Source organism: Carassius gibelio, chromosome B1 (assembly GCF_023724105.1).
Source record: "Carassius gibelio isolate Cgi1373 ecotype wild population from Czech Republic chromosome B1, carGib1.2-hapl.c, whole genome shotgun sequence".
Taxonomy (NCBI): Eukaryota; Metazoa; Chordata; class Actinopteri; order Cypriniformes; family Cyprinidae; genus Carassius; species Carassius gibelio.
The window spans coordinates 7,083,874-7,228,052 of record NC_068396.1 but is presented as its reverse complement, the minus strand read 5'-3'; the positions used below and the strand labels follow the sequence as shown (position 1 = coordinate 7,228,052).

General features: G+C 35.8%; 5 protein-coding genes, 3 long non-coding RNA genes and 1 pseudogene across 11 annotated transcripts; 5 read left to right on the top strand and 4 right to left on the bottom strand.

The window, feature by feature from the left end:
• Positions 1-4,538: 4,538 nt before the first annotated feature.
• Positions 4,539-9,345, bottom strand: LOC127948955 (transmembrane protein 94-like; annotated as a pseudogene).
• A 134-nt stretch (positions 9,346-9,479) lies between these two features.
• Positions 9,480-14,003, bottom strand: LOC127949325 (uncharacterized). 2 transcript variants are annotated; one of them, XR_008152283.1, is made up of 8 exons: positions 13,904-14,003; positions 13,099-13,303; positions 12,211-12,371; positions 11,753-11,846; positions 10,617-10,752; positions 10,374-10,531; positions 9,657-9,768; positions 9,480-9,563 (listed from the first exon to the last, which is right to left on the bottom strand). It is a non-coding gene; the product is annotated as an uncharacterized LOC127949325 (long non-coding RNA). The 2 variants fall into 2 exon arrangements; XR_008152282.1 differs by having other exon boundaries at positions 13,099-13,997.
• Positions 14,004-23,202: 9,199 nt separating this feature from the next.
• LOC127948585 (GRB2-related adapter protein-like) lies at positions 23,203-38,296 on the top strand. Its single transcript, XM_052545079.1, has 5 exons — positions 23,203-23,597; positions 24,483-24,580; positions 27,473-27,592; positions 35,349-35,517; positions 37,096-38,296. Exons 1-5 carry the CDS (start codon positions 23,520-23,522, stop codon positions 37,273-37,275), a joined length of 645 nt encoding a protein of 214 aa, XP_052401039.1. The 5' UTR covers positions 23,203-23,519; the 3' UTR covers positions 37,276-38,296.
• Positions 38,297-39,399: 1,103 nt separating this feature from the next.
• Positions 39,400-66,668, bottom strand: slc5a10 (solute carrier family 5 member 10). 2 transcript variants are annotated; one of them, XM_052545419.1, is made up of 15 exons: positions 66,574-66,668; positions 62,192-62,263; positions 61,223-61,327; positions 60,193-60,252; positions 59,855-59,959; positions 58,172-58,277; positions 57,175-57,255; positions 55,936-56,141; positions 53,477-53,612; positions 46,359-46,466; positions 46,077-46,227; positions 45,405-45,573; positions 43,444-43,659; positions 41,033-41,123; positions 39,400-40,212 (listed from the first exon to the last, which is right to left on the bottom strand). In XM_052545419.1, the coding sequence occupies exons 2-15, from the start codon at positions 62,204-62,206 to the stop codon at positions 40,016-40,018; spliced, it is 1,746 nt and encodes a 581-aa protein (XP_052401379.1). In that variant the 5' UTR covers positions 62,207-62,263; positions 66,574-66,668; the 3' UTR covers positions 39,400-40,015. The 2 variants fall into 2 exon arrangements, with proteins under 2 accessions (XP_052401379.1, XP_052401378.1); XM_052545418.1 differs by lacking the exon at positions 66,574-66,668 and adding an exon at positions 62,799-63,025.
• On the top strand, positions 47,385-56,300 carry LOC127948747 (protein FAM83G). The gene is made up of 5 exons (XM_052545417.1): positions 47,385-48,439; positions 49,588-49,755; positions 49,861-49,985; positions 50,997-52,224; positions 53,789-56,300. Exons 1-5 carry the CDS (start codon positions 47,978-47,980, stop codon positions 54,257-54,259), a joined length of 2,454 nt encoding a protein of 817 aa, XP_052401377.1. The 5' UTR covers positions 47,385-47,977; the 3' UTR covers positions 54,260-56,300.
• Positions 66,092-105,241, top strand: si:dkeyp-9d4.3 (caskin-1). 2 transcript variants are annotated; one of them, XM_052545416.1, is made up of 21 exons: positions 66,092-66,671; positions 83,453-83,504; positions 85,309-85,406; positions 85,534-85,679; positions 85,764-85,859; positions 88,092-88,213; positions 89,575-89,683; positions 90,200-90,308; positions 90,416-90,510; positions 91,034-91,148; positions 96,190-96,291; positions 97,190-97,386; positions 97,499-97,580; positions 97,933-98,042; positions 99,354-99,464; positions 100,600-100,701; positions 100,979-101,113; positions 101,660-102,619; positions 102,876-103,509; positions 103,838-104,651; positions 104,764-105,241. In XM_052545416.1, exons 1-21 carry the CDS (start codon positions 66,578-66,580, stop codon positions 104,858-104,860), a joined length of 4,380 nt encoding a protein of 1,459 aa, XP_052401376.1. In that variant the 5' UTR covers positions 66,092-66,577; the 3' UTR covers positions 104,861-105,241. The 2 variants fall into 2 exon arrangements, with proteins under 2 accessions (XP_052401376.1, XP_052401375.1); XM_052545415.1 differs by having other exon boundaries at positions 97,187-97,386.
• A 9,843-nt stretch (positions 105,242-115,084) lies between these two features.
• Positions 115,085-118,315, top strand: LOC127948450 (uncharacterized). The gene is made up of 3 exons (XR_008152076.1): positions 115,085-115,253; positions 116,726-116,879; positions 117,098-118,315. It is a non-coding gene; the product is annotated as an uncharacterized LOC127948450 (long non-coding RNA).
• A 19,467-nt stretch (positions 118,316-137,782) lies between these two features.
• LOC127948349 (interferon-induced protein 44-like) lies at positions 137,783-140,191 on the top strand. Its single transcript, XM_052544771.1, has 7 exons — positions 137,783-137,926; positions 138,059-138,092; positions 138,705-138,909; positions 139,055-139,201; positions 139,297-139,468; positions 139,788-139,888; positions 140,021-140,191. The coding sequence occupies exons 1-7, from the start codon at positions 137,893-137,895 to the stop codon at positions 140,189-140,191; spliced, it is 864 nt and encodes a 287-aa protein (XP_052400731.1). The 5' UTR covers positions 137,783-137,892.
• Positions 140,192-140,237: 46 nt separating this feature from the next.
• Positions 140,238-142,332, bottom strand: LOC127948350 (uncharacterized). Its single transcript, XR_008152065.1, has 2 exons — positions 141,636-142,332; positions 140,238-140,445 (listed from the first exon to the last, which is right to left on the bottom strand). It is a non-coding gene; the product is annotated as an uncharacterized LOC127948350 (long non-coding RNA).
• Positions 142,333-144,179: the final 1,847 nt, after the last annotated feature.

Sequence of the window (144,179 nt, the reverse complement as noted above, 5' to 3'; positions counted from 1 at the left end):
GTGATTATATGTTTTTAATATTGTAGAGAGAGGGGAAATCCTATTATTCATTTATTCACTATTTGAAGTAAGCCAAATCTGGCATTCTCCCTTTGGGGGCATTTGAACATGTCTTCATTTGAAAAAAAAAAAAAAAAAAAATTATACACTAAAAAAAAAAATAATAAAAAAAAATGTTGTCTGTGTGTGTGTTTTCAAAACATGCTAAATGTTTTAGTAGGTTAAGGGGTAATTATAATACACTGACACAAAAGCATCATATACAGCTGAGTAAACATGTTTGTGTGCTATCTGATTCTTTGCCAGATATATGATATATGCATTAGTTTTGTGACCCAGGTTAGGTTGCCATAACAACCACTGCGATGACATCACCACAAAATGCATTCTGTCTTTTTTTTTTCATGTTCCCTTTTAGAAGTAGTGTCCATTTGAATCATGTGGAGTGGAGCTAAAGTTAATGCAAAACTTTGTTCTAAACACACCTAAATCATCTAATCAGTGTCTTCGGGATTACAGTCGAGTGTGATAGAGCAGGACTGGAAATAAACTCCTCAGGACAGTGACCCTCAAGAAATGAGATCTAAATTAGAGGCTGATAAGACTGAAAAAACAGAAGCATTACGGTGAAAAAAGGGCTAATCGCAAATGACTTCCTGAGATGTAAGTGGATCCTCCTCAAATGATTGTGGAGATGAAGCGCTCAGGCTAATGGTGCATGTAAGCATCTATTAAACCAAGTGCATGCTTTGTGCTCTGTTTGTGGGAGTTTGAGCTGTAGGAGCGATTATAGATTTAAACAGGTTACTGGCCTATAGCTTTCCACTGTGACTGCAGTTCCCTAAAACTGCAGCATGGGCAATACAGCCTCACACACACACACACACACACACTTTCAATCTCTCTCATACCTGTATGCGCATTTAAATGTCACTGATTTACTTTAAATTTAAATTGACATTGACTATATTTCTACGTAATATAGACTAATCATAACTCAAAAGATAATATTTAAATGATAATTAATCTATTTATAATTAGTAAAGACTAATCCTAACCCAAAAGCTATCTTTTTTGCATTTAATAAATAAATAAACTAATGCCTAAGCACATATTCGTGTCATAAAAAGAACGAAAAATACGTATCACAACTTTCTTTACTACAGTTAAGCAAAGTTCACATGTGATTTGGTAATTTTGCAGAAAAGGATTTATAGTCTGGTTTTAGCATTAGGCCTGTGTGATGGATTGAGGACAGAGCCAAAATCAATGTGATCACTCAGTGGAGTAAATGAAGGGAAACAACACTATAGGTGACGTGATGTGTTTGATCCACTGCAGTGCTTCTTCCTCAAGTAAGTCACGAGCACATAGAGGGAAAAGGTCAACCAAGGTAAAGCACTGACTGCTTAAAAAATGAGTAACATGGATAATATATAACAAGGTGGCCCTTTTAACAAATAGGGTGTGAAAATGACTTGGAAGTTTTCAAGCTAAAGTTTAATTTTGCCCATTTTCAACAAAGCGAAATCATGTGAAAAAAGTAAGATCATAAATGTAATATGTGTAGTTTTATTTTATATTAATTATATATTTTATCTACTGTACCTGCCAAGTTGTACAAAAAGGTGTCACAATTCTATAGAATTTAACCTTTTTGTTTAAACATTTAAATGGGACTAAATATTTATAATGAAATCCTTTAAGTTAAATATTCATCAATTACGTGAGTGTGTGTGTGCATACATTTATTTAATGTTAGATAACAGTTTTTAATTTTGTCCTTAAAATGAACGAGAAACCAATTTATTCCCTACTGGTGAAAAGTGCCAGGTAATGATGAAATAGTTGGCAGTTACATTCTTTACATGAATTTACATAATTGAGTTTCCTTTTATATGCGAATAATTCAGCTTTACTAAAATACACTAAAACTAGCGTCCTACTGTTTAATGGCTCTCTTTGTAGTAAAATCTGACTGCTCATTAAACCAGCAGCTGAGGCACAAGAAAGTCATTTGCTCTCTGTGCAGCCGGAACATGCAGTGATTATTGTTTGCTTGGATTTGGTAACTGAATACTGTTTAATCAACACTGGAACACCTTCATTATTCTGAACCGATGTATATAACATGCTGAAATGATCTATGGGACATAAACAGTGATATGTGATCAACCTGACCTTTATTCACTAGCAGGGAAGAATAATGTAACAATGGAGACTGGAGTAATGGCTGCTGAAAAATCAGCTGTGCATCATGGGAATAAATTACATTTGAATATATATTCAAATATAAAAGAGTTATTTTATACTGTAATATTATTTCACTATTTTCTGTATTTTTGAGCAAATAAATACAGCATAGGTAAGCATCCGAAACTTCTTTCAATAACATATTTATTGCCATTATATGTGTCTTCAAATGCATAAAAAACACATTAAAGAGACTGTAAATGGGCATTTTTAAATCTAGCTACTACAGCAAGGCACAGCAATGATAATCACACACAAAGTGTGTGTTCCCTTTAGTTTATGAATTTAAATATATATATACATCTGTATTCAAAACCTCATCTGCCAAAAGGACAGTAACTGAGGGTGAGGTTGCTTAGCAACCTTTGGCCTTGATGAGAGAAACTGTAGTCACCATTAAGTGATCACAGGTACACACACACACACACACACACACACACACAATCACACAAGCGAATTCAAACGGCAGGTGATATTCCTTAGATGAATTAAGAGTTTGTTAACCTTCATTTTATCAGTAAAAGATTAATGAGGACAGAGGAAGCTTGTTCTGTAGGTAGAGGAAGCTGATAAGGGAGTTTTATTGCAAACACAGAGCGCCGAATCAGCGACTTCCATTGTTTTAACGGAGGCGGTAAAGGGGAGATGTGTGTGAGAGATTTATCATACACTTATACACATGCAAAGACCTTCCCTTGTGTGCAGAAGCATTTTTACATCATAAAGCTGCTTGTGTCCCTATATAGTGTAAATTCAGACATCAGTAAAGTGTGTTCAGGTAGCTGACGATGTTCACACACACACACACACACACACACACACACACACACACACACACTGAGAATGACAAGTCAATTACTCTCATATCTGCTGACATAGCATCTCATAAATGACATTTTATTAAAAGCACTTAACACATCCATCTGTTCATGGGGCGATAATATATACTGGGTTATGGGGTTTTTTATGGTAACATCAAATGTCAGTATATTAAATGAGTTTTATTAGAATGCATGGACAATAGTAAAGACATATGCTGTGCTGTGTTTATGTGTTTAAGGATTTAATATTGAAAAGTATAATACTAATCAAAGGTTGTGCTTGATTGAGCCATTAAAAACGAAATACTAAAATAATACATATAGCTAAAGGCTGATTATAAAGCAATCAAGAAAATCAGAAAGATTAACCTCTCTACACTGCGAGGGAAAAATCAACATGAGAAATTGAGGTGTCACCATCAGTAAAATAACTTGAAAGTAAGTAAAGTGATATAACTTCATGTTGATCAGATGAAATTAGCATCTGCGGACTAGCGAGTGTGTTTTTTATGTTTTTCTCATTGCAGTACTGCCACCTAAAGGTCAACACTGTTAATACTGAATATGTAATTTTTTTAAATTCTTATGTGTGGTGACAACATGTATGTATTTTTGTGACTTGTTTTTGAATGAAGTATCAAAATGGGGAGTTCATGCCGAGGTTTGTGTCAAACTGAAGCTTCTGTCGTTTATGGTGTCTCACCCTCATCCTGTAGCAAACAATCACAAACCCACAGATATTTAACATGTATTACACAATAAAATTTTAACAATGGTATTAATTTATATTCATTTGAAATAATAAGTTTTATATGACAAATATTTAATAACATTAATGTTGTACACATATATTGTATATTTGTTATTTCAATGAAAATTATACATGAGAACAATGGTAAGGTTTTAATTAGTGCTTTTTATTAATTTTACTTTTATTCAGTAAAGACATTAAATTGATCAAAACTCACAGACTGATGTTTAAATATTATAATAATGTAATGTAATATTTTATTTAAAATAAATGCTGTATTTTGATAAAATAAAATAAAATAACAATTATGGTTTCTACAAAAATATTAAGTAGCACAACTGTTTTCAGCATCGATAATAATGATAAATGATTCTTGAGTAGCAAATCAGCATATTAGAATGATTTCTGAAGGATCATGGGACATTGAAGACTGGAGGAATGATGCTGAAAATTCAGCTTATTCATTACTTTTATTCAAATAGAAAACAGTTATTTTAAATTGTAATAACATTTCACAATATTACTGTTTTACTGTATGTTTGGATCAAATAAATCCTTGGTGAGCATAATAGACTTCTTTAAAGACAAACAAACAAAAACTTTGAATGGTAGTATAGATTACTATTTGGATATACGGTATATTAACTACTGATCTAGATAGCATTATATGCTACATTTGCTAATGACTTAGAGAGTGTAACCATCGTATTATATTATTGTGGTTGCATTACCTGATCTCATGCAGTTTGGTGCCCTCATTGATAAAGAGCAAAGGGATCAGCCTCGGGATGCCATGGGAATATCAGAGATACAGAACGTTCCATGCCACAAGAAGCGGGAAACCATTGCCAAAGAAGCATTAAGAACTGGCTTGTGAGGGAAACAGAGATAGCCGACCATTCCATAACGTCCATAAAAACATTCATGCTTCTGACGTTATTAATTAGACTTTAAAAAGATAGTTTGGAAAAAACTATCCATGAAATAAAATAATAATATGGAAGTCAATGGCTACTGTAGGATGTTTGCCTAGACACATTCTTCAAAATATCTTATTTTTTGTTCAACAGAAGAAAGAAATGCATACAGGTTTGGTACAACTTGAGGGTGAGTAAATGATGACACATTGTATAAAGATGTCATGTTAAAAAGCTACCTACAAAGTGCAGGTGACAGCACACTAGCAATGGTTGCTCAGTGGGCTCTGTTTCCACATGGGAGCTGAGCGATGCACATGACTGATAGAAGTACACACTAAACACACACACACACACAGACACAGGGAACTCCAGGTTCATACTCGGACACATCTTCACTTTCAGTATGCTGAATGATTTAGCTTTATGCAAGCTTGATGTTGTTGAAGGAACTGTTCAACCAAGAACAAAAAATACTGGAAGAAAGTGAAAATAGCACCACAAACTGACTGGCATTGAGCAGCACAAGAAAGGCGATGACTTTCTGCGCCAGACTCAGACCATCTGAGTGTCTGCCGTACCAGTCAGGAGACCACACTGTTGAATTCCTGCAGACAAACATGCCACACAGATTCAATTTTACCTTTATACTGTAGATTATTTCAATATCTCAGCAACACAGCAAGAGTGAATTTGCACTAAATATATCTATGGCTCATTTATATTCTATACATTTTTTTTTAAACAGTATGTGAAACAGTATGAATTGTATAGTAAGACATTGTTGATGCTTGACTTCATGATCAATATATATAAAAAATGGATCTTTTGCAGTAAATGGATGCCGTCAGAGTCCAAACAGCTGATAAAAACATCTAAAAAACCACTCTAGTCCATTGATAAACGTCTTGTGAAGTGAAAAGCTGTGTTTTTGACTTTTTAACTTTAAAGTGACCAGTCTATGATCCATAATAAGGCTTCTTCTCCTAGTGAAAAATTCCTTCCCCTGTTATCCACTCACATTGAAATCCGCCGACATTTGAAAACAACACTTTATCAGTGCATATTTCTGCCCTGATTCAGATAATACAAGGTTTTCAATGGAGAAAGCAATATTATGAAAGAGGACTCAATGTTTTTAAGTTTTAAATGTCTTAATGATGGATTCATTTATTACAAACAAACAGCTTTTCACTTCACAATACATTAACTGATGGACTAGAGTCATGTAGATTAGTTGTAGATTAGTGTGATGATTTTATCAGCTCTCATTCTCACGGCACCCATTCACTGCAGAGAATCGATTGGTGAGCAAGTCATGTAATGATACATTTCTCCAAATCTGTTCTGATGGAGAAACAAAATCCTCTACAGCATTAGATGACCTGAGGGTGAGTAAATTATTCCCCGTGAGTGAATTATTCCTCCAACTTTGAAAGTGAATTTTTTTTAAATTAAGAATAAAAATCACTATTCATTTGTCACACAGAAAATATAATATCTGCATTAAAAAGAGTGGAACTAAGTTAGAATGCTTTCACATACATGAGCAGTGATGTTGGGTGACACAGATCTTCATCTTGATGGTTAATATCAAGACAGAAGCTGTGCAGCATGAGGCCAAAGCATGTGAGAAAGGTACACAAGGTGAGACCAAACTTCACCAGGAAACACAGCACAAACAAAGCCTCAATGTCTGCACAGAAATACACAAAACTATACTGCACATCTCTTTAGCTGATCAGTTATACAATGAATGTTATGTGTATCTGTAACTGAATATTCTCCAGGCCCATGAATGATGAACTCAAATATTCAGAAAATCCATTACAGACCCCTTTTTAAAAAGCTTTTCCTGTTTCTTTACCTTTTTTGGTAGGAATCTGAGATTTTTCCCATGTAGGAACTTTCATGATGGAATTGTCAGATGGCTTTCCCAGAAGGGACACACTGGAAAGAAAAAGGAATTTAGTTCAAATAGAGTTAATAATAATAAAACAATGCCCTCAAAAACAGACACAAAATAGCTATAATACACGTTTATATTCAAGGATTTTTATCAAACGTTCAAGATCAGAGCCATTTCAATCTTAAGAAAACACAGATTGACTGACCACTGGTCTGAATATTTAGAAGCCCTCTCAGTTTTTATTATACATTTTGTGCATGTATTTAGATGCATGTTATTGTTTATTATATTCGTTCATACCTCAGTAAAGGAAAATAGAAACAGGACAGAACGAGGACATCACTCGTGCCCAGAGGAGGAGGAAGTTGACACACACATGCCAGAATCTGTGGAAATAAACGAACACACACCAGCTTACTCAGCTGCACCTGTCAAACTCTGAGCTTTAGATGTAAATCATGAGTGTGTTACTCATTACTTCTGACAGAAATAGCAAAGTCCACATGGGACATATTAAAGAGACCAGTGATATAAAGTCCTAAACGTGCCCTAAAAATGAACAATTAAATAATAATGATGAAAAAAATACTACTTTTAAAGGATTTACTCAAAAATGAATACAAATATAAATTTATTTGCAAATTGAGAAAGACAAAATTATTAGATAAATTATATAATAAAATATATTAATAATTTTAAATACAGACACAACTGTGTTTATGTAGTTAGACTGAATTGATATCTATCTATCTATCTATCTATCTATCTATCTATCTATCTATCTATCTATCTATCTATCTATCTATCTATCTATCTATCTCAGATTAATAATAAAAGTAAATTAATTAATGTATTTTTAGTTGTATTCATTATTATATATTTTTTATTATTATGCATATGCTTTATTTAGGTGACACTCCTAGTCCTCTCTTATAACTGAATGAGGACAAGGGACAGCTGACACTGGAGCAAAAACAGAAAGCACTTTCTGATGCCTGCCGTGGTGTGACGTGCCTGAAGAAAACAACATTATTGTATTTCAAAAAATTACTCATATATTATCCATCCGTTAGTGTAGATGTGTGTTGATGCGTGTCCTCATTCACCTGTTTGATGAGCCTGATGACGTTTTTGTTGTCTTGTTGGTTAAACTGTACTGTGCAAGCCAACCCACAGATGGCGCTAGAGAGCTGAATTACACTTAAAGAGTCTGATGTGTTCAAAGCTGCATCAGAGTTAGACCAGCAACATGTGGGCACCAGAGGAACTAAAGCAATGCTGACAATTAATAGGTCAGAAACAATGAATAATGTAAAGTAGGCTATATAATATAATATACAAATGCATCAAATAAATGCATAAAGGCAATATTAGGAAAACAGGGTTAGTTTCAAGTGTGACAACTTAACTCATATTATACAACAGCATGCTAATAGGCTGCTAACAGGTCACAAAAGGTCAACATGTGTTTAGTGAATTGTATTATGCTTTTGCGGACAATATAGGTGGCAATTTTTATGCCATGATGTTTCATGCTGGCATTACAATCAGCTGGGATTAGGGTGTGGTGTTAAAATATTAAAATATGTCATGTCATGTCATGAGTAAATCCGTTCTTGGCAGGTTATTGAAATAAAGGGGATGAGAAGAGCTGAGTTAAAGGCTAGACGAATCACCTGATATCACTTTGTAAGAAAATTTCATTGTTGTTGATATTTTGACTGCTCCCGAGGCAGCACACGACCTCTCCATACTCCTGCATGATACACACCATCTCACATTCAGCTACACACACACACACACACACACACACACACACACACACACACACACACACAAGCACAGCTTAGAATGCTGGCTTTGTTGATGGTGATATAAATAAGTCTGAGCAGTGTTGCCAGAACTAGAAAAAAAGCAACCAGCTCTGACAAAGCAGGCCTAAATCTAGAGACTGCAGTTTTTTGTGCTTTCTCAGGGAGGAATTAAATCAAATTAATTCATTTAACTCATCTGATGAAGAGCTATCTATAAGCAATACATGTTTTAATGATATACAACATTATGAAAAGATGCATCAGAACAAGTGGGATGGGAACAATTAAAAGTAAAAAAAAAAAAAGTACACAGTTTGGGGTCAGTAAGATTTTTGTTGTTAATTTTGTATATGTCCACCAGGAGTCAGAACTGCATTTATTTGATAAAAAAAAAACCGTTTTCTATTTCAGTATATTTTAAAATATATATATTTACCTCTGATTGCAAGCTAAATTCATAGCTAAACATTTCTTATTGTGCTTAATACTTTAATAATATGTAACTTTATGAATGTCTTTTAATTATATTATGTTTAGTCATTTTCACTTTTTTACTGTCAATTCTGATCAATCACCTTTTCATAAATAACTGCTCAATGCATTTTTACATAATGATTAATGCAATTATTCATGCATATTCAACATTTGTCAACAAAATTTTAGTCATAAGAGCCTATAACTTTATTTTTTAATTTATTTAGACAAATACCAACAAATAAAATAAATAAATAAATGTTGTAACACTGTGTTTGTGTGTATTTGTAAGTGTCTTACTCTGTGATGTGCAGTCTGTAAATAAAGGGACCAGTAACGGAACATTATCAGTGTTCTCCAGATGTGGCTTCACATTCTCTATTCCTCTTGGAAGTTTGGCCTGGAAAAACAAGAATCAGGTTATCTCTATTTTGGGATCCTACCTCCTGGTCCCAACAAGAAAGGAGCTTCTTAGAAGGTCTAAATAATGCCTTTATAGAAATCTGAAGTGTTAATATAGTGTAAACCAGTGGCACCCTGTTTAGGTCCTCGATGAGACATCATGCTCCATTGCTCTTGAATCTGCCCTCTCTCTGACACTGTCTCTCAGCAGAATTTCTTCCTCTGAAATCAATACATTCAAATATAAAAAGATAAAAAGAACAGAACTGGTCATAACTGGCATTAATCTCTGCAATGCATAACTCTGTCTCTCACCTTCCTCTGTCACCGGCTCCTGCACGTTTTCTGGGTCGAGAGGGAAGCTCTCTGATTGGAGGGAGATGTGACAGCTCCATCCCGTCTCCAGTACCATTTTCTCAGCAAACACCTACACATAGAGTGATTCAACTTGTAAATAACATGAATAAAACATTTGTACAGTCGATCATCCAACATTTTTTGAATAATGAAAATGATAAACAGCAGCTGCGCTGTAAATGTCATGATTTAGGACATGTTCCCACAGCAACATCCTGTGTTGGTCCTGCAAAAATATTCCTATCCAACAATCATAACATGATCTAAAGTCAGCAAAGACCCCATCTACTTTTTTATACATGCTCGCTCCTACAGTGCATGTTTTATCAGTGCACAACAGCACGTTTAAGTAATTATAGTTAAATAATAATAATTCACAATATTATTCATGATCAAATAAATGCAGTCTTGTTGAATCATACCTACACACACACAAACACACACACACAAAAATGATTATTCTGACATCAAAAGTCTGAACAGTAGTATATGACATATTACATTAATTAAATAAAATGTATTATATTGTATCCAATTATAAAAACTTGTTTCAGCTCTGAAATGACTGTCTGAAAAGGCTTTTCAGGCTATTTGTTAACATTAGACAGGCTACAAAATTCCCCTATTACTGCTATTACTGTATGTTTGTGTGTAGGAGTGTTTATGTCTGCTGACCTCACTCCGAACTTCCTCTTCACTGGAAAAATAGACTAAACGAATGCAAGCACTGTCCAGCCCTGAGATAAGCCTGACCATATCAGGACGGGCTTGATACTGTGAGGACACCAGACCCAGAAAGATCTGCTGCCTGAAGGGTGTGATAGAGAAATCATCTGCACAGACATTATACTTCCTGTTAACATTTCAGTCATATACATGATCATGTATTTTACATAATCAGACTTTTTCCTCATGTACCTGTAGTGTCAGCACTGGGGTTCAAAGGCAGTTCCACACAGGTGTCATCTATTTCTGGGTCATGTGGTTGTAACAGGAAACAGCAACACACTGACCAGCCATACAGGAACGCTGATAAAAATCCACAGCTTTCTTCCTGCACATGCACACACCCACACCCACACACTATTTTATAAGAAACTCTATTTTAATAGAATTTCTTTGCGAAAACTATTTAAAAAAATGCTGTTTTTAGAATAGTAATCAATGTCACCAAAAAAAAATATTAAACAGCACAACTGCTTTTTTTTTTTTTACACAATAAGTAATGTTTCTTGAACAGGAAATCAGCAAATTAGAATCATATCTGAAGGACCGTGTGATTATAGTCTGTACTAATGGCTGCTGGAAATTCAGCTTTCCATCACAGGAAATTTTTCTCACATTTTATTTTTAATATAAGAAGAACAGAAAAAAGTTAATTATAATAATACTTTATAACATTCCTGCTTTTTGGATCATATTAATAAAAACATTTTTGAAAACTTATTTTAAATCTTGCTGAATACCAACCATAAAGTGACATATAATACACAATAATAATATTGATATTTATTAAGAGAATACGTACTTATAATATACAAATTAGATAAATTTGATAAAGTTTCTATATTTTTATATTATTATATATTTGTACATATTTTTTTATTAGATTTTTCATTGATTTATTTTCTATTTTAGTCATACAAAGCCCTTGCAGTTTCATCTGTGCGTAACACAACAAATTCAGCTTCATGCAAATAGGCCGTGATGCAGATTCAAATAGCACCCACTTGGCAACCTCCAGGGTTTAATCGCTGTCAGTGTGAATGTACCTTTAGAGATTCAAGATCGGAAAGCTGATGATTCAAACTGCCCGAAGAAGTGTTTTATTAAAAGAGAAAATAGTGAGATTCCCTTACACCTCTGTGTCCTTGAGCATAGCACTTAACCCTAGATGCTCCAGGGGGACGGGCCAGCAGTAAATGTGCTTTAGATAGGAACTGCTCACTGACTTTCAGAGCAGAATTAAGAGATTTGTTCACAGCAGGTGCTCTAACACACACACACACACACACATACAGAGTTCACAGCATGAATCTACATAGAATTCAGACCTGTCGGAGTCTGTGAGGGGTTGAATATCCCAGAATTCAGTGCATGCACCCAAAATTATGTCAGCCGAGCCATATGAGAACAACTGAAGATCGCCTTGGGACAAAAACATCAAACTGTACTCTATATGAAACATGCAAAACAGAAATAGAATATTATATGTTTTGGGGCATTATTAAACTGTGGATCTCAAACATGTTTATTGTAAGAGCTGTACAATCATACCAGCTTTTTGCATACTATCATGGAATGCTATGTCCCATAATGCAATGCTCTCAGCTTGACAGTGTTGTGACAGTTGACTGTATTTACATACTGTTTCTGGACACAATGCACAGTATACAAAAATTAACATCCTATCAATCTGCTTCTAACATATTAACAGTTTACAATTGGCTGATGTTGTAATGTCCCAAACATCGAGGAATGTTGATGCATGTATACATGTGCGTGTGCTCACCGGTGTAAGTGTGGTGCACCAGCAGGGTTATGAGAGGTGTCTCATTCACACAGAGGGTGGAGCAATGATCCCCGGGTCTCCAGGGCAGGAGATGGAGGGCAGGGTGTAGGCTGCCGCACTCATTCTCTGCTCAAAAGGCTCTTTCGCGGAGGTGGAGAAGCCTATAGATTTGCATATACACACTGTCAACACTACAATGCAGTTTTGCTGGATATTTATTATTAGAAAATATGAACGACTTCAGGTTACAAGACACTTATTAAACAGCAACCATGTTACTACCATTATATACTTTAAAAAAAATAACCCTTCAATGCTATATAAATACCAGATTAAATATTAAAAAATAGTTTGTATGTATTGTTACGTAATGGGAAACATACCATCTTGGTATTTACACTACTGTTCAGAATTTTGATTATTATTCTTTTTTAGTTTATTTGAATATTTTTGCCTCTTAAGAGCATCATTACTACAGTCTTCAGAGTCACATGATCCTTCACCACCTACCCCCCCTCCACACACACACACAAAATATGCCATGTTATTTTCAAAAATACCATGATACCTGTTCATAAAATAGGGACATGACCAAAAAAAAAGTGTTTTCTGTAAATGATGGAATTTACTGTATGTTACTCCATGGTACTTTATATACATTACTACTGATGCCAGAAACATAGTTTCACCACAGTACATACGTAGAAACACTACTGATACTTTTTCCCTCGTGATACACAACCCCTTTCTCTTTATTCTGCCTTCACTTTTACACTACCTCTGAGATTTTGTTAATGCTTCTGCTTTCTCACCGTTGTGAAACTACCTTGACAAAAGGTGCATTTCCCTGGAGCATTAAATACCACTATTATTCTCATCTGGCTTTACCCAGAATCCTCGGTAGATGGCAGAGGCCCCAGGGTGGGCGGACCGGCTGACATGGGGGTCGAGTGCGCACCAGCGCGGCATGGGTCAGGTGGTCGGAGAGGTGGAGTATGCGGGTGACGACACCAGGGTCACAGTGGACCAACTGCAAAGCCAATCCCAGAGGCCGAAGAGAGGGGGCGTGACGCTGCCAGCATGTGTCATCAAACTGCACCCGTGTGTTTTTTTTGGCATTGAAATATATAAAATAAATTAATATATTTTTACTTTCTTTGTACTTTCTGATACTTGTTTCTTCCATGGTTTTTTTCACAAATATCTTGGTTCTTAATCGTGGCCCATTTAGATATCTTGCGATATATCAAGATATTTTGTTATATTTATGAAGACATTTTCAGAAATGTAATCATGAGAAGTGCAGAGAAAACAAAGTTCACATTAGTTCATATTCTTGCATACTGATACTGTAACAAACTGCATTCTGGAACACACTCAAAAGCTCTTGTGACAGTATTGAATTACCCTGAGAGAGATAAAATAACATTTACTGCCCCAGCATCACTCAGTGTGTGTGTATCACAGGAAACATAATGCAATGTATTGTACAGTAGGTAAGCTATAATTCAAACAGAATACACACAGATAAAAATTTATGAATTCCATTGCATTTGATCAAATATAAAAACAAATGGCAATTATTTTAAACACGATTTGTTTTCAGATGCCAGCTGATTACTGAATGCAATGACATGCATATATTTAATTGTGCCTTCAGCACCGTTTTGTGCCTGATGTCTTTTGCACTTACAGTCACAGATCCCAGACTGTGTGGCAATCTAGCATTGTGGCAGAGTGTCGATGTTTGACACCAGAACACTGAGTAACGTTTCTTTCAGGTCAACTTCCACATTTCCTGTTCAATGAAATGGGAAAATCATTTTGGCATTCCAAATCATTACCAACAATAAATCTATTCACATGGTTACAGTTGTAAGCAACAAATATACAGGCAGCTATTGTGTGGTTTCCTCTTTATTGAACATACCCACCAGTCCGCTGGCTGTGAGCCCATCATTAGAAGAACACGGGCCTCTCCGTACATGCACACAAGAACCCAAAGCAGGGGGAAAGTCAGGGGCAACAACGGCAGAACACCATTCACCTGAAAGACAACATTTCATATATTTACTACAGATGTAAATACAGATGTATGTTTTGGTCAATATTTTTAAATAAACACTGTTGAGATGTTATTTCTCAATATAAACTACATCTTGCATAAAGTTAAATTTCATTTCTGTGAAATAAGGCATCAAAAAATATAATTCACAGCTAAACAAAGAGATAAATAGTAAGTGCTCAAACAGCTGATAAAAACATAATAATCCACAAGTAAGCACAAGTAGCTCTTTGGACTCTCATTCTGACGGCACCCATTCACTGCAGAGGATCCACTGGCAAGCAAGTGATGTAATGCTGTATTTCTCCAAATCTGTTCCAATGAAAAACAAACTCACCTATATTTTAGATGACCTGAGAGTAAATAAATTTCCTTTTTTTTTGGGGGGGTGAATTTGTGATTTTGATATGTTTCCAATATACAGTATCACTAATATATTTATAGTATTTTCAAGTGTTTTTCAGTGTTCATGAGTGTATGTGAATTTGTGTAGTTGGGTAGCTGCAGGAGTGTGACAGGCCACGGTCCCACACCAGGAGCGCCAAACAAAATGCGCAATAGATTCAGCCTCAGAAGCAGCACCTGGAAAATGAAAGACAGAAAGACGTGATGAAGGATGACTAACCAAACAGAAAACAAAGGCATTTGATAGGGACAAAAGGAACCACAGCAAACAGTTCTTAAATTTATTTTTTTTAATTTTTATTTTCATAGACAGTGAAAAAGCTATTGCAATCCATTACATCTATAGCCACTATCAAAAAAGGAATACAAAAAGGTACAATGGTACAACAGCACCTTGTTTTTAAGGAAGAATAGCATATGGAAATTCACACATACTACAACTTTGAATGCAATGTTAGTCACTTCTTATATTTAAAAAAAATCTGTCAAGTGCATCTGTCAAAATGTGAAAAGATAATAAAAAACAAGTCTTACCAGCACAAAAGGCGCTGGGCCTCTTTCTAGTAAACTTTGTACAGTAAATCGTTCATTATCCAGAACAGACACAGGCCTGTCTTGAGAAAGCTCCAAACACTTCCTACATAAAAAAGATCCATATAAGAGAGATGACATGTCAAATTCCGGGCTTTTTTCCATAAATCCTGCTCTTGTGAACATCCGGGGGCTGTAGTTTAGGAGTTTGAGTGCATAGGATATGCTTTATCATTGTCTATGATCATTTCTGTCATGTTGTTACAAGCTGATCCAGTGACAGTGGTGTAATGATGAGATATCATGTTGAATGCAGTCCTTAAGCTCTTAAGTCTCTCTCTAGGATCTCTTTTAGTGTCTGATAGATGAGCTAACATTAAAAGACTTTTGTTCAAAAGTGAGTACAAAGAACACCAATGGAACACAATGGCACTTGTCAGTTGGAACCCTTTCCCTTTCACTTGTACTTTAGGACGAACATCTGATACTGATACAAAAAATAAATATAGTTGAGAACTACATCAATTATTAAATATTATTCAAAAGGGGTAAATAAATAAATGAACATACTGAACCACCTCAGCCGCTGGAGTCTTTGTTACCCTGAAGAGCTGTGGTTGGAGCAAACGATGTGGGCGGGGCCTTCCACTATCCAATGGCGAAGGGGGAGAGGAGAGATGACTAAACACATCACTGCGGGATAAAACTACATGCTCTTCTTCCTGTCCTCAAAAACCAGAGACAAACCAAAAACTAAAATCACATCTGAGTCAGACGTCTGGTCTTATGCTTCTCTACAATGTAAAAGTCATTTAGCTTGAATCAGACAATTTTGAAAAAAAAAAAAAAATAATAAAAAAAAAATAATATATATATATATATATATATATATATATATATATATATATATATATATATATATATATATATATATATATATATATATATATATATATATATATTTGTTGAAAATGGTAAGTGCTGACTTGGGTGTATTGTAGGCAAACTGTATTTATAATATTTTTTTTCACACAAAATCTTTTATTCTGTTATTTGCCCAATCTCATTGTGTGCTACAGAAGAAAATTATGTATTTTTGTTGTTGTTGTTCACTTTTAGGTGAACTATTCTTTTAAGTGTCTCATGTATTCTAACCTGAATTCCTCTAAGTTCAGTTGGTGCTTCATTGCCAGGGCGTAAAGAGATGATGTCACCCTCCACCAGGAGACTGACAGGTAGATTGACCAGTTTCCCGTCACGATAGGTCCATTGTCGGGAAACGGCTGGGGAGGGTGGGGTGAGCAAGACTTCAGTGCCTCTTAGCCAATCAGTGGTTTCAAGACTTATGTGATGCATTTCAGTTTCATCTTTTTTGGCAAGGTATTTAAAAAAACTAGCTAGCATAAGCTAACAACTACTCTACAGGATAAAAAATTAAATAAAATAAAAATAAATGATTGATGACAAAAATAGCTTTATGCTGCATTTAAGATACTTTTTATAAATAAACAGTGAATAAATAAAAAGCTGTACTTGGACCTAATATGCGTTAAAATATCTCCAAAAAAATTCAAATGTATTTATTAAATACATAATCAAGTACATGAAATAGCTATGTTATTTACATTTAATTTATTATTGGAATATAAAATAATAATACAAAAACATGCATATGCAATTGCAAGGTACTTCCTGTTCTCTCCATGTCAAGTATTCCCCTTATTTTTCCCATAAGAGCAGACATGAACATTTGTAAATTTTATGTGTCTGGATTCCGGTGTCATCTGCTTCCAGCTATTTTATAGCTGTACAAAATAATGTATTGGCTTAATTATGAACACACTGGTTGTTAAATAAATAATTTTACCATTTATTGCACTTACTCTTCTCGTTATTTCCCTACTTTGGCTAATGAAGCAGAAGTCTTGCACATTCAGAAAACAGCTTAATAATATGTATGTTGGACTTCAGAATGTGGAACCACATACCAACATAGGCTACTACTCTTACAATTACTAACACAAATAAATAAATAAATAAAATTAATTATTAAGAATAGTATGATAGAATGAGGCCATGAATCTTGATTTTTCCATTTGAATAATTGAAAGAAACCGGCACAAAAGAATGGTTACTTCACAAATCAAGCATCAGTAGTTAGCTATGATTCTGAACAAGTGACAGAAAATACGGATACTCAGATGAAATACTGTCACATACGAGACATCATCATAGTATTTGATAGTATATTAAAAAATAAATAAAAAATAGCCACAGTTACCTCTGCTGATACATTTTACTAACAGCTTCACTATTTTACTAACCACTGTTTGATGCTGAAATCTTTATATAATTTGTATAAATCATGAAGTAAAAGTACAATCAAGAACTTAAAAGTCTAGATTCCTGAATTTTAGATCAGCCATGTTCAAACACACTGCTAATTTTCCAGATCTCTTTAAATGAAAGGGTACCTATTATGTAAAATTCATTTATATAATTTGTTTGAACATAAATGTGTGTTGGCAGTGTGTGTACACGACCACCCTATAATGATAAAAATCCATCTTGTCCTTTTTTTCGAATCCCCATAAATCATAAACAGTGTCTCAGAAAAAGCCATTTGCAGAATCCGTAAAATGTGACATCACTTTGCACAAGTCCCGCCCATGACTGTTGACCAGAGTCCCCACCTTGAGTGAGTCGAACACAATCAATTTAAAAAATAATTTAAAAGCAGCATTCAAGTAAGAAATGTCTTTTAATTAAAGCTATATATGCTATTCAGTACAGAGCAAGAGATTTTCTGCTTTTACTTTATTGTTTGGGTCATTTTAACAGTGTAGACAGCCGTTTAGGTACTGTATATTATGCTGCTGTCACTTAATACTTGATATACCAGATATAACCAACTGTTTTTTGTAACTTATGTGTGTTTTAACATGAACTTGTATGTATTTGACAGTTAAAGCACATAAAGACATGAAAGAGAACTTAGTTTAGTACTCACATGCAATGTGACAGCCGTTTTCTGTGCACGTGCTTTGGATGTGTGCATACAGAAATCAATATGTCAGAAGTTTGAACTGATATGGCTTTAAAATGCATGATTTCAGCGCAATATACATGCTAATAAAAACCAAAAAGATGTTTTTTGGCAGAATATCTAAAGTAAGAGCTGTAAAGGCACAGCCATGTTATAGAAAAAGGAGCAGCAGCTCATTTGCATTTAAAGAGACATGCACAAAAATAGCATGCTTCTACTTCCACTCAGAAACAAATAGGTACTGTGGGGTATTCTGAGCAGAAACTCCACAGACACATTCTGGGGACACCTGAGAATTATATTACATCTTGTTAAAAGGGGCATAATAGGTGTCCTGTAAATTATTTCTCCTAGTTTTAAATGAGAATAAACGAGAGCAAATGGACTGGTCTTAGTCCTGCTTCTGAGGGCCAGGCAATAAAATGTATTTTCTGTCAGGAAAGTAGATGAGCATGCTTAGTCTTGCACAAGGTCAAACTAGAATAGTGGATGATTCAAATGGATGATGCAGTGGGGATGTTTGCTCAGTAGGGTGACTAACCCTGTAAAGTGTTCAGAAAAGTCTCCATTCTGCGGGGCATCTCCTCTCTCTTCAGCCACCGGAGGACTGTCATGGCAATCAGCCCAGTCAGAAGAAGAAGGAACACTGAGCATCCGCCAATTAAAGCTGTGCTGTCACTATGACGACCATACAAGAAGATAACTTATGTAACATTTCAGATTTTATGCTAATGACACATAATTCAGTGTTTAAGGCGCAGAAAGCTTTTTGTTTGTGTGGTGGGGGTTAGGCAGGTATATTAATCATGCACCAACCTTTTCAACAAAAAAAAGAAAAAAAAGAAAAATTCATGCACATATTTATAATATATTCATTGATGTTACCTGTTTGGTTCAATCACATGGCAGGTGATCAGACTTGTTGCACACAGGGTTGTCAGTAAAACCCCTGACCAGTGAAGACTGGACCAACACACAGAGTGACGCAGAAAACATCTGCTCCATGCTGCCTGAACAACATCATACCAAAAGGTCACCTTCTAACAAAAGACCTTCTGTGATTGTATCACGTTGTAAAACGTCTTTTGGAGCCTTTATTTTTAAACACAGACATGCATTACAAATTGCACAGAAGCACACTTGCCTTCCAGTGGCCGTCTTTTATACAGCTCTCTCTGTGTTGTTGTAGGACAGACAACAGCTGAGTGTGTAGCAGAGATAGAGCCTCCACCGAGGACAAGCAGAATTGTCTCTATTAAGAGAGATATGTTACAAGAATTGATGTGCATGCAAATTATTTTCAGTGAGCTGAAATACAGTACATATACCCATGCTGTGAAACTCTATGTCAGCAAGACCCTTTAAGGGACATGTTGTCTGTACTTATGATAGGTTTTAAAACAGTACCAGAGTTTTTGTTTGAGCTTTCGTAATCTGAAACTTCCTGCAGATTACATAATTACAAAAATAGGTGCCAACAAGAGACTGTCTCTTTTATGAAAGAATCATTCAATCAACCGATTCCGAAACTGATTTATTCAGGAACAAAACAAGCATCTTTATAAATCAGTCATTGACAGTGTTGAAGGTAACAAATTACAAGTAAAACAGATTACTTTTACATTACAATTAGATTACTTTTTTCAAGTAACTAGTAAAGTAACACAATACTTTTTATTTTAATTTACTCTTTCAAATAAGTAACGCCAGTTACTTTGTTCTCCCATTTATTGACTGACAGCTCTCCTGTCCACATGTTGAGAGAAATCAGGATTAATTAAGTGCAGAGACATTATGTGTGTTGTGTAAACCCAATGGTTACTGTAGTTTTAGGCTAAATGTGAACATGAATTTACTTATTTCACTTGCACAAAAATAGATTCAGGATTCCTCAAAATTAATAAAAACTGTGAAAAACAAACTCAGAACATTACGCAAACCTGCAATAATTCTATATCATAACACATACGGGGGAAGTTGTGGCCTAATGGTTAGAGAGTTGGACTTGTAATTGAAAGGTTACGGGTTTGAGTATGAGAACATACAGTCCTCTCTCACACCTTCAATACCAAGACTGAGGTGCCCTTGAGCAAGGCACTGAACCCCCAGGTGCTGCAGCAAAAAAATGTCTGCCCCCTTCTCCGGGTATGTGTTCATTAATGTGTGTGTCGACTTTGGATGGGAAAAATACAGAGCACTAATTCCGAGTATGGGTCACCATATTTGGCCACATATCATGTCATGTCACTTTCACATTCAAACTTATTTGCATATTTAATCCCATTTTATTTATCAGTGTCTTTACTGTAAATATTCAATGATCCAGTTCAACCATACTAATAGGCAGATATTAGTATAAAATATATATTTTTGTGATCGAGAAGAAAGCTTTGAACTTTCTTTCATCACACAATCCAAAATGGCAGCACAGATGAAAGATTTGTTTAAGCTTTTTGAATTTATATTTCCTTCAGCTTGAGGCTTGGAATTTACATTTGCCAAAAATAGAACATTTTTAATATTCAAAACAAAAAAACAAGCAAGTTCAGGCCAGATGAGACAATGTAACACAAAAGTAATGCATAATATAACACATTTCTTTTCATAAAAAAAGAACCAAGTAATGCAATTACTGTAGTTACCTTTTTTAGGAGGTAATGCGATATTGTAATGCATTAGTTTTAAAAGTAACTTTCCCCTACACTGGTCATTGAATGATTCACTCAACCGATTAAAAAAAAATGCAGGAAAATATTTACAATCTCACAAGCTCTACATAATATATATTTAGTAAATTATGAATATGAGTTTGTAGTGATTCAACATCTGAATAGCTGCAGTCTGGATATGAGATCCCAGCACTGATCTTTAATATAGAGTTACAGTATATATATACATCAGTGGATCCCAGTCTTGTTCTGAATTGCAAGCTATCGTTACTTTCAGTGACGTCTGTCTCAAAATGAAGCTAGGTTAAATAATCATCATTTGCATTGAAAATATGATAAATAAAAAATTCTAACAGGTCTACTATTACTTTAGAAATTGCCCAAACTATGATAACCTATTTGCAATGAAAACTGCTCAGTTCATATTTACTTTTATCTTCTTGCCTAAATGAATTGGTGCCACCATACCAAATGCATTTAGTGTTATAATATAAAATTTCCATAAAGGATAAATATTCTTTGCACATCTGGAAAACAAAATAATATCAGTATTCTATGCACTGGCTGAGTAACTTTCTTGCTTTCATTTTTTTTTTTTTTTTTTTTTTTTTTTTTTACCTGAAAATGTTGTTTCTGTACTCACCGGATCATAGCTATCATCTATAAAATTTCTCATTGTGAGCATTGAAAGGCACTATGACAGTTGCTTACATGTTTGTGTGTGTGCTGGGGGCTGGGGGGATGCTGCCACCAGCACATGTTCTTAGAGATGCCAACTAACTGTCAGCTGTCAGATGAAGAACATTGAAATCATCTCCATGCAAACATGCACAAATCAGAAATTAAATATTCAGTTCAGTCTCATGTTTAAGCCATATAGCTCTGAAATGCCATAAAATTAGTTAATCAAGCTGCACTAAGTGGTAGCTAGGGAGAAATGAGATGTTGTGTGACCATGTGCGCTTATTAAATGTTGTGTGATCTGAATCAGAGAGGACGTGACCAGAATGCATAACAATCAAACACATGCACAGCTGCAGCACGCGCTCTTAATAAGGGTCATGTTGTTGGTTCAAACAGAAAACTGCCAGAGGACATCAAACATGTGCCCCCTCCAACAAGATTCATGATTTAATTTTTCACATAAAATACCTCATGAAATAAAATAATATATTGTAAATACAAAGCTTAGAATATCTTAGCAACACAAATGGAAGTAACCATAAAAACATAAATCAAAACTCTTATTTGAACTTCTTTGTAACCCATACATTTTCAACATGTATTGTATATTAGAGGTTTATGATGGATTTGACCAATAACAGTAACTAGGTTGGACCACGCTAGCCAAAATACAGTTAATCAAAATGTTTTAAAATAATTCAACAAATAAATAAATATATATATATATATATATATATATATATATATATATATATATATATATATATATATATATATATATATATATATAAAACAGTCTTTGTACATTTTATTATAAATTTATTAGTGCTGTCAAACGATTAATCATGGTTAATCGCATCCAAAATAAATATTTTTGTTTACATAATATATGTGTGTGTACTGTTTATATTTATTATGTATATTTAAATACACACACATACAGTTTTTATTTTGAAAATATTACCACGTATTTCCATGTATATGTTTATATTTATATAAATGATATTATATATACATTTTTAAATGTATAAAATTAACATATTTTTCTTCAATATATACATGCATGTGTATGTATTATTTATATACACATACAAACTATACACAGTACACACATATATTGTTAATTTTTTTTATTTTGGATGCAATTAATCACAATTAATTTGACAGAACTAAAATTTATATATTATTTATATATTATTTAAGATATATGATGTATATATTTTTAAATAAATGTATTCACAGTATTCATAAAGTAACACATGCGAATATATATAATATATATATAAAAGATGATTTTTGCTTTTCTACAAATCCATTATCAAAGCAAAGACAAGAAAAAAAAAAATCAAGAATCAATGTGTGGTCCCATTTTTTTTTTTTTATGTTTTTTTTTTTTTTTTAAATGTAGTTTACATTATATATATTTGAGATATTGAATGGAAAGCGTGTGATATTCTGATCTGGTTACTAATTTCCTGCCCATTTCAAATCTCTGTTTCTAACCCCCCACCCAATCACTCTCTCTCTCTCTCTCTTTTCTCTCTCTCTATCCTCCTCCATTCCCACCGTGCACAGCTGTACTAAGGCAGACACACATTTTCTCTCAGATTCTCTATCATCATTGTGCTTCCTCAGTTTTCCACTCAGTTTTTTTGTTGCTCCAGTTTTTCCAAGCTTAAGGCTACTCATCATTCTTTTGTACAAATTATTTGTCTCATTCACCTTCACCATTATACATCTCCATTCTCCATCCTTTTTAATCTCCTTCTTTACCATTTCATATATATTGCCATTTGCACTTGTCCTTTCCCATCCCTTTCTCTCTGAACTCTTTGTTGTTTTCATCCCGGTCTCATCTCCACTTCACTTCACTGCCTCTCAGTTCTTTTGTTTTTATGTTCTTTCTTCAATGGAGGCTGAGGCACTTTACAGTTTCAGAGCGACTGAATGTGATGAGATCAGTTTCCAGAAGGGTGACATCTTGAAGGTGAGTCTGTGTGTGTGTGTGTGTGTGTGTGTGTGTGGTTTACTGTGGATATGTGGCACACTTGGATGAAACTATATGGATGCTAGTCTGCATGCTGCACGTTTACAGAAAATACTAGATCAGTGAGTCAGTTTGGTGGGAGTGTGTGCACTCAGTATTAGCATGTATTTCAGAATGGATATCTGTGTGAATAGGTGGTGATATATGTAGGATGGTACAGTACAAGATAATTCTTGTGTGAAGTTATTTTTACAGGCTCCTTTATAAATTAGATATCTATTATGAAAAGTGTAGAAAAAAAAAACAAAACATATTCAGTAAAGGCAGTAAAAGACTCACAGACTTATTTATTTGTATATGTGTAATTCACACTGGTTTGCAAACTGCTTTTTTGTTTTGATTACCAAATTATGTTGTCTGGGGAATTGCATACATAATATGTATATGGATAATTGAAAAGTGTTTAAATTCACGCTACATAAGCAAATGGTAAAGTTAGAAATTATCATTTATTTTTTTTGGTAAATTATATTGAAAATATACTCCCAAAGCAATTTCTGAAAAGCATATGCAGAAAACTCAATTACCCAACTTTAAAATAGGCTATATATAAATAAGTATATGTTTAAGTATTTCATGGTGTTTCAATAGTAAAAAAGTGAACAAGTGTTTAATTTAAAAAGTAAATAATTTCAAGATATTTTAAAATAAAATAGTTTCAAAACAAATATTAATTTTCATATTTTCCTTATTTCACAAAACACAATTTCAGATTCATGAGCCAAATTTTTGGAAACCCTGGCCTAGTCTATTCTTAAATGCAGAGGAGAAATATCTAACCTAAGCTGATTGTGGACGTCTATACTGGTCTTATGTTTATTTTAGGTGACAAACATGGATGATGATCCGAACTGGTATACGGCTGAGCTGTTTGGTAGGCGGGGCTATGTACCGAAGAACTATATCAATGTAAGACCTCACACGTAAGTATCACATGACAGAAACGAATCTAATGTAGCATGCAGTTTTATCTGTGAATGACAGGGCAAAATTCATTAAGGCAAGACACGTCAGGCAGAAACATTATTTTTTGTAACGCACTAGTAAATTTTGTCTTTTAGTCAAGTTTGGCTTGTCAACACGTGTTGAAAAGACAAGTTAGTCTTGTTGGTGGAAAGAAAACTCACAAAATGTACTTCTAAGTTTTATTACACTTTACTGTAAGTCTTTATAGGCCATTTTCTCAAACATTTTATTCCTAAAAACATGTTTTCTAGCTGTTTTACATTATTTATGGAGTGATAAAAAGAAATATCCAAGAGGTTTGCTTCTGTAAACAGAAAAACTTTGACTTTGATATGTCAAAAAAATTGAACAAGAATTTTGAACATGGCTTCGCCCATTGTTTAGACTTCTGTTCTGGAAATGTATGCAGATTAGTGTATATTCACCTGGGGCGTCTCAGTGTTTTGGGATTTTTTTAAAAAAGGAAACGGCATTGTTCTAGCCATATGATAATAAAACAGTGGAATGGAGACAGTCTAGTCATATTTTACAAGTCTGTAATTGTGATGTTTTATGCAGAGACACTGACTCATATGGAAACTAGGGCATTTCCTAAATCTATTAATTTTATACTTTCACTTTATTTGCAATGCTGATATCTCTAGTGCTCCACAAAGTATGTGATAAGTGTTGCTTTCTCCATGGCTCTAATTGTTTTGGGCAAGATGGCAATTGCACAAGTTGGAAAAGTGCTGTTGGATGCTCAGCTAGAGCAAGTTTATGGTTGGGGATTGGGATTTCCCAGCATTTCACATCACTGTGATATCATAAGACACTCACATCACATTGCTGTGGATATGGACTTCCCGATGGTTTGACTGAAACATTTGCTAGGTTAGGACTTCCTTACCTTTCAGTTTTACCATAACATGGAAGTTTGAGAAACTTGTGAGACATTGAAGAGAAATAAAAGTCAAAGCCCTGACCAAACCCCAACAAACATGCTGTAGCTTGACCTGAACATAGAAGTTTATGGTTGAGAACCTACCAGTCATTCTGAAATAAAAGAATGAGTCAGTAAAAAATCACGATCATGATAAAAAGAGTGGACTGAATGAGATCAGTCACGGCTTATGATAAATGCAGTTGAAGTTACTTATTAAGTATAAGATGAAAGAATGTTTTCACACAATTAAACATGTCATTTCACTCCATATCATGCAGGCACTTGTATTTCTAAAATATCCAGTGATACAAAAGTGGGAAAGACAATGCACATATTGCACACACCTATATTTTAATTCAATAGGGAATTTTGTGAACACATTTTTAATATTTAAGGGGAATCAATCCATCTTAACTCAATTACCCGAAATAAAAAGATTATTTTAGATTTTAAATAGAAGGTTAAAACTCTTTTTTAAAGCAATTTTGCTAAATATATATTTGTCAGTTAATTATTATAATAATTTCTAATATAATAATATTTTGGCCTTTCTGTATAGCTAAAAAATAAGATCATAGCACAAGCAATACCAGACTCAAAAGTCCAATTCCCAGGGAATGCATGAACTGGTAAATATACATCTTAAATGCAATGTAAAAGCTTAAATGCCACAAACACAAATGTAAATTGAATAGTGGCTTTTTTCAGATGAAGTCTAACTCCAAATCAAGAGCAGATTATTCCCTTTATTTATGTGGTTTTAAATTATTCAGTATTATGTGCTTTTTCTAAGTGTACATGGATAGTGCTTGAGACAAAAAAACACTCACAAAATCCCTTAAAAAGTAATGTATTGTAAACATCAACGCATGAAACAGACACGAAAAACATCCAACTATTCTTTTTAACAGAGGAATAAACTTATCCTGACATTACAAGGTAATAAATGTGACAACAAAATCAGCAACAACAAAATAAATATAACTAGCAAATGGTCAAACAATGCTACCATGTTAATTATTCATGCCCTGGTGCATGCTGGGAATAGACATAATGGGACTAAACCACAAATCAATTTTTCAGTGTAGGTCTATTTGAACAACGACAAAGCGTTAAGATTTTGTACTTGCTGGTTTGACATAAAACCAATACTGCATCAGGATGCTGCTCAAGAAAGCTGAACTATAATCATACTTTAAAACATTATTTTTCAAAGTAGTCAATTACGGAGCCCTGCACATGGCATGCAGTAAAAAAAAGTAAGCTGAATCATGTGCACGATTTACGAATTAATTTCCTCGATTTGCTAAATCGTGCACATGATTTATAAATCGAGAGAATGAATTAGTAAATTGTGTGCACAATTTAGCAAATTGAGGGATCAAATGAGTAAACCAGGCGCACAATTATTATTTTTTTTTTCTTGTATGTCATGTGGCAGGGCTCCATAGTCAATAAATATTATTATTAATAGTATTAAAGTCTGAAATACTATTTTATCATCAAAAAAAGTATATATATACATATATATATGTATATATATATATATGTATATATATATATATATATATGTATATACATATATATGTATATACATATATATATATATATACATATATATATATATATATATATATATATATATACATATATATATATATATATATATATATATATACATATATATATATATATATATATATATATATATATATATATATATGAGTGTGTGTGTGTGTGTTTTATGATAAAATAATATTTCAGACTTTAGAATTTCACTTTTGATTCAATGATTGAAAATGTTTACATTTAGATAGATTATTTACTTGATTAAAGAATCATTTTTAAGGTGTACAGTAGTCCCCTTTCTGTCCATAAATATACAATATGATGTAGAACTGACAGCTACGCTTGTACTTTGCAGGTGGTTTGTGGGTGGAATTTCACGACAGGCCGCAGAAAACCGTCTGAGACCACTGGAGTGTGGAGCGTTTCTCATTAGGGAGAGCGAGAGCACACCGGGAGAGTTCTCTGTGTCTGTCAGGTCAGATGCACCCTTACAAATGAAACCTGCCTTCACCGGACTGTACAGAGCAACACAAACATGTATGCTTCATATATTGTGTTCCATATTAAGGCTTGTTAGTATTATTTCCTGCTTATTTGCTGTATGCAAACGTTGACAAAAGACGTAAGCGTTCTTGCATATGCATGTGTGTTAATGTGTGTCCTTGTTACTCTATCTGGTTCTTCATTAACACACTCTAATTAGAGTGGAGTGCATGGTAGCGTGTTGCTGTGATGTAATCTTTTGCTCCCAGCACACCAGAACCTATTTAAACAGTTCAGAGTTCTCTAGGTGGAAACTGAAACCTTTTAGATATTCCAACCGAAAATATTCCATCCTCTGTGTGGAAAAGCTAGGCTATTGCTTGGATGTTCGTTCTTAGGTGGTTACAGTCCAAGTCAAAATACCCTATAAAGGGATTGTTCACCCAAAATGAAAATTCTGTCATCATTTAATTGTCATTTTTAAACCTGAATTTGTTCTGTTGTGCACAAAATAATGTATTCTGAAGATTGTTGGTAACCAAACAGTTAATGGTAGCCATTGACATCCATATAGTATGGGGGAAAAATATATATATATATATATATGGAAGTCAATGGCTACCAGCAAAAGTTACAAACATATGTTATTATGTGCTAAACACAAGAAAGAAACTCAATAAAAGATTTGGTAAATGGTGACAGAATTTTTTTTTTTTACTTTAATCTTTTAAGCCTAATATTTTCACCTGTTTTATTGTCCACTAGTTGCTAAGTAAATTGCTTAAAAATTAAAATCCAAATTTACTTAAGGTATCATTCATTTATGTGGCACAATCCCCTTTACCTTAAGTATAAAGAATAATAATAGTAATGCGTGCCTAAGCATCAACACCTTTTCTTTTCCTCTTTTATTTACAACTCAATGTAGAATTCTATTGAAAAAGTTGGCATGCCTTGGGAGGGTGGACATGCATAGATTATTTTTAGATTGCTGTGCTGTACACCTCTGAAGACCTGACCTAAAATGTCAAATCCTACCGAGACAGAAAGAAAGAAATAGAAAGAGAAATCGAGGGACATTTGCAACACAATCGCAGCACAATGAATCCAGTTCTGTCATGTATTATTAGCACAAGTGCTTCCAAACAAGCTTGTGTACCTGAGGCCAGCACAGATGTTTCTGTGTGATAGAGAGAGAGGGAGAGAGAGAGAGTCAAGTCAAGTCAAGTCACCTTTATTTATATAGCGCTTTAAACAAAATACACTGCATCAAAGCAACTGAACAACATTCATTAGGAAAACAGTTGTCAATCATGCAAAATGACAGTTAAAGGCAGTTCATCACTGAATTCAGTGATGTCATCTCAGTTCAGTTCAAAAAGTGTCTGTGCAATCATCTGCAATCAAGTCAATGATATCACTGTAAATAAAGTGACCATAACTAAACAAGCCAGAGGCGACAGCAGCAAGGAACTGAAACTCCATCGGTGACAGAATGGAGAAAAAAACCTTAGGAGAAACCAGGCTCAGTTGGGGGTGCAGTTCTCCTCTGACCAGACGAAACCAGTAGTTCAATTTCAGGCTGCAGCAAAGTCAGATTGTGCAGAAGAATCATCTGTTTCCTGTGGTCTTGTTCCGATGGTCATCTGAGACAAGGTCTTTACAGGGGATCTGTATCTGGGGATCTAGTTGTCCTGGTCTCCGCTGTCTTTCAGGGCAGTAGAGGTCCTTTCTAGGTGCTGATCCACCATCTGGTCTGGATACGTACTGGATCCGGGTGACTGCAGTGACCCTCTGATCTGGATACAGACTGGATCTGGTGGCTACCGTGACCTCGGAATAAGACAGAAACAGACAAATATTAGCGTAGATGCCATTCTTCTAATGATGTAGCAAGTACATAGGGTGTTATGGGAAGTGCTTCCGGTTCCGGTTTAACTAATTACCTAATTATCCGGTTTAATTATTAATGCAGCATAAAAATCCTTTAACGGATTTGGATATTAAAAGCATATTAGTATGTTATGTGTATGCCAGGTTAAAGTGATGGGTCTTAAATCTATATTTAAACTGCAAGAGTGTGTCTGCCTCCCGAACAATGTTAGGTAGATTATTCCAGAGTTTAGGCGCCAAAAAGGAAAAGAATCTGCCGCCCGCAGTTGATTTTGATATTCTAGATATAATCAAATTGCCTGAGTTTTGAGAACGCAGTGGACGTGCGTTAATGTAACAAGAGCTCATTCAAATACTGAGGTGCTAAACCATTCAGGGCTTTATAAGTAAGAAGCAATATTTTAAAATCTATACAATGTTTAATAGGTAGCCAGTGCAGTGTTGACAGGACCGGGCTAATATGGTCATACTTGCTGGTTCTAGTAAGAACTCTTGCTGCTGCATTTTGGACTAGCTGTAGTTTGTTTACTAAGTGTGCAGAACAACCACCCAATAAAGCATTACAATAGTCTAACCTTGAGCTCATAAATGCATGGATTAACATTTCTGCATTTGACATTGAGAGCATAGGCCGTAATTTTGATATATTTTTAAAATGGAAAAAATCTCAGATGGAAAGAAAGAAACAAAAGAGAGGAATGATAATCAGCTATATGTACCTGCAATTCAACCGTTACAGAACCAGGGAACCCTGTATAAAAACTGCATGAATTGTTTTAGGAAGATTTGCTAATATTAATGCTTAAAAGATCATTAGCAAATGTTCATTCAAATAGAAATGTAAGGGACTGTTTATATAAAATGCTTTGTAAATTAGCACAGCTGGAATGTTATATTGACTAGTCATAATACAGGAATACATGGGTCATACAGTACATGGGTCAAACACAGTAGTTTACATACAAACAAAACAAAAACAAAAAACACGTGTCAGGTAAATTTAGAACAAGAATCATTAGATGACATTAAAATATTTTTTATTCAATGATTCACATAGATTTTACCCATGTGTCATCCAGGTGTTTTTAATGCAATTAAGTGTGGTCACTTATTCTTTTATAAATTCTAATAAGTAAATGTCAGAACAAGTATGTTGTTACATTTTTACATGACTATATCTGTTACACAGAATGACGATATAACATTATTTCACCCATATTTTTTACATTTTATTTTCATCAAAGTTATTTGAAACGTTAAAGAAGACGCTTGCATTTATAGTTTCTGTGAATATTAAATCACCTTTGTAAGTTTATACATTTATAATATACATACTGTACACATGCTGTACACACACACACACACACACACACATGTATGAATATATATATATATATATATATATATATATATATATATATATATATATATATATATATATATATATATAGATAGATAGATAGATAGATAGATAGATAGATAGATAGATAGATATACACACATACACAATGGGGTCCAAAATTATATAGAAATGTATATACACACACAATGGGGTCCAAAATTCTTTCTTTGAAGAGTTTATTTGCATTTTATATTTTATTTATTCATTATTTTGTATATAAATATTTAGTTTTTAAACAAATTCAATACAAAAATGAACTTGAGCATGGTATTGAAAACATTCCTATATTTCCAGGTTGAAATTTGATTTTGAATTAAATCTATTGGACTAATAGACTAATACAGTACAGATATGTTATAGAATGTCATTTCTGTATGTGTCATACACTACCATTCAAAAGTTTGAGGTCAGTAGTTCTTTTTTTTTTTTTGAGAGAATTAATAATTTTATTCAGCCAAAAATAATTCAATGGATAAGGGTCATTATATCAGATTAAAAGCTTAATGTAAATACAGAAACCACAATGCTACACAAAAATCAGACAATTCATGTGAGACAGTTTGAGTTGGAGTCTGAGAATTGTTATTATGGCTCTGGTATAAGTCATATCTATAATGACTGTGAGTATGCTAACTAAGGCTTTGCTCTTCCTAAACATGCCCTGTTTTTTTGAAGATCTTCAGTATAACACAACACACACACACACACACACACACACACACACAAATCCACATCCCTGAGGCAGTTTGTCATTCTGTCAGTGTTTCTGTCCGAACAAGCTGAGTGATCCATGCAGTATTGCGTAGACTGATGAGCATCTGTGTGTGTGTGTGTGTTTGTGTGTGAGCAATACCCACACAGGTTAAGAGCAGGTGTGGCAGGGTGGAGCCGTCGGGTGATTAAAGACACCTGCCGCAGGCGCAGGCTGTGCGTCAGTGCCTGAACATTTCGCAGAAACCCAGAAACAATTAATAGCATGTTTTCAAATGTATTTTTCTGTGGAATGATTTATATCGTACGGTGGCACATTGCTGCCACACACATGATTTTTTCCACTCAGTTATGTTGTAATTTTCTCGTAAAAATGTGATATTATGTTGTAGAAACTATATTTTCTTGTTAATACAACATCTTTTCTTATAATAATGACATATTTTCTCGTTAAAACAAAAAAAATCATAATAAAGAGATGTTTTCTCGTAATAACAACATATTTTCTCGTAATAACGACATATTTTCTCGTAATAACGAGATATTATGTCGTTTAAACGTCATTTTATTCTTTTTAAAACAACATAATTTTCTTGTTAGCCTACGACGTGCAGGCGTCACAGGCATTTTGTTTCTTCAGCCATAGCCTACCTACAGAATACTGCAACGGTAAAAGATTTCAGCTTTTTGGGATACAAATGGTCATGGCACATTTAAATGAAATGATTTCATTTTACTTTCTCCTCGCTTTAAGTCACAAAGACATTTTATTAACATTGAGCCAGTCGACAGGATTATTATTAGTAGGCATATGCGAACATTACGCCAGCATCTTAAATATCAGTAACGTGTTATTCGGCATTTATTAGGCATCCTGGATCCTGACGGAGTACAAATGAGAAGGAGAAATCACATTACATCGGATGTATGGAAATCCTGGCCCCAATTTTATGTGGCACATGGACTCCTATGAAAAAATGAAACATTTTGGTATCTGCATCAATGACGCGATCGAAGGATTTTCTAGGATGGTAATTTGGCTCCATGCTTATTCTACTAATTATGACCCAAAGGTAATCGCCAGCTATTTTATTAATGAAGTTGGACAAAGGATGGGGACACCAGCCAGTATGAGGTCAGACCTGGGAACAGAGAACTGTTGTGTGGAACAAATGCAGAAGTTCCTACACTATGATGACCACTACGAATATGCAGGAAACTGCTTCATCTGTGGTTCAAGCAACCACAATCAGTACACTGAGAGCTGGTGGGCATTCATGAGAAAACAGCATGCTCAGTACTGGATTAATCGTTTCCAGGATTTGAAGGAGAAATATTTCTTCACAGGTGGTTTCCTGGTAACAGGATATGTTGACATGCTTTAATGAAAAAAAAAAAACCCACATTATTTAAAATACAATACATTATTGTAAGTCCTCTATGCCCCGCCTCTCTCAAATGCATAGTATTCTACAAAGTCCCTCCTTCTGACAAGCACAGTCTTCTCTGATTGGCCAACTGACCCAGTGCATCGCAAAACTTGGGCAAAACTTGTGAGAAATGTAACGTTCCTTTCCATAATCGCTAGTTTCGTCTTTCAAAATAAATATAAAGACAGTTAATAATGTCCTTAGTTTTACCATCAGTTCAATCTTGAAAGAGGAACAGAGTCTCGTGACAGACAAAGTTTGCAGTACACAAGTCACAGACGGTTAAGACAGCTGACTTTTTTTATTTGAACATTCAATAGCAAATACTTAAACTAATAACAAAGCATACTTACAGTAGCTTATTCATAGCAGTCAGAATAACCTCTTCTCCTAGGTTCACGTAACGGTTGTCCATTAAATGCGTTGCTGTTCTGTTGTAAGTTATATTAAAGATTCCTAAATGCATCTACTTTCGAAAGGCCAAATAGAGTGCTTTTGCTTTAGCCTAGATACACACAGCATCTCCCTGACATGGCTGCTTTTTGGCTGAGTTGCATTTAATATTTAGTTTGTATTTGATGCTTTTTCTTTGAAATGACTGTTTCTTATTTTTTCTTATCTGTTATGTTTAGTAGGGTTGTATGCTACATATAATTCTGTTAAATGAATGTTTATTGCATATTTCAGTTTAACGAGTCTCACCATGATGGTGTTTAGTGTTTGTGGTTCATCAAGTGACTTTCTCAACACCACCTGCATTTGGTGGTTATCGGTGTATTACAAAGGTACAAAACAGATTTCAGTATTTCAATAGGTGGGTAATGGTATAATATAATTATAATAGTTAATGAAATTGCGGTATTTACCTGGTATTTATTTAAGGTAAAACCTAAAACAATGTTACCATATTTTTTTTACGGAAGAATTCTGGCAACCACAGCTGCCAGTTTTTTTTACCGTAAATGTATTATTTTTTTATACTGTGACTGTCATACCAATAACAGTCATACCTTGTTATTTCGAGAAATGTTCGTTTTAACGAGAAAATATGTGGTTATTACGATAAAAGATGTTGCTATTACGAGAAAAGATGTAATTTTAGGAAGATAATTATGTCCTTTTAACCACATAACATCTCGTTTTTATTAAAAAAAGATGTTTTAATGAGAAAATATATCTCATGATTACGACATAACTGAGTTGAAAAAATAATATGTGCGTGGCAGCAATGCGTCACCATAGTATAATGCAGCAATATATATTTCAAATAAACAACTGAAAATGATTAGAAAAATAAATAACATTTTATAATACAGACTATTATGGTTTTTATTTAAAAATTACCTTAATAGTTTTTTATATTTCCAGGTTTAAATTAGATTTGGAATTCCAGATTTTAGTTATGTATGATAAATAAGACTTTTTTTCCACCAATGATACATTAAATTGATCAAAAGTGACAGTAAATATGTTCAGAATTTTACAAAATATTTCTATTTTAAATAATTTATACATTTATACATTTCTAATAGTTCAAAGAAAGTTCTTTTAAACTTTCTATTAATCAAAGATTCCTGTGAAAAAAAGGTATCATGGTTTTCACAAACATATTAGGCAACTATATATACAAATATATATGTGCGTTTGTGTGTGTGTGTGTGTGTGTAAAACATTTATTATAAAAGATTTCTTAAAAAACATGCAAATGATTAGAACTATTATACAAAAAAAATAAATTTTATAATATAGATGTACAATGGCTAGCACTCACTAAATGCACTGAAGAGTAATAAAAGAGCAAATATTACTGCAAGTATTACTGCTAATTATGTTTTTGGGAAAACAGTTCTTGATTTTAACACATTCTTTACATACAGGACATAGACAATGCATTTAATGTATTACTGGATCTTGACTGAATATACATAGACATTATATTGTTGCATATTGACTGATTTTTTTATTTTATTTTAAACATCTTTAATATTAATATGCAGTTTAATGTCCCGCAATGAGCATTTGATCTTCTGAGAGGAATATTCTTTAATATATCTACAGGAGAATGAGCAGTGACTTGTTCAAAGTGTAATTTGATTAAAGTTATTAACTCTCTGCTTCTTCGTCATTGTGATGCCAGAATTTGCTGACAGCTGAAATTTCAAACTGTGATTTATTAGGCAAAACCTTTAATCAAACACTGCTATGTTTGATTTAGATAAATAGTAAGTTAAGCCAAGATCTACGTCTTAACTCTCTCTCTCTCTCTCTCTCTCTCTCTCTCTCTCTCTCTCTCTCTCTCTCTCTGTCTCTAGTTACGGGGACCACGTGCAGCACTTTAAGGTTTTGAAAGATGGACTAGGGCAGTTCTTCATATGGGATGAAGTCTTCAGCTCCCTCAACCAGCTGGTGGACTTCTACAAAATCAACAGCATTGCCAAAGAGAGAACTGTCTTCCTGAAAGAGCCTGAGGGATCATTAGCTGTAAGAGCTGTCACACATGAGCACATGATGTTTTTTACAGAGGTGCCAAAGTTTAACTCTGGTGAACTCTGATCTGCAAATTTGCGAAGCAAAAGGATGTCTGCCTAGTAAAGGTTATAAAGTGAAACTTTGATCTCTTGGCTCAATGCATGATTTTATTTCTCATAGTTGACTTTGTTTATTACATTTGCAACTTTATATAAGTGACGTGACATACATACAGCCAAGTATTGGGTCCCATACTCAGAATTCATGCTCTGCATTTAACCCATCCAAAGTTCACACACACAGCAGTGAACACACACACAACATGAACAAACACACACACACACACACACACACTGTGGCTCCCGGGGACCATGTTGGGAGTTTGGTGCCTTCCTCAAGGGAAACTCAGTCATGGCATTGCCAGCCCGAGACTCAAACCCACAACTTTAGACTTAGGAGTCAAACTCTCTGACCACTAGGCCACAACTTCCCAATAAACACAAATGAGAGCAATAGAAGCAATCAGACCAACGAGAGAACAACCACAGTATACAAGTGCCATGACAAGTCTCAGTTAGTCTAGCAAAGAATGTAGCTATGTTTCTTTTTTCTCAATAATAGGATAGACAAGAAAAAGTAAGTGCTAGTATTAGTTGGTCAAGTGCTGGCGAAAAAGATGAGTCTTTAGATGTTTTTTTTTTTTAAATGAGTAAAGACTTAGAGTTGAGTGTCATCAGCATAGCAGATAGGAAAAGCCATGCTTCTAAATGACAGATCCTAATGACGTTTTGTAGATGGAGTTGAAAAATGGTCCAAGCACTGAGCCTTGAGGAACCCCAGTAGCAAGAGGTTGTGACTTAGAAACTTCACCTCTCCAAGACACCCTGAATGATCTATCTGAGAGGTAGGACTTGAACCACAGGAGTGCGGTTTCAGAGATGCCCATCTTTCTGAGGGTGGACTGTACAAACCTGATTCCAAAAAAGTTGGGACACTGTACAATTGTGAATAAGGAGCCGTTCACATATTGCGTCTTTTGCACGCTCAAGTTTGTTATTTCCAAAGTAGGCGCGCAGAATGCATGCTCATAATGAAAGCCTCGTTTTTTGCAGGCGCATCCACACCGCATCGAGTTAAAAACATGCCTCGGGAGCCGACTGCCCAAGCGCTTTGGAAAGAAGGAGAAAGCAGTGCGCCTAGCGTTTTCCACGCGTTTTTAGGCGCGATATATAAATGGCCCCTAAAAATAGAATGCAGTGATGTGGAAGTTTCAAATTTCAATATTTTATTCAGAATACAACATAGATGACATATCAAATGTTTAAACTCATGCACTCATGCACTTATGCAACCCCATACCATCAGAGATGCAGGCTTCTGAATTGAGAGCCGATAACAACTTGGGTTTTCCTTGTCCTCTTTATATTTGTATTTCTCTTAGTCATGTCTTTAAATCTAACAATGTGACTTTCTAACACGTTGTATTGAGGTGGAAACATGCTTTTGTAGGTAGGACGATGTTTTTTTTGACTGCTGATCCAGTGCACAGTCTTGTCATGTCCGTCATTTGTGTGTGTGTTTCTGTTTCAGAGGCCACGTCATGCCCATGCCCTCTTTGACTTCACATCTAATCATGCGACTCATCTACGTTTCTTGCGCGGTGATGTCATCGACCTGCTCGACTGTTCGGATGCTCAGTGCTGGAGGGGGCGGTGCCGTGGAAGAGTGGGCGTATTTCCACCAGAGTATGTGCAGCCAATTTATCACTGAATTTCAGCTATGTGTGTCACCACCCTGTACAGTTAAACAAACTGGATGAGAGCCCAAGACATATTCATCAGTCACACATATTCTTCATAAATCTGAAGGTAAACTAAACCTTATTCATCGATGTTTGGTGCATTAAAGTTTTTAAGGTTTGAATTTAACCTTTGCCCATCATCTTTTTTGTTGACCACTTTGAGAAGGCGAATTAGAAATCAGTTATAAATTGTGAGCAAACCAGTTTTTGTAACACCTTTAGTGAACATAAACAGTTGCTTCCTGTTTATTCTTCTTTCAAATATTTTAAAGTCATTTCAAATAAAGGTATGATAATATAATTGGTGTATCAACCTTGAACATAATGTTTTATATTGAGGCATTATCATGTTTTTTTTTCTTTTCTTTTTTTAAGCAGAAGTGAGCCAGACCTACTATATATGTATTTTATTCAGTATAAAGTTCTACAGTCATGAGCATGGGAAATGTTATTTTTATTTTATTATTTATTTTCTTTATTGTGCTTATGCTATAAACATAACTTTGAGTATTACTTATAATAATTTTTGTGATTTCAAAAATGTATTTATTTCTGTGAAAATACTTTCTCCAGTCCCAAATTAATATGCAGAGACAACTTTAAATCATTTGCATGTTGATTTCTCTTTAAACACTGTGGCTTCGTGGTGCTATCAAAACATTTGCTCAACCAGTGATGTAAGTTTGGGATGGGGCTATCATTTCATCCAAAGGCAGATTGGGTGAGTGTCTAGGATGCCTGTCACAATTATTTTTGTAATTCTGTTTAATGTCACAGAAATTACACACTTCACCTTTTTTTAATTATTATTATTACTAGTTAGATTTAATTTTTTTACTGTAATGTTGAAATCATGACCATAGCTAATTTAATTTAGACCTCTAGTAATTATTATGAATTGCTAATTTAGTTTCCTAAACAATCATTGCAAAAAATAATTGAAAAAAATAATAATTTATGTTGTAAAATACAGAGGTAATTATAAAAAGTATTGTTTGGGATACATAAAAATGGAATATATATATATATATATATATATATATATATATATATATATATATATATATATATATACACACACCGTAGTATAGTATAGTTTATGTGTATGTATGTATTTTTTGGTAATTTCTGTAACTATTATTAGAGTGAGAGCAAGTTATTTCATTGTTATCATTCATATATCTGTTCAGGAAGAGCGCTGACTAATGTTCTAGTGGAAAACAGTTGTTGGATCCACCTATGCCATGTGAAAACATTTGGAACATCTAGTGCTGTTTACGTAATGACCAAAAAATATGCAATAATAAGGTGATATTATTTTTTGAGTGACATAATTAAAATAATCACTCTGTACTGATCATTTAATTTATAACAAGCAATGTAATTTAATTAACATTGTCATGTACGATGAGTAAAATTAAAGGTTAAATTGTGATTTTTCTCCTGAAAATGCTCCTGTTGTATAATGATATGCAAAATATACAGTATATCAGCAAGCAAGGCCTAGCTGCAACGCTGCCGTTCTGACATGTAATGCAATAAAATATGAGATATATAGTCAAATTGCTGACTCAACTTCACACCTATTAACATATAAATTGCCTGTACACGTTTAGATAGCAAGCATTGCTATTTATGTTGTGTTATGATAGACACTTTAAATCTATAACTTTTGAAGAAATATAGCAATGTCAGGTGTAATATTGTGTGATGGTGTAAGGATGTATTTTACAAGCACATTATTGTCTCTATGAACTGTCAACTCAAGGGAAAAAATAAATTTTCATTTAAATTTATATAATTGTATTGCTTGTACTTGTATTCCAAATGCAAAGGAGGTTAAGTATATCTAGCGCAAAATGTTTCAAATCTGCTAAAAACAACAACAACAACAAACACTTGGTTTACACATTTACTTTATGATTTTAATGTTTCAACTTTCATTTGCACATTAACAATAAAAGTATACAAATTAAGAAAAAATATTTCACAGTTAGCGTTTCTTATAACCCACCCTAATTTTTTGTTCTTAAAATCATTCATAAGCTGTTCTTACAATCATATAAACTATGGCTACTCTCACAGTATTGTTGAAATAATTATTTAGACACAAATCACACAGTCATTGATGTGCTGTACAGAAAATTACAGTTTAATCACAGACCATTTATTTTCAAGAAGCAAAATGGAAGTTCCATTTACACCCACATCTTTGGGAGTATCTAATGAATTTTTCCCAGTCAGTGTGAACATATTTATCAAACATACAATATAAACTCTTACTAGAAGCATATCTTTTAAGCATGCACTGTGCAGAAAATGTGAGAAAATGTCATTTATTTTTTGCTTTATTGTCAAATACATTTCTTTAGTGCATATATCCATTATATGCATATCTAACTGAACAACTATTACAACACAATCTTTAAAATTATCTTATTTAGCCCAATATTTTAAAGGGATTTTATGGAAGCTTGTTTCCTCCATGGGATAAAAAAATTTGAAGGTAGTTGCGACTTCTTATCTCACAATTATAAAAAAAATAAAAAAAATTGTGAGATATAAAGTTAGAATTGACAGATATAAACTTGTGATTCCGAGAATAAAAAGGTTGTGATCGTAAGATACAAACTTGCAATTGCAAGAAAGTCTATCAGAAGTCTAGGTGATGCATTTGTACCAAAAAATCTATGTGTGTGGCAGTATGTGTTATGCATAGTAAGCATAGAGGAAGATGTTGACGCACATGAGAATGATGGCATTGACACAACAGAAACGAGACCAGAAGGGATCTTCTCTGATGCTGTGAATTATAGGAGGTGGCGTCACGGTTGCAAATTGTCCTGGTCGAGGGCAACAGAACCCAGCAGTACGGAAACACTTACCCCTGCACACTGACTCACAGCCTAAACAAAAGTGGTGAATGTGAAATTAACTGGCAGGGGAGCTTTATAGTGACAGTATCAAATGGTAATACCATAATGCTTTGTTATATACTAGAGTACTGAATGATTGCATGTTCATAAACAATAGGATTTACATGCTTTCTAAGATTCTTGAAGGAATACCAAAGTGTTGAAATACAATTCTGGAAACCTGACTTACTGTACTTAAAAGGCTTTATAGCTGATTTAGATGACATATTGCACGATTGCATACTCAGACATTAATTTAAAATGTCATTACAGTTTTCTAACGTTGTGTTTGTTAAAATAATCCACTGTATGCAGTAAGCTTTCATTCAAAACCAAGAAAATGACAATTGGTATTTTTCTCAGTTCCTTGTGTGTGTTCTCACGCATATAAGGCACGTTTGTTTTGTCAACTGATACACACATGTAGAACAGCACCACACCCTGATGAATAAGCCACAACAATCCTCATGAGATATATCATGCTGTAAACTCCTCACACACCTCCGTTCTGCATTAGGAAGCTGGATTAGTGTGTGGATAGGTTTGACAACTTTTGAAGTCCAAAATGTCCTCACTATTCAATAATGCCCTTACTAATATAATGAAACCTGTTGACTGACTAGTCCTTACTAGTTTATGAGGCTTGCTGTATAAATTAACCAAATCATGTGTCTATTTAAATCTAGTTATATTTAGGGCTAGAGTTCTGTTAACAGTAGATGATAGAAAATATCACTAAACCCAATATAAAAACAACAGAAGTCTATGAGCTGTCTTCACTAATATCATGAAAAACATGTGTGTTCCATACCTTCTGTCCTGTGGCTGGGTGTAGTTACTTTTTGTAGAGTTATTTCTCTCTCGGAGCTGTTATGCAGAGTCCACCAGGTAAGATTATGTGTCTGAAACAAAATCAAGCACAAGCCACTTGAGACATGATATACTGTATATATATATATATATATATATATATATATATATATATATATATTTATATATATATATATATATATATATATATATATATATATATATACACTAAAGGGTTTTATTAAATTTAGTAAATCAATTTAATTTCAAACAAATCTCAGAGGAAGGGATTAATTAAGAATTCCAAGAGTATATAGTGTAGTGGGTGCTATAAATACTGTCGAGGCTATTGGCTATTTTCAAAATGGCATACTACTATACTTCTTTTATTGTTTCTGCAGTATATAATGCAAAGTTTTTTCTGTATATTTAATTCTGTAGCCTGTAATGCAATGCACTTGACTGAACCTTCCATTTCCAGTCAAATAAATTAATTAGGGCTGTCAAAAATAGCGCGTTAACGACGTTAATTAGTTGTTTGTCGTTAATTACGTCAATTTTTTTAACGCATTTCACGCATGCGCAGTGTGATAAATTATTCAGGTCAGGAAAGTCTCGTCGATCTCTGAATTCTCAAGATAGTAAAAAACAGCGGCGAGCGCCTCAACGAAAACACAGAAGAAGCTTAAGGTTTTACCCCAGTTACTCTCAAATACATTCATGCCAAGCTCGATAAACAGAGACGACTTTGGTAGTTGATACGCTGGAGCTTCTTCCTGTTATAGCTTCCTGTGTTTCACACTGCGCATGCGCAGAACGCCTACATGCAATGCAGCGAAAATTACAGCTGTTTGGAAAAGCATATGCATTTTTACTTAGTTTTAATGGCACTTGAAGCCTTCAGAACGTGAAAATATTGATCCATAAATATTGTGACAGAGCAAATGAACACCTCCCAAAAACAAGAGTGCCCAGAGTGCAGAGGGCGCATGTCTGTGTTTCTGAGTTCATTCTTTCGAGTTTCTCTATGCATAATTTCATAGATATGTGGCTATATTTAACCACTGGTTCACCTAAAACTCTTACACTATCTGTAGTTAAATGGCATGGTTTGATATAGTGCTCAGATAAATTTGATCTAAGTAAAAGTTAAACTTTTGAAATGCAGAAAAAAAGAACCACATATTGATGAATCAATACATGAAAATTATGTATCTGTGTCCTGTTATTTATCTTTTGGTATGCATTTCAGAAAAAAAATGGTTAGGATTCAGGTGTAATTTCAAATAGTGATTAATCCTGATTAATCCACTGAAAATTTTGATTAATTTGATTAAAAATTTTAATCATTTGACAGCCCTAAAATTAATTTAAAGATAAATATCAGCAAAAGTAATATCAGCAATGATTTAAGCTCTTTTCTTTTTCAGACTGTCAATATTTGAGACAATTTTAAACAAACCTGTTGCAAAATAAACCAGTACACTGCAGAATTAAACATGCTTGCAATGAGGTAATGTGGCAACAATGTAGCATATTGAACTACTGTTTGCATAATGCAAAACTGTTTCACATACTGCCTCAAGTACAGTACTATTTAAAAGTCAAATGGCAGTAAGGTTTTACTGAAAGAAATAAACACTATATTTAGCAAGGATGCATTAAAGGGTTAGATCACCCAAAAATGAAAATTAGCCTGTTTTACTCACCCTTGAGGCATCCTAGGTGAATATGACTTTCTTCTTTTATATGAATATAATCAGAGTTACATTAAAAAGCATGGATTCACCTTTATTCATGCCCAGGAGCCATGTGAGGCACGTTTTATTGTGGATGTGTGCACTTTATTTGATGACTTTTGGATTCGTCTAAAAGAAGAAAATCATACTGTATACACCTACATGTAGGATGCCTTGAGTATGAGTAAAACAGACTTATTAAAACTCATTTTTTGAGTGAACTAACCCTTTCAATTATTCAAAAGAGACAGTAAAAACATTTATGATGTTACAAAAGATTTCTATTTCAAATAAATGCTGCTCTTTTAAACATTCTATTCACAAAAGAATCAAGTTTCCACAAAAATATTAGGCAACTGTTTTCACCTTTATTATAAGAAATGCTTCTTGAGCATTTTAGTACGATTTCTGAAGGATCATGTGACACTGAAGACTGGAGCAATGATGCTAAAAATTCATTTTAAAGTTATTTTTAAATGTAACAATATTTCATAACATTACAGTCTTCAGTGTACTTTAGGAAAAAAAAATGCAGCACTGGTTAAGGGACTTCTTAAAAAAACAAGCCCTTACAAAATGTACAGAGTCTTTGCAAAGTCAGACAAGGTGCTACAAGAATTCTAATTTTTTTATATATATATTTGAAAACATTACCTGGTATAAAGGCTATTACCTGTTCGTCGGTGGGTGGAGGGGTCAGTAGACTGATCACCACCACAACAAAAGCAGTCAGGGCACAGAGTATTATAGCAAAGTGCAGGTAGTGTACACTCCTCAAGACAGAGGGAGCAGGGTCAAAAACACCACAGCGAGGGGGAGGAAATGCAAACTCTAGAACCATCCGCGTCAATCCCACCGCTAGACCCACCATCAGGCCCCAGAATGCTCCCTGAGCACACAATACCAAACAAACACACATGAGGATCACTCTTCAGGAAAGCTCTTAGCATTTACATTAATGCATTTGGCAGGCTCATTTATCCAAAACATGCATTGCATTTAAGATACACATTTGATCAGTTTCTTGGGAATTGAACCCATGCCCTAGGCATTGCAAGAATCTACTGTTAGAGCTACAGGAAGACTTTGCATTCTGTGGTGCTCTACATACCAACAGTGGTGTTCCTTTTATTCTGTGTGTTATATGAGCATGGGGGACTGTTAAACTAATTATTTTTGTAATATTTCAGGTATCTTTAGAGGAGGCACTGAATGAACTCTCAGCTAAGATTCCTGATGTGACAGGCTCTTATTTGCTTACTTAAGGGTGGAGTAAGGTGTGAAAGTCCCTTGACAAACAGCAATCGTTACTTGTGACAGCAAATTCCAGTGAAGCATGTCATATTTCAGAGATATTTTTTCAAGTGTTTTGCCAAAAATGTGTTGCGTGTAAAGACAGCAGATATGAACTATTATGTAAGTTAAACTGATTTTATCCTCGTACATTTTGTGTCACTGACTCACACGGATGCACTTACACAAATACGTTCACTGTAACGATTTATTTCTTACTCTATGAATGTCACCATGGTCAGTTTAAGTTTCTTTAGGCAGGCTTCTTTTTCTCGGGGGAACATTATCTTTCGCCATAACATGGCCTAACTTTAAATCAATGTTAAAATTCTTTACTTACTGGCTTTTTTTCCAGAGCAATTATACTACTTATCTGAGATCTCACAAACTAAAATGGGTATTTCCTTTTTGCTATGGGGGACAGAGGATAACTTTGCATGAAATGACCCTTCAGGGTAAAAACGAACAGGAATTTTGAAATTCCACCCTCCCAGTTTTAAAGCTCTTAAATGTTTAGCTCGACAGGTTTTCATTCTTTTGTTAAACTGCCTGGCTAACAGCGAATCATACGATATGAGCAGAAACGGTCCCTCTAATGCAGGCAATGAAAAAAAAAATGCAGTTTTGTTCTTTGCTTAAAGTAAAACATCCAAGATAATCAGCCTGGTACACCACGATCCTTCTGAAACATTCATTCTAAGCATATTTTTCCAAACACATTGGGTTTGGGGGATTTCATAGAATTTAATGAATCACATGTCCTTTTTTTTCTTATCTGCACACACAATGTTTCTCCTGTTCTAAGAATATATCTGTTTATTCCCGGAAAAGATCTCAAAGAGATCTATCTATCTAGATATGCATCTAGTTTACATATTATTTTCACTATAACATTATTACTAATACATAGGATAGAAGAACACTGTCACACTCATTTGGAAAGATTTTACTGAATGAAAAAATAAATGCAGCTTATAAACGGGTGTGACTTATCAATGTGTTTTTCCATTTTAAAAACACAATATATAATGACTCAATAAAATGGCTTATATTAAGGTGTGACCTATTTTCTTTGAAAAACTATCTATCTTCTCAATTACTTCCAAGTGAAAGTTACGCTCTCTTTTGCTGTCATTCAGACATCCTCACTCTTTGTGTGTTTTAACAGACAAATACACACACCCTCACTAATGTGCTACATTAAAATAGACGGACATTCCTTCTTCACGAGAGAGAAGAGGTTTCTTTGAATGCATGCGAGTATTTAATTTTGGTATGTCAATATGTATATAGTCTAAGTGAGACCTCAGACACTGTTTAATGTTTATGTGTGTTCCTTACCGCCTCATTGGTTCTTTTCCAGAAAACAGCCATTACAAAAATGGCAGTAACAGGAGGGGCTAGATAGCTGGTTACTGACTGGATGTAAACATACAGCTGACCGCTATTAGCATTCTGAAGAATCGGGATCCAAACCACGCTAATCACCACCAAAATAACAGTCACTATCCTGGGAAAAGAAAATGGATATACATTGTACGATCATCTTCAGTTTCAACCACAGTTCTTAATTTGGAAAATGAAAGTCATTATGTTAATGACCTTAAAGTTAAGTTCTACTACAAAATCAAACTCCTATTGGACCCTATTAGTAATATTTGCTGATTCATTTACAGTATATGAATCACTATTATTCGGCTATTAGTCTTCTTCCATTTTCTAGTTCTATAAATACATATTTTGTGGTTTTATTTCCACTTAAATAGATCTCAACCCAATGACAGGGCATAAACATAAGCTAATATAAAGTAAATGAGTAATCTACCCCTCGATGTCTCATACTGCATTTTTGAGGCTATGAAGCATTTCTACATTCTTTGATGTAATTGCTTTTGAATAAAAACCACCAGGATGTTGGATCTAAGTAACCTTTATCATTACACAATGATTAATGATTTTAAATAGGCGACACAATTGCATGCATGAAATGCAAACAAACACAGTCATAAACACCTGCCAACTAGCAGCAATTCCTTCTCGCTAGCACCTCTTCGATACTTCTTCCAGATATCCATGGTGAAGAGGGTGCTACTGCTGTTAAAGATGGAGGTCAGTGATGACATTAAAGCAGCCATCATTACAGCTATCATTAACCCCCTGAGGCCTGGAACACATATTTACAATTGCATGATTTATGCTAAAAAGACCATGACATGGACTGTGCATTTGGTAAAGTACATGCTAACAATTAAAAGATATACAACATTTGAAAAAACAAAAAGTGATTCTGATTACCGCTGGGCATGAGCTCGATGACCAGTTTTGGAAAAGCAATGTTGGAACAGCCCACCTCTGCACCACACACCTTTACACACTCTTCAGGGTCCACACAAGCCACAGTGTCTGGGAAAAAAAAAGATGCAAGAGATGTGTTGATGGCATGAAATTTAAAATCAACTTATTTTCCATTAAAATTATACATTTTCTCAGTTTAAACATTTGATATGTCATCTATGTTGTATTCTGAATAAAATATTGAAATGTGAAAATTCTACATCATTGCATTCGGTTTTTATTCACAATTTGTACAGTGTCCCAACTTTTTTGGAATCAGTTTTTATATATATATATATATATATATATATATATATATATATATATATATATATATATATATATATATATATATATGTATATATACATATATATATATATATGTATATATACATATATATATATATATATATATACTGTATACCCACACACACACACACAGTGGAGGCCAAAAATTATTTATTTATCTGCATGCTATTATCATTAACCATCAGAAAACCATGGACATGCAAATTTACTTTACAAATATTGAAATATTATCTTCAAATCTCAGGTAAATATTTCAAGTTAAAGGCATTCAGCTGCCAAAATCATTTGAGAATACCTCGCCTTATTAATAAGATAACTTATAATAATTATAAGATAATTACAAAATGATAATAAATAATCAGTGACAATCATTAATGAAAATGGAAATAGTAACATACAAATTATAAATCAAATTATAATATAAAGCTGTAGTTAACTGTCTGAATAGCAGGATATAAAACCATTGCTAGATGAAAAACATGCACGTTAATGCAAATGGATTAACAATAAAGTTTAGTGGCAGCTTCCATTTGAGACAACTAGCACCAGGAGTAGATTTAAGTGTCTGCCACTTTTACAAAATCAGGGGGAGGAAATAGGAAGTGTTTCTTTCACTTTCTTTGGTTTGCTGCAACTTTTTTTCTTCCCGGATACCCCGCCCAAACCCACGTAACTGTTGACTCAGCCGTGTAACACTCGACTGCCCGCCGCGTCACCGGCGCTCCGCTCATGCAACCAGACATCCAGCCTCTTCCTCTTTCCAGCTCCACAGAAGTAGGGCAAAGTAACACAAAACCCCACAGGACTTTACTGGACAACAAACTCAGGACATTATTTCTATCGGGAGACGTGAAAGAAAGCTTTGTTTAACTTGCAACACTCTGGTGAACAATCCGGAAGCTTGTTTTTCTTGTCGGCGTCGGAGGTTTCCAGGGTTCATGCGTTTGTGTTATAGACCATAAACTCGGATCCAGTCGACTGCAGGCTATTGCGCGTGTATGTGTGTGTGTTTGCCCCTCCCGGTCAGGTGACTGAGGTGTGTCTAATTACTAGAGCCTGTGGAGATGCTTTGTTCTATTCTACCTGTTGGTTAACTGAAAGATGATCTCCAGCTCAGCGGTCAACTTCTGTCCTTTTCCGAAGTAGGACTTTGCTCGGGGAACATGATCAAATAACACATGGGGCATCTTTTATAACTTTAAGATACAATACCGCCTTCATTTGTATAAAAAAAAATAACAGTTTTAATTCGGTTTGTGTGTGGAAACGCTATGGCTCTCTCACAGGTTCAGTGTCTTGATAACAATCATGTGAACTGGCGTCTGAATGAAACCAAACCAGAGTTTTTTTACAGCGAGGATCAGCGGGTCGCGCTTGAAGCGCTTATAACGAAAGGACGCGACGCGTTTGACGCCTATGTGAAAGAGCACGAGCTTCGTCCTTTCCTGTCGGAACCCGAGCTCGAGCGGTTCCGTAGGAACATAGAAGATTATAAACCCGGTTCTGAGCATCAAAAACCAGATGGTACGACAGACGGAGATGACGGTGCTATTTCACTGCAGTATTGGCCGGACCGCTCTGATACCTCCATACCGATTCTGGACCTCGGATGGCCAGACTGCAGTTCTTACCGCGGAGTGACGCGTGTCAATGTGTACACGCAACCGCCAGTGGACGGACAGACGACGCATATAAAAGAGGTTGTGAGAAAGGCCATCGCGCAAGCACAGAAGGTGGGTAAACTAGAGAAACTTGAAAAGCACGATTGAATGGTCAATCAGCCACTGTTGAGATTTGGTTTCAGAATTGTGTAATGTAAAACTATACGAAATTGTTAATTGATGATAGCGTTTACTTATTTCGACAGTGTGTCGTCCAAAACTTTCACTGAAAATGCTGAAGCAGCCGTCGGTTTCTATGGTTACATCAGATGAAAGCGATTTCTGTTCGCAGATCCTGACAGACTTGTGTCTTGTGGTTACAAAACCCATACATATCTATGTCTGAAACGTTCTTGGAAAACATTTCTGAAACAAAATGAAAAATTAATTAATTTCTTGATGTTTCATCATAATAGCTTTTTCAGAACAGCTTATAAGTACAATGAACAATAACAGTTTAATTGTGGACCTCAAAAGTTCTCCTTTCATTGTGAAACTTCTTTTTTTTTTGGTCAATTTTAAGTTGCTAAATAAAAATCATGGTTTGGGACTTAAATAATTTATTAGTCTTTAATATGCTAAATACTGATCTTACGTAATCTTAGATAAAGTTATAATTTTAATTTATGGATAGTAATAATCAATGGCAACATCAGTGGGGTGTATGCACATAAGTTGAACAAAAGAGCTGCTATGCTTATGCATGTCAACACTCACTTTTCAATAAAACTCTTCTCCTGATTAATTTTTAAAATGATAACCTGGAATTGTTAGGAATGAATTGAGTTCAACAGAAAATAAATTAAACATGTTAAATGTCCAAATATCCATCACGTTTCACAATCTTACTGGTTTCCAGCCAACTTATTTGTCTTGTTAAAACTTGCTTGAAGCCAGCAATTCGGCCCGTGACACATACCGGCAGAAATTCCCTTCCGCCCCCTCTTTCTTTAAGGCACACACACTCAAATGCTCAATCAAAGAGATTCCTTTATCTAAAGACATTTTACACAATGAGAGCTTATAACGAAATATGGTTATTAATAGGTGTAATACAACAGATTAAGGGAGTGTAAGAGATGTTTTGTGTCATCATGTTGTCTTCTTAATAAAGAGAACATACTCCATGCTTACAATAGAACTGGAATTGGAGCATGACCTTTTTGTGTATAATCATTTGTACACTGAGAAATAATACAAAACCATTTGTGCTTTTGCAGATGATTGCTGTGGTAATGGATGTTTTCACAGATGTCGACATTTTCAAGGATCTAATAGAGGCTGGATTTAAAAAGAAAGTAGCTATATACATTATTATAGATAATGCATCTATACAGCACTTCCTGTTTATGTGTGAGAGAGCCAACATGCACAGTGGACACCTCAATGTGAGTAGAAGGCACATGTATTAATATCTGTTTTGTAGACTTTTCTTAAAATAAGAAAATATGTTGGTTGTGTGTTAGTGTATGAATAACAATTTGTGTTTGTAGCATCTTCGGGTGCGATGCATTGGAGGTGCTGAATTCTATTCACGCTCAGCTCAGAAGGTGCGTGGCTCATTGAGTCAGAAATTCATGTTTGTGGATGGAGACCGTGCTGTGTCTGGATCATACAGGTTTGTCTTGTGCACTTAAATGCGTGTATGAACACATACATGAAACTGTGTTTTTTTTTAAATGCAAGCCAGTCACACTAGACCGTAAGAAAGCATGTTATTAAAACTGTCTGCAAATTGCAAATTCATTTCGGTATGGGTAAGAGAATCACAAGAACCATACACCAAATGTGAAACAGGAACAGTCTTAACTAAACTAGAAACGTCACTGATCTCTCCAAAACATCTGATAGAGAACATGGGAAAACATTCAAAATACAATGGCAAATTAAAAGATAATTTACAGGGGTGTAACATGGTAACAAAAATAATCCATTTGCATTTTACATTTAATCATTTAGCAGACGCTTTTATCCAAAGCAATGTACAAATGAGAACAATAGAAGCAATCAGACCAACGAGTGAACAACAACAGTATACAAGCGCCATGACAAGTCTCTTAATCTAGCATAGTACATGTAGCTAGTTTTTTTTACGAAATGTTGAATAAAAAAATGCTAAAAGAATACTAGAAGCTGAATAAAAAAAGACTAGTCAAGCAATAATAAAATCACAAGACAGACCTAATAAACCAATCGTATGGCATGAAATGCCAGAATACCAAAAGAAAAGGGAAGTGTGAACACAAAAAACAAGAACAAAAAATCTGGATGAGTGAGCTATTGTCACACAACTGAAAAACATGCCTTTACCTCAACAGTGGTGGTAACACACTACTAGGGGTTAGGCAACGTAGGTCCTGGAGTGCTAATGTCCTGCAGAGTTTAGCTCCAACCCTAATCAAACACACCTGAACAAGCTAATTAATGTCTTCAGGATTACTGTGGCTAAAAGTAGGTGAGGTTTTTTCAGAGTTGGAGCTAAACTCTGCACTCCAGGACCGACGTTGCCTACCCCTGCTCTAAAATATTTTGATTTGCTAGTTTATTTAAATGTAAATTTATTTATGATTGTGCCATTCGTGTTATTTGTTTATTCTCTTTTCTGACATGTAGCATCTTTATGTTTCAGTTTTACATGGACCGCTTCTCGTTTGGACCGCAACATCATTACAGTCTTGACGGGACAGGCTGTTGAAACTTTTGACAGGCAGTTCCGTGAACTATACCTGAACTCTCGTGGAGTCAATCTAGCCAAGATCCCATTGGCGGACCTTCCAGAGCCTGACCCTGTCCCGATAGCTGTTCCTCCCCCTGTTCCTGTATCTGTTGCAAGAAAGCGAATTAACCCCAAATATGCGTTACTTAATTTAGATTCAGCAAGCAAAGCCTCTTCAGACAAGGCTAGTGCCAATAACAGTACCTCCAAAAATCCTATGGTCCAGATTACCAAGCCTCAACGGGAGATGATAGAAGAACCGCAAATGCACCCAGGACTTGTAGGTCTGCCAAAGGCAGATCTCATTCTCTACTTGCCCACTTGGCCTGAGCCAGACCCAGCCAGTGATGTTATTGGGTTTATCAATATCCGTGATACAAGCAAGCCAACACAGGTGCATTTAATGCGCTCGCAAAGGTTCGAAACATCTCAAGCAATACGTTTTAAAGACCCTTTCACTGCCCCACCTGAGGAACCGTTACCAGATAAGGCAAGTCCTCGTCCTAAAACAACACAAATTTCGAAAACATTTACTGTAGATGCAAATGTTCAACCAAACACCCAAACTCAGCCAGAGATTAACTCTAGCAATGTTAATCAAGATACACTAGCCAATACATCCCATTCGCCAAGCTCTCCGATCCAGAAAGAAGAACCCAAACCCAACCCTCCTCCTCAAGAGCAGCAGTCCAACCCTGAATCAACAGAAGTCAAACAGACTTTACAAATGCCTGTTCCCAAGCCACGCACCCTTCAGTTGGTGGTTAATAGGCCGGAGGGCTCTGGAGATGCAGAGATCACTTTAGTCAGAAGGGGCGAAAACCAGACAAAGGATGCAAACTTGGACATTCGCGACAATGATGCCGATAGCACTGCTGTCACCTGTCACCATTCATTAAAGGATAAAGATGAGAATTCTACAACATCAGATGAATTCTATGAATGTAGTGACTCTGACAGTAGTGACAAACTCCCTAATGGAAGGTTAACGGGTTCCGGTCGTTTTGGAGACCACAGCCTTGATGCGCTTAACGTGATGGCCCGTTTCTCTCAATCCATGCTGGACTTGCGATCAGATGATGTCGAACAAACCACTGCTGAGAAAAATCTACTGAACATGCAGAACAGACATAAAACAAAGGTAGGTTGGACTTTGATTTACAGTAGTGTTACTGAATGTGAAAGTGTTATTTTCAAATTTGGCTCTTCACTCTACCAGTCTATAAACCTGGGAGTGTTTCAAGTAGATGAAAAGAAGCCAGGCGTGTGTGTTACAGAAAGCACAAGGGCGTGCCGGTGTGCGTTCCCGCACCCTGTTGACATTTCCAGCACGCCTGAACCTGTATAAGTGCTAAAACACATGCATGGGGTAATGGATGGGAGAAGGGGAAATGTAAATGAAGCTGCGATAAGATTGAACTCACCTACATTTTTATCATCTAAAATATAGTTTTTAATTATTTTACTTTTCATTTATTTAAACAGAAAATCGTTTAATATCAGTTAATTATTGCTTATCAGTGAAACAGAGTTGGACAGAATTTTAATACTGGATATTTAACATCCCTACTTTTATTGCATAGTTCTTATAGTCCCACTTTATATTAGGTGGTCTAAACTACTAAACACTTGCATCAAAAAATAAGTACATGTACTTTTTGTATTCATATTGTATTGCAAACCTTTTAGGCTTAGTTAAAGATTTGGTGGTATGGGTGGGGTTAAAGATGGGTGTAAGTGATGGGTCAACAGTGTAATTAAAGTAATAATTGCAGATGTAATTACATGCAGGTATTTAAAAAATATAAGTACAATGTAATAGCATGTATGAACGCGATAAATGTATTATATTTAATGATTAATTTAAATGGAAGTATTAGGAATGTTCATTTTAACCGTTAACCGACCGTTAAGAATTTTGATTGACTAATACAATTAATACAACAAGTCATTTATTTATATATTTTCAGGAATTTATCAAAATATTTCAAATGGATTGCTGCGTGGTTAAAATAGGCCAAAAAACGAAAAACGTTTTTAGAGAGAGAAAAAAACAAGTCACATTTTATAATTTCATTCAGAAATGGGTCTAATTTCATATTTATTTGGGTATCAAACTACCCTGCTTAAGGTTGTATCTGTTTTTTGTGTATTTGCTGATGAAGAATAGTGTAGTCCAACAGTCAAGCTTGATTAGGTCTGGTAATCCACTTTGGAACAGCAACAAACCAGTTACCATTTACCAAAAACCAGCTTGACCACTTTAAGCTGGTTTGACCCCATTTTCTATTGGTATAGGCTTTTAAAAGGTGACAAAGCTTGCACAAAAGATGACATAGCAAAGCATTTTTGCAGCATTAGCAGATACAGCAGCTGGAGTGTGAGTGTAGTACCTGGGTAGAGTGCCCTGCTGATCATGCCAGGTAGGATGATGAAGATCATGGGAAGCATCTTGAGATAGCTGGCAAAGATTGACGCCCCTTTGGCGTGACTCAGACTCTTGGCTGATAGAGACCTCTGCACAATTACCTGCCGAGATACAGATCAACCAACATTACTTTTTCTTTTCTGAGTTCATATAAAAAAAAAAAAAATCAGAACAGTTTATAATTTGTTGAAACATTTGAATCATGCTTGAAGCTTAAAAAAAATGTTTTATCCTGTTTCTTTCTCACATACATATTCCTCCCTTTCACCTTTACCAGATGGATTCCAGTTCACCCGTTCGAGAGACTTGTGGCCGGGCCAAAGTGGTGATTGCTAAACCTGGAGTTTTCCATAGACCTCCTAAAAGCAGCGGCCATGTGATCGGGGGCCACAGGTACTGGCAGGGGAAGGCATATGCTGACCTCCCCTCAAATGGATCAGGCCAGAAAAATCTAAACCGCTCCGGCCGGTCCCCTAGAAGACAAAGCCTCACCTACACGATAGAAGGACTGCGAAACGGCAAAACACACGCTCAGCGGCTCACGCACTCTCAGTCACTCTCTCCTGCTCACCGGGCTTCTCAAACAAAGTCTCCGTCTCCTCGTAGACGGGTTGAGACTCGTATGCCGTTAGGAATATCTTTATCTAAACTCGCCAGCTACAAACACCTCAGGGTGAAGGTTCCAGTGAACACATCTGGTTTTGCTTTGGGGGATAAATTGTTGACACGGAGACACAATGAAATTTAACTGATTTATGGTGGCTTTCCTTCAGAAAATAAACAACTTTGTATTGAGTACAAAGGCATGAATGTGCAATTATGTAGCCACCAGTCTCCACTTCAGCTGGAGTTCAACTGTATCTTTAAACTGGACCGTGGCAAGCAAAACTTGTTACAAGCAGTTTTACTCTTTATTGACGTGCCTTTATTGTGTAATCTGGACTAGTGCAAAAAATTTGGTGGTGGATTTGTGACCATGGTGATGGCGATTTCACATTCCCCCATGTTGTTGATTAATTATTGTCTCAGCTTGTGGGAAAAGGATGTTGAAAAGGTTAAGGTACAGTACAAACTGATAGAGAGTTAATTTCAAAGTCTGCATTTGTCCGTGGTTTTACCTGAGGACATCAGACTGTCTCAAGGCCTGTTCACACCAAGATGAATGTTTGTTGTGGTTGAACATTTTCAATCTTTAAATCGCTTCAGACTGATGCAAACATTTGCATGATGTCAGTGCAACAGATTCTTTGTTTATGGAGAGGCGTTCTAATCTCTTTTCCTGTGCATAGCGTAAAAAAAGACTGCTCAACCAATAATATTAATGCTTTTATCACATGCTGATAAAAATCACAAGATTTTTATCACAAAGCTGCTGCTGTTATATATAATTAGTACTTTGTGATACTCTCAAACGGAATATTTTGAATGGGAAAAAGCTGGGTTTTTCCATAACCACGACCTACTGACAGAAACTAATTATTTGAGAAAGTCAGACCTGATTTTGTGCTGATCATTGTTTGGTGTGAACCGGTCTTTAGAGCTAGCCTTTGAGTTGGAGTCGAGACCAAACATTCAAAGATCCAGACCAAGACACCTAAGACCTGGACTTTAACTCAGACCAAGACCTGGCTATTTTAACAAACTGAAACTTACTCAGAATAAAACTGAATTTATTGCAGCACTGAGCCACTTTGTGCAGTGTTGAATTAACTGTGGTCATTACTGAGACCCTTAGCCACGACCTAGACCAAGTTTTGAGCCCCCAACTGGAAGAAAAGTAATATGACCCAGACCAATCCCACATTTATTGGGTCTTGAGAAGACCCCAACTCGGACAGTATTTACAGGAATTGAATTATGTATTTTTTGGTTATGTTTTGTTTAAAACCTGCTAAGGAGGTTTGGAAATATGTGCTTTTTTATGTGAGGTGCACTGTACATTATAGAAGGAAAGTGTTAGAATTTCAGTTATTGCAAAAAATAATCTAATCTTCTATCATTTCTCCACTCTTATAATTTTTATGCAAGTCCGCACACAATGATTTTCACAGTTTCTGTGAGAATATACTTGAATCATTTGAAGATGTTTTAGTGACACAGGACTCAATATAGACTTTAGTTGATGCAAATCCCTCACAGCCTCATTATCATTCACATCGAATTGCAAGGGTCTGCTCTGAATTAGGTCTAATTGTGGATAAATATTTAGACTTGGTAGATCCTTTTCCTAAAAGGTCTTTACCTCTGTCTCTTAAAAGTCTTTGCGGTGTCAAGTGATTTGTTAAATATCTTCTAGCAGAATGCAACTCAAAATGCAAAATACTTTTGCAACACTGTCCTTTACGCAAAGCTTTTTTTTACATTGTGTTGTGAAAACCAGGGTAGCCTTGTTATCCATTTATGAGAGTGTGTGTTGAAGCATACCTGATCGGTGCACCAGTACCATGTTGCAAGAATGGTCAATCCCAGTGTCATGCCTGGCCAGGGTAGATCTCCATGCACAGGGTCTCTGAACAGGTGCATGGCATCAGACCTGGGCAGGTGGCATGTCGTGTTTGGGATGATCTTAGACGGCACGGCTTTCAAATACACGCTCTCCAGGTTACTGTAGCCTCCAATCTTATTGAATGCTGTAACGTGTACATAAATACATATCAGCTAAATCTACTACTTTCTGGGTAATGTGTAGAGGTTTAGCTTTAATTGTTCTTTGTAGTAGCATCAAAATGACATGGCATCAAAACCAAATGTACATTTTGAATTGATTCCAATTAAAATATTTGAATTTCTTTTGACTTGTTTGGACTTTCTTTAATGTGTTTGTCATATTGAGTTTATATTTTGTTTGCTTGTATCTTTGTACATTTTTTTAAATTTAATATTCGGTTCTTAAAAACCATTAGAGATGACTTTCTCCAAGTTGCTGAAGGCGTTAATGGGATTTCCCTTCTTCCACACCTCCATACAAACCAGCTATGCAGGTTTTAATGTGTCTTTACCAGACATGGTGCTATAAAACCTCTCTTTTTGACTTTATTTTTTCTGGTCATGACCAGCTGTGTTACAGGATATTTTAGTTGTTGCCTGGTTTCTATTTCTGGGACAGCCACAGTGAAATCTGTTCCACGTTACACCAAATATGCTGTTATTTTTTTGCCTGTTTTCACTTTTACTGAGGAAAGACAAATTCCAGATGACGAAGTCCTTGAGACGACAAAAATACCCTAATGTGAATAGCACCATGGGAATTAATTTGTTTTGATTAAATCTAGTTTACACTGAATATTCACATTTTGTGAATTTTCTAAATTTGATGCATTTATGCAATAATTTTTGTAATTTATTTTTGTTTACTTTGTGTTTTAGGTTATCTGGATTTATATCTGGTTATCTGGATATTTATCTATTTAGATAATAGATAGACAATTGAACCAGATTTCCTTATTTCATTGTTTATTATTAACATCAATAGGCAGTTTTACGATATATATATGTTATACATAAACCATCCAACCCAGAAAATGTGCCTGCCAAGCACATTCTCTCACAGTTGCCATCTGTTTCCATTAGTGTCACTTCTGAGATGTGCTTACTTCCTCAGTGACAGCTGACATGAGATCACTGCCAGAGGAGAATAAAAGAAGAGGCCTGCGATTGACTGACCTGTGATGGTGAGGATGACTGCTCCAATGATCATGATGAAGGTCTGAAGAGTGTCTGTGTAGATAACAGCCGCCAAGCCACCTGGTGAAACAGAGGACTAAGCGGGTATTGCTCAATTCTCTCATGATGGTTTAATGTGATATGAGTCAACGGCGTCAAGTCTGAATCAGCACTTGCAGACAGAGGAGTGAATACAGTGACAGCAGTGCTGCGGATTAAAGTAATCATGCAATTATGTTGGAATCAGTCATGTAGACCATAATTACTACTGCAGAAGTTAACTGATACTGAACTACTGGGCTTCGTGAGAAAGTTTTAAAAAGTAATCATTTAGTAGCAGCTTTTATCCAAACAACTGGTCAACAAAAAAACTGGTTAAGTAGTTAGCTCGAGGACTCTTCTAGTTTATAATGTTCCAACGAGGAACATTCCTGTTTCAAGCCCTGAGCTTTAACCATTACACCACCCTATCCAGTTTTACAGCATTACAGTGCATAAGGAAGACCACAATTGATTATTGCATCTGCTTTCTAGGACCATAAATCTGTGTGCGCAACACAATGAGACATCAAAAGCTATGCTTTGTCACGCTATACTCCTGCTTGTAGGAATAAGAGCTTGTTTACTGCAAATACTACTTATAAAACCGCTCACTACTGAAAAATGTAGCGGTATCACTTTACAAGAAGTATCATGAGCACGTTTATAAAGTTACAAATATACTATTGTTCATTGTTGATTCATTTATTATGACCATTTTTATGAACAAATGTTAATTTATACAGTTTGATTAGTTTATATAATGCAGTAGTATATGTGGAAATCAACATTAGCCTAAATTAACAAATGCTCCAAAGGGATATTGTTCTTTTATTTTACGTAGACACTGCCATTTAAAAGTTTGGGGTTAGAAAGACTTTTTTTTTTTTTTTTGGATCGACCCCAAACCTTTGAACAATATATATACAAAATACATACAGTATATGCACATACAAACCTGCAATAGTGTAGAGGGCAGTGATGACCAGCATGAGCACGGTGGACAGGTAGAGATTCCAGCCCAAACAAACCTGGACAAACAAAGCTCCAGAGTACAGATCTGTCTGGAAACCACACAGAGGTTCGAGGTCAGTTTGCTGTGTTCTCCGTTATTCTGCATTTGATTATCAAAGCGCGTATGTTTTCGCCAATTAGCATTTCTACTCAAATGTCTTGGAGAACACAATTGCATGGAGTATATATTTGAAATAAATGTTGGCAATGTTTAGATTAGTCAGTCTTGTTTGATCAAATTGAATAAGAAATATCTGAGGTCTGACTTTTAATTCTAGAATTTTTTATCTTGTCAGATCTATAGAGAAGTTGTGAGATAACTTGTTGAGTCTCGTTTAAGAGAATCTGAGAAGTAGGAGACTTAAGCAAAAGTCTAAACTTGCTCGCTATTTTATCTCCTTGCTGTCTGTGATAAACAGTTGGAATATCTACAAGATCTCATTTGTTATCACCTTTTTTCCACTGTTGAGTGCAAATGAAAAATGCTAAATCTAACTGTCTATAGAAAGAAGAAGATATTAGATTTCACAAGATATGGGAGTTTTCTTCCTTGTACAAAACCTGTCAAATAGTCATTTTTTCCCCAGTTATTTTAATTTGTGCAAAAATATATATACTACTATTATATATATATATATATATATATATATACACATTGCTTTGCAAAAGAATTCAAACCCCTTCATTCACAGACTGCTTTTTAAATGACTTTTTTCCCACATCGATCTACACTCCCTACACCACAATGACAAAGCAAATAACATTTTTTTACATCTTATCAAATTTATTAAAGATAAGAGATAAAAAAATAACAAAAAACGTATATGATTCCATTGCATAAGTATTCAAACCGTTATCTGGGACAGTTGAAATTTAGGTCAGGAGCATTAATTTTGCTTGTAAATGTTATAAATTATAATAAGTCTCTTATGTTCATTGAGGCTGAAAAATACAGGCCGAAAACAACAGTAATTTTACAATTTAAATATGAAATATTATTATACATTTAATGTCAGATTTGTTTTATTATATTTAAAAAATATAATTGATTCCCATGGTGGCAATACTTTCTGATTTGCTGCTCAATAAATATTTGTTCTTTTTGTTATTGTTGAAAGCAGTAATCATCTTTTTTTTTTATAGTATTCTTTGATCAATAGAAAGTTTAAACAGCATTTATTTAAAACAAAACTTTATAAATGTCTTCTGATCACATAACGTTTTCTTGCTGAATTAAAGTATTAATTTCTTAATATCTTACTGATCCCAAACTTTTATATGGTAGTTTTCCCACTTATACCATCTAACACTTTTATGACAAATAATGGTTTTTAAGTGCCAAAGTTGAATTCCTAGCATGCCAACAAGGCAGCATGAACATTCACGTGTAAGTGTTTTTGTGCGTCTGCAGTGAAGAACAGATGTTGAAACACAGTTAAACTACATTCTCTTTCACAACTTCAAATTCCTTGGGTACAGAAACATGCCAGCACAGTAATACGGGTCTCAATAAATGAAGTCTTTATAGATTAATGTTTGACTTTTAGTTTTGTGGGAATACAGTATATGTGAATGAAATGGCAAAAATGTTATAAAACATTATGAATGTATGTGTTTCACTGCTCACTGAGATCTTGGTGAACACAGACAGCATCAGACTGAGAACTGACAAGTACATGCGAATTCGCTCTCCTCCAAACCGCCGACCCAGATACTCTGGCATTGTGACAATCTGTGAGAGAGAGAGAGAGAGAGAGATAGAGAGAGACAGGAAGTGCAGAGGGAACAGCATGAACAAAGTAAATTAATAGGCGAATCTGGGAAAGTAGCACATGTGGTGAGAAGTAAAGAGACTTTGAGTCTATGGTGCCATTAAACATAAGTTCTCAATTATTAATTCACAGAATAAATAGCTCACTTGGCACTTCAGTATAAGCGGTGGTTTGGTGTATTTCTAAAACCCACCCCAGAAGACACATAAACTGGGACAAAGATCCAGGCAAGAGCCAGCAGTACATAGGTTGCCTAATGGAGAGAGAAAGGATATTATTACCACACTGCAAAAATTTGTTTTTCAGTGAAGCACATTTAAATAAAAACAATTCACCTAAGAAGCAAATCTGTTTGCTTTGACAAAAGCCGCAAAAAGAAAATGAAAGCACATCTTACTATAATATATCATAAGATATATGATGTTTTTCTTGTAAAATATTTGTTGTATCTTGTACTAGTCATTACAATTAATCATGATTAGGTTTTTTTTTTTTCATTTATGTCTCTCCAGCTAATTTTGAACATACAATAATGGAGAAGATTAAAATTAGATGGGAATAATTACACAAATGTTTTTATTTAGTGTTTTTGGCAAATTGAACTGAAACCAACATGGGTCTTTTTTTTAGCACAAGGAAGGTTGAAGTAAATGAAGTAGTTCTACTGTATCATGAATATAAATATACTGTTAATAATTTCCACATACTTTAACTTAAAAAGTTCAGTTGCTGCCTTAAATTTTAAATTGGAAGTCATTCAACTTGAATTATCTTAAACTTGAATTATTGTATTATTTAATTGTTAAAGTTATAATTTCACTTACATATAAATCTATTATATTTAAACAAGTATAAGTAAAAAAAAAAAAAGCCAGCACATACTTTGAAAAACAATTTGAGGTCTTATTTATATAGCGCTTTTGTTCCTCAGGTTCATTTATCTTGTTGTAAGGATTTGAGAAATGACAGACTAGACAAAGGACTGACAGAAAGGACCAACAGTCTAGACAAAAACTAAGAATAGGATATTCAGCATCCTAATTCCTGTTTTAAGACAGAAGCTGGTCCTCTTTCTCCCCCTAGTGCTGATCGAATGCAGTTGCATTTACATTAAGTTTCATTTGTGTTTGAAACAATGCCCAAGAACTAATTGTGGCTCATAAATATTTTGCACTTAATCAAACTTAAGGCAGGAAGGCAATTGTAAAAGAGATGTCACTCACATTCCACTCAAATCCAGCTACAGCGATCCCTCCGGCTGCTCCTGTCCCAGCCAGACCGATGAATAACCCTGAACCCTCACTGCTGGCAAACAGAGATGCACCTATCTGCATCCATCCATACATGACAGGTTAGTGCAGTTCTCAGACTGGACTCTACATAAAACAACTAGATTTACAGCAGTCAGCATCAGACTTCATTTCTGCAGGCTGGTTGACCTGACACATCAGGCAGCGTATGCAGTGTGTCATGCATGTTAAACTAATCAACATTGTTTTATTTCTTGTATAATTTTTATGCTTGTCTTATATGTATAATTATTATAATATAATATAATATAATATAATATAATATAATATAATATAATATAATATAATATAATATAATATATTATTTACAGGCCTAAATTTGTATGACCTCATTTTATTTAAGACACTAGGTTTAATCCTATACAATTTTTTGACTAATTAAAGGAATTGCAAAAGAAGAAAAATGATTGGTGTTGGTGAAAACGGTTAAGAAATGGTGATATTTCCATATAATAATTAACACTAATTTGAATGTCTTATTATTACTCAGTCTGTCGCACTAATCAGTAGCTCTCTATCTGCATGAACTGAAAAAAAAAAAAAGTTAAACACATCTTTTGCTTTAGTGTAAGCTGGAAATTTCTTTTGCAGATTTCACTTGATAAATGTCACAAATTTGCTTAGTGATCTGATTTTATAAGTTTAAGATAAGATAAGACGGGTCTTTTACTTTCTGTGATTTTACTTTTGGACATCAGCATATATATTTTGATAATTGAAAATAAGTAGTTCATGTATGTTTTTTTTTCTTTTTCTATTACCTATTTTACCTATAAAAGTAATTTTATCTGCTCATTATCAGGCTTTATTTATAGTAGAGTGAAAAACAGTACAAAAATAGTAAATAATAATAATATTAATTTTTCAGTAATTATCACTTACTGGCCACCAAGCCATGTCTCTGCCAGCCAGAAAATATCCGCTTAGTGTGTTTCGGCTCACTCTGCAAGATGACTGAAACACACACATACATACACAGAATAATTTATGAAAAACTGAAAAGGAGCTGTATTTCTCTTTCTAACATCATAGATAATGTTAGAATAGTGTTAAATTTTAAATCGTTTCAATTTACACAGTTTACCCTTACGAAAGAAAAATATATTTACCAATATATTTCTTAAAATTATGATATATTGTAATATATTATTTTCCCTTTTTATTTTCTAATATTTTATATATTTGAATACATTTAGTAATATATTGATGATACATATATTATATAATATATTGCAAAATATACAAATGATTGCCGCTTTCAATATATTGCAATATATTGGAAAAAATAAATATATATATAAGAATATATGCCTAATATATTACATGATATTTTCCAATATACTGCAATATATTTTTGTTTCATAAGGGTATACATCCACGTTTTTACAGAAAACTGATATTTATGTTTCAAATACTGTATATAAACTATTATTTAAATAATAATTGTTATCTGCAATTCATATTATCCAAATAAACCAATGCACCTCACCCATATTCCAACAGCGACGTTCAATAAAAAATATGCTCCGATTACAATGATATCAGATACACTGAAAGACTGGGAAAGGGCAAAAATATTTGTGGTAGAGTTAGACGCCATGTCCTGCCTTCACACACACACACACACACCACACACAGACTAAGAGGACAGAAAGACACAAGGCGTTCCGGTCAGTCAGCTCTGTGTGAGAATTGATCATTAAACACATCAGTTTAATGAAGCAACTTGCACCTTACATGAAAACAACAAGGCAGATGAAACACATTCCTGAAGAGACACAAACCATGCTGCTTGCTGTGTGTTGAGAGATGTACACATGCACCTGCACATAAACCCAAACACTCATGACTACACACACACGCATACATACATACATGCTTAATCGAATAATCAGTGCATTTAGACATGTGATCTCACTAACCTAAAGTGACTCACAGTCTAAAAAACATCCCTAGACACACTTAACAAAGTGAATCATTTACTTAAACACCCAGTGGTGCTAGCCATTAACACGTGCACATGCACTAACCATTAGCATCACATTACACATGAACAGAAGTATCACTAGCATTAACTGGGGTCACTGTTCACATCGGGTGCACTTTATTTTACAGTGTGGCAGGGGTGTTTGCAACCTAATTTCTTTTTTTTTTTTTTTTTTGAAGTGTATGAAGTTAATTAATTATTAGAGTAAATTAATTTTGATGCATATTGGTATGTTCTGCTGCTTATTCAGTAAACTTTTTTAGTTCATATTAAGAAAGAAATTTTGATGGATAAATTATGTCTTTGGCTGATTCTAGTATTGGTTTCCTGTATACAGTATTGTGCTATTTTGGACTTGGCAGTCTTTAATTATGATGGCGTATATAATATTTTGTCTCCCATTTGAGTTATTTATTACTTTGATACTTATTTATTTTGTACTCTGGCACTAAAAAGATTTCTGACTTTTTGTTATTTTTTTTGAAAGAAGTCTTATGCTAAAAAAATTTCAAAAGTCATTACGACATGATTTGGAGCTCAAGATGCATCTCTTATTAATGTATATATATATATATATATATATATATATATATATATATATATATATATATATATATAATTTAAATTATAGAATATATTACATAATTTCACATTTAATTACATAAAGAAAAAAACCTGGGATTTTTACAGAAGAGAGACTGAAATTGCATGTAATGATGTCTTATAACATTAAAAAAAACTGTTTTTTTACAGTTGTGTACTGCATTATTGCATAATATTTGTACTATAGTAATGAGAATCTAATGAGAATCTGCATTAAGAATATTAAAATGCCAAAAATAATATCTAATAATAATACAATTATATTATTAAAAAATATATCACATTTTGATATATTGCACTGAAAATAGAAGAGATCCATTACTGTATCTCAGTCCTTTTCCTGGATATTTACCTTTGAAAGAGTTTAGTTCCAGCCCAGTCAACACACCTGCTGAATTTGTTGGTTCAGTTGTGTTTAATTAGAGTTGGAGCTAATCTCTGCAGGAAAGTAGATCTGTTGGTGAACTGGTGATTAATGTTCTGGGTGATAAACACAAATGTGGCTGATCCAGGTCGGAGAGAGCAGGGAACTGGCAGGAGAGGATAACAACTTATTTGGGTAAAAAGTTACCTCGCAAATAAGTATACATTTAGCCACTGCATTCTTTAAAACTGACAGTGCAATATATGTAAAGAACGGCCAATTACCCACTGACTGATGTGGGTTAGAATGGAGCCCAAATTAGACATCTGCTCTGGTTTTGCTGACACCCTTAAGGAGTAATGTATCGTATCACAGACTTTTAATTGTAAGATTGTCACCAAAATTATGGCTGAAATGACAGATAGAGAGAATGGGAGCGGTTGAATTATATGATAATAATCAGTATGGCTATCAGTGTCTGAGGGCCACCAGTGAGATTTAAAGGAACAGCTCACACATTATTTCCCCAAAATAAAATAGCAATTATGTGGAATACGCAAGAAGATCTTTTACATAATTTTTTAGCTCTTTTCCATAAAATGAAGGTATATTTTGACCAGGGACTATCATGCATCAAAAAAAGATGCCTTGTGTGCTGCATTTGTTTTTTGACCAGGTGGTGGACATTATAAATAAAGACTGTGTGAACATTGCAGAATATTAAATATAAGAAAGAAGTTCTTTGGTTAAGTGTACATTTTCAGTATCTACCCTTCTAAAATCTGTCCTGTGACCTTTCTCCTCAAAAACATGCTCACTCAGACACACACAAATACAGCACACACTGCTTTCCTCCTTTTTAATCTGTCAGGCTCATGGAAAGGGTCTATTTAGTCACGCCCCCTGACTGATGCAGCACCATCTATTTAACCAAGCAGTCTCTCTCACACACATGCTATGGCAAGCTGCTTTATCAGTTATTTCATAGTGTTCTTTTTTAAATTAGTCACTAAAAGAAGCAATTCTGGAATTCTGGAAAGAAGAAAACTATTATCACTTAACTTAAATAAATGACTGCAATTTTAAAATTGTGATGTATTGTAATTAAAAATGTTTGTTATGTTGAAGTTTTCGGGGTACCATTGTGCTAAGAGTAGTGCTCATAGTAAGGTTGTGGGTGGCTATATGAAAGTATACAACAAATTGACTCTATGAACAATGATTGTAATGTTTTACTTGTTTATTAAATTTGTATGTTAAGTAAGTAAGCATTGATTTGAACTGAAATAGATTAATTGGTTTCAGGGCCACAATTACATTAGTTGGAACATTAATAACGAGGGTTCAACACTATACATGCATGTGGTGCTGCTGACATAGGAATCAGCGTTCTGACTTAGAACATCCATCACACTTAGCTCATATTTTGTATATTCTGTTACGAATAAATGAAGCTTGGCAAAAAATTGCAAGTCATCCTCTCTGTCGAAATCTTCAGACATGTTTATGAAGACTATTTTATGTACAGTGTGCATCTTCCTCTGCTTGTAAACTAGGCACAGCTCATCTGGGTTCAATGTAAGAACAAATATCTGTCAGTTGACATAATAATGTCAGTCAAACAAAGTTACTTTGTTTTCTTGGCGCACATAACAATGTCCTTACTCCCTTTCTGGGCCTTGAATGTGGTGTGTTATTTAGTAGTATTAAAATATATAAATAGCATAAAATCAATATTAGTTAGTTTTAAATAATTAATGTTAATGTTAAAACAGCTTGCCGTACATACACAGATACACACACACACACACACACACACACACACACATACATGCGCACATGAGAAAGCGACAGCGGATTACAACCTCCAGCGGCCGCGCGCACATCTGTCTGGATGTTTACGTAATATATACGGTCTCTCTATGAGCTTCGGGTCAAAGAGACGCCTTCCGTTTTGATTTACAGAACATCTGCTATTTTTGTAGCAGTACCACCATGTCACCGTGCGTAAATACGCGCAAGGTTTCCGCGCCGTCTCTTTAACCTGAAAACGATTGGACTCTGTCACCTCAGTACGCAATAACACCGTTTTTCATCGTTAGGGATTGCTTGGACACCACTGGTCACTCCACTGGGCATGTAAACGCATCTAGCACGTCTCTGCGCACTCGACCTTTTTACGATGTACGGCGAGGATGCGCTGGCGTTAACGGCACCGTTATGGTCGCCTGGTCCCCTGAAGATGCTCTGGATGTAGAAGTGTAGCCATGACTGCATGTGTGAGAGAGGTTGATTGAGTGTGTGACTGACCAGGATGGGAAAAGAACAGGAACTCTTGCAGGCGGTGAAGACGGAGGATCTGATTACCGTCCAGCGGCTCCTCCAGAGACCCAAACAGGGCAAAGCGAGTGAGTATCACACCCACCGATCTTTAAATGTCTCATCACACCCCCTTGCTATAGCAGAGATTCAATGATCACATATGCACACATGGCTTTGGAATTGTTGCTATTATATGGCGAAGCACTTGGCTTTGGTGAATAAATAAATGTTTCATTAACAATTTCGTTCATTTTCCCATCAATTTCCTCGTAAGAGCGTGTCGATATAATGACTTTGTAGGCCTTATGTATATTAGTGTCGCTGAGAACCGAGAACCGGTTCTTTTTCACAACGGCTTTGATTTTTAAAACATTGAAACTAAATAATTTTAATCACGTTCATGAACGGTTCTATAGTGCGTTTTTTTTCCGCTGAGCACCATAAAAACGTTCTAAACGAACGACTCTGGTCGGCCCCTTTCGTTTTAGTGAATCATGCCAGTTTCGTCCGAGTGATTCCAGGGTGAGTCGGTTCTTTTTTAATTAATATCAGCGCAGATATAGACATATTCGTTCATTATAACGCGACTGTTCGTTCCGCTTGTGTCGCGTCGCTAAGTGTAGAGGGGTTGTCAATACTTGATGCTCGCTGTGTGTAACGGCATGAAAGTGTCGGGCCGCGCCAAATCCGCTTTGATGTCCAGATGAGCGCGCGCTCGGAAATGGCAGGTGGCTCAAGATCGCTAAAGATTAAAGAGATGGAGTACTGAAGATACATGTGCAGATGGATATTGTCATTTTGCATTTATGCTCCATTAGATGCGACGTCTACCTGTTCATAATGTAGAAATTCATGCTGTTTATAGATAGGCCTACCGTTTTATTGTTTTTACTTTATGTCATATGTAGGCTGTCTTTTATTAAGTATTAGATGTTGTGCCTATTTGATTTAACTAGCTGTACTTAAAATTAGATAGATAGATAGATAGATAGATAGATAGATAGATAGATAGATAGATAGATAGATAGATAGATAAAGACCATCTTGTTGTCCTTGTTGGGAAGCACCAGGCTTGGGAAAGGAAGAGGGATTATATTAGTGAAAAGCGCCAGATGTCAGAGTGATAAAGTGTGTGAGTACATGAGAGAGAGAGAGAGAGAGAGAGAGAGAGAGTGAGTGAGTGAGTGAGTGAGTGAGTGAGTGAGAGGCCACTCACTCACTTGGGCATCTGTTCATGACATGACATGGAAAGGGGCGTTCATACTGTCAGAAGTTGCCAGGACACATTAGTGTTGGTGGTAATTATGAGTATGGCATGACCATGAGAGATTAAAAATGAAAAATTGCTCAGAAGGAAAGAAAGTGAAAGGCAACCTTTAACACCTCCCTTAAAGGGGTCATATGATCCTTTTATTAAAGATCATTATTTGATGTATTTGGTTCAACACAGTATATTGCTTTAATGCTCAAAAAAACAAAAACATTATTGTTCAAATACTATACATTATTGTAGGTGCTCTATGCCCCGCCTCTCTCAAACCTGTAATTTTCAACAAAGTCCCTCCTTCTGAAAAGCGCAGTCTTCTCTGATTGGCCAACTGACCCAGTGCATTATGTTTGGCCGAACACCGCAAGCACTCGTTGGAAATTTAACTTCCCTTTTCATAATCATGAGCTTCATCTTTCAAAATAAATGACAAGTTGATAATGTCCTTAATTTTATCATCAGTTCAAGCCCGAAATGCAAGCTCGTATGTGTTTGTAGTGCACAAGCCATGGTTAAAACAGCTGACTCCACTGTGATGTGTCCATCTCTCTCTCTCTCTCTCTCTCTTTCACAAACACGGGCATACACACACACACACACACACACACACACACACACACACACACACACACACACACACACACACACACACACACACACACAATGTGCAAAACTTTGCATTTGAACAGACAATAGCAAATACTTAAACTAATAACAAAACATACTTACAGTAGCTGATACAGAAGCGCCAGATTGTCATAGCAAAGTCAGAAATACCTAATCTCCTGGAGTAACGAAGCAGTCGTCCATAAAATGCATTTCTGTTCTGTTGTAAGTAATCTTAAAGATTCCTAAATGCATCTATTTTCTGAAGGCCAAATAAAGTGCTTTTGCTTTCATCCTAGATACACACAGCATCTTCCTGAAATGACTGCTTCAACACTAACTGTGGTTACTTAAACCATGCCTTCTTTCTTTGGGTGACATTACGCACATATTTCCACATAGTGACATAGACATGTGGGGGCGTGTTTGAATGAGCTGTTTTAAGGGGGTGTGGCAGTTTTAACTTTGATAAAGAATATTTTTTTTGATTTTGAGACTTTAGTCTTTGCAACTTGAGGGATCTTATCTATGCACAATCAGCAAAAATTTTAATAATTCAGGCTGTCCAATATATAGATGAGTTTGCTCTTTCATTGGAACAGACTTGGAGAAATGTAGCATTACATCACTTGCTCACCAATCAATCCTCTGCAGTAAATGGGTGCCATCAAAATTAGCACTTTAAGGCATTTTTTAACAGCACCCATTTACTGGAGAGGATCCATGGCTGAGTGATGTAAAGCTAAATTTCTCCAAATATGATGCAGAACTTCGATCTCTACATTTTGATGCAGAAACAAACGAATCACCATCTTGTAAGGCCTGTTCACACCAATTAATATAGCGATAATGATGAAGATATAGTTTTTAAAAATAGTTGAAAATGGAAAAAAATAGCACCACCACAGCACAAAACTATACAATAAAGAGAACATGATTGTGTGTTGGTGTGGCACTAATATAGTTGTAATTTTGTAATAGTTATCATTCTTGGTAGGAACAGGCCTTTAGAGTACAAGTGAATATTTTACACGGCGAGCAGAGCTGTCATGGATGTCTCAACCCAGAAAAAGGATGCAGATAGAATGTGACTGTTTTGGTAGGTCAAAAATGATGCTCCGCTGGATTAGATTTTCCTCTCATTTATACAATAAATAATGTCCTGCACATACAGCGACTGTTGCACAAGATCAGGCACACACACCCAAACATATGCGCACACATGTCTATAATTGAAATGCAATTACCACTTCCAGTGCCGGGTAACATCCCAGGTGGTGAGAGATGCATCTCCTGCTATGGTAGGAGGGGCGGCCTGAAATGAAAGCAGGCCATTCTGTGTGTGTATGTGTGTGTGTGTGTGTGTGTGAGACAATTTTACAATAATAGCTGTACTGAAGATGCCCTTCTTTCTCTTGTGTTGATGAAACCACTTTTTTTTTCAGGTACAGTTTTAGGCACCATATTAAGAAAATGCATCATATTTAGAAAAAGAGAGGACTGAAATTTGTATGTATACCTGTAATTTGTGAAAACTATAGAGAGTGCTGGACACAATACATTGTGGAGTAGATATAAGAGCCTCATGGATTATCTTTTAAGAGAGAATTTGCTATTTTTCTCTCATGGCATGGTAAAAGCGATCAGCTGGTGTGTCAATATGTCAGACTGCATACACACGTTCTGTGATTGTTGCTAAACCCTTGCTAACACCTTTACATCAATGTCCAATATGTACTGCGCTGCTGTAGAAGGTCAGTTAGGGTATACCAGAGCTGTTGATGTTCCTGTCTCAGATCACCTCTCAAGAGACTCATAATCGAAATTGTATGTTCTCTGAAGGTTTATTACATGACATCCTTGAACTTTCTCTTCCTTGACCTTTGTTTGATGGCAGCTCCTTGCACCTTCCCTGAAACTATAACAGAAAAAAAAGTCTTGATTGGTTTTGCTAAATCTAGTTTATAATATGTAATATCTCTATATTATTCTATCTTTTAAACAATGTAAATTGCAAACTTGTAAGTCAAACAGAAAAAGTGTGGTTATTGGCTCTTGCAATTATGAATATTTAATAAGTAGGCGGGGGAAGAAATTAATTCCTTTTAGCTCAGATGCCTAAGCTGGGAATTATGTCATATCAATATTGACTGTGTGCCAGTAAACAAGTGGAAAAACCAAGATGGAGGAATCAAAAGTTAATACCAGTCGATAAATTCTTGCACAGATAATGCCGAAGTATATGTCAAAAGATAGAGGTGGGATAGTACTGGTTGCACTGTGCTGAGACACATAAATTCTAAAAGTCATGGTTGTTGGGATCACTTTTCCTTTGACTTGGGGGTTGGAATTTCAGATAATCCGAGTACAAATGGAATGCAACTTTATAAAGATTGTAAACAGCTGTTGGTAATGAATAAGGCAGTAGTTGTGCACATGGTAATGTGTAGTGTCCCTCTTGGGGTTGAGTGCTAATGTACTGTATGGTGTTTTATTTGAAGTCACCATTACAGAGGTTTATTGCTTTTTCTAATCAGTGCAAACCTTGTTTACATTGGGAAATTATTTTCATTCTGAACCTATCTTCCAACAATTTATTTTTAGTTATTTTCTGCTTTTAAGAATGAATAAATCGATCCAATATGAAGTTTGTTTAACATTTTTTTTCTCTATGTAGATACAATATTTTCATGCTACTACCACATACCTTTTTATGCCCTAATTCTCTTTTTAAACGTGTTCCTCACCAGTTTTTGATTGATTTAGTAGAGCAGATGTCCGTAGACCTCCCAAAAGATTAAATTAGTGCCTGTAAGAGTTGATTTGAGCCTGATTTGACTCTGCTATTTCAAGAAACTAATTTCTCTTGTTCTAGAGCAGTTAAATGTTGCTCTTACATGGGCAGTTAACCACTGATTGTTGACATCAGGGCACCTAAAGCACCTGCTACTGTCATTAGAATAGATTATAGGGCAGTAAGTGGCTTTCAAGTCAGTTTAAGCATGGTAAAATTTGAATTACGCTTACCACGTCACAGAACATTTGGAGATTTTGAAACAGTTGATTCCTTCTCATGCTATTCCAAGTCTTTTATGAATGACAAGCCACCCACAGATTAATTCAAGCAACAGAACAGATGGAAAAGGGAAAAATCAAAGCATTTCAAAATTGTTTGTTCACAGTGAAAATGATTCTCAAAAATCCACAACTGGAACAGGTTCACATGAGGTGGCACATTTGACCTATTTTTAGTATATTTCTGTCACTGATTTAATTTTCACATGTTTCCCAAAGGTATTAAGAGATAAAAAGAAAATCCAAGTGGACCAGATGTTTGATAGTTTACCAGCTAACAGCATTTGTAATAGTTTTAAATACTCATTTATATCTAGAATATTTGCTTGTCTCTATATGTTTTCATCTATATAGTATTTTAATATATCCATTAAATGAAGAATTGATTGTTGCATCATAAAATATTACTAGAGAAAACTTATTTGAGGATAGCAGAGTATTAGACTTTTCTGACTGGTTATATGCATGAGTGTCACTTTAAATGATGGGGACAGTGGATGTTGTTGGATTGTGAATTGACTGTCAAGTCTAATGCCATGGTTTTCAACTGAGGGTCCACAGACCTTTGAGGGTCCGTAAAAAATACTGCATTGGATCAGTGGAGTATATTGTGAAAGAAATTGTATTTATTCATTATTTATTTCAACTAAATGCAGTTATGTAGTCTTTTTTTTCGAAAAGCGACATTTTGTAGTGTATTGTATTAGAAGGAGATTCCTAAACTGGAAAAAGTCGACATACTTTGTTTAAGTTTTTGTTGTAATCTTTCTGTTTTAATGAACCAAAATCACATTTGTACATCAGTGGTTCTATATCAGGAGTGGTGGCACATTTGTTTGCATTTTGTGTTGTGATTTTAGTACAATAGATAGCGAGATGCAGAAAAAAATGCTGATGCTTTCTGCTACTGATAACAACCTCATTGAGCACTCAGCAAAATATTACAAATAACAAATTCCAGCACTGACTCACCATGCATAAACAAAATAAAACCTAAGCTTGACAATTGGAAATGTTTCCTCTGTATCAGATAAATCCCTACTGTTGTGGGATGAATTGACATCTACTGTATGATTATGTGAAACAGGAGCAGGCATTGTGTTAAAGATTTATAGAAACTCAAACTTGAGTGATGTTTTTGGACTACAGTTACATCTATTAACATCATGTGTATCTGTTTTTCTGCAACTGTGCCTCCTCTTAGGGCCTCATTTCTGCACTGTTTGTGTGTGTGTGTTTTCTAGCCATCCTGTATGGTGTAAGCAGGACATTCCCAAACCAGCGAAAAGAAAATGCCAGAACACATCAGCTCAACCAGCCATGAACATCAATGCACTCACAGAAAAAGGAAGAGGGAGGGAAAGACAGAGAAGGAAATACCATTTAGTTCACCCCAAAGGAGAATACACGCATCATGCAGAACTTTATTGACAGGACTTTTTGTAAATGTAACTTACTTTTAGGGAATATATATTGGAAACACACTACAGTAATTCAACTCAATGGAGAATAGTACATTTACATTGTTTGCATTCAACCCTCTGACACATTGTGACTACTACAGATGTGTAACCGTGAGAATTCATCATTTTTAAATAGTTTACTCTATATTAATGGAATTTAAATTATTATGTTTGTATTCTGAAGTTTAAAAAACTCAAAACTTTAAGATCAGTGTTGTTATTAACTAAAACTAAAACTAAAACTGCTAACTAAAACTAAAGCTAAAACTATTAAAAATGCTTTTGTTAACTGACATAAAGGTTAAATAAATATTACATGACACATTAAAATGTTACCTTGGCAATGAACAGAAATTAAGTGCTAAATCTTAAATAATAATCATTATTATTAAAATAATTAGACATATAAAAAAAAGCTCATAAAAATGAATGAAACTTAAGCTAATTTTTTTTTTACATGTTTTATAGAAATATAAGCTAATTAAAAATATTAATAAAATACTGTAATTGTAAATTGGAAAAATATGTTTCAAATTTAAAATACTAGCAATTTTTTTTTATTTACTAGTTAACATTTTAAAAAAATGCACTGAAATTATCTATTGGCATGTGTTTTTTATTAGTGTGGTTATTAAGTGTAAATAGTTGTAAGGCCACAGGTTATGAGTTAACCTTGTCTATTCAAACATTTTTTAAGAACTTATACATTTTCTTGGTTTCTTGAACGCTGTCTGACCTTGGAAAGTAGTTAAAATCAGAAGATGGATCAAGATTGTTTAGCAGCAGTTGAATTGCTTGCATCAAGCAAGAGTTATTATTAATGTTTTAATCCCGCTCATTACATGCATTCATAACTGTCAGATCTGTAAAACCCAGTGCTAAAGTGGGTTTTACGATGGCTTCCTCAGCAGTGGTTTTGTCGTTGTCATTGTCAGATCTTCGCATTGTAAACTCGAGCTGATCCGTCCCCAGTTACAGCTGACACTGATTGGTTGGGCTGTAATTTTCCCAGACAAGGAGGTTTCATTGGACTTGAGGCCAAATGTGGAGCTGAAAATGTGAACGCTGAAGATTCATCTGTATGTACAAGGCCAAGTGTGTGCGGTGCTGCAGGATGAACCTGCGCTCTTAACAGGGTGACACAGATTCCTGCACAGGCCATTTCCTTTGACCAGAGCCCTTGTGTCCTTGAGGAGGGTGCTTAACCTTTGTGAGTCCTTGTGCTTTGTCATTGTTCTGCGTATCAGTGTTTTTGTTCTAAAACATCTCTCTCTCTCTCTCTCTCTCTCTCTCTATATATATATATATATATATATGTTCTATTGACTTGACTCCTTAACTTCACTGTGACATTCTAGTGACACTGCTGATATGTAGTAGACATTATTTGCAAAATAAATTATATAATTGATTGGTTGGACACAATCACGATGGATTGAAAGTAAATACCAACTTTACTTCATATAGTACTGGGTACATCTCACAGTTATTTTAAATATATACTGGCTATACAAAAATGCTACCTGTATTAATTAATTAATATACTTATTAAATTGAATATATATATATATATATATATATATATATATATATATATTAATTTCAAAGACTGCAATATGGTAGCTGTATTAATTAAATGTTCATTTATATATTAATTATATTATATATTATATATTATTTATATAAAGTTATTTCAAATACTACTGGTTATACAAACATGGTGACTGTAGGTATTAATTAATTAATTAATTAATTCAGTATGTTAAATATCAAAGTTATTACTACTTGGTATATAAAAATGGTAACTCTTGATAAATGCTTGTGTGTTTTATGCAACTGGATGACATGTTGACACTTATTAAATTAGGCCATAATATTGATCTAATCCCCACCCCTTTTAAAATATATTTTTTGTTTATTTACTCACAAGTGCAAATGAAAACTTTTTTCCTTCCACATGCTAAGAGAAATAGAAGTACAGGAAAACAACGCATGCATTTCCTTGCACAGCAGGCAGCAGAAACAGTGTCTGACTAGTATGTGTATAGTCTAGCACCTGTAGCTGTTGATGTTAATGTTTAGTAAGATATTCCAGGGGTCGTGGTAGGTCATCTGAAGTCTGGACATCACATGTTTTGCTGCATTGAGCTGAGCTTGACAGGTCTTGTCTTGGAGATGAAAACAGAAGAAGGCAGGCCTTCAGCGAGTTGACTTGTGCTGGTTCCGCTTGTGTCGTTTTACAAAGCTGTCGTGGGTTTATTCTGGGCTTGGGAAAAGAACAATATCTGAAAATATGCTTCTGTTATTTTCTTAAAGGAACAGTTGACACAATATAATCATTTACTCATCCTCATGTTGTTCCAAACGTGTATTTAAGTACACATTTACAGGAATAGTTCACCCCAAAAATAAAATTGTGATAATATTTCACAATAAAATAAATAAAGCTTTGATGAGCATAAGACATAAAACATAATTATAATTATACCAAGTTTTTGACCTGTAGTGTATTTCATTTCATATTTCAAAATATTTTTATATTGAAAATATTGTGATATTGCTTGTCAAATACTATGTGAGGTCTAATGCTTAAGGGAATAATTTTCTGATTGTTTTTGCATCCATGTTTCATGTTGTTCTCACAGCTGAGGTGAACAACTAGAGTCATGTGTCTGGGCATTGACATATTGCACATCCATGTTTTTATCCTCTTAAGGCTTTGTGTTGGTGTGTGTATTTGATGGAGGGACAAAATTAATCCCTGAGGTGACGAGAAATGACCAGAGGAACACGACAGCACTGTTCCTGCTAAAACTCCAGATCTGATGCTGCATTTTCTTGTTGTTAAACTGAATGTTAGTTATATTAAATGACTTGTGCCTTTATTGCGGTACACATACAACATCACTGTGAAATACAAGTAATATGTGACAATCACAGCCAATCAGCATATATTTAATGTTTAAAAGAGTGCAACATTGCCAGCTCTCTTTCCCATCAGCATGTTTCTGGAAGTATGTTTCAAGTTAATTTTTCTCAAAGAGTCTTTGTTAAAGAGTTATAAACCGTGAAACGAAACAAACCCCAATCAGGTGACTCACAACATTACAAATATTAATTTGAAGCAAAAAAGTATTTGAAAATTGTACAAGATGTCAAGATTACTTAAGAGCTACGAGGTATTGTGAATGATATTTAAAAAAAAAACGGTGGAGAAATATAAAACTGCTGATTTAGAGATGTTGATTATATGTATAGAAACCATACATTTTATGTTCATCACATATACACAAATGTATAATTAGTTTGAGAGCTTAGAGATTCGCAAAGCTTAATTTTGCCGCCATTTGTTCGACACAGTTCTTTGCAGGATCATGGGTAATGTTGTTTTTCCACAAAGAACTTCACTGTTAAATACAATATTTAAAAAATTAATTCAAATAATTTTACATCTGAAAAGAAATTTTTGGACCAGTGAGATTTTATGGTGGGCGGGGCCATTCAGCACAACACCACAGAAATAGAAACAAAGCAATTAACAAAATGTCCTGTCACAATACATAATTAGTAATTGGGACAAAAAAAAAAAAAAAAAAAAAAAATATATATATATATATATATATATATATGAGATATAACTTTGTCTAAGATGAATCAATTAGGTGCTGAAGAAGTCATGTTGTGGCTAAAATATTTGCTGTTACTCAGTAAAGCTGTTTTTTTATCTCACATTTGCATTTTTTTTTTTTTTTTTTCATAGAATGTGAGCTTTTTTGCAACTTTTTGGCTTTTATGATGAGACATGAGACATAAGGCTTGTAGATTATAGTTTTTTTTTCCCCTCTTTTTTCAGAATAAATGTTTTCACACAAGTCTCCATTTGGAAAAACATTGGAAATATATGCGATTTTTCTGTTCTATGGGTTCCCTCATATATATTTTTAGTCTAGTGTGAAACTGACAGTCACGTGTATGGCACGTGAAGCCAAACTAGTGGAAGAAAATTGTTGTTCTCTCCATGTTTCTCTCTCTCTCTCTCTCTCTCTCTCATTTTCTTTTCACAGTCAGCCTGCTCAAGCTTCAGGCCATGGCTGTTTTAAACTGCACACAGTAAGATGATGCTGAGGGATGCTGAGGGTTTGTGTGTGTGTATTGTGAAAGTGTGCGTAAATATGCAGTGCACACTAGTCCTTTTTGTTGGTATTGAAAAGACCGTGGTACATTTGCTGTGACACAAAGAACCAAATATAACTCACAGAATTCAAAAGGAGTGTAGTGTTAAGTGTGGCAGTATATGTTCAGCACGGTTTTCACAGTTCTGTCCACTTATTGCACTCATGCTTCCAGGTCATTTTAAAATGATAATCATTAAATATCTATAATTATAGCTGCGGGTTGAAGCATGAGAATGGGGGGAGGGAGATGATGTGTGTGCGTGTGCGTGTGCATGTGTGTGTTGGTCAGATTACTGTGCTTGTCCCAGATTATGTTTCAGTGCTGAAAGATTAAATTACTTCCTTAAAAAAAACAGGCATGGTGGAATTCCATTATTATGTGTGTGCTTTCTGAATTAAATATTTAATTCCTCAAATAATTTACTCCAAAATTTCAGTCTAAAATGAGGTAGAAAATACATTCTATTTTACATAAAGTAAACATTTTTCAGATTAAATTAAATTAAATTAAATTAAATTAAATTAAATTAAATTAAATTAAATTAAATTAAATTAATGTTCCATGAAGATTTTTGTAAATTTCCTATTTAGATTTTTTTTGCACCCTCCAGATTTTCTTGTCCGATCCTATTAAACCATACATCAATAGAATGCTTATTTATTCAGCTTTCAGATAATGTATAAATCTCAATTGACACTTAACACTATACTTTGTATTAGGAAAGTATTTGTAAACCATTTCTCATTTAATTGAATTGAATTGAATACAACTGAAATAACATATATTTTTTAGCATTACATTAGTGCCATGCATTGATTACAAGGGTCAATCTAACGTGACATTTCAGTCTAAAATGGGGAAAAATGCCTTTTTATTTTTCGTAAACTTGTGCTTGTGTATAAAAACAACTGAAACAATGGCATTTTGGTAGCATTTCATTAATGGGGACGGAATTTTGTTTGTTTGTTTGTTTATTTTGTATTATATTAATGACTATTGAGGTTTTATTGTCATGAAAATGGTGGCCCAACGTAAAAATCTTACTGGTTTTATTTTCCTTAGTCAAAATATCATTTCCCCTCCCTTTCTTTTGATTTTGTTATGAAATGTGCAGGTGTGCACCTGTGTAACATATCACGTCTCCAGAGTGAACCTTATCCACTGCTATAAAAGATACTCCTTTTCTGTTTCCTCTTGGGGGAGTACATTGAGAAGCATTAATCTAATTCCTGATTTGGGAATATTAACCTCAGTGTCAGTTGCATTAAAGGTTTGCAGCTCTTGTCATCTCTCTTGTGTCTCTAGTGTTGTATCCTTCAGTATCTTCATAACCAGTGATAAGGCTGGATAAGTCTCAGCCCGTCCCCGTGGGGGATTTGAAGCTCAGTAAGTCATGTTCTGTGTTCACCCCATCCCGAGGTCCAGCATCTATATCATAGAGCTGACAGATTAATGTTGCATCTGACCGGAATGTTGAACATTCTGAGGTCCTTGAGTATTCAGTGGTGCTTTTCTCCATTCTTATGCTTTCAAACATGAAACAAGGATATATATATATATATATATATATATATATATATATATATATATATACCCCCAACAAGCATTATATAGCTTTCAAGAAACCAGTTATATTAGTTAAATCCTATAACCTAGTAAAAAAACACTGGAATCTGTCACATTAGGAATTATGTACATTAGTATCATTAGTATTCTCAGTTTTATTTTTAGGTCTAACAATTTTTTTTTTTTTTACAATTTTGAGTTTATATCTCACAATCCAGATTTTCCTTGCAATTCTGAGTATATATTTCACAATTTTGACTTTTTTCTGGCAAATAAGAGAAGAAAAGTCAGAATTGTGACATTCTGTATAAATACAATTGCAAGAAAAAAGGTTGGAATTGTGAGATAAAAAGTTGAAACTACCTTTTTAATTCCCTGTGGGAAACAAATAAACAAACAAACAATGTTCTATATTCAGATTTGCGAGAAAAGAACCAAACAGAGTTTTTTACTCTATATTGCAAGAAAGTCGGAATTCCCTTTGTTCTTTTTTTTGGCTGGAATGGGGACTTCCAAAGAATTATCTCTGAGCTCTGTCCTAAGTAAATCCTGGCTGACGAGCAGTTATCCATAATGTTCCTATTGTAAGCCACACCAGATGAATTACAGTGGAGTATCAATATACTGATTCGTTACTGTCATTTGGATCTCCAGTAGTTAGTGCCTGTAGGGCTGTGTATCTGATTTAGAATCTATCTGCGATTGTGGAGCTGATGTCAGTCACTTTTTGTCTAGGCATCTGTGTCATGGGTTGTAAATGAATTGATTACTTAATTACTAACAGAATGAAGGACAATGTAGGGACTTTAAAACTGCTTCAGTTCACCGATTATCCTCTTTTCTTAAGTCCTAGAGACCAGTAGAATACATTAAAGCACAATAGCCCCTGAATGTTAACAAGAGGCGAGACCCTTGGCAATTAACTTCAGTGCTGTCATGCAGCGCAAGATTTCGTACAAAGTCAAGAATACGCTACACAAAACAATGCATTTTGAAAGTTAATCATGCCATTTTTTAATGTAACTAGCAGCAGCAGTTGTAAATTCAAAAATAATGACTGTCCTGTGGAAGTTGTGTGACCATGCATGGTGTCTTTTGGGCATGTGCCCAATTAGCCATATGGTTAATCCTTTAAAAAAAAAAAAATACTGCTTCTTCACCATTAATAGAGGGCAATGAGGGCATCAAAATTTTGTCCACTATTTTGTTGGATGAAATTATGAAATCTCCATCCTACAGGTGATTTTTGTCAAAGAAAGAGGATCTGGTAAAATGGGAAGGGGTAAAGGACTTAAAATATATATTTTGCATGAGGAAACATTTGTAAGACCCTTTTTGCATTAGATTCTCATTACTGTTTGATTTAATTATTTATGCATAAAAAATTGCATTAATAAAAAATAGAGAATGAGAGTGCTGTTCTGTTTTTAAGGGTGAATCCACATCATATATCCACAACACAGCTATAAAGCAGTTCTTGAATAGTGTCATTATTCAGCTCCAGTCAGTTCAGTGATGGTTCAGTTCAGTTCAATTACTCTGTTATCAATTATGAAACAAGTTAATTTCAGCTGTAAGCAGCTTCAAGGGTCTTAGTGTTGCTGAAGAGACTGTACGAATATAAGGAATTGTTGGAGTACTTTTTTTATATTTCCCATCTGTGACTTTCTGATTTATCAGTGCACTGCATAGCTAATGAACTTAACTGGTTCATGACAGCTCAGCGTTGCTGTAAGGCCTTAAATAAAAACTTGAACTCTAATTTCTGTATGGGAAAGTTGGTATCTTACTTCTGTGCAATCCTAACTGGATTAAGCATATGGGCATTTGGGCATGTGCCCAGAAGCATCACATCCAGGGATGGGCATCATGCAAGGCCATATAAATTGACATTTACCTACCCTCATGCCTTTCTAATCTCTTCTTCTGTAGAACACAAAAGTGTACCAGTATATCCAGGCCACTCTTTTTTCGTAACTGGCAGTGAATGGTGACCATGGATGTCGACAGGATTTTAGTTAAATAACTTGTGAAATTTCAGTCTGTTTCACACACATACCATTATACTTAGAATATACTTAGTCATACAAACTAATTTTATAGTGCTTGACAACATCTATCTGGTCCTCATCTGCTTTCATTTTAAGGAAGAGAGCAGCTCAGACATTCTGCTAAACTTCCTGGTTTGTGTTCCTCTCATTTTAGAACAACATGGGAAAGTAAATGATTTTTAAGGGCACATTTCCTTTTACATGTTGTTTGAACATATGTGTGTTGGCAGTGTGAACACAAGCACCCTATAAATAATTTTTAATCCCCATAAATCATAAGCATTGTCTCAGAACAAACTGTTTGCAAAATCTGTGCAAAGTGATGTCACTTTGCACAAGCCCCGCCTACAACTGCCGTATTATCAGAGACCCCGCCCTAAGTGAGTCGCACACAATCTGCCATGTTTATCTTCACTCTAGTGCATTTAAGAGCGACATTCATGTAAGAAAAGTTTTCATTTTGTTTTGGTTATATTATCAGCATAGACAGCAGTATTATACTGTTACTTAATACGCAGATCTAATATAAACATGAAAATTCTTTCCCAGCTGTTTACCTTCACGGACATAACAGACTGTCCTTTTGTAACTTGTGTGGGTTTTTAACATAAACGTATGTGTATTTGAGAATTTAAGCGCTGTAAGACATGAAAGATACTTATTAGTACTCACATGCCATATGACACCTACTTTCTGTGTACATGCTTTGGATGTGTGTGTTCAGATAACTGTATATCATAAGTTTAAACTAATATGGGTTTAAAATAAATGATTTCAGAGTAATAGACATAATAATCAAAATCAAACAGGTGTTTTTTTTTGGCAAATTATCGGAGGAACAAGCTGTTTTCTATTCTGGAAAAGGGGACAGGGAATAGTGATGTTTCATTCATGAATGATTCATTCAATTTGAACTAATCTTCAAAATGACTTGGGAACATGGAGTCGTCTCAGCGAGGGATTTGTTCATTTGCCAGGGATTTCTGTACATTTTGAGCATTGCTTAGGGAGAAGTCTTGTTATGTTTATGATCAAAAACTGGATTTCTGAATTTTGCCACGGCAGATGATGGATTAGATAATCTGAAGAATTCCAAGTCTTAGACACTCTGGGACACCCCAGCTGGGTCTTTTGATGCATAAAGCTGTGAATTAACCAAATGCACGGTTGAAAGAGGATCCAAGGGGAAGATGAGTATTAAAGAATTTTTGAAACACAGGCGATGTTGTGTGCTCATGAGCAGGGACTGGGCAACACCGATTGTTATTGTCATGACTCGTGGTTAAGGTCAAGGTTTCCATAGCAACAGGGACCAATGAGGTTGCAGTGATAATGGTATGAATAATTCATCACATGGAAGGATTATGAACGAGTTCCAAAACACCTCATGCTGTGCGACTGTATGGGTGCCAGTTTGTGAATGTATACAAAATGTATGTTTCTACCCATAACTTCATCATTTATCATGATCCTAGAGAGACATTGCATAGCAACTCCAGGTGAGGCGTTGCCATTTCTGTCACATTCTCTAATTAGCATCATAGTGACATTGAGTTGTCATGGAAATGCTCATTTGCGTTTTTATCATTTCATTCCGTAGTGTTTCTGAAGGTGACTTAGATAGAATGTCTTGGGAGTGTGTTTGCACAAAATGAGATGCTTAATTAGTCATTGTATATTAAATGTGCTCTAATTACGTATCTATTAATTTACAGTTTTCAAGAGATAATGTTGAATAGGGAAATTAATTAACTAATTCATCAACCTCACCAAGTCATAAGCATAATTGATTAGGCTGTGATCAGCAAGTATGAATAATAATATCATTTATGCGTAATGAATAGCTTCATAAGCATGTTTAGTAGAATAAGACTGTTTTAAGGTCAAATAAGCAGCACACACACACATACAGGTTGTTTATTTCACTGTTTTGTGATATTTTCCTGCATTGTAAATTTCTCTCACTTTCTGTCTGTCTCTACTCCCCCATCGCTTGTCTCACACTCTGAGAAGGCTTCCATCTGGACTGCTTTCATTTAACACACACACACACACACACACATACAGACACACACATGTGGAGATTAATATATCAAGCCATAGACATTTGATAGAAATATCACCCAGAATGTAATGCATAGCTTTGATTTTGATTAGGATTGTCAGTGTGTTTGTAATTTGTGGTTGCGCGGCTCATAACCAGCTGTGATTAAACAGTTTTGCTTGAGTTTAATGAATGGAAATGCTACCTGCTGGCTTCAACTGAGAGAAATCCCCTCTGTGACTGATCCACATCTCGCTTTGACCTTAGACCTTGATGTGAACATGGTGGGAAAGTATTTTATACCTGCTAATTAGGGTTCTGCTTCAAAGCAAAAAATCACATTTGAATATCACATTTGAAAAGTCAACTGCATGTGTGTGTTTATTTTTAAATTTTGTACATTTTCAACATTAAATACTTATTAACATATTATATTTTCAGCATTTCCAGTATTTCTGACATTTGGTGCATTTCTAGAAATACTAAATTATATTAATGATCAACGTTTGACATAATTTGTATATTCAAATGTCTCAGTTTGGCCAAATTAATTCAAAATTTTTCCTTACAATTATAATGATTAAAACTAATCAAAACTGTTTTCTGTTTTCCCTTTCAGAGCTCCTGGGTGCTGCTAAGAAAGTGAATGTGAATTTCCAGGACACAGACGGGTGAGGTTCATTTGTACTCATGCACTTTCAATTAGAGATCAGCTGATGTGGACTATTCAGTGGCTATTGCCTGCATTAAGGTCAACAGGAAACTGCATTTGCAACTTAATGTGACATATTTCCAGGTGACACAGATCAGGGCTTTATATTATTTAGCAATTGGATTGTGAATTGTATTTAACCAAATGACTGTGGTTGGAGGAAAGGAGTTGAAAACTAAGAGTGCTTGGTGACGTCAGTACCATACCGTCTGTTTTCATTTCATGGTTAAATTATCTGCTTGACAGTTGGCCATGATGCAGAATGAACTTTTGTACTGTATGAATTTTTAAAGGATTCCTACAGTGCAGAATACTGGTGTTGTTACTAGAATGCTACGGTGTATTGGAGTAAGAGAGAGTGTGAGTGTGTGTGTGTACACACGTGGCTTGGAGCTCTGGCAGAGAAATATCTCTTACTCATGGAAGTAGGTCATAGCCTCCTGCTCAGTTAGGCAGTGAGGGATCGGAGTGAAGTGTTGAGTGCAGTGAAGTCCGATTAGGGACTCTCTAAAAAGTTACACTGGAGGCTGAAAGCACCTGGGCTGGAAAATTAGATATTAGGATTAGGGTATTATGAGGAGATATAGGCTGTTTTAAAGAGGATTTAGACCATATGATAAGAAAGGCCTAGTGATTACTAGACCCGCACAGATACACCTAAAGATGTTTTGCAAAATAATAGTACATGCCATTCAGTCCAAGTTGCTGCTTTCAAGTTCTACACATCATGTTGTTTTCCTTATTTATTTGGATTTTAAATACATGTTGAAAACATGTTGTTCAACAGAAAATTGTAATATTTTTGGTCTTTATGGTTCAGCTACATGTTAGAATGTTATATGGTGACTGAGGGCAGTTGCAATGCACAAAATTTCAGGCCACCACTCGTCTTGCATTAAAAAAAATGTTGTGATCGTTTGAGATGTCAAAATCAAAAGATTTTTGTCTTCTGCTGCCTGAATGTCTGTTGTCTTGAATCCATAGTAATATCTAATATCTTGGTTGCTGGTTAGATGTTAACATGAATGACAGATGCTAGCTGACAGCTACCATACCAGATTTTATCATGGCTTTAGGGTTTTGAGCAATTGTATCTCTGCTTACATTATGAAATAAAAATGTATAACTGAATAAAAAAAAAAAAAAAAAAAAAAAAAATTAATGTGCAATGATTATTACTTCATCAAAATATCACGCTTGTAGAGTTCTTTGATGCAACAGCATATCAATATATTTTATTAAAAAAGGATTTAACTTATTTTAGATACCTATAATGTAGGTCCCACTTTTATTCAGTATTTCTAAAGGCTAAAAGATTTAGACAATTTAAGACATTTTTATAAATATTTGTTGTAATTTGGCATAATTATATCTTAGTTAAAATTACGACTTAAGCATTTGCAATTCTAAGATACTATAAATAAGAGTTCTTTTCATAATTTTGACAGATCATAATAGTCATGTTTTTTTATTTTTTTTATCTCATGACATTCTGTGTTATAATTTGCAAGAATGGGCTTCAATACATATTTGACTTACTGGACAGTGGATTAATTTAATTTCTAAAAATTGTACCCAATAACAATGACTATTACCACAATGAAATGTGCCATTATGTTCTGGACAGTAAACCAGTTACTTTCACAATGAGACTTTCCATATTTAAATCTATTCCACAGGTTTCCCTCCAGAAACTTATACAGATTCTAAATGTCAGTAGAAATGGTTAATGCATTATGTGTTTGTGTGCTTTTGTTTTATAGGTTATCTGCCCTGCATCATGCTGCTCTTAATGGAAACGTGGAGGTGATTTCACTGTTGCTTGAGTCACAAGCTGTCGTAGACATCAAAGACCAGAACGGTACAAACACACAGCACCACACACACACATACAGATGTATTTATTGAGTCCAGTTAGTTATAACTGTCTCATATGTAAGTATATGTAAAGCACAGATTAATCAATTATCAAAACCCTTTTTCTGAAGGGATGCGGCCCTTACATTACGCTGCTTGGCAGGGCAAGTGTGAGCCCATGAAAATGCTGCTCAAGGCGGGGTCATCAGTCAACAGCCAATCAGATGAGGGACAGATCCCTTTACACCTCTCATCACAGCATGGCCATTATGAAGGAGTGAGTACACACACACACACACACAATTAGACTCATGATGTACACACACACATACTCACCGTACTGTACTGTTTGTGTTTGCAGAGCGAGATGCTGATCCAACATCAGTCGAACCCCTGCCTCAGAGACCACGCTGGGAAAACCCCTCTAGACTTGGCCTGTGAATTTGGACGAGTCACGGTCAGTTACGCTGTGTTTGTGCGGGTCTGTCTGCGTGTATGCAGGGGTTTGTGATAGATAGATGAGAAACGGTGCTCCCCTGTGGGATTGTGGGAACTACACCTCTTCTCACGTTCTCAGCCAAATGCAGGAAACCCCTTATTCACTCACAGCCCGGTTTTCATTGCTTCCATATGAGCACAAGAGATTGTCATAACCGTTTTTTTTTAAGGGATGATCCCTCCAAATAGTATTATTCTGTCACCATTTGCTCAGCCTCAAATCTTTCTCTCTTCCATGGAACATGACAGGGGAATTTTTAAAATGGTACTGGATGCTATTTCACAATATTAATAGAGCCAAAAATGTGTGCACTATACCAAAATCATCTGAAGTCATATGATAGCTTTATGTGAAAAGACAGAGCTAGATTTAATAACTGACTCTAAATAAGGGTTCTTTATTGGCATCTATGGTTTCATGAAGAGCTTTTTATTCCATCCATGGAATCTTTCCACTGCAAAAAAACGTTCTTCATTTTATTAAATATATTTTTTCACACTGAGAAAAATGCTTTTGGCATTACAGCAAAAACTCCCTTCTGGAACCTTTACTTTGTGTAATTCACTGATGATCTTCACCAGTTAACTATTGTAACTGAATCACTGAATTCCCATTTGGGAATGGGATTCGATTCTACTTAAAAGAATGATTCATTTGTGAATGAATCACTGCTTTTCATGTGAACACAATAAGGAGAGCTAGGGAAGTTGTCTGCATCCATCGAAAATGGTTTAAAATTCAGTCTATTCCTCACTTAAATCTATCAGCTTTAAGGATCTTGTGCTATATATGAATTTATGAGTGTATGATACTTTAATGGTGTTTCTGCATCCGTCTGAAGCATGAAAGCCTTGTTTTGTGTTCTAGAAGAAATACATTTCTGGGTATGGAGGGTGAGTCATTGAGGGAACTATTGCTAACTTTTCATGTTTGTTTTATTGACATACTGTTTTATTTGTCATATTAAAATTAAATAATTTCTTGTTCTTAAAAAATGTAGATATTTTTTGTGTGAAAGTTGCCGTATATGATGTTCTGTTTTGATAACTTCCAGCCAGACTCAGATATTGAATTATATCTCCAAAAACATGTCAGCAAACCGAATGTCAGCTTATCCGAACACTCAAAGTGACTGACAGGTAAAAGTGACTCAAAGTCTTCTGATTGGCTAAACAATAGCGATCGAATCCCTTTTTGCTGTTGACAGAGCTTAAAGCTGTCAGAGAGACAGGTGTGATTTCTCACGGTGATATCTGTCAGGTAGTAGGACTTTTATTGCATGCTATTCCATAAAAACATTTACAACACCAGTAACTGACAAAACATTTTGAACAGCATAAAATAAAAAGCTTTTATATATAGTAGAATATATGGTGCACTTTTATAGGTAAAATTCTGTTGAACAAATTCATTATTTTGCACATAATGGATTGATTTTGTGGGCAGCAGTGCCAGCGTTTAATCAAAAAACTTTTCCTACACAGATATTTAAGTGAAAACCATCTGAATTACTGTGGTTATCTAGGTGGTTATTAAATAGAACATTTTTGGACATATAAATATTTATATACATCCCTTCAGTCTACTTTTTGTTCTGAGACATTCATAAGGATTTTGGTATAACAATTGTGTATTTACTGTATATACAGTTTTTATCTTTAAACATCAACCTACACAGTTACTACAGATGAAAATGAGCTATCTTGGCTAAATATGGCACATTTTACATTGCTTTTGTGTATTATTAATCTGTATCATTCCTGATCAAAGGCACGATTCACCCAAAATTTTAATCTGTCATAATGTACTCATCATCAATTTGTTCCATTGCTGTCTGAATTTTTATCTGCTGAACACAAAATAATATATTTTGAAGAATATTGGTTACCAGATTGCTTTCTGGTCCCCATTAACTTCCATATCATTTTTTTCCCCATAATATGGAAGACAGTGGAGACCAGCAACTATTTGACTACCAAAATATCTTATTTTATGTTCAGCAGAAAAAAAAATGTTTTGAAATGACATGGGGTTGAGTAAATGATGACAGAATGAAACATTTTGGGTGAACTCTCTCTTTAAATATCTAAAGAATGAAAGAATGAATATATAGCAGATCAGACAGGAATGGCACACCTGTGTAAGCTGTGTTTGTTCAGTATGTATGTATATTTTCTGTGTGTTTTACAGCTGGTGCAGCTGCTCCTGAACAGTAACATGTGTGCTGCTATGTTAGAACCGAAGCCTTCTGATCCTAACGGCATCAGTCCTCTCCATTTGGCGGCAAAGAATGGACATATCGAGATCATCAAGTAGGTTCTCACTGCATTTTGCCCTTTTGCACTTTATTGCTACACATATGCACCACTAAGTCATCATTAATGTTACATCTTACCAATAAGGTTATGTGCATACAACCTATGTCTGACTCATATTTTACACCAAAACCCAAAGGAGAAAAAACAGGAAATATATGCTCATAATTCTGGTTAAATTCTAATTTAGTTTGTGGCATTACCTTCAGGTCATGATAATTAAACACATTCCCTCTGCTCTGCAAGTCTTTTTAATGTGAAAATAAATATTATTTATATTGTATTTTAGTATGTATTTATTATAGCAGAATTTGTTGTATTGCCTTTATATTGGTTTTAATTACAATTATTTGATTAAATATCATTTTTACAATCTTGAAAGATTTTGTGAAATGATTCACAATTTGGACCCAAAGGATTTCTGTATATGAACATAATTGTATGTGGTATATACACTACAATAAAAAAAGCCTGGGGTCAGTGTCTAATTCAGTAAAACTCATTCAGATCATTAAAGAATCATTAATTTGTTCTGTTTCAAACTTTCATCACTTTCTCTTCATCAAAGATTTCTGAAAATATAAATTTTTTTCTCCAAAATGATTTCCACAAAAAAAGAATTAATACTATGTCATTATTATTACTGTTTGTAGGCTTAAGAGACAGCTTTTAAAAACCCTAAAACATCTTAAACTTATTACTGGAACAATAATGGATGTAAAATCTCATCAAAAATTCAGAGGATGTTATGATTTTTTTTTTTTTTTTTTTTTATGAGGAATTATAGTTTTATTATTGCTTTCATTTCAATTCTTTACAATGGGACAGACATTGACGCTGCAAAATCCTGACACAGCATTTAGCTCACTGACACAAAACTGCATGACTGATGTGCTAAGACAGGTCAGGAGCAAAGGGATCGGGGATGATGAGAGAAATGAAAGGCACTGTGGATTGTCTGATCAGTCCCCGGAGGCTTCATTCATTAGATCCGCACACACACATTCAAAGCTCATGTCCTCGTTTTTCCCTTTGATGGACAGTGCCATCACTGCTCAGTGACGCACAACGTTAATTAGTGATTTCATCACTCCACACACATATTAGGTTGTTTATGGATCAATGTGAATGTGTGTTTGGTTGGATGGGGGGAAAGACATATTTTAGACTGCAACTTGATAATTACTTATTAAGTTTTTATTTTAAACATTAAAAAATGTTTATTAGAATTACTGTAGAACTATTCTTTTTATGTATCGATCAATAAACTTTGTACTGTTTAGAATAGTGTTGTGGAATAAGTCTTTTAGTGTGTTTAAATATGTTTGTATGATGTTTTCTTGTGTGTATGTGTTCAGGTTACTGATCCAGGCTGGTATAGATATAAACCGACAGACGAAATCAGGCACAGCGTTGCATGAAGCTGCTCTCTGCGGGAAAACCGAGGCTGTGCGACTGCTGCTGGATGTGAGTAATTCATTTGACTGCTTGCCAACAGTATGCATTCATTTTTTAAATATACACTGCCATTCAAAGGTTTGGAGTTGGTATGATTTTTATTGAAGGATGTCTTTTAGGCTCACCAAGCATTCTTTTGATAAAAGTACTATTATTTTTTATAGGTTTTAAAATGTAATTTTTTCTTCTGAAGAATTTTCAGCATCATTGCTCTAGTCTTTAGTGTCACATAATCCTTCAGAAATCATTCTAATATGTGGATTTATTTCTTATGAAAGATTTCTTATCAATGTTGAAAACAGTTACTGCTTAATATTGTTTGTGTAAACCATAATACATTTTGTGTAAACCATAATACGGAACGTAGAATTCTTGATAAATTTTTATTGTTACATTTTTTTTTTTGTTCATTTTAGTTTGAGAGTTTATGTATGTTCACATATATGAATGTGTGTGCTCCTTAGCATTTCTGTATCTACAGAGTAACAACTATGTGCCAAGTGAATGTGTTTTCTATCTCTTCAGAGTGGTATCAGTGCTGGGGTGAGGAACACATTCTGTCAGACAGCGCTGGATATTGTTAACCAGTTCACCACTACCCAAGCCAGCAAGGAAATCAAACAGATGCTGAGAGGTACAATAGGGGAACGTTTCTGAAAACACAATTGCACAAGGAAATGTCCAAGGCTCTCTAAAATCTCTGGTATCTGTGTGTGTGTGTGTGTGTGTTCCTGCATACAGATGCATCGGCTGCCATGCAAGTGAGGGCTCTGAAGGATTACTGCAACAATTACGACCTGACAAGCCTCAATATTAAAGCAGGCGACATCATCACGGTAAAGAAGCAATTCTTGAACTGTAACATTGTAATGTAGCAAGGTGTGTATTTCTGAATTTTAATTAAACTTTACACCCAGGGATGGCATGAATATTTTTTTTTAAGATGAACGAGGTACTTTTTTAAAACTCTGTAGTGAAAAAAAGATAATGTGTATATATATATATATATATATATATATATATATATATATATATATATATATATATATTTAAATCAGTAAGATTTGTTTTTGAAAGACATTAATACTTTTATTCAGCAAAGATGCATTATATCTACCAAAAGTAACAGTAAAGACATTTCTTAGGTTATAAAATATTTCTATTTCAAATAAATGCTGCCCTTTTGAACATTTGAATGCTACAAATAAATAAATAAACCAACAAACAAGACCAATGTAGTAATTAGCATTTTACCACTAAAATGATTTTAGTTTTGTCACATGGAACAGTGCATGTACCGTATGTCTCAGTGGTTTTCTACTGCAGGCTCGTTCTGGAACATTTCTGTTTGGTCCTCAGGTCTTGGAGCAGCATTCTGATGGACGATGGAAGGGCTGTATCCACGACAACCGAACAGGAAATGACCGTGTGGGTTACTTTCCGTCCAACATGGTGGAAGTCATCAAAAGGGCAGGTGTGCCATTGCATCACCGCATGACCCTCCTAGGATGTCATGTGACACATATGCACATTACATTAAGGTCAATCTGAAGCTCATCTACCTGGCACATAGACAAATGTCTGTGTGTGCATGTGTGTGTGTATGTGTGTGCATTTGTTTGAATGATTTTTAGTTGCATGCATTTCTGCATACATGAGTGTTTATGTATTCATTTTCAAGTGTGTGTATGTGTGTGTGTGTGTGTGTGTGTGTGTTAGGGATGGACATTTTGTTTATTTCATTCACTTGAGTAATTAAATAAAAGAAGTAAGTAGATATATCAAGATTCAAGAGGCATTAATTTATCATTTGCATAGTTAACACTGGGGAAAACTGGACATTGAAATGCTTGTGATGAGGCTCAGACATACATTGACAATAACAGGACTATACATAAACAGATATAGACGTACATGGAGGGGCACAGAGATATTGAGTGACTTCAGTGATCATAGGCAGAGCAATAAACACAGAGAGAGCATTAAATACAAATAAGTGGTAGTAACATATACAATAAGGGTAGACAGTGTTAAGAGTTATACTGTAAGTAGTCCTGAGGTACTGATATAAGAATATTGGGGTAGAGCAGCGTCCATATATCAACTAAGTACTAAGGGAGCAGACATCACTATTGGAAAAATATGGGAATAAACACGCTGACATGCTGATAAATGGCACTGCAAATTATGCAGCTTGCTGAAGAGAGAAAGTGATCAAATGAAACAAATCCCATTGACTTACACTTCCATTCAAAGGTTTGGGTTTGAGATCAGAAAGATTTTAAAGTTAAAAAAAGGGAGAAAAAAAAAATGAATTTAAGTATAAATTACATAAAGTATATTTTAAAACATATAATTTTATTCATACTTATAGTAAAAAATAGTAAAAAAACAAAAAACACATAGCAATGCATTAAATAAAACCACAAAGAATACTTTAGCAACCACATAGCAACACTTTAAAATCATCATAAAAACATATAACAATAAATAGATAAATAGTTGAGATGTTTTGAAAAAGTAAACAAAATGAAATCTACATAAGAAGAATCTTATATTTTTATAGTTGATCATTCATTGTTGTCTGTATTTCAAATTGTGTATTCATGCCAGTAGTAGATGTGTGTGGAGGTGTGGTCCTTCATTTGCTCTATATCCAACTGTCCTGTCCTTTATCACCAGTCAAGTGATTCTAATTAGAAGTGTCAGCTTGAAAAGATGAAAGAGGGAGTGACAAACCGGGCAGATGAGAGTGGCTCATCTGTCTGTTACTGTTCGGTCATCTCTGAGTCCACCTATACCATCGTTTCATGCCCCCATTTATTTTTCTTCAACTCACATCAGTGAATTCTCACTATTGCACATTCACACACATGCAAACAGGTTTTCACACATTTATACATGCAAATCAGTGGCGGCTGCTGCTGCTTCTTGAAAGTGAAGAAACATCACTTATCAGTGTCAGAATATATATTCAGATTTATTTAATTTTACTTTCTATTCCAGTGTCCGTAATTTGTTATGCATACTTCTCAAACAACTATTTATACAATGCTATGGATTGTGCCTTTGAGACTGTGTTGGGCTGGTTGGGATCCAGTCCATATAAGAGAAGCTGGGCTTCTAGGGAATACCTACAGTTTCTGCAATTAAAAAGTAGGGCTGCACAATTAATCTTAATAAAAAAAAAGTCTAAATGTAATTCTAAATGGTTGCAATTTATTAAAGTAAATATATGCGCTGTAGGTTTCAAAGTGAAGCATGGCACTGTGTTTATATATGCGTAAGCAGCTTATAATCCATTTTTTAGTTTCTCGGCTCAGTTTGCAGTAAATCCTGATCTACAGGATTATAAGTTCTATAAGTTTGGGTCGCTTACTGTGCATTTGGGCAATATGAGCCAACCATATTTCCAAACTTGTAATGAGCTGATTAAGAAAAACGAATTGTCTGCAGTTTACCACCAAAAAATTCAGCAAATTTACACATTTTATCGCCAAATTACTATTTTAATTTTCTTAAATACTTTTTACAGAGAACTATTAAAATAGTAATATATCTTAATTTAAAATTAATAAGATGACTATTACTACTACTAATAATAATAATTATTATTTATTTTTTATATTTATATAATTACACAATTTCTGGCCAAACTGTGCAGTTCCTCTTGTCAGATGAACATTGATATTTGCACTGTTAAAATCCGTACAGATATGTGCCATAGACTCCCAGTGGGGCTCTTTGGGATACGCAATCACAAAATTAATTGCTGGGTTTTAGTTTACACTTTTTCTTCAATGTTGAAATATGCCAGAATTGAAATATAACACTTCCCGATCCCCATTATCTTCCTTTTTCATGCATGAAAATGTAGTCTGCATGCATAGCACATAGATCAGTTATAAATATGTTTTGGGTTTTTTTTTTGGTGGGAATGCATTGCAATATACTGTATGTTGTGGAAATAGTATGCATGAGTATATATTTTTTTATTATTATTATTTTGTTTTCTTTATTAACTTAAGTGTACATAAGTTCATGTTCACCTTGCATGTTAACTTACAGGGTAAAGTTAAGCTCAACAATAGAGTTAGACATTTTTGCTTGAACATGTTTTGTTTTGTGTTTCCTTTCCTGTTTTTTCCTTGTTGTTTGTTGTTGTTTGTGTTTTTTGGTGTTGCCGTTCTGTTGCACCCAGGTCCCTCAACCCAACATTATCTTAAGATACAGATCCGTCCGCCAGCAATTGGTTCAGTTATCATGGTGAACGGTGACTCCTCCCACATTTTTTCTCTGCCCCTCACTCCCCCTCCCCCTCCTACCCAGCCCCTTACCCATCAGCCCCTCTTCACCTCATTTGGCTATAATATGCCTACCTGCAGCACATTTGGGTATGAACCAGCCTCCTCCTGCTCAGATGAGCCACAAAAAGAGACAGGTATAAACACAAACATGACACCGTCAGAAAAATACGCACATTTACCCATTTACATTTATCATGAGTGTATCATATCATACACCTGCCATTTTTTACCCTTTGTAAACTACATGAGCATAATAAAATGCATCGAACAGATGTGAATCTGAATGTCTTTGGAAAACTCGGATGTAAAAAATTTGAGATAGATGAGTGAATCTGACTTAACCTAAGAAGAACATTTTCAGGTCATATTTCACCTCAAGAAAAAAGTTCATATAAGAAAATATCTTATTTTTTAACCATTGTTACATTATTTTTATGTCAGTTAAGCAAATTTCTCCCCAGTTCTCTTCACCATATAGTGCAAAAATTTTCAGAATGTGAAAATACATCTATTATTCAGGTTACACAGGTGCATCTAAATCATTATTATTATTATTATTTATTCTTTTTTTGTAATTTAATTTAAAAAGCTAACTTTCTTATATTTTAGATTCATTGCACAAAAACTTCAATATTTGTAAATATTGAGTTTCAACTTTCTGTTTAGGAAAACTTAAAATTCAGTATTTCAAAAAATTTGAATATTCCATTTTAAGCTTGATTAATTTTGAGTTTAAATACTGGGTATCTCTTGGGCTACTTTAGAACATGCAACCATAATTATGGGAAAGACTTGTCTAGAAGATGATCATCGACACCCTTCACAAGGAGGATAAGCCACAGAAGGTCATTGCTGAAAGGGCTGGCTGTTCACAGAGTGCTGCATTAAAATATATTCATAGAAAGTTGACTGCAAGGAAAAAGTGTGGTAGGAAAAGGTGCACAAGAAACAGGGATTACCACAACCTTGGGAAGATTGTCAGGAAAAGCCGATTCGAGAACTTGGGAGAGTTTCACGAGGAGTGGACTGAAGCTGGAGTCAGAGCATCAAGAGTCCCCACACTCAGACGTCTTCGGGAAAAGAGCTACAGCTGTCACATTCCTAGAACCAAGCCACTCCTGAACCAGAAAAAAACCTCAGAGCATTTCACCTGGGATAAGGAGAAAAAGAACTGGACTGTTGCTCAGTGGTCCACAGTCCTCTTTTCAGATGAAAGTAAATTTAGCATTTCATTTGGCAATCAAGGTCTGGAGAGGCACAGAATCCAAGCTGCTTGAAGTCCAGTGTGAAGTTTCTGAAGTCAGTGATGATTTGGGGTGTCATGACGTCTGCTGGTGTTGGTTCATTGTGTTTTATCAATTTCAAGTTCAAAGTCAATGCAGCAATCTAGCAGGAGATTTTGGAGCACTTTATGCTTCCATCTGCTGACAAGCTTTATGGAGATGCTGATTTCATTTTGCAGCAGGACTTTAGCACCTGCCCACAGGGCCAGTGGTTTGCTGACCATGATATTACTGTGCTTGATTGGCCAGCCAACTCACCTGAACCTCACAGAGAAACTTTGGGGTATTGTGAAGAGGAAGATAAGTAACATCCGACAAACAATACAGAGGAGATGAAGGCTGCTATCAAAACAACTTGGGTTTCAATAACACCTCAGCAGTGCCACAGGCTGATCGCCTCCATGCCACGCTGCACTGAAGCAGTAATTCATACAAACGGAACCCCAACCAAGTATTGAGTTCATAATTAAACATGCTTTGGAGATCTGGGAACATTTCTGTCTTGTAAATCTTGTAAATCCATGATATTCTAATTATTTGAGATGCTCCTGTATATCATATACACTACTGTCACTAAGATTTAATAATAATAATAATAATAATAATTTTATTTGGTGATGAGAAACTGGTGACAGTTTTTTGTTTCAGTACTAGACATACAATTTCACAGCTAAATGGAGTTTTCTAATTATGTAAGGGGTCTGAATATTTTTTTGCATGAAAATGTATTTGAAAACATAACATATATTTTCAACAGCAAAGCACCCAGATTACTGACAGATTGCTACAGTCCATTTAAACTGCCCTAAAAGATCCCTTTGCTATCTGCTCCCTCGTTGTGCATCTGTGGTTGCCAATTAGGAGTTTGCAAAGTAATGTTTTTATTCTTACATCACTGTGTTTGTGTGTATCTGATATTTTTCAGGCTCAAGAGGATCCGTTTCCAGCCCTCATGGTTCTCCGACCCTTAGCGGCCAGCAGAGTGGCGCTAATGAGGACATTTGGGTACTGAGGAAACCTTTAGCTGGTAAAAACACAGTTTTTTATTGGACAGCTGATGTGACATGCTATGTGTTATATTGTTCATTTTATGTTTACAGCTTTTATTAAGGTATCATATTAACCAAGAGACTACATGGAATATTTATGCTTTTTAAATATACATTACCTTCAAAAGATCTTCATCTTTTTATGTTTTTGACATTATACTCACCATGACTGCATTTATTTAATCAAGTAAAACGTAATATTGGAAAATATAATTTTTTTTATTTTGATATATGAAATGTAATTTATACCTGATTGTATTTTTTTTATTCTATTCTTTCACCAAAAAATAAATAAATAAATAAAATAAAATAAACAATACCAATTGTTCTTATAACAAGATTTAGTTCCAAACCTGTTTTTATTTAATTATTTTTAATGTATGACCTTTTTCATACATACAATTATAAAAAAAGACAAAAGCAGATAAAAGTAGTCCATATAAGACAATATTTCAACTCTGAAGCTATACCATACCATAACATGAAAGGATATAAAAAAAATAAAAAATAACTGAAAATAGAAAAAAATCTTGACATTCAATTACATTGTTTCACGAGTTGTCGCAACACATATTTGGATTCGAATGCTCGTCAATCTCGTGATACATTGTGACAGCAATATGGAAAAATGTTTTAATGCAACCCTAAATGACATCTGATTGTTACAACAGAGGATGATCTAAAACCTTATACATTCATATAAATTCAAATATGGTCATGTTATCTGTCAGCAACCCAAACACATGCTAAACTACTAAATGTGTCTTTTGATTCTATCATGTTTTTCTTTAAAGCAGTTAAAGCAAACTTATGCACAAACATGGAAATACTCAACAGATCTTTCTTTCTTGCATGATAACTTGTGTCTGCCAGCAGGGGGCAGTGTTGGCAGTATGGGCAGCACAGGCAGTCTGACCAGTGGACGTTCATCTACTAGCGGACAAAGCAGTAATGCCAACGCTCACCTTACCAACTCCCCTGTGCCCGTGCCAACCACCCCCACGCACTCACCCGGGGTGAACACGCTTGGCCTCAACGTCCCGGGACTGCATGCTCAGGCCGAGGGTGTGAAGGTGCGGCGCACACAAAGCCCAATGATGCACACATAGACAGATGAGTCTGTCTTTCTCTTTATTTCTCACATTACTGATCATGTGTGTGTGCATTTGTGTGTGTGTGTTTTAGCTGTTGGCCACGGTGCTGTCCCAGTCAGCCAAAGCAAAAGAACATCTTATGGACCAATCTCAGTCTTTAGATCCTAATTCAGGTATTGCGATACATATATACCAGTATTGTCAGGAACTTTGTTTTCTAAGGACATTATAGTAACTTTTGTACATGGAATGGTGTCCAGGTGGTTTTTAGGGGATGACAAAACTATCTATCTATCTATCTATCTATCTATCTATCTATCTATCTATCTATCTATCTATCTATCTATCTATCTATCTATCTATCTATCTATCTATCTATCTATCTATCTATCATCCATATTTCTCATTTGTACACATCTTCTATGTCCATACTCATAAACCCATACTACTATTTATTCATAATAAGTAAAAATATAAAATGTTATCTTTTTACATTTTATTTCACTTTCTTTTTTTCCCCCATAGTGTCTCCAGAGTGCATCCAGAGTGCATCTGCTGTCCCACGTCAGCAAAGGAAGAAACCTTTTGTGGATCCACTGCTGCAGAGGAAAGATGAAGCTTCAGCTGAGAGCAAGGCAAGTGTGTGTTTGTGTGTGTGTGTGTGTGTGTGTGTGTGCTCTTGTTTTTGTGACATATCAGGACACAACTCTGTATAATGACATGGATATGACACAGGTATTACAAGGAGAGGGTGACTTATGAGGACATAACCCATGTCCCCATTTTTCAAAACGCTTATAAATCAATCATACATAATGAGTTTTTTTTTAAGTAAAAATGCACAAAGTTTCCTGTGAGGGTTAGGGTTAGGTGTAGGGTTGGTGAAGGCCGATAGAATATTCAGTTTGTACAGTATAAAAACCATTACACCTATGGGATGTCAACAAACGTGTGTGTGTGTGTGTGTGTGTGTGGTGGACCAGATTTGTTTATGTGAATCATTATGTAATTAATAAAGTAAAACATAAGGTTATACACTTTAAAACACACTCTACTCTCCAGAAGTTTGGTGTTTGTTTGATTTTTTTTTGTTTGATTTTTTTTTAACGTTTTTAGAAGTCTTTAATGCTCAGCAAAGCATTGATAAAAAAAAAAAAAAAAAACTATATTGTGAAATATTTTTAGAACTAACTGTTTTCTAGTCATTATATTTTAAAGTGTCATTTATTCCTGTGATGAAAAAGCTGAACTTTTGTCTTCAGTTCTCCAGTCTTTAGTGTCACATGATCCCTAAGAAATAATTCTAATATGCTGATGATTTGATTATCAATGCAGTAAAAAATTTTTTTGCTGCTTAGTGTTTTTCTAAAAAGAAGTGATGCTTTTTCAGGATTCTTTCACCAATAGAAAGGTCAAAAGAACATTAATTTGAAATAGAAATATATAACATTAACATTATATATGTCTTTACTCACACTTTTGGTCAATTTACTGCATCTCTGTTCAATAAAGTTATTAATTTATTTAAAAAAATATATACTAACCCCAGTTATTTGAAAGATTGTGTGAATTATAATAAATATAATTTATTTTTAGTCAAAGCTGTTGCTGTGTTAGTAAATAGGTGCCATCATAGTATCAGATTAAAATACCATAGTACCTTGATGTATTACATTGATAAATGATAACTATATTCATATGTTAGCATATATATCAAGGTATTTTAAAGAATACATCCCACAGTAAAACCACAGTATTGCCATAATACTTTTTGGTTAGTGAAGATTTTAAAGAAGTTGTTATTTGCTGCCACACAGTGGTTATAGTGTATACTGCTTGACACACTTTAAAACATTTCTGGACTTGGAATCATGAATCTGTCAAAGGAACGTCTGAATTATTGATGCATTTCTTTTTTCCCTGCCGTGTATGTGTGTGTGTTTTAGAGCTCAGAGGCTGTTGTTGAATGGCTCACTAGTGCACAGCTGCAGTTCTACACAACAAACTTTCTCACTGCTGGTTATGACCTGCAGACCATAAGCAGAATGACACCAGAGGTAATGCAAACACACAAAGCTCAGATAAATGCTGTCAATCATCATTCCTTGTGTCTGTGAAAGCATTTAATACATATGATGCAAAGTCTCTTGAAGTTTTAAAATTATGTATTCTTTATTCTGTTAAGACAGAATAAATGTTGCATTATGTAACTATATATGCATACTGACCGCAAAAATATTTTGAGACTTTCAACACAAAATATCATTATATCATTCCAATAATTTAGAGAGTGACTTAAGTGCCCTTTTTATTTTTGGGTCCACTATACACTATATATATATATATATATATATATATATATATATATATATATATATATATATATATATATATATATATATATATATATATATATATATATATATATATATACACAGTTGGGATCGAAAATTTGGGCACCCCTTGCAGAATCTGTGAAAATGCGAGTAATTTTCAAAAAATAAGAGAGATCATACTAAATGCATGTTATTTTTTATTTAGTACTGTCCTGAGTAAGATATTGTACATAAAATATTTTAACATTAATTCCACAAGACAAAGAAAATTCTGAAATTATTAAAATAACCCCACTCAAAAGTTTGGGAACCCTTGGTTCTTAGTACTGTGTTCTGTTACCTGATGATCCTCGGCTGTCTTTCTGTTTTGTGATGATTGTGCATGAGTCCCTTGTTTGTTCTGAACAGTTAAACTGAGCAGCGTTCTTCAGAAAAATCTTTAAGGTCCTGCAGATTCTTCAGTTTTCCAGCATCTTTGTGTATTTGAACCCTTTCCAGCAGGGACTTTATGATTTTGAGATACACCTTGTCACACTCAGGACATTTGAGGGAATCAAACACAACTATTTAAAAAGATTCAAACATTCACTGATGCTCCAGAAGGAAACAAGATGCATTAATTTTTGGAATTTGAAGATCAAGCTAATTGTACTTAATTTGTGTACCGGGAAACATACAACTATCTTCTGTTGCTTACGAAAGGCAGAACTAAATGGAAAAAAATTATATTTCAACAAAATAAGACAAATTTGGCCATCTTCATTGTGTGTTCACATGTTCACAGCTCTGAATGCATCTTGTTTCCTTCTGTTTATATAAGTTTTGAGATTTTATAAGCTGTGTGTGCACCCCACAGGACCTCACTGCTATTGGAGTGACAAAACCAGGGCACAGGAAGAAAATGCTTTCAGAAATCAGCAAAATAAACATCCCAGACTGGATACCTCAAGAGAAACCTGTAAGAGAAAAAAGTGGGGTTCCAGAAAATAAAATCTGAAGGAAATTCAATAGAAAGATTAATTATTTTCAGAATATTGAAAATATTTTAGTCTATTTTTAAGTCTCTAATCAAATAGGTACATTTATAAAGTTATATGTAGAACATGATTATCAGGTCTTACATGAAATTTGTGATATTTTTTATATAAAGTTGTTTGCTGCTTATCCAGTATTTATATATACACATGTACAATTTTATGTGATGTGTAATGTGAACTTGCTGTTGCATGTTATAGTCAAATCTGGCTGAGTGGCTGTCTGCAATTGGTCTCAATCAATACTACCAGACATTGGTTCAAAATGGCTATGACAATATGGATTTCATTAGTGATATTACCCTGGAGGACCTAAAAGAGATCGGCATCACTAAACTAGGCATGTATACTAAACATCCTTATGTTTACATTTAGAATGTATGCAGAAAAGACTGGCATGAATGATCACCAGTATATTGTGTTTTGGAAAGAGGCATGTTAGTGCTGGTGTGCCCAACCAGTCTTCTTATCTAGCTTAACCAGCTAGACTTCCTTGATCAAGCAGCATCATGAACTACATTTTGCTACTAAATGTCATGAATAATAGGAGTACATTTGAATAATCCAAAGCATAGATGTTGAATAAGTTGGATATCAGATGAATATCCTATGTGTCGTTTAGCCATAATGTCTATGATAGATTTTTATGTTCTCTACGTTCTTCTGTGGTGGTATGAGAATTTTCAAGAACACCTCTTTTATCAGCACCTGAATTAAACCATAATCAGGCCTGATTGCCAAAATCTTGGCATGACTCAAGGTACCAGGTGCCATTGATGCTGTTCTAATAATTCATGCTGGTCTTTTTAGCAGGGAAAAGCTTATAGACTGAACCTAACAGACAAAAAGAATAACTTTCCACCTCTGCCTTTTCTTTCCCACCAAGGACACCAAAAGAAGTTGATGTTAGCTGTCAAACGACTGAGCGAATCTCCACAAGCAGACATTGCCACCAAGGAGAGCCAGTTAGAAGAAAGCACAGATTCAAAACAATCATTAGAAACCAGCACAGAACAAGATGACAACTCTGTCCCCTCTGTTCGAACACATAAAAGAACAGAGGGACGTTCGGAGGGGCGTAGCTCTCCCCGGCACAGCACCCAAGGGCGGGGAATACAAAGAGCTAATGCCCCTCCTCCTCTGAAGAAACCTAGCTCAATTGAGAGTCCCACCCCAACACCTCCACACACCCCTACTAAAGGCAAAACTTCATCTTCTGCTTCAAATTCTCCTTCACATATTCCTTCCTCCCCATTAAAATCAAAGAGCAGGGCTAGAGGGCCTTGTGACTCTCCCCGTTCGCATGCTCATGCTCGTACTGTCCCCTTACTTTGTCTACCACCTGAAGGAGAAACCGAAGAGGGCAATAGTCAAACTCTGCCCCAGCCAAGACGCGGAAAGTCCATTGTTACTGATGCTGAGCATGACTTACCCATGCCAGACTCCTCTGTGAAATACGCCACACTTGGAGGACATAGGGTTACACCCAGCAGCTCGTCCAGAGCCTCTGGTGAAACTCTTGACATCAACAGTGTCAATCGCAGTCAGTCATTTGCTACAGCTCGGCCGCGCAGACGGACTCGTCCTCCAACTCCACCTAAACGTTCATGCTCTTCCATTTCCACTGGTAATCTGGCTGACGAGGCTGTAGCAGATGATGCAAGATCTAGTGATAATAGCGTTAACAATTTGCTACTCAATGTGACATACAGGGAGCGCAGACGTAGTGACTGTGGCATTGCCTCTGAAAAAACTTCATCTGGGGGCAGCGTAAGAGACATTGCTGCCATGCTTGAAATGTCCAATCTTGGAAGCAGTGGTAAAGGAAGTTGTTATCTGCAGGTAATTAAACAGTTTTAGGCATTGTTTTAAGCTACCATAGCTAATGCTCAGTGGTCCATTTCTTATTTTAATGAAGAAAAAAAAGATCTTACAATGCAGTTAAAATCAATTCACAAATTATAATGTTCTGTAATTTTCTGATGGATACACCATGTAACCGGATAGACAAAGTAACTAGGAACTATGCAATGCATTTACATTTTGAATAGTGAGAACTGATGTCTAGCATGGTTTTGATGTTTTACCTGTTCCCCAGGCAAGCCATAACCTCCTGCGGCAGAACCGTGAAGTTCTGAACTCTGACGCAGATAGTCGCCGCCGCACAATCAGTGAATTTTATGACTCTCATAAACAGCCTGATGATGATGAACGAGAGGAGGAGATAAACCGAGTCATGCAGGACTCCGCACATCTTAGACCAGCACCCCGTGAAACCCAACCAGTTAAACAGGCCCCTGAACCTCGTCCACGTTCCATGATCACTCATTTGGAATCAGAAGTTTCCTCTCTGCCACAAGAGGAGTGGTCACGAATGGATGCAACAGCAACTTTGAGAAGACCACGACCACCACATCACTCAGATGGTGAACATTTTAACTGGTCAGACACAAATACTATAAAGCGAAGACCTAAAGCATTGGCTCCACCACAGAGTAATGGCACTGATGGAAGTGGGACAGAGAACTTTCGGAGAAGGCCTGTATCAGAAACTTGTGTTGGAGATGGTGGTAGGGAGGAAGAACTGCATCATGATGGCTTTGGCTCTCTTCCCAGACAAATACTAAGACCCCCAGTTTCACCTAAACCAGGAATGGGCCTTCGAAAACCAGATCACCCAACCCCTACAAGGAGGGTTCCCTTACCTGGACCAGAAGGTCAACATAGCCCAGGTAACAATGCAATATAATAGATTGTTAATTTCTGATTTTTTTTCTCACCCTTTGTCCTGCAAACTGGTTTGTTTGTGGCAAACTAGCAAGTAATTATAAACCAGCATAGCAAGCAAAAATAGAAATTCATCCATGCATAAAGTTCATGGGTATTTCTTCACAGTTGCTCAAGGAAACCAGATCTCTGCTTTTATCGCATATTTAAATAGCCAGATGCCAGACTCCTTCCTGATTTATGTTTAACATAGTAAAAAGACTTGATTTGAAATTATTTGGACAAGTTTAATATTATGTTTTTGTTTGTTTTGTTTGTTTGTTTGTTATATAGTGGAGGTTAAGAAAGTCCCACCTCCAGTATCTCCCAAGCCAAGTCCGCCTCCTACACTCCCCAAACCGGTAAAAATAAAACCAGTCCATACAATAGGAACTCCTTGCTCTCCTCAGGCAGATGTTCTCAGTCCATCCAGTGCCTCCTTCAGCCAAGCTCCATCTGAGCAACTGGAGCATCCACCACAGATTTTGAGTCCAGTCACCCCAAAACCAATGGATGGAAGCATGCTTTCCCCACATGCAGCAACGTCTCCAGCTCAGAGCCCACAGACTCCTCAGACACCTCAAACCCCACAAACACCTTCTACACCAGGTTCAGGATCAGCTCCAGTGAAGCCCCCGAGGTCTTCCATGGCTAGTCTCTCAGTGGACATCCCGAGCCCTCTGGAAGTAGAACTGCCTGGAGTGGATGTGCAAAAGAAGCTAAGAGAAGTAGAGAAACAAAGAGAAGATGACGGCAGGAGGGATGGAAGAGTAGAAGAAGTTGGAATTGCAAGAATGGAAAGGATAGGTCTGACACAGGTGGATCAAATGTTTCAAGGTGAACAAGGCCTGATTTCAGATACAGGGGAGGGAGCAGGACCGGTGGTAATGAGAAGGAGGAAGGTAGGTGTAGCCAGACAGACACAAGTAGAAGGTGAACCACAGGATGGAGAAGAAAAGACAGAGGGGGAAAGCCAAGGCTTACTGAAGGTTGCTGAAACAGGAGGACCTGCATCGGGAGACATGGTACAACTCAGACTGGAGGAGACCAGTGCATCCCTGGCTGCTGCTCTGGAAGTGGTGGAGGAGAAGATTAAGAAGGATGACAGGTACAAACACTAAACAAATCATTGTCTTCAAATCATCTTTCTTCTGATGATAGTACTTGTTAAAATCCCTTCCATTCTGTCTACTCTAGTTTCTCTTTCTTTACCTCTTCAGCTCCATTGTGGACAACAAGAGCACAGGCAACATTCTCGATGACATTGGCAGCATGTTTGATGATCTTGCGGATCAGTTGGAGGCCATGTTAGATTAAAAGCCCAAAGGTATACCAGATTCCACAGGGAGTGTGACACACTTAAGCTTCTTGAAGTTTCTCAGTGAGGACCACCAGGATGCCATCTGACCACGATTGGAAAATCAATAGGGCAAACAAATCTTTTCCATTCTGACAAGTTTAAAAATCAAACTAAAACTGAGAATCTCTATGAAAAAGTCTAATTGTTGACTGATGTCTTTCTCAAATCCCTTTCATTCTCCACCAGCCTTTCCTGTAGTGGCCAGAGTAGGTACTGCAAGTATGTATCCTGACCTGCTGTCATGCTGCTTCCAGAGATAAGCACAAAATTAAGAGAGACTATGTGACAAGCTTTATATACAGTATATATATATATATATATATATATATATATATATATATATATATATATATATATATATATATATATATATATATACAATTTGAGCAGAGAAATGCTAATATGTATGAGTGTGTGTATTTGTGTGTACTACATGTTGGGTGAGAGTTGAATATCGATAAATTTTTCTCTTGATGGCAGTGGTAAGAGCACTAAAGGTAAGTAATTTCTCTTTTATGATGTTAGGAAGCTGTGTTGTTCTTTTCCACATCTCTGCTGAGAGCTTGTCCACATTGTAAAGGGAAACTTTAAATTTCACCTTGTGGTCTTCATCTGGAAAATTTACTAAACACTTGGTTTGGACTAAGTACATGAAGAGCACAACCCCATTTCTGATCCTGAAGATATTTAGACATTTCTGGACTATTTTGTCCAAGATTTCTTTGTTCCCTTGAAGTATAATGAAGAAAAGCTTTGGACTTGTAAAGGTATATTGTAATCTTTATGTATGTTATTATTGTTGTTGCTATTGTTGTTGTTGTTGTCAGTGTGTGTGAATGTTTGACTGTGTAGTGTAGTTCTTTGCATTGACAAATCCCACCCTGCCCAAGGTATAATACATAGATATAGACAGAATTCAGAATAAGATGCTGAAAAGAGTAGTGTATATATGACATATAGTTTATAGTTATCATTGATAGTCTAGAGTATCGAATGCATCAATATGGAATGCTACAGACACCTGCTCATTCCTAATGTGCTCTTATTAGTGTTTATGTGTGTTTGTTTGTGTGTTTGGAGGGGAGGTTTGAGAGTGAGAGAATTAGGAAGTGTATGTAAAGAGATGTTTGGCTTGTGAAATGTGCCATGTTTTCGGGCATGATACCATGGTATTTTTGAAGAAGCTTGGATGATCATGTTAATTCTACTGTATGTGTATGGTAATCATACAGTACTGTTGTATTACCATCTGATACTATAGTACCACCACAGTATTTTATTTGTAAGGTTATGGTGTGTGTTAATCTCTTGGACAGTGCAATTATTGCTGTTTTGTCATGCAAACAAAACAAAAAAGTGGATAAAATTAGATAATATAAGACTATGTCATCACAAGATGTATAAGACTACAGAGCAATATTTTTTATCCATGCACCATGTTATTAATTTTAGCTTTATAAGTGATACTTTAAAACCAGACATCTGGGATACAACAGAATTGAACATTTTCGACAATCATGACAGTGTTGTCCTTGATTATGACCCTGCAAAGTCAATGGAAATAGATGTTGGAATAAGAAATCTTTTACAGTGTAAAACTGTGTAATAATCATTATGTTGTGTAAACATTCAAATGGCAAATGTGTTTGTCTGACCCTGGTGAAAAAGAAAAATCATCAAAGACCTCTTCCATGTAAAAAGCATTGTGAATATGTGGAATTAATATAAATAAATTGTTATGAATATAATCACAGTTTTTTTTTTAATATTAAGGAATGTTATTACACTTTTGATGTAGTTTATAATATGCAGTTTTTAGCAGTTGTTCTTATACAGTAGTTATTGCCTCTGTTGAATTAACACTGGTCCTTTATCATACGAATAAAAAAAAAATATGATAAAAAATGGGAGAATCACAATCAATAGAAATGGCATCAGGTAAGTTTGGACAAGCAAGAATATGTCAAACCCCATGAAATATTAGAACAACTCTCCATTGTTGCTGTATTTTATTTGTGTTTTCATCATCTTGAAATAATCCCATTCAACAGGACACTTGATGTAAGTGAGTATAGCACAAAAAAAGGTCAACTTTGACATATTATACAGTACCATCAAATTCCGGACTACCAGTAAAATTAATAAAAAAATTATTCAGACACTTTGACCTGAGCATGTTTTGCTTAAGTGTTTTTTATCTTTAATTGCTAATGCAACCTTTTTACACCACAGACTGAACAAAATTAAACAGTGCTTGGTAATTGGTCAACAAAGCATTGATAGTTGATATTTCACATTTGATTATTTGGTTTCTGTACCTGGACACCTACAAACTTGAAAAAAATAAATAAAAATAAACATTGTATAAATAGTATAAATAAATTAATAGAATGAACATAAAAATTAAACAATTTCAAACAGGGCTCACTGGTACAATCCTTACTAGGGCCCTGGGTATGCCAATATTATAAATTATTATTTATTGAACAAAAATGGCCATTAGAAAATGTATTCCATATACCTGTAATTTGTGTTGAAAACAAATCCTTAAAATATTAGCTTTATTTTTCATGCAAACAAGTAATAAGGCTGCAATATGATTATTATTAACTGCAATAAAACTATTTATAAATTGTTGAAATTAAATTCTTTACATTTTAAAAATTAAGTGCTGCTTTTTTCTGTACTGAAATTTCTAAGACTTTTGTGACATTAAAAAAAATAACTTTTTGTTTTATACAGTATATAAATGTATTTTTCTTGTTTAGATTTTATTTTATTTATTTATGTGAATTAACCATATCATACACTCTTAAAAATTAAGATGCTTTAAAAGATTCTTCAAGCGATCCCATAGAAAAAAAATGTTTGGTTCCACAAAGAACCAGTCAGTCAGATGTTCTTTAAAGAATCATCTCTTTCTTATGGTTTTGTCATCTGAAGAACCTTATTTTGCCACAAAGAACCTGTAAAACAGAAAGGTTCTTCAGATGTTAAAGGTTCTTTATGGAACCATTTAGACAAAAAGGTTATTCTGTGGCATTGTTTAAGGGTTAGTTCACCCAAAAATTAAAATTGTGTCATTAATGACCAGTGTTGGGTATAGTTACTTTGGAAAGTAGTTAGTTAGGTTACAACGTTACCATCAATTAAAAGTAATCAGTTATGATACAGCGTTACCTATTCATAAAAGTAACGCGTTAGAGTACTCATGCGTTACCAAAAATTAAAAGCCGTTTGCAGTGGCTCACACATGACAGACACAGCCCCCGGCCCCTTTAAATGCACCTAGAAGTCGTGACTCCCGACAATGAATAACGTCAGTCATCCGACTAAATTAACACTGCAGGATAACAATAACAGGAAAGACAGTCAGCAATCGGCTATTCCACATGGCGTTTTATTTATTTATTATCACAGAACATATTATTAATCAAAATTCGCACCTAACGTTACCCAGCCCGGGTAGCCTATGCTACTGTATATTATGAGCACCACAAGATAACTCCTGATTTTTCTTTAACTTTAAATAATGCAGTTATCAAAGTACAATTATGCTTACTTGTAAACACAACCTTAAACAGGCTTGCAGATTTAAATCCATTTAGAAATGATGAACAATCAGCCAGCCAATGATCTAACAGAAATTAACAGCTGCCTGTCAAACAAAAATGATAACAAACCGAATTAAATCCTTCACTGCCACACAGGCAAATGACAAATCGCTTAATAGCCGAACTAATTATTATTAAAGTGTCACTCACAGTCACAAGCCTAAATTCGCTTTAACACAGTTCTCTCTTACATTTACTCCTCAAAGTAGTGATTAAAACGTAGCGTTAAATTTGAGGTAGAATTTTTGGCGGTCGACAGAAGCTTTTCACCAAAGCAAAGTGTGCATTTTACCGTTATGTTCTTTTCTTTTTCGTTGACAAATTGAAAATAATGTGCGTACTTCCATAAACCAAACGCTGTCCTCTCTGCTATCTTGCCGGGAGTTCGAAAAAAAAAAAAGCCCCACACACACACAGGGTCAGGCGCAGGGCACAGACGCATCACAGCCATTGACTTTACGATCACAGAGCTTCGGCTCCGCTGATACATCCGCAGGTGGCACAGTAGACCTAGGACTACTGTCTGACAAAAAGCAGGCTGCAGTCGGGATTTTCCTTTCCTTAAAATAACGGATTACTTTTTTTAAAAAAAATAACGAAGTTACTGATTACTTACGCACGAAACTAACGCGTTAAGTTACAAATTTCAGGAAAAAAGTAATTAGAGTACTCTAACGCGTTACTTTGTAACGCGTTACCCACAACACTGTTAATGACTCACCCTCATGTCGTTCCAAACCCACAGGACGTCCGTTCATCTTCGGAACACAGTTTAAGATATTTTAGATTTAGTCCGAGAGCTTTCTGTCCCTCCATTGAAAATGTATGTACGCTATACTGTCAATGGGACAGAAAGCTCTTCAGAGAGTGATACTATGTTAATGAGATTCATGCAGAGAATGGAGGCCATGCACAAAGAAACTTTTATGCCGAATTCAAGGAGTTGAAAAGACAGTACTTGAAAACTCAAACTAGATAATAGATACTATTAAATAGATAATCAGCTCCCCCGTATTCCACAGTGAACAGGTGAAACTTTTGAATGAGACAACTGAAGATCTGGAAAAGAAAATCGTAAAAAAGATAATGTCGAACTTTGTGACAGGTGTAATGATCTGGATACTTACAACAGAAGATGGAATCTTTGCGTCGCTGGTATTCTGGAGAAAGCAGCAGAGAACATAAAGCAGATGATCATCGACCTCTTTAGCCAGGTTTCCCCGAGCATCCCTGTGGAGTTGATAACGCTCATACAGTAGGCTGGGACCTCATTGTAATGCGGAAAGATCTTCTTCTTCTGCTTCTGGCTTTTTATAGTGGTTGGCAAATAAACAAAAGGTTCACTGATGGAACAGGAGGAAAGAAAGAAAAAAAGGACCACTAATAATTAGGGGTGACCCGAATAGTCGACGATTCAATGCTTCGATTCGAGGAGCCCGATTCCACTATGTCTAACAGTCGAACATTCACGGGCTGTTATGATTATGCCATTCTGACTATATGAGGGAGCTCAAATGTCTGATTTCACATAGAACTTGCGGGTTTCTCCCAATAAGTTAATATGCAGCCTATTATGATAAAGCCGTGAATAAGAATCTGAAAATAAGAAGCTTCAAATTAATATTTTAAAGTGCGTGAATAAACCCAACCACCTCTATAGAGTTATGTTTCACTTTCCATGATCCGTGAATGACAGAGGAGCATCTTGATGGCAGGGATTTAAAACTTTATCAAGACTCAAACTGACACAGGCAGAGACTGGATTTTTTCGATCAGGTAGCGTACAAGTGATTTGAAAACATTTAATCAGGTGTATTTACCTGATATAAAATATGTTTGGTTCAGTAAAGCGCTTCATTGTAGTAGGCTACTATGCTGATATCTCTTCAGCGCACAGTGTGCAGGTCAAACTACAATGCAGAATATTAATAACTATGATTGGACTGTCACATCCATACCATTACAATGAAAAGACCATTATAATAAAATGCTGTGAATTTTTTTTTTTTTTTTGAGTTTAGCTTCTGTGTTTGTGAGGAACAAGTTCGCATTCAGAGCCGCGCAGACACGTTCAAGTGCATTCGGGCTCTTTTTGCAGATAGCCTATAAACTCAATATTAATGTTATGTTGTGTTGTCTAAATAACGAAGCGTATTCTACATTAAATTGTGAGTTTAATCCCATTTATTAAAAACTTGCTATATCAAATGCTCACTCCTACTGGTCATCTTCAGCGCACGCAGCTCAAAACAGAAATGCAGAACATTAATAACTACTGTCATATAGGCTAATTTTATAATGAGAGCACTATTGTAAAAATTGTTAATTGTTATGGTTTCGCTGACGTTTAGTGTTAACTATATTTTAATCAAAACATGAAAACATTATTTACCCCGTTTGTATCTGCGAGGCATTACCCAGCAAACATTCGGACGTCTTTTGACCGTTGAAAATACGTCCTTTAGAGACGTCCCGTCATGGTTGAAAAATAGTTCCAAAATGAAAGTTGAACCGAAGTCTTTAACGTCTTCTAGACGTGAACTTCACGTCTTTTCTGCACGTCCCTGGACGTCTAAATGTGTTGTCTTCTGGATTTTTAAATGCGTTGCTGCATAGTTTAAGTGTGTATATATAAGCCTGCATATAAAATAATCACACCCACTGTGTAACATCGTGCAAGGCAATCAATTATGTCTTGAGGTTTAACACATCTTGACAAAAGTTCAAGATCGGTCCAGTCAGACATGAACGTCCATAAAACATCTTAATCACGTGTACATCACTAACAATAACACATTATTTGTGGACATATGCAAAAAAAGAAGCATGTTCTGATTTAGCATATTTTATTGTTTTTGAATAGTTTAGTATCTGTTAACCAAACTAAAATACTAATTACAAAATACTGAATTATTATATAAAGGGGAAATTCTTTCATTTACTCACCCTCATGTTTCAAACCTGTACACCTTTCTGTGCTCTGACGATATTGTTTTCATGTTTGCTTTACTGGGACAATGACAAATAAGAATCTTCAAGATGATAATCTATTTAAAAATTAGTTTTTCAATGTTATCTTTGTATCCATTTTGGATTTATGATATAAGTTTACAGGCCTACCATTTTTTTCATCAGAAATATAATTTAATTAGGGGCATCACTGAATAAAAAGGGCTGCAATACTCAATCTTAAAGTCCATTATTATTGTTAAAAATTTCTATTTGCAGTGTTTGTTTATTAATGTTTTCAATATATAATAATATAAATCAATATTAATTGCATTTATTTTAAAATACTTTAATCATATAATATTAAAAATATAATTAATATTTGAACATGTGGCATAAACACCTTGCAGGAGCCATTGTTGTCATGTGACAAGAAAATCATAAAACATAAGACCCTCATCTTAAAATATGTTTGAAATCATTGCTATTTATAAAATCAAAGTGGTGTAAATGATTTTAAACTGTATAGAACCAACATGAATTAAAATATTACATTCTGAGGATGTTTTCTACTAGAATGTTAAAAGATGGTTTCTTTTTATCAATTCTTTTAATCTTGTCATTGACTTACAGTTGTCTTATAAACACAAAGATATTTGGAAGAATGCTTGTAACTAAGCAGATCTCACAATCCATTAACTGCCACTGTAGGAAAAATTATTATGATCGTAACATGAGGGTGAGAAAATTATGACTATTTTCATTTTTGGATGAACTATCCCTTAAACACATTACAGTAGTTTTGGCTAATTTCTTGTAACCTCCACCCCCATCTTTTCCTGGAGCGAGCTTCAGGTGTTCTGTAATTGCTGCATTGACATGCACTTATTTTCAAAATATCTTTATGGTCTACAGCTAAAAAAAAAAAAAAAAAAAAAAAAAAAAAAACATTGGACCAAGATAAATGAATCATGAATGAAACATTAGGAAAAAAATATTATAAACGTGCAATATCCTTATATTTATTTGTTAACCCTCCATCCTAGAACATTCCTGCATCTCACTCAAATCCTATTCCATTATTATCATTTATAGCACAATTGTTTATACACTTATTTATTTGCCAAATTGTAAATCTCTTTTTTTTTGTCGTCTGTTGTTGTCTCTGTGTACTGGAAGCCTATGTCACTAAAACAAATTCCTTGTATGCGTAAGCATACTTGGCAATAAAGCTCTTTCTGATTCTGATTCTGAAAAAAGGTAATCAACAAGCATTAGATTTTATTTTTATTGTACAAAAGGTGTTATGCTTTAATGTGATGCCCTTGAGAAACACTCACAGTGAAACTGTGAGAAAGTGAACAGGACATTTTTGATAAGACAGGAGAGCTGTGATGTCCCCTGAATAATTAATTAAAGCGTACCAATAAAAATTACATCAATATAAGTAACTTTTAGCCTTCTAACGTTAGCTAATTTTAGCCATACTCAGTGAATTTCAGTTGACAACGTGGGCATAATTTCTCTCGGTTCCTTCGTGTCAAACAAGTAAAACTCAAGCACGTTAATCAAATAATACAAAATGTACTTACCCCACAGTAGATTTTATGTAATTTATATCGAGAAATCTCCCTCCAAGAGTCCTCTTCGAGTCCTCTCCTCCTCGTGGTTGCCTGCTTGATGTACCGGAACTTCCAGAAGGGAACCTCTAGAGTAGATATCTTTTTGATAACAAACAAAATGTGTTTTCTGTGTGGATCAGGCGGACTTAATGGAAATGCTAATTCATTATTTGCCAGCAGGAGATGTTTTAAAGTATAGACATAAAGCGCTAGAAATAGAGGTTTCCCCAGTAACAGCTGTAAACAAAGCAGAGCTGGTACGCTCACACGCTGCTTTATCAGGCATATAACATGCAAGTCTTCTTTCAGAAATACAGTGATATAAAAACACCCGTGCCTCGTTTTGATATTTAAACATAAATGTAAGGAATTATTACACTGTAATGAATTGCTGTAAAAATTACAGCATTATTTTACAGCCGCGGACTGTTTTTTAATAATACAGCATATTGCTGTAAACTGCAATGCATTCTGGGGTCACGTGTAGGTCTGACTCAAATTTACAGAATTTTGCTGTAAATTTCAAATCTTCGGAGCCGCATCGTCAACGGTCGAGGAGATTAACGTTAAAGACAAGAGGAGTGATTCACAACTGTGGTAAGTGACTTCAGTTTTTTATATTTCTTGTTTGGTAGTTTATAGTATATGAATGCATCTACATTCGCGGATTATATTGGTAACCCCAGATTCAAGCATCATCCGTCCGCGGGGCGCGAGGCAGAATTGCGCGGGGTTTCAGTAGCGCGGTCGCGGTAGGATTTCACACATCCCCCGGCGCTATAGCAGCCATGGACAGAAAATCTCTGGAATCCTTCGTTATGAATGACATGTTTCAGTGCTAATAGTTTATATTCACTGTAACTTAGTGTTTATCAGCACACTTCGTCGTGATTATTTTATGATGTAAAACAACTTTGCACATGCAGTCATCTGTTAACACGGGCGCCGAAATAAAACGCGTTTCTAAAGCCTCGCGGTCAGTCAGGGTCGCTCACGGAGGATGTGTGTGTCATATAAATTCTCAGTGGTGCTTTTCTAAGAGGTTAACGTAACCAGTGAGATGTAGATTTTTTTTGAGCATTTGCTAACTTCAGGTAACGTTAATGTGAAAACTTTAACAAATCTGTTTGATATAAAGTCTGCTTTGTATAGTTAGCCTAATTTATTACCTTAGGGCGACCAAATACGTTTTCCTTGAAATTATTAAATATGCTATTTATATATATGTGTCTATATTTATGTCGGCCGGCAAATCTTGTGTGTATTTTGGCACAGGGTGCACAAAGGCACCTTATCAGTGCGGTGACACTTGAACAAATGAACTGATCATGCGCGACACTGACCAATAAACAAACGAGTTGTTTTATTGCTATGTCTATGACTTGAATCTTATCATCAGTTGTAGTGATGGGAAGTTCAGATCATTTTACCGAATCGGACTTTTGAGTCTCGTTCAGCAAAATGAACGAATCTTTTTTCGAGTCATTTCAAATGAACGAACAACCAGAAGGTTCAGGAAGAAAAAAACAAAGTGCTTGCAGTCTGTTTCACATTAGGAGGCATTTTGCTGCATAACCGATCCACCACAAACCATATGCAACTATGGAAGCTCAACTTCCATTAAATGGACTGAAAACGCTCAAGTAACGTTATAGGTCTCAAAACGCTTGCTCTGCGCCAGTGGATACACACCATAGACAGTAAAAGAAATATGTGCATGTCACAGACTGTCTGGGCATGCACTTCCGCGTTTCAGAGATCCGCCTTTTACTTTCCGTCAACATTACATTAATTAACGTTTAGAAAATTTATTTTTGACATTTGTGAATCAGTTCAGAATCGTCTGCTTATGCATTGCGATACATTTAAGAATCACATTTTTATCCCACCCCTACTAAATATAGTATGTAATGTAAATGTAAAAATCTGAAATACAAAAAAAAAAAAAAAAAAAATGGTATAGGTATTAATTACTATTGTGATATTGATTGTTTTAGGAGACACTTCGAAAGTGGGCACTGGATGCTGAGTATTGAAGGCGAGGTGGTGTGTGAGGGCACTCAGCCCAGTTTCCTGTCCGGCCTTGCCACTCTGTTTGCTGCTTATTACTAGTTTAATCTTGAGTATCAGGAGGAAGCAGTGTGTACCTTGGAGTTCATTCAAAGGTAATGGTTGAATTCTAACAACTTCAGAACCAGCATTTTATAGATAAGTTATATCAGAACATTCCTTTTAATAATGTTATGTTATCAGCAGTGTTGGGTATAGTTACTTTGGAAAGTAGTTAGTTAAGTTACAACGTTACCATCAATTAAAAGTAATCAGTTATGATACAGCGTTACCTATTCATAAAAGTAACGCGTTAGAGTACTCATGCGTTACCAAAAATTAAAAGCCGTTTGCAGCGGCTCACACACGACAGACACAGCCCCCGGCCCCTTTAAATGCACCTAGAAGTCGTGACTCCCGACAATGAATAACGTCAGTCATCCGACTAAATTAACACTGCAGGATAACAATAACAGGAAAGACAGTCAGCAATCGTCTATTCCACATGGCGTTTTATTTATTTACTATCACAGAACATATTATTAATCAAAATTCGCACTTACCCAGCCCGGGTAGCCTAGGCTACTGTATATTATGAGCACCACAAGATAACTCCTGATTTTTCTTTAACTTTAAATAATGCAGTTATCAAAGTACAAGTATGCTTACTTGTAAACACAACCTTAAACAGGCTTGCAGATTTAAATCCATTTAGAAATGATGAACAACCAGCCAGCCAATGATCTAACAGAAATTAACAGCTGCCTGTCAAACAAAAATGATAACAAACCGAACTAAATCCTTCACTGCCACACAGGCAAATGACAAATCGCTTAATAGCCGAACTAATTATTATTAAAGTGTCACTCACAGTCACAAGCCTAAATTCGCTGTAACACAGTCCTCTTACATTTACTCTTCAAAGTAGTGATTAAAACGTAGCAGAAGCAGATTTTCGAAACGTTTGTCCGACAGTCAATTTCTTTTTCGTTGACAAATTGAAAATAATGTGCGTACTTCCATAAATCAAACGCGGTCCTCTCTGCCATCTAGACGGGAGTTCGAAAAAAAAAAAAAAAAATCCCACACACACACACAGGGTCAGGCGCAGGGCACAGACGCATCACAGCCATTGACTTTACGATCACAGAGCTTCGGCTCCGCTGATACATCCGCAGGTGGCACAGTAGACCTAGGCATACTGTCTGACAAAAAGCAGGCTGCAGTCGGGATTTTCCTTTCCTTAAAATAACGGATTACTTTAAAAAAAAAATAACGAAGTTACTGATTACTTACGCACGAAACTAACGCGTTAAGTTACACATTCCAGGAAAAAAGTAATTAGAGTACTCTAACGCGTTACTTTGTAACGCGTTACCCACAACACTGGTTATCAGTGTTATTTCTGTTGATGCCTTTAAAACAATGTGTCTTAACTCGAGAAGAGAATATATTTGTCTCCCTATTTAACACCAGCAAGCTATTGAGTTAAATATGTTTTTTTTTTATTATTAGTGGACATCTCCAACTTTCTTGGAGGTCCTAAAACCGCTCTTAATTACATATTGTCTGTTTCATGACCCTTTAGGTGCTTTGTGGGCATAAATCCAGAGAGAGGACCCAAAGCCAAGGGAAAAGTGCCATCGAAATAAAAACAGGACAAGTGATACAGAAGAAAATGTGTGGCAGTCAACCCACATGTTGCCACTCTTCTGTGCAAATTCCAATGGAATTTCTGAAATGTAAGGATACACACACACCAAGATTGCGTCTTCCTTTTATTGTTCTCTATCTGCCTTTGACTGTACCTCTCATCCCTCTGTCTCTCTCTGACTGTACCTCTCATCCCTGTATCTGTCTCTGACTGTATCTGTCCTCCCCCTATTTGTTTCTGAAAGTATTATTATGTTTTGTAATATATCTAATGTATTGTCCTCTTTACTCTTTTCAATATTTCTAGTCACACTTTGAATCCTGGGATGGAACTTCATCTGGAGCATAATTGTTATTTGGTTGATTTTTATCTGTTTGATGGAAAGTTTGTATGACTTCTGCAAGTGCGCGGCTCCTTCCGGTCAGTCATGCATCACTTTTTTTTGTATGACTTGTTTGGCAATATTGGTCTATTCCTTAATGATGATAGCTATCTGAAAATGTCTTTGTGGTTTTTAAAGGATTAGTTCACCCAAAAATGAAAATTAAGTCAATAATTACTTATGTCGTTTCACACCCGTAAGATCTTCGTTCATCCTCACAACACATAATAAGATGTGGCTCAGTGAAGCGTGCATTTCTAGCAAGATCATTTCTTTTTTTCAATGCCCAGAAAGCCTCTAAAACATTTAAAACAATTCATGTGACTACAGTTGTTCAACCTAAATATTATAAAGCGACGAGAATACTTTTTTTGCCAACCCCCCCCCCCCCCCCATCTCCCAAAACAACGATTTTATTCAACTATATCTAGTGATGGGCGATCTCAAAACACTGCTTCATGAAGCTTAGAAGCTTTACGAATCTTTTGTTTCAAATCATTTGCTCAGAACGTGTATCAAACTGCAAAAGTCACACGAACCATTGAAATTTCAAAACACTTATGACGTAACGAAGCCTCATTTACTGAAATCATGTGACTTTGGCAGTTTGATATGCTCTGATTTGAACTGAAAGATTAATAAAGCTTTGAAGCTTCATGAAGCAGTGTCATCCATCACGAGATACTGTTGAATAGTCATTATTTAGTTTTTTGGCACACAAAAAGTATTTTCATTGCTTCATTACACTAAGGTTGAACCACTGTAGTCACATAAACTGTTTTAAATATGTTTTTAGTACCTTTCTGGGCATTGGAAAGGGAAATGATCTTGCTAGCAATGTAGGCATCACTGGGCCATCAGGTTTTATAAAAAATATCTTAATGTGTGTTGTGAAGATGAACAAAGGTTTTAAGGGTGTGGAATGACATGAGGGTGAGAAATGACAGAATTTTCACTTTTGGGTGAACTGTTTTAATATGACCATGTTGGTCATGTTTCGGTTATAACGCAGTTTGAATATTTCTTTGTGTCAAGGTCCATGATGGCCATTATGTTCCAAGTAATAAAAAAGAAATCATGCCAAAATTTCATATCCATTTAAAAAAAAAATGAAATAATTTTAAAATAAATAAAAATGAGTTCAAAATAATATACTTTTTATGTCATTTTTTTAATGTAAATTTGAAAGTGATATATAACATTTTGACCTGTTTTTTTTTAGATTTTAAAAATGTTATTTTTTTATATTTTTTTGGTGAATTAAGTTATGCATTATATAACACTTTATGCAGTTAAAGTTAAGTCAGCAATAGGGAAAATATATTGTATGCTATCATTTTACATACTTTAAATATAGCAAATACACATATGCTTTTTTTCAAAGAATTGCTTTGCACAGTAAACTACTTGAAAGTGTGCATTTGCTATTTAAATAATTGTTAAATGCCATATACAATGTATTAAAAATGCAGTATATAATATATTTTTTTGTAAAAATGCAGTATACAAAATATAAAAAAATTCCTGTAAATTTTACAGTAAAATACTGGCAGCAGGGTTGCCAGCCAGTTACTGTAAATTTTACAGTAGTCTTACTGTAATTTAATTTACAGAATTTTACTGTAATTGAGAATACAGGAAAAATCTGTAAATTAAATTACAGTACGACTACTGTAAAATTTACAGTACCTGGCTGGCAACCCTGCTGCCAGTATTTTACTGTAAAATTTACAGTAATTTTTTAACAGTGTATTATTAAACGTGCAGTACCGTACGTTACTCATGTTTATTTAACGAAACCTTTTTGAAAATCGATCAGTTTTAAAATTGTGGCGAGTCTCCAAAAATAAATAAATGTATGGGAAACACTTCCCGCAGCACAACCACCTGAGCCCAACTTCAGTCTACTCATCACCTTGGCTTTAACTGCGTTGTAGATGGCACGCAGCCAGACCGATATACACAACACAGACCGGAAGTTAACTTAGGTCCAGGCGCGTGCGCCCGATGAAACCGTCTATAATGATCCACTGGTGATTTGGCAGTTATTTTAAGAACCTTTGCTGTGGTACAAGGTTCATATTAGAACCTGGCATATTTAAGGTTCTTTCATGAACATTTTCTAAGATGTAATGTAAAGACTAGATAGAGTACAGTTAGAATAAGATTTGCTTAACTGTTACATTAGTAAATTATTAATTTACACACTCATTTAGCATTTAATCTTAATCAGTTACTAATTGTGATGTCAGATGCAGTTGTGGCAACATTATTGTTTGTCACAATGTGTTTTGTCTGTACTCATGACCACCTCACATATCTCTAAATTGAACAATAATATTGCACCATGTTGTTGTAAATTTTTATAACACAAATTAAAAATCACAAAAAAAAAAAAAAAAACTATGTTCTGTTTTATGTTCATAAATGGACCAGAAGCTATTCTGTGCTAAATGGAGAGAGTGAAGTGAAATTCTTACCCCTAAAATAAACTTTGTTCAATATTCATATTTACAGCTATACATCCTTTAAAATTTACCTGCTGTTGGTGAGTCAAGTCTATTCAAGTCTGTTCATACCAAGTCAAGTTTTTATCTATTGTTTGTATTATGTTGGATTTTGGATTGCACCTTGTAAATGAACTGCACTTGGGTTAATCTATGTTTGCCTTCAGTGGACTACTCATTACAGTAATGCAATATATTAATACATGCTCTACAGTTTCTGCTAATCCGCATTAATTCTGAGACTCATGTTTGTTCAATAAAGAGCTGTATGCCCAAGGCAAAGTCTGGTCATTTTTGTGTCCTCTGTTCTACTGACACAACTTCCTCTTTCATCACCAATTTTATTCTGAATCTGATAAAAAGGTCTTCCTCTTTCCTCCCCATTTCACTGATCTTGCCATTTGCCTTCTATAGCCGTTCTAATTATAGCCACAACTTCTTTACAAAGTGGAATATTTAGTTTCATAATTTCAGTGCCTCCTTTGATAGATTATCCACTTGCTCATTTCCATCTACTCCCACATGTGCTGAACCCAAAGGAAAAATATCTTGCTTCCCAATGTATTTACCCTGTACAGCCTTAAAATATTTGTATTTAGAGTATATTGTCTTGAGTTTCTTTTACTAATTAGATTTGATAATGCTTAGAAAGAATCTGAGCATATCACCACACTTATTGGTTGTGAATCTTCCATACACCTGCTAGCTAACAATATTGCTGCTGTCTCTGTTGTGTAAACTCCTACTTGATCAGATAACCTTTTACCAGTTTTAACTTGATAATACTCCTGCTGAAGCTTGACCTGTTTTCAGATCTTTATATCTGTAAAGTATGGACTAGTGGTTCGTTTTAGGATGGGAGCACTACAGAAAGATTCCGGCCAGAGAATCCTTTTATCAGCTTTATTTTCAAGATCAGGATGCCAATATACAAGTTCTTATAAGTGTGTATGTGGTCTAAACAGAGAGAAAGAAAAAGAAATAATGCAATGGTAAGAATAACTGATTAATAAACAAATAAAGGAATACTATACTATGCTCATTGTCATCATTCACAACAGTACAGTACATGAATAATAATTTACGTTAATACAGTGCAACAAAATATGTTACTATTATGCCTTTTAATGTCTATACTGCTGCACCTTTAATTGGCTATGCAGCCTGACACTGTATCACTATAACACTCGATGCAGGTAGCACCAAATAAACAGTAAATGCACTGCACTGAAATACAGAAGCATATCTCTAAATAACTAACACAAATAAAGTCTAAATCGACATATAGAGGGCTAATTATTGCACACAGGAAACATGTCGCATATTGTATCACGCTCTGGCATCATGACTACACTAATTAGCCACGCAGTTCAACAACTAAAACTAGTTCGTATGAACATACATGAATCTCAAAACATTCATCACAATGCAGTACAAACATGCAACAGTAGTAAAAACTTACTTGCTTTTCATAAAACGCACACAAAAGTAAAGAAAAGGGTCTCAGAGTCTTCTCTCGTCATCCCTGAGCGCGAACAACTGAGCAGCGCGCTACATTCTCTGTCCAGGCGCAGTTCACGTGATGGAACGTTCACGCGCTTAGAAAACTTCAGTGCTAAACATATAGACTTTCAGACAAGGCCGCCCCCAACTGTCCACATGGCAGTTGAAAGAGTATGAGAAAGTCTATTTGGTGGTCTCTTCCTCGTCCTTGTCCTCCAGAGCTGGGAGCAGGATGAGCCGGGCGACTGGACGAATGTAGGTGCGGTCCTTCACTTGAACACTGATAGTCCGTACACGTCCATCTGCTCCTGGATGAGTCTTGGTAATCCGTCCTACAGGCCATGACGCTCGGGGAGTTGGGAATCCACGATTAAAACAACATCGCCTATGGAGAGTGCCTTACCGTCCTTCCTCCACTTACTGCGCTCTTGTAGCCCTGGTAGGTAGTGACTGATGAAGGATGACCAGAAGCGATCGGCGATGGCTTGGCTATGCCTCCAACATCTTCTCCCGAGGTCATTGGGATCGTAAACTGCTTGAGGAAGTGACGAGTCATGACGGCCCATGAGGAGGAGGTTAGGCGTGACCGGGTCTGGATCAGAGGCATCTGATGACAAGTAGCTTAAGGGTTTCGCATTCATTATGCCCTCGACCTCCACTAGGATTGTCATCAGGACTGGTTCATGAACAGTCTGGTCTTTAAGGACAACGCGAAGTGCAGTCTTGATGGATTTCACTTCCCTCTCCCATGTGCCTCCGAAGTGTGGTGCACTTGGAGGATTGAATCGGAAGGATATCTGCTGTTCAGCAAGTTGCTCTCTCCACTGAGGTGCCATGGCAGCAACGGATTCACGTAGCTCTCTCTCTCCACCGACAAAGTTGGTACCATTGTCCATGAGGAGTTCAAACGGTCTGCCACGTCGAGAGATGAATCTTCTCAGTGACAGCAGGAAAGCATCGGTATCAAGGCTTTCTAATAGATCCAGATGCACCGAGCGAGTTGTTATGCATTTGTAGACAATGCCCCACCTTTTTTCAGTGCGGCGACCGATCCTCACTTGGAAAGGTCCAAAGCAATCAATTCCGGTTGAATAGAACGGTGGCTTAGTGAGTCGTAGCCGAGCTGGTGGGTAATCTGCCATCTTTGGTACATCGGGTTTTGCTCTCCATCTCCGGCACTCCAGACATGAATGTTGATGCTTTCGAATAGCTTTTTTGGATAATCCAAAACCTGCGTCTGATCTCGGCAAGAACTCGTTCTGGCCCAGGGTGCAGTAGTGACTCATCAAAATCCTTGACGATAAGCTTTGTCACGGGATGGCTTGGGTCCAGGATAACTGGATGGATAGTATCCAGGTCTAGTCCTTCAGCATGCCTTAACCTGCCACCGATTCTGAGTAGCTCCGTGGCTCCTTCATATTCTGGTGACAGAGATGCGAGACGACTGTCTGAAGGAAGAGTACGTCCAGCTTTGAGAGCTCTCAATTCTTCAGCAAAGCAGTCCTCTTGAGCCCTTTGTAACATCAGCTTCTCTGCTTGCAGAAAATCAGCAGCGGGAAAGTGTACTGTAGTATTAGCATCAGCCGCCCCGTGAAGGGAGCTAGCAGTTTCCTTAAGAAGCTCTTTCCAGTTGGAGAACTTACTGGGGTCTGGAAGTTGTGTTGGCAAGATGCTGGACATAGTTCCCATGAAGGTAGACTTCCTTAACTCTGTGGTGTCTGGTTCTACCTCAGATAAAGGCATGTTGGGCCACTCCCTCTCAGACAAATGGAGGAAATGTGGACCTTTGTTCCAGTGATGATCCTGTACCATTTCTTGCAGAGTGAGTCTGCGGGTTCTATCATCAGCTGGATTGTTTAGAGTATCAACATACCGCCATTGAACAGGATTGGTCAGGTTCTGGATTTCTGCAACGCGTGTTCCAACGAACACTTTATAACGGCAGGATTCTGATTTGATCCAATGTAGTACAGCTGTGGAGTCTGACCAAAGAGTGATGTGCTCAGGGGGTACTGCAAGCTCTGTCTCGATCACTCTAGCCAGCTGTGCACCTGTAAGCGCAGCACTGAGCTCAAGACGCGGAATAGACATCTGTTTACGGGGCGCGACTCTCGATCTGGCAAACACGAAGGAGACATAGACTCGTTGACTCTCATCTGTCGTCTGCATGTAGGCTACTGAATCATAGGCGCGCTCCAAGGCATCACAAAAAATTTGGATGTGACGGGTTGCGCTGGCAGTATCGGCGGTGGCTGGTGCATAGGGACGAGGCAGCTTGAGATGTTGCAAAGTGGGAATTTCCTGCACCCAGTTCAACCATTTTTCCAGAAGGTCAGCAGGTTGGATCTTGTCATGCCAGCTAATGTTGGCCTTCCACATGTCCTGAACCAGCACTGTACATCTTGTTGTGAATGGCACAATGTAGCCCAATGGGTCGTAAAGCTTGGCAAGGACACTTTAGACGTTACGAAGAGTAGCATCTGAAGATTCAGTATGGCGATGTTTGTAACTCAGGGTGTCGTTCAGACAGTCCCAGCAGGGTCCAAGCGTGGGCTCTTGGAGGTTGTCACTGGCCTTGGATAGCCATAGCTCACTGCTAGCCGACTGCGCCTTAGGAGGTAGATGTGCTACAACTTCAGGCATGTTACTAGCCCATTGCCGGATCTCGAAGCCTCCCTTGTTCAGAAGTGCTCGCAGATCATCGACTAGAACCTTGGCATACTCAGCTTTACTCATACTGTGGAGGCAATTGTCGACATAGAACGAGTGCTCGATCACATGCATGAGAGGAGAGTCTGGTTGTTCTTGGTCTCTGACATGCTGCTGGAGGGCAAAGACTGCACAACAGGGGCTGCACGTTGTTCCGAATGGTAACACCTCCCATTGGAATATGCATGGTTCAGATGTCCTCTGCATGTCACGCCATAGGAATCGTAAGAGTGGTTTATCACTGGGCAACAAGCGGATTTGGTGGAACATAGACTTAATATCTCCGCTGATGGCCACAGCATGACATCGAAACCGCATTAGGACTCCAATCATGGTCGGACCGAGCGTTGGTCCCGGCAGGAGTTGGTCATTCAGGGACAGGCTGTTAAAGGAGAAGGAACAGTTAAATACTACTCTGTCCTTTCCATTGTGGTGCACCATATGATGAGGTACATACCACGACTCTGTGGACTTTGCTGCCTCTTCTGTAGAGATTTCCGTGACATAACCAGACTGAATAAGTTTAACCATGTCATTGCAGTATGAGGCTGCTCGAGCATTATCCTTGGCCAACCGACGCTCAGTGCTGCGTAGGTTAGGCATCACGGCATCTTGCTGTGCATAAAGGCAGATTACTGGCTGACGACGCAACAGTGGAGTAGCGTAGCGCTGGGTACCATCCACAGATACACGTTCGGAGGCTGTCTGTAAGAGGATGAGTGCCTGTTGGTCTTGCTTGGAACGTGTTGCAGTCTTCTCACTGATATAGGGTACTGTGTCAATGTGCCAAAGACGTTCCACATTCCTGAGGAGTTCAGTATATGAAGACTCGGTGGAGATGTGCAGACAGGAAGACTGGTGAGAAGAGACTGGTATGATGTCAGAAGGACCTTGCAAGGACCAGCCTAGCCTTGTGGAGATGGCTATAGGACCGCCAGATGGACCTGCTCTGACTGGCTGTGTAGGAGTAAGAAGCTGAGGCATATCAGAGCCGATGAGGAGTAGAGGTTGGGCTCTGTGGATAGGCGTCAAAGGAAGTCCTTTGAGATGCTCATAGCGCTTCTGGAGAGCTGCTACTGGGTATGTGTGTTCAGATAAACTCAGACTGCTTGCAGTGAACGCATGTTGAATCCAAAACTTCTTGTTTGGCTTGAAGACGGGGGATACATGAAAGCTAACTGAGGAACCTTTCAGTTCTTTCACCTCTTGCTGGACTGTCCTCAGATAAAGTGTCTCTTTATGCTGAGAGAGTTGTAGTTGCTCTACAGCTTGTGGGAGGATAATCGTTCTCTCCGAACCATCATCGAGCACTGCAAATGTCTCAAGAGTGCGATCTCCATGTAGGCTAGTGACAATGCCCCTGAATTTTCGAGATACCCCTACCGGAGGTATAACTAAACCCAACAATGTTTTTCCTCATCTCTAAGGTCTCCCATATATGAAATGGATTCTTGGCTAAAAATATTTTACTGCAAAGATTGTTAAATTAACAGATATTGTTATACACCACAAAACCAATAAAGGACTAAAATATAGCCTGTCCGTATGGGAGTTAAGGCATATAAACTAATGCAGATCAATCACACAAGCTCTGAGAGCTTTGAAACTTGACATGTTTGTAGTCAGGAAGTTGATTTAACTACTAGAAAAGACTGGATGTGAATATCTTGATGTATGGAATAAATAGACACATGTAAACACATATCTAAAATAAGCGGACATGCACAAATTTAATATCTATGCAGAATGTTTTCATTTACTTTGTGCTTGCTTTGCATTATCATAGAAACACATATGATGGCTTGTTGGAAATGTGGAGTTGTGCTGAATGTAAATATATAATAAAAGAGAAGTGTTCTGTCACTCAATGTATGAGGTGTCCAAAATGAATGAAAATGGAACACTGACATAATTGAGTCCAAACCCATTCATTATCAGTGGTGAGAAGAATGTTGAGAAATTCAAATATAAGGGACATCAAAAAATATTTAATATGGCACCTTGTACTATATGGAAACAAAGATTGAAATCGAAAGATAACACCTTACCATAGCACAAACAGGAGACCAGGAGTTTTAACTTAATTAACTTTTTGATAAAACTATAACTTAACTTCACACAATACAACTTAAATTACTGTCTTAAATAAAACAAATGGCAATCTAACTAAAGAAACAAACACTTTTTGGGGAAATGAGCCCTGTCTTCTCAGGCTGTTTAGTTTATTTTCTAGCAGCAACCATTTGGAACATCAACTGCTTTTGGTAACCATTGGAGAAGGGTCTGGCTGCAGACTTGCACTTGCACTCTCAGACACTGCTTCTGCTAGCGACGTCACTTGCAGTCTATATTTTTTATTTTGTTCTATTTATTGATAACTTTTTGTTTGAATTTCCCAACATTTTATAACAGTTGCCATGTGGCGAAGACAAGAAAAAATAACCTAAATTACAATGTCAATTGCAATCGCTACTTGCACTCTGGTACCTGTGACTTCACTTGCAATCAACACAAATCTTGCATGTTGCCAGTGGAGACAAGACGCTGTGGTTGTGATTAAATGATTAAAACTAATTTAGTACTATAACATACAGGGTCCTGCAAGAAAAAGACAAGCACAGACCTTGGCCACAGAACAGCAGAATATGAACACAATGCACAAAGTCTTTCGTTAAGCGTTTTCCTCCTGTAGAAAAAAACTAACACTTAATGTGGCATAATGTATTCAGACACATTAAGTTCAATTAAAAGACCAAATTTGATATATAGTTATTATTCAATGTACTACAAGGCATGCAGATGGCTATGAACACAATGTGCAAACTTTGTCCTCCCATACAACATAACACTTAATGTGGCCTAATAACAGACTAAGATGATAAAGACAATTTAGTAGGCCTAGGCTATATGTCTTGTTGTTGACTCAAAGTATATACAGACCAGCGAATATGAACGGGCATTATGCATTAAGTGATTTTAAAAGGATCAGCTCCGTACAGGCAAGAAGACGAATACAGAACGCAGTGCGTTAAATTGTGCATTAAACGTTTTCCTCCAATAGAAAATCATTATAAATAAAACACATAATGTAGGTTAATGGACAAAGACAGTGATATAAACAAGTTGTAGACAGTTTATTCTATATGGAAAAATGCTTAATGTGAAACTTTGCATGTTGCGTTTATTCTGGGCTCACATGCTTGCCTGTACATATTAGTTGTGTATTTTAATAAAGTAGAGAAGCATGAGTTTGGCCTTTCTCATCTATGTCTATTATGCCACATTTTGCGGTATGTGAGGAAAATACTATATACATATTCCTTATATTAATGAACTGTACATTTAATTTGATATTTTAATAGCATCTTAATATATTAAGCCATGTTAAGTGTTTTTTTTTCTACGCTTAGCTAGAGACTTTGTGCAAATGTTCATATTCTGGTGTTCTGGCCATGGATTTGCCGATCTTGTCTTTTTCTTGCAGGACCCTGTACGTTATAGTACTAAATTAGTTTTAATAATTTAATCACCACCACAGCGTCTTGTCTCCATTGGCAACATGCACGATTTGTGTTGATTACTAGTGACGTCACAGGTAGCGGAGAGTTCAAGTAGCAATTTCAAGTGACATTTTAATTTAGTTTCTTTTTTCTTGTCTTCACCACCTGGCTTTATAAAATGTTGGGAAATTCAAACGAAAAGTAATAAAAAAAATAAACAAAATAAAAAATAAAGACTGCAAGTGATGTCACTAGCGGAAGTGCAAATGTCTGAGTGTGCAAGTCTGAGAGTGCAAGTACAAGCCTGCAGCCAGACCCTCTTGAAACATTTTGGGGTCAACCCCCCATGATGTTATAACTGCAACACACCACTCATCCACATTGTCATCAGTGACAAAGTGGGTCATATTTGGACAGTCAGGGCAAGAGCAAAACCCTGTGCAGGTCAAGCCCACAGAAAGACACTGGCATTTGGTGGCATCGGCACAGTTTCCGTCTGTACAGTAGATGTGGGTGAGGTCTCTAACTCCTTTAGGTGCTGGTGCCTTCTGGAACATCACAGATTAAATGCAGCCACCTTCTCTGAGCCTCCATCCTCTACCAACTGGGTTCCAGAGAAGAGTTTTGGCCAGGTGGCTGTGATGCCACACTGCTGTTTGGTACACGGCTCTCAGCACATGTTGCTGGAAGCCATCTTCTGTTGGGGGTAGATTTGCTGCTGACATATCTGTGGTAGATGCTAGTGTGTACCTCAGCTCATCCAGGTTGGTGCTAGGATGCCCATCTTGGTGCCTCTTGTTTGTCTTTCAAGATCTTTGATTGAGTGTTGGTCGTCATATCTATCAAAAACTATAACGACACAGCTGTTACCTTCCTTTCCCATTAAAGTTGCAATCTTTTTCCAGACACACTCACCCAGGTCATTGAACGTTTGAAAGGCTGAATCATTGAGCATTTGAAGAAGATCCATGCCATCAATGATATATGTTGATGGTTCTTTTACACTTGGCAGCTGCTGTTATCTTCTTTATGCTTCCATCATCAAAAAACAAAGAGGGTGGGACAAAATCATGTTTAATCTGAGATACGAGATTTTTATGACTTGGGAGCGGGGAGATATGAGGTTTTGCACTCATTGATAAGAATGATACAGACACAGACGTCGCTGCTGCCAGCAGAGTTCATCAAAGTCTGCGGTCGTGTCGAGACTTTTGACAAGAGATAAGGCTTTAAGGGGTAACTAAACCCCTGGTCAGAGCCTGACTCCACCCACTGGCAATATTTGAAAAATGCTGAAAAGTGGGCAGAGCACAGCGGAGATAGAGGGGACAAACCAAGGGCAGGGCTGAGCCGGTGGGGCGTGAACCTGAGACCCTCAGTGACAGATTAATTGACAGCTGCTGTTAGAGTCGCTAAAATGGAGAGTGACTCTAGTGACGCAAGTAGTTTTGCAACAGAGCGTTCATTTGAAGTAGAGGACTTTTCTCCCCCACCTTCACCTGAAGTGGAGGATGTCGAGGTGTCTGAGGACACAGGGCCAGGGCCTGAGCCATATCAATTCAAGCCACTGGCTCAAACTGCGGTCTTAACTCCCGGATTCTGATAGGCATCCGATGATGCTAGCGAAGCAGCCGTGCAAGAGAGAATGGGGCCAGTGTCCGAGTAAGGCACTGCGTCGCTTTTCAGCGTGAGCTGTGTGGAGCATTACAGCTGTGTGGAGCATTACCGAAGCATTACAGCTATGGATTCTTAACAAAACAAGCCTACTCAAATGTATCTAACCTAACGATTTTCATTTGTTATTGTAAGAAATGAAAAAAAAAAAAAAACAGAGTTATGCAAAGATAGGCTTACTTGGCGCCAGTAGACAGACCTTTTTTCTCCCATAAATAAAACCTGTTAGCCTACTTGGGGCATTTTACATGCACAGTGCCAACTTTGAGTCAGTAAAATAATAATAAAAACAATAATTTAATGCTGGTATCCAAAACATTTAATTCAATACAAGTAGAATTAGAAATTAGATACATTTTAAAACTTCAATGCACATGTATAATAAGCCTAGTAATAACCCTAGTACTATCGATCATAACATACTTCTACAGAGACTGGAAAACTGGGTTGGGCTTTCTGGGATGGTACTCAAATGGTTCAGGTCATACTTAGAAGGGAGAGGCTATTATGTGAGTCTAGGAGAGCATAAGTCTAAGTGGACGTCCATGACATGTGGAGTGCCACAAGGGTCAATTCTGGCACCGCTCTTGTTTAGCCTGTATATGCTTCCACTAAGTCAAATAATCAGAAAGAACCAAATTGCCTATCACAGCTATGCTGATGATACCCAGATTTACCTAGCCTTATCTCCAAATTACTACAGCCCAATAGGAGGAGTGGTTGTGTGGCAACAAAACAAACAGTATGGCGGGCTGTAAAGACGCAACGAGCACTTTCAAGTGAGTTAAGGCCCGTTCACACCAAGCACGATAACTATAAAGATAACTATAAAGATAATGATATTAGCGTCCACACCAGCGAACGATATTGTCTGTGTATTTTAAGCGGACGCGGCACGTCTGCTGCTTTAAATTCTCGAGCTCATTACAGCAGGATTGATTCTGATTGGTTGGCAATGTTTTATCATTAATCAGGGGGAAAAAAATCGTTCTGAAAGTGATTCCAACGATATAGTTATGGTGAGGACTCTGCTATTCTTTAATATTGAGAACGATTTTTAGAACTATATCTTTATCGTTATCTTTATAGTTATCGTGCTTGATGTGAACGGGCCTTTAGCGGGCAAAATCCTCAATATATAAGCACTTTAACATCTGAAGACCGGAGGAGGTTTGAAGAGAAGCTCAAAATTTGTATTGGTGACAAAATCGAAGCTATTCAAAGCCCATATGAGATCTGGGATGACAAAAAACGTTGGTCCAACTCGTCCGTGTCTTGGCCACCAATCTGCCGGGGAGACATTTATTCTCATTTAATAGAAACCCCTGGACCCTTCACTCATGAAAGATTAAAGGCTTTCAAAAGTCTGAAGGCCTATGATTATTTTGTTTCTCGAAAAGTTGGGCCAATCTTTTCTGTCAAACAGAAAGCAGTGATTGTGCTAAAAGCAGAGATTAGACCTGGCCAAGCAGTCACAGCATGATTTGCATCTCCCGTGGGTGATCGCCAAAGAGAACGCCGAAATAATCACTGCTCACTGCGACTGCAAAGCCGGGTAAGTCTTCATTGATCAGTGTTCTTATTTACTTATTTATTTACTGAAAATGTAGTGACTGTTGTACCAATTCAATTGTTTTCAGTGTGAGACTTTCAATGGCGTCTGTACTAATGGTGAAAAATTGTATATCACAGCTTACACATTTCTCCTTCTTTCAAATCCAGTCTTGGAGAAACATGCAGTCATGTAGCAGCTTTAATGTTTAAAGTAGAAGCAGCTGTCAGGATAGGACTTACAAATGTTGCATGTACTAGTGAGGCTTGCAGCAAAGCACAGCTACAGAATGATGTGAGGAACATAGTCTGGGTGCTGTGGATTGCGGTTTGGGACACCTGAATCAGAAAGCGAAAACTTTTTATGAGGCCCCCAACTAACCGTACAATCGACCACATAGCAAAAGTGAACCATCCTCTTCTCTAAATCCTCCTCCAAACATGCAAAACAATCAAATTACAGGTATCTAGCGGGGTTTCCTGCCACACGATTCCCATGATGCAACGCTACAAACATAAACAATGACGTCACAAAAGATCCGCCTATTGACTCCCTCTGCCAATGCATTGATAAAATTTATAGTTTCTTCAGCTAAACAAGGAAAAAACTGAAGTCATTGCATTTGGAAACAAACATGAAGTGTTCAAGGTGAATGCATACCTTGACTCTAGGGGTCAAACAACTAAAAATCATGTCAGGAATCTTGTTGTGATTCTGGAGACCGGTCTGAGTTTCAGTAGTCATGTCAAAGCAGTAGCTAAATCAGCATATCATCTCAAAAACTTTGCAAGAATTAGAGGTTTTGTTTCCAGCCAAGACATGGAGAAACTTGTTCATGCCTTTATCACCAGCAGGGTGGACTATTGTAATGGGCTCCTCACCGGCCTTCCCAAAAAGACCATTAGACAGCTGCAGCTCATGCAGAACGCTGCTGCCAGGATTCTGACTAGAACCAGAAAATCTGAGCATATTACACCAGTCCTCAGGTCCTTACACTGGCTTCCAGTTAAATATAGGATTGATTTTAAAGTACTTTTACTCGTATATAAGTCACTAAATGACCTAGGACCGAAATATATTGCAGATATGCTCACTGAATATAAACCTAACAGAGCACTCAGATCACTAGGATCGAGTCAGTTAGAAATACCAAGGGTTCACACAAAACAAGGGGAGTCCGTCTTTAGTTACTATGCCGCCCGCAGTTGGAATCAGCTTCCAGAAGAGATCAGATGTGCTAAAACACTAGTCACATTTAAATCGAGACTCAAAACCCATCTGTTTAGCTGTGCATTTATTGAATGAGCACTGTGCAATGTCCGAACTGATTGCACTATATTTTCACAGTTTTTTATGTAAAATCATTTTCTAACTGTTTTTAAATTCATTTTAGTTAAGTAGTTTTTTTCATAATTTTAAAAGTTTTAAAATTGCTTGTGTTTATTATTATTATTTTTCTTCATGATTATTTTACTTTATTTTATGTAAAGCACTTTGAATTACCATTGTGTATGAAATGTGCTATATAAATAAACTTGCCTTGCCTTGCCTAGTAATAAGTAGACATTTAAAATACATCAATAACTGATATCATAGTTTAAAATAGATAAAATCAGAGTTAAGGCTTGCTTTATGTGTTGCTCGACGAGGATTTCTCAATCGTTGCGACTTTAAATCCTGAGAACATAAAATGCCGTGGAGTGAAGAAGAGGTGGCGTTACGAGGATTCTCAGACAGTTGAAGTGTCCAATGGAGTTAAGAGATTTGCTCTCAATCTATTTTCAACACTTTAGATTGTTTACCACGTGGGGTTTGACCAATAGCATTGAATTGTGAAAAAATATGAAATAGACAAAATTTGGACATGCGAGGATTCTGCCCGTCAGTGACGATATTTTAATAAAGGTGTTCCATTCCAATGTTAACCTGATTCAATTGGATCTGTGGTTCATATGAATTGTATAGTATACTGTGCATTATGAAATGTATCATTATTAAATGTATCATATATATAGATCAGCACTTACCTAATGTAAGTTACTTTGCAGTAACCATGAATTCAACATTCTTCTCACCACTGATAATGTGATTTGGACTTGAGGCTATTTTGTCCAGCGTTCTTTCATTTTGGACACCTCATACATTGATTGACAGAACACTTCTCTTTTATTATATATTTACATATTTGGTATTGCTAGATTCAGCACAACCCCACCTTTCCATCAAGCCATCATATGTGTTTCTGTGATAATGCCAGGCAAAGCAAGCACAAAGTAAATGAAAACATTCTGCATAGATATTAAATTTGTCCGCTTATTTTAGATATGTGTTTACATGTGTCTATTTATTCCATACATCAAGATATTCACATCCAGTCTTTTCTAGTAGTTAAATCAACTTCCTGACTACAAACATGTCAAGTTTCAAAGCTCTCAGAGCTTGTGTGATTGATCTGCATTAGTTTATATGCCTTAACTCCCATACGGACAGGCTATATTTTAGTCCTTTATTGGTTTTGTGGTGTATAACAATATCTGTTAATTTAACAATCTTTGCAGTAAAATATTTTTAGCCAAGAATCCATTTCATATATGGGAGACCTTAGAGATGAGGAAAAACATTGTTGGGTTTAGTTCTACCTCCGGTAGGGGTATCTCAAAAACTAAAGCACTTTTTGACCATTTGTCACTAGCCTATTATGAGCCAATCACATGAATGCTTTCACACAGCATGATATGCCTGTGGTGTTGCATATTAAAGCCAATATGAAATTGTATGAAAATACAGATGTTTAGATTACAATTCAGGTTTACTTTTTTATCATTTTTATATAAATTTATAAATGTCTCAATACATATAGCCCAGTGACTGCAGAAAAAAGTTAACCATGGATTCATAAATTTGCAATAGGAAATTATTTAATTTTATTTAAATATTTTAATGAAAGACAAAAAATTACACCGTTTTGAATATTTAAATATATCTAAATATTCTTTTGGATGCAATATAGAAGTCACTTTAATTATAATAATTCGGTCCCTACATGAAGAGAGAGTCAGTGGTCCACTGCAAGAGGAAAGTGACTCTCCGGCTGCGCAAAGTGAGTCGCTGGCTGCATGAGGAAAGTGAATCGTTCACTTAGGCCTGGTTCACACGGGATGATTTTAAAATTGTCGGCAGATTTTCCAAACCTGAGAGACCCCACACACGGCGATAAAAAATCACGGGTCTAACAGTTTTGGTCGCTCCGTGTGTGGTGTGCAGCCACACGGCAATATCAACACATCACACACGAACCGATTTGACTCCCGAGCATTCCCAGGTCAGACGGGAAATCTCGCAAAATCCCTCGAGATCAAACGTGACTTTAGAGTAAACAATCATGGCGGACGAAGAGGATGCAGTGGCCATAGTTTGTGCTTTGTTTTTAACGGGAAAAAAAACATAAGAAAAATAAGAAAAGGCGATGGTCAAAGAGGTGGAGACGACGCGAGCATGGACTATACTTGCTATATCATGATATGGAGATAAGTTGTTGTTTTATCTCATAGAAATGTTGTTACGTACTACACAGATTAATAACCGTTGAAATAAACGTTCATATATTAGTTTCCATGTACTCTGGTGGACTGCAGTTGTGGATGTAGTTATGCCCATCGACTTTATTTGTATTTGTTATATTATATACGCCGGCTGTTTTGATTTTGTTTCCCGGTACTATCACTGCCTCGTCACCTCGCGTTCTGATTGGCTACACGCCACAGTCCACAGGCTGCATGATTGTTTGTCCTCGGGGGACACCACACACGAGAAGAAATCGGGCAAAATAAATCCAACATGTTGGATATCCCCGATTTGAGATCGGAGCGGTCCCGACATTCTTCCGAGCAGAGGAGATTAGTCTTAACACACCACACACGGCAGGAATATTTGATCAGATTATTTTACGATAATCGGAGCATCCTAAGATTGTCGGAAGGGCTGAATCGGGGCTAAAATCGGCCCAATTATCCTGCCGTGTGAACCAGCCTTTAGGAAAGTGAGTCGTTCGCTGCGTGACTCGTGAGGAAAGTGAATCGTTCGCTTATGAAAGTGAGTCGTTCGCTGCGTGACTCGTGAGGAAAGTGAATCGTTCGATGAGGAAAGTGAGTCGTTCGCTGCGAGAGGAAAGTGACTCTCCGGCTGCGCAAAGTGAGTCGCCGGCTGCGTGAGGAAAGTGAATCGTTCGCTGAGGAAAATGAGTCGTTCGCTGCGTGACTCGTGAGGAAAGTGAATCTTTCGATGAGGAAAGTGAGTCGTTCGCTGCGAGAGGAAAGTGACTCTCGGAAAGTGAGTCTCCTGCTGCGCAAAGTGGGTCGCCGGCTGCGTGAGGAAAGTGAGTTTTTCGCTGCGCGAGGAAAGTGAATCGTTCGCTGAGGAAAGTGAGTCGTTCGCTGCGCGAGGAAAGTGAATCGTTTGCTGAGGAAAGTGAGTCGTTCGCTTCGTGTGGAAAGTGAGTTGTTCGCTGAGGAAAGTGAGTCGTTCGCTGATTGGCTCATAAGTAAACAATCCCCCACGTGGGGTGCATTCTTGTGATTGGCTAAAACAAGGGAGATATCTGATTGGTTGCAGATCATTCCCTGTTTAAAAAAAGGCATTTGTGTGTCGAGTCAAGTCAGGGGAGTCTCAAAATTCACACACGAATGCAGTGAAGTTCACAGACCGCAAGCAGTTTGTAAATCAAGATATATGTGTGTGCATCAGAAATACATTTCTGAATCTTGTCCTGTGCATTTGTGAATCTTGAGTGCATTTGTAAATGTTGTTTGCATTTCTGAATTGTGTGTGTATTTCTGAATTTGTGTGCATTTTTGAATTTTGTATGCATTTGTGAATCTTCTGTGCTTTTAAAATTTTGTGTGTGCATTTGTAAATTTTGTGCGCATTTGTGTATCATGTGTGTGTATTTATGAATCATGTGTGTGCATGTATGAATCCTATGTGTGCATATGTGAATGAAGAGTGTGCATTTATCTTTATTGAGACTCTTTTGGCTCCATAAAGGTCAATGTTATTTTTTATTTATTTTGTGAGCCCCTCTGGATTTTAACGAACTACATGGGATATAGGAATATGTCACATCCAAATCTCTTTCAGTTTCAATTTACAGTAAATGCAGCCTCATCTTGTAAACTTGTGGTGAACAGCTTCTGTTTAAAGGAAATGTAATCTCATCTTGTGTAGTTGTCGAGTGTTATGTGTTTCTGATTCTGCTAAATGCAGCTTTTGTGGTATATATATATATATATATATATATATATATATATATATATATATATATATATATATATATTAGGGGTGTAACGGTTCACAAAATTCACGGTTCGGTTCGATACGATACACTGATGTCACGGTTCGGTTCGGTTCGGTTCGATACAGCAAAATGTAAAAACATCTCAACTTTTCAGAATGCCGCAAGCGCACCGCGGGTCATGTGACAAGAACTAACCAATCAGCTTCATCCTTTCCCGTAACAACGTTGAGAGCTCAGCCAAGATGAAGGATCAGCTGATCATAGTTGTATATGGATTGCAATTTTGAAATAAATTTAGTAGCAGAGCTACTGCAAGCGATTTTTAGAGCTGCAAATCCATTTATCCTTCGCTGAAATTTCCGCGTCTCATGGAGAGAGCACGTCATTGTTGCTTAGCAAAGACAGACGCCTCATGAGCGCTTCTGCCCGAGCGCTTTGGAAAGGAGGAGAAAGACGCGCTTAGCGTTTTCCATGCGTTTTTAGGAGCGATATGTGAACGGCCCCTAAGGCGCTCGCTCACTCAGCACGCGCTGAAGGCTCGTTGCAAAATGTCGAATGCCTTTAACAGACCAGAAATATAAGATCCTAAAATAACCAACAGGTCTGGTGTTTGGGTTGGATTCCCTGTAAGCTATAGTTTCTAAATGCTGCAGGGATAGTTTGCTGCGTGCATGTTTCTCCTTTTTTTCGTCTTTTCCCGCTGGTGTTTTTTTTTTTTTTTTTTTTATTCCCGCTGGTGTACCCTGTCATGTTGCAGATGCGACATACCGTTGTTTTTTTATCCACCACTCTCTTGCCATCACCATTATAGCTTAAAGGGAATCCAAAGTGCACCCAAACACCATACCTGTTGGTTATTGGAGGATCTTCTCATTTCTAGTCTGTTAAACGCATTGGCTATTTTGCAACGAGCCTTCAGCGCGTACTGAGTGAGCGAGCGCCTGCTGAGTAGCCTAACATAAACATATAAGATGGTGTTTTTTTCTTCTTCGGGAGTGTCAGGGGCGTTGCCTGTTACGTTGTTTGGGTTATTGGGCTACCTTGTTGAACGCATATCATTATATTTCTCTCTCTCTCTCTCTTTTTTTTTTTTCAAATATAATTAATTACTCCAACGAACCGTTCGGTATACATAATGCGTACCGCGTACCGAACCGAAAGCGTCGTACCGAACGGTTCAATACGAATACGCGTATCGTTACACCCCTAATATATATATGTCCAACAGCTTTAGTATGATGTGTTAATATTTTTGTTAGTCAGTATTTTGATTAAATTGCAGTTAACATGTTTGTGTAGTACAAATCCAAAATTCTAACGTACAGGGATTGTACTTTCAAAAAACCCTATCACAAATTGCCCCAAACCTGTATGAATTTCCTTTTTGCTGTGGTGTTTTTTTTTTTTTTTTTTTTGAGAAGCAGGGACTGGACACAACAAATTACAGACATATTCTGTTCAGGGAAAGTAGGACTTCAAACTGGGCATAAGGTTTACTTTAAGTAAACAGACCCAAAGCAAACAGACAATGAGTATATGGACAACTCTATTTGCTTTGGTTTTAACTTTGTGGTTATGGGGTATGGAGTGTAGACTGAAGAGGGAAAAGATATAGAGCATGTTAGCATAAGGCTGCAACATAATGTGTTGCAAAGACAAAAAATAAATAAATTTGCACCTAATGGATACATAAAAGCAATTAAAAACAAATGTCTGCACCAATGTGCATTTGGGAGTGTATATTATGCATGCCAATGTGTAATCGACATCTTGGATAACTGAAAAGAGCTAGATCATGTTGGGGTGGGGTGGGACTTGAATTATGCTGCAAACATTACATAAGCCTTGCAAAAATGAAAGTGAAATTAAAACGGATACATATATAACGGTTCTGGTGTGGGTCTGATTTTAGTATCTTCTGCTGAGACACGTCAGATGTGCTCAAGGACAGAGTTGATATAAATATATTGAAGAGAGAAAAATGGGATCATCAGAGTCAACACCACCAAATCCAGGTGAGAGGATCTTTTTTACCACTTTTAATTTTTAAATATCTATACACATTTATTCTCAGACAGACATGCTACTCTATAACTGTTGTTAACTCCTATATATGTATACGACCTACATATTTTTTTTTTCCAAAGAATTGGATAAACCATGGAGGAAATTTGACTGGGGGTAAGTTACAAATACTGTATAAGAATAATAATTATAAAGAAACAAATACCATATGGTGAGAAAAATAAAAAAATATTAATTATTATAAGAATTATGAATATGCAAATAAGCTATTTACAGATGTAGAATCCTGAGATGTATTATGTATTGTTCAGGTGCATAGCCTGAGGGGGAAAATAACTGTTCTCATGTGGATTATTTAGATATAATGTATATATATATAGTTATGTGCAGGATGATGATGCATAAGCCAATTTGTTATAAGTAAATAAATATTTACCAATTTAGTTTTAAGCAAAAAATGTAAAATATAAAAAAAAGAGGTAAGTATAGATTTTTAATGTAGTGAAGTTGTAAAATTTTCATATGCCAACACGATGCTTGTAACAATTGTAGAATATGAACATTTAAACAAATAAGATCTAAATATTGTCTTAATTACCTAAAATGACATGATGTAAACATAAGTTCATAAATGTATTGTTAATTCTTATGGGAAATTTGTGGTACATAATTTCATTAAAGGAAACAAAGTATTATATTCTATTCCAGACATAGACAATATGACTCAATTGTACCACATAACAAAACAAATGTGTTTTCTTTAAACAGACAGAAAGAAAACCTAAAAAAAAAGCTTGAAAACTTCTGTCCAAGTCATCCAGAAGTAAAGGACATCAAGATCCTGGTAGCTGGAGAAATTGGAGCAGGAAAGTCCAGCTTTATTAACTCACTCGATAGCACCTTTCTGGGACGGATCTCCTCTAGAGCACTAGTTAATTCAGCTGATGGTGACAGTCATAGTTTCACTCAAAATGTAGGTATTTGCAACCTATAGGTGCATGTCTTTTATAAAAGACCCAGAAATGTTGACCCAAACTTGGGCGTTGTAAGCATTTTGGCTAATCATATGAAGATTTCTAGAAAAAATATTCACAAATATGTTTGGTCATGATTTGCAGCTCAAAGGATTCACCATCAGAAGTGGGGGAAAAAAATTGCCCTTCGTCTTCAAAGACATCATGGGCTTGGAACCTAAAGCATTGGCTGGGTCTCAAATAGAAGACATCATCAATGCTGTGTATGGTCACGTGAAGGACGGCTATAAAGTAATAAACCTATTCATTAATTGATCAAATAACAGATTTGTGTGTGTGTAATTTTATCTGATGTTTAACACATTTTACTGAATTTCCAAACTTAGTTCAACGAAGAGAAGCCACTCAATTTTAAGGATCAACAATTCAACCAAAACCCCAACCTCTCCGACCAGTGTTTCTGCCTGGTTTATGTTATACCTGCAGATATATTCCAATACACAGATGATCGTCTTATTGACAAGCTGAAGGTCATCCGCAAGAGAATCAGTGAAAAGGGTAAAACTGCCCCCTAAATGATTTTCACTCATGAACTCACATACATTACATAACATTGGAGAGAGTAGTCAGTATAATGATAGTGGGTTGGGTTTGTGTGACATGTTTTGTTATTGTGTAAGTGGACAACATCACATACAGTACAAGTTGCAAGAAAATAATAAGTAACTCTCAAGTTTGATTATTTACATTGCCTGTCGGCCAGTATGTGGATCATTTATAGCCTAGACATATAAACCTTTCAACAAACTCTGCCACACATATGCTCAATTTTGAGAAAAAATATTTAACTTTTACATTGCCTCTACACTTCCTGTAGGGATTCCTCAAGTGGTTGTCATGACTAAAGTGGATGAAGCATGTCCACTGGTCAATAAAGATCTGAAGAAGATTTACTCTAGCAACAAAATCAAGGAGAAGGTGTGTGATATCATTCAAAGACATTCATGTGACACTTGCTGTGACCTTTACATAATAGCCTATGTTGATCTGATCGATAGTCATGTCTGTTTTTCAGATTTTCTTATATTCTCACATTCTGTTTCTGTCCAGATGGAGTTGTGCAGTGCTAAAGTAGGTGTGCCAATGACAAACATATTCCCTGTGAAGAACTACCACAATGAGATCGACACAGATGATGACATTGACGTTCTGTTACTAAAGGCTCTTGAACAGATTGTTCAGCTTGCTGATGATAGATTGGAGGATATTGATAGCTACTGAGAAAAATAAAGTAATTTCTGCAATTCTCAGTGTAGTTTTTCTAATAAACTTTGCTTTGCTCACCATGAGCATCTAATGTAAGATGCTTTGGATAAAAGCACCAGCTAAATGCTTAAATGTAAATGTAAATTCAGGATTCAGAATTTAGCCATGAGTATCGTAGTCCTTGGCTTTGACCGGCATGTGCAACTTATTTCAGCAGATAATCTTGACCATTGCAAAATTTGTCTTTGAATGAATCTCTATTCCAGTGGCTACTGTGATCAGTGTTGTGGGTAACGCCTTACAAAGTAACGCGTTAGAGTACTCTAATTACTTTTTTCCATTTGTAACTTAACGCGTTAGTTTCGTGCGTAAGTAATCAGTAACTTCGTTATTTTTTTTAAAAAGTAGTCCGTTATTTTAAGGAAAGGAAAATCCCGACTGCAGCCTGCTTTTTGTCAGACAGTATGCCTAGGTCTACTGTGCCACCTGCGGATGTATCAGCGGAGCCGAAGCTCTGTGATCGTAAAGTCAATGGCTGTGATGCGTCTGTGCCCTGCGCCTGACCCTGTGTGTGTGTGTGTGGGTTTTTTTTTTTTTTTCGAACTCCCGGCAAGATAGCAGAGAGGACAGCGTTTGGTTTATGGAAGTACGCACATCATTTTCAATTTGTCAACGAAAAAGAAATCGACTGTCGGACAAATGTTTCGAAAATCTGCTTCTGCTACGTTTTAATCACTACTTTGAAGAGTATAAATGTAAGAGGACTGTGTTACAGCGAATTTAGGCTTGTGACTGTGAGTGACACTTTAATAATAATTAGTTCGCCTATTAAGCGATTTGTCATTTGCCTGTGTGGCAGTGAAGGATTTAATTCGGTTTGTTATCATTTTTGTTTGACAGGCAGCTGTTAATTTCTGTTAGATCGTTGGCTGGCTGGTTGTTCATCATTTCTAAATGGATTTAAATCTGCAAGCCTGTTTAAGGTTGTGTTTACAAGTAAGCATAATTGTACTTTGATAACTGCATTATGTAAAGTTAAAGAAAAATCAGGAGTTATCTTGTGGTGCTCATAATATACAGTAGCCTAGGCTACCCGGGCTGGGTAGGTGCGAATTTTGATTAATAATATGTTCTGTGATAATAAATAAATAAAACGCCATGTGGAATAGCCTATTGCTGACTGTCTTTCCTGTTATTGTTATCCTGCAGTGTTAATTTAGTCGGATGAATGACGTTATTCATTGTCGGGAGTCACGACTTCTAGGTGCATTTAAAGGGGCCGGGGGCTGTGTCTGTCATGTGTGAGCCGCTGCAAACGGCTTTTAATTTTTGGTAACGCATGAGTACTCTAACGCGTTACTTTTATGAATAGGTAACGCTGTATCGTAACTAATTACTTTTAATTGATGGTAACGTTGTAACTTAACTAACTACTTTCCAAAGTAACTATACCCAACACTGACTGTGATTTCCCAAGTATATATGGCACAAACTAGTAGCCTACTGTAATACTTGGGAAGTCTGGGCCTAATGGTTAGAGAGTCAGACTCGCAATTCAAAGGTTGTGAGTTTGAGTCTTAGGCTAGCAGGAATTGTAGGTGTGGGGAGTAAATGTACAGTCCTCTTCTCACCTTCTCCACCTTCATCTTCATGTTAGTGCATGCGTGCGAGTGTGAGCACTTTGGATGGGTTAAATGCAGAGCATGAATTCCGAGCATGGGTCACCATACTGGCTGTATGTCACATCACTTTCAAACAGTGGCTAAACAGCAGCAATAAATATCTACTGCAAGTTAGGATGTCTGAAATTAAGAAAAAAAATTTTTTTAATGCAGATTCCAAGCTGAAAATGTATTTTCATTAACTGTATTAATTTATGTAATCATTTTTCACATTATAATTATAATGAATACTTTTAAAGTATGACATAACTGAATTCAATGATGAACTGCCTTTAACTATCATTTTGCATTATTGAGACACTGTTTTCCAAATGAATGTTGTTCAGTGCTTTGACGCAATGTATTTTGTTTAAAGCACTATATAAATAAAGGTGATTGATTGATTGATAAAGTGCTACACCAACCTGAACAAAACTTATGGGGTCTGTTGTATTATTTTCTTTTCACATGGCACAAGATGGCTTTCTTGAATGTCTGTTACACAAAAAATGACAGTGGTTCTGGCAAAAAAAAAAAAAAAAAAAAAAAAAAAACAACATTTCTCCAATTGCTAAATGTTTTTAAACAAAATTTCTTCACTGCATCTTAAAGGAAAGATACTAGAAAGCAAGAGGCTTGGTTTTAAGGAGGGGCTTAAAAGTTCAGAGGGGGTGCTAAAAAAAACTAATTAACCTGAGTGAAACTAATGAACATCTATGAGCTTCAGCTATCTAAATACAATGCAAATTCAGACATCTTGTGTTTTTAATATACAGCAACTTTATTTTAGTTTTTCTGTGGTATTAAACTTCTCATATGCCAGTTATTACTAATATAACTTCTAATGCCAAGTGCTAAATATTACATTTACAAATTAAGACAATAGGAGTGCACTGAAAAGAGAGGAAATAGGGATTTTTATATATTTTTATATATATTTCTTTTCTTTTTTTTTCTTTTTTTTTACACTATTTAGTCACTTTTTTTTCTGACCATCAAGTGTCAGTCACTCTCAGTGCCAACTGGCAGGAAAACATGGGAAATTCTAACCATTTTATTTTATTTTTTACAGTAGATAAAGTACTGACATTATTTCCACATAATTTAACTATTACCCATAACTATTTCCACACAGTGGCATAGCGGACGTGCACACAGGGCAAGCACTGGTGGGGCCCCACAATAACCTCTCTGTGCTGCGATGTGTCTTATCATGCATCAATGATAGCCAGGGATATTGTCAAAAACATGAAAATAGGCAATATTAAGAGGACTTAGCATTTCCAATTAATGTAGGCCTGTAACATTCTTCTTCTTCTTATCATTATTATTAAGCAGGGATGGGCAGAATACTATTTTTTTTAGGCTACCTTTTTGCATTTAAATTAATTTAATCTTAGTATTTTCTTTTTTTTTTTCAAAATACAAAAAATACGAAGATTAAATGTAATAAAAATACATTTGATGGTTTCAAAAGGTATTTAAATACAAAATACAAAATAGTATTTCAAACACATGTATTTAAATTTGTCAGGATCTTGGAATATCTGTGTGTTGTCTTGCTCCCATTTAATGAATTCAACAGAAACATGATTGTTTGGAAGAAATTATTAAATTACTTTTTTAATTATTATTTATTTCACATTGGTTTAATGGTTGGTTTGGTTTTCACATTATGCGGGCATCTTACCCACTGACTCAACTCATGTCAACTTATCCCAATCCCTGGGCAAACTGAGCCATGGGAACACTTTTTTTTTTTATTTTTTTTTTTTTATAAGAAAACATATTTCTAGAACTCTTTGTAATAGATGCATTTAAAATGATAGGAATACTTTCATTAGTATAGGATATAGAAGAATAGCTAATCTTACCCCACTCTAAGTATTAGACATTCAATTTATTTTTTTACAGCACAAATCTATATTACATACTAATAAACAACTAATTTAGAACATTTATATTATTCTTTTTTTTAACTATTTATAGGCCTACTATTAATGTGGTTTTTCAGCTACACTTTTTAAGATATTTGCAGTAAAATATCCCAAAACCACTAGTCTAGTGTGTAAGGACGAAAGAACCTGAGATACTTTGATTTCCTGAGAAACAGACAATACAAACATACACAGGCATCTTCGAGACACCCGACAGAGTGGAGGAGCAGGAGACCTCCTCCCCTTCTGGCCATTTGTTTCATTTTATATCCCTTCACCCATTCTTCCTTCTACTCAGTCTGCTCAAAATTATTACATGAAAATGTCAATGCAAGTGAACTAACATTCATGTCTAGTATCATTGGAAATGTCTCAGTGCAACTGGTACAATGGTCTCACTCTCAC

Coding starts and splice junctions, on each gene's coding strand:
- LOC127948349 (XM_052544771.1), top strand. CDS start 137,893: ATGGGATCATCAGAGTCAACACCACCAAATCCAG. Junction 138,093..138,704: donor TGGAGGAAATTTGACTGGGG/GTAAGTTACAAA, acceptor TTCTTTAAACAG/ACAGAAAGAAAACCTAAAAA. Junction 139,889..140,020: donor GCAACAAAATCAAGGAGAAG/GTGTGTGATATC, acceptor GTTTCTGTCCAG/ATGGAGTTGTGCAGTGCTAA.
- si:dkeyp-9d4.3 (XM_052545415.1), top strand. CDS start 66,578: ATGGGAAAAGAACAGGAACTCTTGCAGGCGGTGAAGACGGAGGATCTG. Junction 97,387..97,498: donor CTCAGGCCGAGGGTGTGAAG/GTGCGGCGCACA, acceptor TGTGTGTTTTAG/CTGTTGGCCACGGTGCTGTC. Junction 100,702..100,978: donor GGATACCTCAAGAGAAACCT/GTAAGAGAAAAA, acceptor TGCATGTTATAG/TCAAATCTGGCTGAGTGGCT.
- LOC127948585 (XM_052545079.1), top strand. CDS start 23,520: ATGGAGGCTGAGGCACTTTACAGTTTCAGAGCGACTGAATGTGATGAG. Junction 23,598..24,482: donor AGAAGGGTGACATCTTGAAG/GTGAGTCTGTGT, acceptor TGTTTATTTTAG/GTGACAAACATGGATGATGA. Junction 27,593..35,348: donor GAGTTCTCTGTGTCTGTCAG/GTCAGATGCACC, acceptor CTCTGTCTCTAG/TTACGGGGACCACGTGCAGC.
- slc5a10 (XM_052545418.1), bottom strand. CDS start 62,909: ATGGCGTCTAACTCTACCACAAATATTTTTGCCCTTTCCCAGTCTTTC. Junction 59,960..60,192: donor CAGTTTATGTGTCTTCTGGG/GTGGGTTTTAGA, acceptor TCTCTCTCACAG/ATTGTCACAATGCCAGAGTA. Junction 46,467..53,476: donor CAGCAGGGCACTCTACCCAG/GTACTACACTCA, acceptor TTTTTTTCCCAG/ACACTGTGGCTTGTGTGGAC.
- LOC127948747 (XM_052545417.1), top strand. CDS start 47,978: ATGGCTCTCTCACAGGTTCAGTGTCTTGATAACAATCATGTGAACTGG. Junction 48,440..49,587: donor CCATCGCGCAAGCACAGAAG/GTGGGTAAACTA, acceptor GTGCTTTTGCAG/ATGATTGCTGTGGTAATGGA. Junction 49,986..50,996: donor GCTGTGTCTGGATCATACAG/GTTTGTCTTGTG, acceptor TTTATGTTTCAG/TTTTACATGGACCGCTTCTC.